The sequence below is a fragment of the Cygnus atratus genome, chromosome 16 (genome assembly GCF_013377495.2).
Source record: "Cygnus atratus isolate AKBS03 ecotype Queensland, Australia chromosome 16, CAtr_DNAZoo_HiC_assembly, whole genome shotgun sequence".
In the NCBI taxonomy this organism is placed as follows: Eukaryota; Metazoa; Chordata; class Aves; order Anseriformes; family Anatidae; genus Cygnus; species Cygnus atratus.
Genome location: NC_066377.1, coordinates 7,862,002 through 7,983,897, shown reverse-complemented (window position 1 = coordinate 7,983,897; position 121,896 = coordinate 7,862,002). Strand labels below are relative to the sequence as shown.

The window sequence follows — 121,896 nt, the reverse complement described above, 5'->3', positions numbered from 1 at the left end:
GGAGTGGGAAATTGGTAACACTTGGGAGTGAAGTCTGTTACTGTAATTTCTGGAGTCCACAGCGTTCATTTGATGTGTGCAAACATCACAAAAAAACTGCATATTTAACATTTGCATTAACTATCTTACACAAAAGAATGTCAATCATGAGAGAGGTTAATATGCTGGCATCTGTCTCCTATAGAATCTAAAAGAAAAGCTTTTTAATATATATTTAGGATTCTGAGGGAATAGTTTTTAATCACTGCTTGAGTTAAATAATCTCCCAAGTTATGGATTTACTTTATCTAATTCTATTTTTCATTTTTATTTGAGAGTGTTTATAGTTCTATCACATTTTGGTAGAAAAACACTGCATTGTGTCCTTAATGTTATTGCAGCTTCCTCTGCAGAGAATATTCAGCATTAAATTCCTTCCTCTCCCTTCATTTCTGACACAAACGCGGCAGCCAACTCTATGTGTGACTGCTGTGTGCAGAGCGAGTTCCTTAATCAAACGTTCGAGTGATGAGAACATGCCAAAAATAGCTGCTCCTACTGCTGTTGCGTCACTGCTTTTCCAAGAGCAGCACATACATGTTTCAAATGAAAGGCCCGCGCCTCCTAATTCACACCAGCGGGAATCACCAGTACCAACCATCTTCTCCCTCACTGGGGTTACACCAGCTTAAAAAACTCTTGAGGCTAACTTGACCAGAGTCTTCCCAAACGAGCCGGGTCTCCTGAAAATGGCTTTTCAAACAGGCAGGCACCCGGGGCTGCCTGGGCCAGGAGTGCAGTGGCACCCAAATTTCCACCTTGTTGTAGCACAGGTGGCACCTGCAGCCGCTCCTACGCTCCCCAGGGCTGATGAATACCTTTACATTGCGATACAAAGCTTAGACAGCTTGCAGAAAGCAATCCTGCATGAAGCTGCAGTCTTGCAAGAAGCCACTGGTAAAGCGAGGGACAGCAAAAGCTGCCATCTCCGATACACTTTAAGCTTCCTGTGAAGACTGCTAGCAAACTGTTTATAGCAAAAACTAATAAAGCAGGTCTACACTGATCAGCAGGGAGCACTGATCATTTCTCATGTGCCTTTCCCATGTAGCCACATTAAAGGGCCACAATTTAGCTTAATCTCTACACTTAATTCTGTCAAAACACATCTTGGACTGATCAATGCAGGACTAACTCAGGTGCATCATACCTGGCATATATGGATGAAATAGAGAAGTTGCATAAAATTTATTTTTCCACCTTGTTTTACAACATTCCCTTTTAAGTTCTTACACATCTGCAACATAACTCCACAGAACAATAAATAATTTGCATTCATATTTCTCTTGAATCAAGAGTATTTACATGTTGTTTAAGTAGATGACAAGTACAAAACATCAGCATCACAGTAAATATCCTTTTGACAACAGAATCCATTTCCCCAATTAAAAATTAAATTAAATTAACATTAATTTTTAACAAGTTTTAACAATTAAAAATGTTCTCAAAGGCATATAAGTACACAAGTTGTAGTAGGCAGTAGTAATGGACCATATTGGCAAAGCTGTAGAACCCAGGATTTCGTGCAAATCAGAGTTTATTAACTTTGAAATAACTAATAATAAATAAAAATAAAAAGAGCCCATCCTGCTCACACTGACGATTCTAGAGGGCACTCAGCTGGCCCTAGCTATGCAACTGTGGAGATGAGTCAATCCCCATCTGAACAGCTGTGCACAAAGAATGTGTGATGGTGAGCTGCATGCAATCTAGTTCACGTACCTGATTCAGAGTACTGCCTATGCAAACTAAGGATTTATGATGCATCTGACAATGCAGATGCTCTCTTTAAAAGATAAAGCCAGAATACAAGCTTTAGGGATTCACATGTCTAACTCACCAGGGCTCCCTGACAAACAGCCCATCCACAGCAAAATTTCCGTCAAGAGTTGCAGAGAGCAAGAGAGTTTGTCACAGTATTTAATTGTGATAGTTCAGCAGACTGCAGAAAAACACCTTTGGTGCTACTCAGTTTGGTCTGACCACAGCTGTACCTCTCAGCATGTAACTCTCAACTCTGAGGGGACACCAGGGATGCCACTCATCACTCCCCAGTCCAGTTCTGATAAGACCCTGCACAGATTTAAGCTGCCAAACAGAGAATGTTGCATTTCAATTGCAGTATGAGCTGAACAAAGCAAGTGTTTGCAAAGAGAAATACGGCAAACCCTACAGAGGAAACATATCCAAGAGTAAAAGAAAAGAAAAGGAAAAAAAAAAAAGAGGTTGTTATGCACCTGGAATTACTGCAGTGATGCAAGAAGAGAACAGTGCATATCACAAAATCTGCACGTAACTAACCACCAAAGCAGCACATCACAGAGCACAGGCTTCCCTACAGCAGCCAGGAGAAACAAGAACACACCAAGACACACACTGCTATCCTACAGCATCACTTGTAGCGCAGTCCCAAAGCTCACAAGTCATACGAACTGCTGCAGTACGTTAAACCAGAACAACAACAACAAAAAAGGAACAAAAAGAACACAATCTACAAACAAGATACTACATACAAGAAAACAATGCTTCACTCTCAGTAAGCACAAATGATGAGCGTACTAGATGAAAAAGATTAATTTAAATTTCCAGCAGAGAATACATTTATTCAGATGTACAGTAAGTATGAACATATGTATTAAACTTTGCTTTTAAAAACATTTTTAAATAACTTAAGAGAAATAGATTTCAGACAAAGTGCTAAACTTGAAAAATACAACAATCATTCCTCTCTCCTGCTGTTTGTTAGATGGCAGTTTTAATTTTCTGATTGCTTTAAAAAATGCAGTGTATACTCAGAGACAAATTACTTCTGGATTTACAATCTTGTGCAAAAAAACTAGCTGCAAAGAAACATAATCCCCACCCCAGGACACAGCTACAGATTAGTCTCAATACCACTAAATACGCATTCGTTATTAAAGTTATGATTCAATAAATATTACTGAAATCACAATTCACTCCCTTTCTTGGTGTAAGCTAATATTTTGCGAATATGGTCCACTCAGTGTAAACTGTATTGACTTCAGGAAACAGTGAATTTTACCATACATACGTCTCAAATATTTACATACAGTAGCATGGCACTGTTATTCTTGCAGGACATTGAACTACTAATACACACTAGATAGGGACAGGGATTTTACAAAGATGTGTACCATGATGTATTTTCCAAAAGACAAGAGGTACTTGACTTCTCAGTCACGAGAAGCTGCCAAAAAAAAATATTGATTCTTGTCTTTAAACCTATTTAAATCAAATGTTGACTGGGGACTCCAGAACAGCTGCATGTCTGACACTATTCAGGAACTGTAGCGAGTCACAATAAAGACAATATGAGGTACCTTTCGGCCATAATTCACAAAAGGCTGCTAGCCCAACTGTTCCAATATAGGGCTGTTCAGGCACTGCTTTTCTTCTTTGAGACAAATCAATGAGAAGTATAGGACTTTGAAGCCCTTACCCAATATGAACATGCATGTCAAAGGAGTAGGAATATATATTATTACTATTTTTAGGAAAAATTTAGAAGAGAATGAAAGGCAAATTTACAAATTATTATTAAAAGGTGACTGCTAAGAATTAGCTACGTTTCCTTGGTCAGTAGGTTGTTTCTAAAGGTGGTTGCCATGTATTAGGATTTTGGACAAGTGCCTAATCAGAAGACTGGCACAAAAGAAAAAAACATTGTCTTAGATTAAAGGGTGTTGGCTGTTCTTATTCCTGAAGGATTTTGAAACATAACTTCCTAAATTACGAGGGTTTCCCCCACATGAACTAATGACATGGCCATATGGACTTGCACCTTCCTCTCACCCCAAGCTACATGCATTATGAATTTCTCTATATAGCTTTTGGAACTTGCTTCCTCTCTTTCGTATTTCCTCTCAGTAACTGAGAACAAGGAAGGCAGGTCAGGTTGTCCAAAGCATTCCTCAGAGAAATTACCAAAAATCAACCGCATAAGCCACGGCAATCTTAGATCTGAAAATCCAAGATGCACCGTTATGGATCAATGCAGACTCCAGCTCTCCCTTTAAAATAACACTCGGATTTTCCACTGATTTTCACACCAGAGCTTTTCATGCAGCACTGTGCTGCTTGCGACAGTGTCTGTAGCAATGGCAACAGAAGTTGGCAGTCCATTAAAGGGGTTCAGTATGGCACAGAGGCAACCAGGGAGCTTCTGCTCCTCACACCAGCGCTGTTGCCTAGACATGGAGGGGCTGCCTCAAGAGACAAGAGGGAGTTCAGGCTCTGGGCTCTGCCGTTCCCTGTCCCTCTGTGCAGCTGACCAGCAACGGCGCCAGGCTGTGCCCGCCACGACAGTGGTTTTTATGATGTGGGAACAAGACAGCAAGCAACTAATTTATCACAGACTAAACAGCCATTAGATGAGGATGGCTGCCACTATAGAAGCTCAGCCATGCTCGATGCACAGATCCAATGGTGAACGGTTCCTGCAACCCTGTCATTCTCCTGAACAGCCTGTGCCCGTGTTGCCCTCCTCACTGTGTTATAATGGGGATCAATGCTTATTAGGAAAACAAAACTAATTGAGTTTTTGAAAATTAAAAACAAGTATTTTGCTCTGCACATGAGCCTAATACCTTTGTATAGACCCTGCTCCTGCTTCCAATTCAAGTTTTGGTTTTAGAGCAACGCAAGTGCAAGGTTCTCAAAAACTGCCTCTGCAGGGAGGGTGTCAAGAATGACATCCACCTAGGAGTGCCTCAGCTTATTTGCAGCTCATCTTCACTGTTTCACCCTAACAGGAAACAGATTTTGTATAGTTGTAAGGAGTAGCAGCTTTGTGACCTTTCCTTTCAGTCTCCAAGGATTCAAGACATGTCTGCCACATTGTCTGCGGAACAGTACAAGTCTCTCCTCACGTTGTCAACACATTTCAAGTCTGATCAAGTGCAAATTTCTTTTCCAAAGACGATTTGCTTTAGTTTAGATAATTTTCTCCTATACAAATAAATACAGAGTAAAGTTATTATGTCACCAGCTCCTTTTAACAGGAAGCACAAGAACTAAACAGAACTGAATTTCTTCATTTTAGATTACATTTCTCTGTATTTATCCATGGCTGGATACCACCAAAATCACTAGGGTGACCACATTTCATCTGAAGGAAAATCTCAGACATGCTCAGATTCTCCAGTGTGTGTAGATTCGACGTGCTGGAGCCCCGTTATGGGAACAGCATGCCATAAATCAGGAATCAGCTGTCAGCAGTATAGTGCATCACCTACATTAAGGGATTTCCAAGATGTAAAAAGAATGTACCTACTTGAATCAAAAAAATAAATAATAAAACTACGTTACACAATGCAAGGAACACCACAGATATTTTTAAAAGTAACTTAAAAATTGTCAAACATATATTCCAAGGTCAGTTAGCAGCTTTTGGTACTTTTAACCACGCATGAGGAACCAATCATCATTGCAGTTGCATGCATTTGACCCCAGTTAAGTTGAACAAAAGTGACAAAAAGTGGATGAACTAACAAGTGCCTCCACCCTCAAAAAATACTTCCCTTGTATCGTTAGGTTTCCGTTTGTAGTAGTTGTGAAGTCTTTTTCAATAAAGCAGCATGTAATAGAGATTACTACATGATCCTTATGCAAATATCAGACGTATTCATTATAGTAACAACTACATGATTTTTGTCTCTCAGCCATGTGCAATATTCGTCTCTGGTGTGCAAGAAAAGCAGCCCTAAGATGTGAGCTTTGAATAGCTTGGGGGAGAAAACCTTCGCCTCAGGTACTTCAGGACGTAGAGGGGAAGGCAGCTCACCAGAGTGATGACGGTGACTTTCCACAAGAATGACAAAGTTGCAATGAAGTAAACATCTGTAAAAAGAGAAGAGCACAGAGTCAAGAAAGAAGGGAAGCAAGCATATTCTGGGAAGAGGTACAGAAAAGCAATACAATCTAACAACGCAGCTTAAACAGCCTCACCTTCTCCCCACGCACAGAATTTCAAAGCTCCTGCAGTCCCCGGTTCCTCACTTTTCTGCCCTTCTCCTTCACAGAAGATTCAGCTTTCTGTATAACACATTCCCTGTAGGATTCCAGCAGGGCATGTAACCCATCACAGGCAAGCACACATATATTCCCCATCTGAAACTGGGCTATCCATCTGCTGGCAATACTGAGCTTCCTTTAAATGGACTATTTGTATTCTGGGACTTGCCCTCTGCTACGTGGCTGGTAGTCCAGCAAATACATCTCTTAACTCAGTCACGATATCTCAGAAGCATTACAAAAATAGCTGAAGTGTTGTTCAAAATAGAGCTGGTATACCCATATTCATGACACACAGATCTAGCCCATTGGGAAGTTATCCTCATTGTCTTCAGAGGACGCAAAGAGTTTATGGAAGAAGTAGTGACATCTTGTGGCTTCCTGAACAAACCCTAGATCAAACCGTATGGACCTGATACTTGCAAATAGACAACTACCAGAGTAAATCTGGAAATTTAGAATTCCTCGCCTTTTTCCCTTTAGCCAGGGGAACTAAAATGATTAGCTGTCTTCCAGGTAAATTTTTAAAAAAGGCAAACAAAACAACAACAAAAAACACAAGAGAAGAGCCCCCATTGAAGGAGATAGAATTGGGTAACTTTACTTCATCCAGTTAGAAGATGGCATTTTTCAAGCCAACAAGAGAGGATAACATTTTTAGTTTCAAGTTCAGTTCCCACATGGAAATAAAAAACCGCTATTGCACATGACAAGTGATATGCAGTGGAGCTCTGAAAGCAAGGATGAGATTCACTGAGCAGCACAAAGCTTACTGACTACCTTACCTTTTTCTCCTCTAGTGTTTTGCTATGAGAAGGAACCATAAAATACCCTTAAAAATCAAAGAAAGCTTGTTCTGGTCAGAACCACTGTCATTATAATCATGTTAACCTCCTCAACAGCCTTTAAATTGAGTTCATGTCCTTACAGTCCTGTTACTATCCAGGTCATGAAGCAACTGGTTGGTGAAAAAAGGCATTTAACCTTACCAATAAACTCATGTAAGAAGACCAGGGAAGCTATGTAGCAGGAGAGACTAAGCAGCTCAGCCACTATCATGAGCCAGTGCCACGTCTGGATTGTCAATGCTACCATCAGCAACTCGGTGAGAATCAACGATGTGAAGGAAATGGCGACAATGTGGACAAATTCAGATTCAAAGAGGAGGAGTGCTCCGTACATAATGATGCTACCTGCAAAAGAGTAGAACAATTTGGATATTTTTTAAACACCAGCTGAAGCTCTAAAACCCACTGCCAGGTCTTGGAAAGGCTGAAACATAGTCATGAAACCTGTTAAAAGTAATGACAATGACTCAGTTACTATTTAGGAGACAACTGATAAGACGAGGAAAAGTTACTGCAGAGGTGCCCAGACTTTTACGATAGTCTATCATACTCTTAGACACATGGAAATAGGAAATTAACGCACACTATTTTGGCAGCTGGTGACTTCCAGCATCACGAAACTCTACCCTTCCAGAAAAGCAGCTGGTCACTACTCAGAACCTTAAAGATATCAAATACTTCTAAACCCCACTGCATTGCCTTAGTGCCCAGATGGAAGAAAGGTGTTGTGAAGCTCAGTTGATACAAGTTAGCTTCTCTTTTGCACTACTTTGGCCAAGTTCTCTCCCCTTGACACTTTCCCCTAAAAGAAGGGCACATTAAAGCACACCATTAATGGTGTATTGTTGTGTGCTTCTATTCTAGCCATAAGCCAGGGAATGCTCAAAACACCCTGCACAGCCACCTGCATAAATAACTCATGTTAGCAGCATGAGTAATCCGCACCAACATCCATCACGCTAGGCTAGTTTCGGAAGGGAAAACCTGCAAGTGACTAGAGCTCGAGCCACAGAGTTCAAATCCAGCTGTGAACTTTCCAAAATTTAGGGCTGCTCAAGTTTTTGGTTAGGCTCATCTCTGCTAGCAACTAGTCCAATTGTTTGGCCTGATGTTTTTTAGTTATTTAGCACATCAGAAGTGAAGTCACTTTAACCAAATATTGTAATGAGATAGTGGTCTTAGCTCAAGGATAAATCTTTCCCTCAATGCATCACCCTCTGGCTGTAGCTTTCCACCACTTGTGAGTTTTCTATAAATGCCTTGGCTTTGCCATCATATTTATACAGCAACAGAAGACCGTTAGCCCTGTCAAAGGGTTCTACTGTATTAGATTTCAGAAGATAATGCTAAGAGAGCTTTTGTATTCTTGGCTTCACTCCCTACAGAGGATGGTAACATCATTTAAATCAGTAAGAACTAGCTGCTTATTTTGGCACATTTATGCTGACTGTTGTTGATAAAGGAGTTTTGGAAAACAAGAAATTTTGTCGCAGGATCATGTTACCATTTTTAGCTTTATAGCTCAGCATTATGTACACGTTTTCCATGATTCCCTGGTTAACAGTTAAAGTATTGGAGTTTGAAGTTACTTAATTTAAAAAAAAAGAAATTGAAAGAAAAGGACTGCTTAGAGTCATATACCCAATCACCACATCCACTTTTGTAAAATGGATGCATTGTAATTAAGGCATTTGCTCAACTCTCTTAGCAGGCTAAATAGAGTGTATGTGATATGATCAAGACCTTGAGCTCTACTCTAATCCTTAATTACAAATGGCTATGAAGTAACCAGAACTATTGCCACTACTAATAAACAGGGTTTAGATAACATACACTAACCCACAGATTCCCACAGTCATACTGACTAACCAGCATAACCCATACATTTGGGAACCTTTTTCAAAACAAAGGAAGAGTCTCTTAGAGTAGAGTTTTAGAGAAAACTTTCTTATAGTAGTTTGGCTGTACTATACAGATGGAACAATTACAGCACCAAAAGGAACTTTCACAAAATCACAAAGGGTTGTCCCGATGGAAAAGGGCACAATGCTTTGAACTTCGACATCACACCACTATGACATTGTTGATCAGTTGCTGCCAGTATTTAGCTTTAAATTGTTTTTTGCTTTGGGAATGCTACCCAAATTTTCTGAAACAAACAAACAAAAAAATATTGATTCAATAACCTAAGGATCCATTGCTAAATTCACTTCCTTAGCTTCTCACAGTATAAACAATTAGATATTCTGTACTCATCAAAACTTGTAAAGGCATAAGCAGAAGCTGATTTCTTACCTTGATAGATGCTTATTAAGACCCATATCAAAAATGTTTTGTATGACAATGGTCGTCCCTAAAAGGGGGAATGAAAAGAAAGACAAAGCTCTGTTAGGGTTTTCTTTTATGAACATTCACTTACAGGTCAACCCACCAATTAATAAAAGGGAAGTTGAAGGTGATTTGGAAAGAAACCATACTAACCAACCCTGAGGTACTGTCTCTTTATTCTCATTTTTCATGATGTGCAGAGGACGCCTGGGACTGTGGAAGCTCACTGCTTGCACAGTACCTCTTCCTTACTGCACACACAATTAATTCAATGAAAAGATGTCTCTCATGAGTTTAGTCACTGTACTGTGAAATATAAGATGTGTGTATACACAAATATATGTATATATTAATATTATATTTCTATAAACACACAAATCACATCATGTTGAAGGCAGATAGGTTTAAAAAAAAAAAAAAAGCTTCTTCAGCCAACACAGCTATACCAGTACAAAAAAACCTATGTTTAGACCAGGCCTAAGGATGGTTGGAGAATTAGTGGTTTATGACATCAGAGACAACATACAAGTGAAACCAGATGGAGACTTATTCAGACTGTTGGAAAAACAGGCTTTGCTTCTGAGAGTATCTGTTTAACAGAAATCCTTGAGGGAAAGGATCTGTTGAAGACTCACTCCATCCTTTCCTTCAATTAAGAAAGATGTTCCCAGTCCACATACCCAGTTATTCAAAAAATTTTCCAGAAAAGAAAAAAAGGGAACCAAAGACAAGATTTACCTTCCCAATTTTTCTATGGTAAATATCAAATAAAGTTTCCTTTGTCTAAGGAGAAGGAACTCTGTCTTTCATGCTCAGGCAACAACAAAAGGCACAGCAACCAAACTTTTAGGTGATCCCCTTAGATGATCCTTAAGGCAAATTTCCATTCAAGAAACTATGGGATAACCTCCTTCCCTCATGAAATTAATAGATCCCTTACCCCTATGACCCCCACCCCCTTTTATGGCTTCAGGAGAGTGCAAATTCCCTGACAATTTTTCTTCTCCCTTTATTTTGGAACAGATCAGTAATATTAAGTACTTTGAATTTCCTGCAGAATGCAACTATTATTTCCCAGCCGTTTTTAATAAGTTGTATTTTATGCAGCATTCAATAGCAAACTGCACGGAAATCTGGTTATATCCGTTAATTCAAATTTGCCTTTAAAACAATTTTGCTTGAAAATATATGGTATGCCCAATGATGAGTTCTGTATCTACTGAAAATACATTTGATTTAAAACATTTAGAGAGTTTCTAATCAAAACATGGATTTTGTCTGGAACCAAAACGGACAAACAAGAGTCTCCCACACCTTAAGAAGATCTTTGTAGAGTTCTGGGTACAACATTGCAACTTCAGATTTAACATCCTTGTCCAGGACTAGGGAAAACACTGGAAACATTGTGTAAATTGTGGAGTACCTGTGAAGAAGGTTAAAGACCAAAAATTATCTAAGATCTAGATGAGCAAACAAAAATGCTAACCTTCAGAAAGAAAGTACAGTACAGTAAACTCAAAGTACTAAATAATGTCTGTATTACAAAAACTTGCAAATGGAACACACTAGAGTTTTGCATGTAGGAAAAACCTGCAGGATTTGCTTTCTGAATAGCTTTTGATTAGAAACATTCATAGCTAGATGACTGTTTCAAGTACTGCAACTGGTGTTATAGGTTTATTAATGGAGCCAAGGACAGACCTGTCCCCACCCTAAATTCCACTCCACAGTTCGGGCTGAGTCCTGTTTGCACCAGAAGGGAGTGGAGATGAATTTGCTGTTTGTTTTTTAATCACATAATGGATAGCTAATAGAGTCATGGGATTGCAAGTGCAATACCAGTATATTTTACTGGTATCTCTCAGTTTACTGTATCAGCTGATTCCTCCCATTGAAGACTTTGTGTTGTCCCCTTAAAATGACACTGTCAGGAGCTGGGCACTGGCTCTCATTGCTGCACAGCCACCAGAGCACCATGACTGTCTCTCTACTTTTACCAGGATCGAAGGAGCTCCTCCTGGAAGATGGACTGCTGTAACCTTCTGATATTCTGAATTTGACACATTCTCCTTCTGGAAAGGCTTCTAGATGTGATTGCACTGCCTCAGTGGCTTTGTTCAGCACAGAGGGACACAGATCACACCTGCCTTCTGAAGCAGTGTTGTGAAATATGCAGAGCAGAGACGAGCATGCCTTGCATGTTAATTAGCCCAAATCTATCATCACACATATGTTTTCCACACTATTAATAAAAAAAGTGAGCTCTTACCCAATGATGAGAAAGCCTTGGTAGAGAGGAACTGAAGCAAAGTAAAATACGGATGAGAAAACAGCCTAGAAAAGAAAATAGAAACTTTTCAGGCATTAAATAATGCAGTTAATGTAACAGCTTAAAAATATATCCTGTTCAAACTGGAAAGTACTTTCAGTGGGTTCTCCAAATTCCTGAAACTAAAAAGAATGTAATATCAACCCTTTTATTCCTACGCAAACCTTGGATGAAAACTATGTTTAAGAGCAAACGCTGAAGAACTGGACTTGGAAATTTTTTTGTAATATAATTCCACAAAAAAGAGCATAAAGAGTTTCCTTCAAAGCCCACTCTTTTGATCAAAGCCATCCAGATGTTGTGAAGGACAGGTGCATACTTATTTATGCCTCATTCCCTAGATTATGCCTGCACAATGTAAAAATAATTTTTGTCAGTTACAGAAATCATGGGTTTGTTTTCTGATCTTGTTTTTAGCTTGGGATGTCTCTTAGGTTGTCTCTGCTGCAGGGAAAGCTAGACCATCCTCTTAAGTTTGAGCCTTTTGTCTCCGGTTATCCCTCTTCAACACATTTATTCTAAAAAAGGTGGAAAGGAAGAATGAGCCTTCTGAAAAATATCAAGTGCTTTACTAAAAAGCTTTAGTATTTTTAAGGAATGCAATTATACTCTACAGCGTGGCAATACAAGTCCCAAAGAGCAACCTCCATTCTTAACTGCAACTTTCACTCAAGTCACCACAGCTAAGAACAGAATATGGATTACGAACTCTTAAAAACTCTTTCAGCTCTCCCTGTCAACTGGCAATTGCATTTTTGTTACACTGGGACCCTGCACACACGAGCAACATAAATTTTGAGACTACTAAATCTGTTTCTAAGGTTCTCTTTGGAATGAACTGGAACAGACTGCCTCCACATTGCTGTTAGCAAGCTGCTGAGCACTTGGGAAGTTTAATATGTGCTTCAGCAGCCTCTTGGGAACACTCTGCACCACATCAGACCAAGCTTTCGGGAACCTCATCAGGTTCTGAGCCAGGTCCTCAGCCAGATGCTTAACTACAGTCCCACTATTTGAAGTCCTTACCTAAAACACACCTGAAAGTAAGTGCACTTGTTGCTCAGCAGAATATTGTTCTCCTTCAGATTTTCAGTATTTCAGTGCATTACTAAAAAAAAGCAATGCCATACTGTATCACAGCAGTGTTTCCTAAGGCAGAATACTGTCTGTCCAGTTTTGGAAAACTTACTGATCTTCACCCAATACCAAGAGCTTGTGTGTTTTCATAACAAAGTAACAGTCTGAAGTTCCAACCCAAGAAATTTTTCAGAAGAAGAAATAGCTGCATGCAATCTGAAAAGCAGAACCTTTGCTTTTTGATTTTTTTATCCACCTCTTCAATGGAAAAGCCCACACAACAGCCCACTGACCTGCATTGTACTGATGCACAAGCTCCTGTGGATTACAAACTGACTGAGAGCTGCTGACCGCTTGTAGCTGTTCCGTCCATGCACCATCAGCAAACGACCCAGATGTTTAAACTGAGTGATAGAGAAATCCGCTGCAAGTGATGCTTGTTTGCCTTCCTGTGTACAATAGCAAGCAAAATTATAAGGAGATCATTTTATTATTGGAAATATATATATATATATATATAAATAATTTATTAGTTATCACAACAGAATTTGCAGGAAAAATTGCAATACATTAAGTGGGTAAGAGTATTACCTCAGCATTTCTGCCTTCCACCACAGCCTTTACTTAAAGAGCAAAAATATGAAAAGAATTCCCATCTGAACCCTGGCCTCTGATTCTAAGCAACCCTCTGGACTATGATTCACAACATGAATGTATGTTAACGTGACACTCATTTTATACCAGGTCAGTTTTGAACACAAATTTTCAGTCTCAACAGTTCACTCAATTTTAATGTTTTGGCATACTGCAAGCAGAGTCTTTCCACCCCCATTAAATTCAGTCCTTTCGCTCAAAACAACTCCACATGCAGGAACTAGAACTCTAACCTGGAGTTTGCTTTCTAAATTAATACACACTCTACAGATAAAATATAACCCATTTTTAATTCTAAGAGCAATCATAACTCCAGCATTTGGTGCACAAACACATGATTAAAAACCCCAAATTAACCATGGTGGTTCAAGTTCAAGGAATCTCCCAAGAATCAAATTAGAAACTTCAACTCTACTAAACTATTTGTCACTTCATTTTTGGTTGGATGATTATTCTTGTGGAAGCTTCTCACTTTCCTGCACAAATTTCTGAGGATTTACTTAAGAGATACTCGCTAACTAGTTTCTGAATTGCCATAGGAAGTTTTATTGAGCATGAGAATCTCACCTTTCCTTCAACTCCGACACCACAGTCAGCCTCTTGAATCATGCTAACATCATTCCCTCCATCACCTGCAGGTCACAGCACAGATGAATGACATTGGTAGTTAAGCAACAGATGCAACTTGCAACCTAACCAAAGGCATCTGGGCCAGGCTGTAACACTAGAAGAAACACTGAACCCTATTAACAAAAGCAGGAATTTAAACAGAAATTGGGAATTTGAATTATTAAAGAAGTGGTTTGATTTGTTTGTTTGTGTGTTTTTGCGTTGTTTTTTTTTTCTAATAGACCTGTATGAATTCAAGGCCACTGATCAGTTAATCTGACTGGTAGGTGTACCATTTTACATACAATGATTAAATAAAGCTCCCATTAACAATAGCACTGTATCTGACAAAGTTCAAACTCTGTTCTACAAAGGTACCACCCCAAATATTTATGAGTTTCCATATGCAAAACTCGATTTTACCAATCATCCTCCCCCCAGAAAAAAAACAAAGAACCTGTTCCTTAGCTCAGCATTTCCAGATGTTACAGGATGACACAGGACTGTTCACACTAAAAAAAAAAAAAAAAGACTCCATCCTACATGGCCACTCAACCCTAACTAGAGCGGTCGCTGCTTCTGAAACAGGTATAACAGATTTCTTATTGCAGAGCTGCATAGCCAAAACACACTTTTTTGACTTCAACCTCTGGATGCTTGCAGCCTGAAGCTGACATAAGTCAGGCTTTTAAAGAAAAGCAACAGTTCACTTGCTTAAACACTTTTCAGTCTTTTCATACCAGCCACAGATGTCCCCACAGACACAAAATCTTAGACTCTGCCCAATGTATGAACAAGACTAAAATGTCCTAATGTATGAGCAGACTAAAAGGGAGGCAAAACTGTTTTTCAAGTTTCTCTCAAGTCCCTTACCTACGGCACAGGTGAGCTTGCCAGTCCTTTCCTGCAGCAAACGCACGATCTGGGCTTTCTGCGTTGGAGCACATCTGCAGCAGACGACGGCAGGGCACTGGCAAGCCAGCTCCATGAACTCATACTCATAGTATTTCAGACACACCTAATTTACGGAGATCACAAGCATCAATCACTACATTTGTGCTATATTTCTTTACAAATCAGAAATCAGCCACAGGGTGTTGGGGCTGCTCCTGAGCAGCCCGGGGAGCTCACAGCCTACCTCCAGCGAGTCGCCAGAAATAACAAGTGCACAGTCATGTTTCCGGCGGAAGGCATTCAGCTCGAGATGGGCTTCTCCACGGTTAGTCACCTGGAGAAAAACATGGCAGGGAGGAAGAGTTTGCTTTGTTGGGGTGAAAACAAACAACTCTCAAAGGGAGCAAAAGCAATATGGACAGGCAGCACACTGATAAACAAAACCTCAAGGGGATAGAAAGCTGGGTCAAAAAAACATAAATAGTCTGGGTCTGCTGCTGGAACAGAGCTCTGATCTCAGCACCCCTCCTGTCCTGGAATTTGGTGACCTGAACAGGTCTTGAGAGGTGTACACGGGTATTACTCACTAGTCTGAATATATGGATGTCCTGTGTCCGCGTCACCAAATGAGCATTCTTCGCTGTACACGTGGCTGTCTCTAGCTTATCCCCTGTCAGCATCCACACCTAAAATCCAAGTATTTAATATATTAAACACAAAACTTAACAACCACGTCTGCAAGACATCTAAAATTACCACCTACCAGTTCAGGCATGGAAAAGGACTGTTAGGAAATATATATATACAAATTATTTCTCTAAAAAAGCCCTATTTTAATATGTACAAGAAAATTCTTATATGAAAAAAAGCAAAGCTTTTAAAGAGGCTGAATTGCAAAAGAGGTTACAAGCTGAATAGCATTTTTCCACCTGCAATATTTCACGATTCTGCTGATAAAACCCACAAAATGCAAGCTAAAGAATGTGTATGCGTGTGTTAATGTGTCCCACCCCAGCTATTTCTTGTACGCTGAAATAAGCAGGCCTCGCTGCAGAAATATCCCTCATGGCCCTGCCTCAAATGTGGATGATGCAACTGGGGTTAGCTCACTGCTGATGTGTGCGTCTGGAACAGACTGAGTTGGTTTTGTGTTAGTCTTTTTTTTTTTTTTTTTTTTTTAAATATATATACACACACACTGCTCTTTTTATTTTCTGCTGGTGGGGGGCATTTGAAAGCAATGTCAGCAGCAATATTCAGCAACAATAATATATTATAATCTGGCAGGGAATTCCCTCAATACTGTAAATATATATTTTCTTTTCTTCTTTTTTTTTCCTCTATTCCCCCTCACCCCCCCCGGTGTTTCGGTGTTTTTATTCTTTCAAGACAACGCCTAAGAATATTTAACTAAACTTTTTCTAAAATGCACAGGGACTCATTTATTTAATAATCTGAGGTTGGAAAATGATTTGATCTTAACAAGATGGTCCCTGTAATGAATTACAAGACTGCCTTCAGTTCTGATTTGCTTTTTGCATGCCATACCCTAACGAACATACCGCCATGACAAGCGAGCAGAAGCAGAGCCCTGCATGACCCACACTGCACCACAACGCCCACAGCAGCCAAAGTGAGAAGACAGAATTAAACTGCTCCAGAGTTACTGGCCAGATCTATATCAGATAAAGCCACAGCACTGCTGAGTGACTGTTTTATCCTGCTCATCTCACTTTGTAGCTTGAGATCCTGTTGTTTAAAGGGATGGCTCCAAACAGAAACCACTTCTGGAACACTGTCCTAAGCCTGGAATTCCGACTCCTATCTAAATTTCAACACACAGCCCTCCCTGCTTTTGGATTTACAGCACAGCGCAATATTTTGCTCACTTTTATATTTAAAGCAGAGAAGCCACAGGCAGAACGTTTTATCTACTTTATTGCCCAAATCTGAATGTTTAGTCTTTTTATTTTTTCCCTTTTTCAAGTCCAGAATCTGAATGACAAGTTCTCAGAGAGGAAAACTGAGCAGGAATCCTTCTCTGCCAAGCACAGCTGGGGCCATAAGTGCCTGCGTCTCAGACGCAGGAGCCCAAAAAAATGGAAGGGTTTCCAGCCTCTCATTCTCTTGGCTCAGGCACCCTCTAGTGGCTGCTGCAAAGCATTGACCTCCACAGCCGAGCGCTTCACCCCAGCTCCACCGTGTGCCAGAGTCATAATCATAAAGGTTGGAAGAGACCTTCAAGATCATCTGGTCCAACCATCACCCTACTACCAATGTCACCCACTAAACCCCACAACAGCCCTGTTGTTTCATGCAACCCCCAAAGTCTCCTCCAGCTCCCCTCCTGCACATGCACCCGGTTTCTCGGCGGAAGGAGCCAGAACAGGCCAAGGGAAGAAAAGCACAGAAGATGACACGCTCTCACGTGTTCAGTTAACTTTTAACATTTCCCGCATGTTCTGCACCCAAACTCATGCTCAAATGCATCAGCCAGCCTCACTGTTCCTGCTTCTAAAGGGCACTTGCTAGAACATTTAATCGACAGGGCCCCAAACCGTCATTTTCTGTCTGCAGGACAGTAGACACCGGAGAGCCTAAGTGTTCCTGTCAGGGGTAATATTAAATTAGGCAAACCTTAATGCCAGCATTTCTCAGGGTCTCCAGAGTGGGCCTGACGTCCGCCTGCAGCTGATCCTCCACACCAGTGAGACACAGCAGCTCCATCTCCATCTCCAGGCTCTCGATGACCGTGGCCACCTTCAGGGAGCGGTCATGCACGCTCAGCTTCGCCTGCACATAGCGTGCCTGAGGACAGAGCAGAGGTAGCCACAGCCACGTGAATGGTCAGCTTACATTTTTGTGCAATACAGGGTTGGCTCTGGGGGGTCATGCTGGCTATCTGTTGACTGTCATTCAGAGGTGTCACCTGTAATGGCCCACGAGCACAGGGTGCTGTTACAGAATGGGCCAGAAAACGTTTCAGGAAGTTTTTGTCATTCTGCCCGTCCCATGCCAGCCAGGCGGCAAAGCTCACAGTGTGGCACACACACAAAAACCTGGGAACGATGCCATCACACCACAGGTCCAACCACTGCTTTTGTGACTAACACGTCTCCAAACAAGGGCCACAAAGAATCCTAAACCTTCCCACCATCTCGCCTCTGCATTTAACCAAACAGTTTTACTTCACATTTTGCCTGCTTGGGGTACAAAAGTTAGCACTGTGTGCAGAGACCCATCTAACAAACCCCACGCACGAAGCTTGTGTTTCCGTGAAGCCTAGCTGTATGTATGTATATATGTGCATGTATATATATGTATGTATATATACATATATGTATATACGTATGTATATATATATATGTGGGATGTTTGTAGTTTCCCTGGATGCCAGAATGCAACAATGAAAATTAAAAGCCAATACATTGCCTCAAACAAACACAACTTGTCTAACAGATGATGGATATTTGCAGAATTTATAACCACAGAAGATTAGAAGGCAGGATTCAGGAACTGTTTTGGAGAGTCCTGGATGGGATCCAGTTTCCTACATATCACTTTAAAAGGCACTTTGATTAAAAGAACAGCAAGACACTGAAAAATGGCAATTCTAACAGAAGGAGTACGGAGATGAGAGGCGGCATTATCATTAGAGGTCTGTGAGAATCACTTCAGTGATTATTTGTTTAAAAACAAAGCAAAAAAAAAAAAACAAACAAAGAACTTACTTCAAAGTCTTGATACTGCTCTTCCGTCAGAGACTTCTTGGCTACAACGAGAACCCTCAGGCCTTCCCTAGCCATGTTACCACACTGGAAAGAAGTATCACATTGTAAACCATAAACTGCATCTCAAGTAAGATGATTTATGCACAGCATTTCAGAGATTGCAATGCAAGATAGCAGGTTAAGAAAATAACCGTACCATTTGAGCAACCCCAGCAGGTCTATAACATCTGATAAAGTGCATGATAAACTCGAGAGGAAAAAAGGAGATCTGCAATGGTTTGTAATCTATCCCAGTGATCAGAAACAAAACTGTCCCCTCTGCCATATCAACATGGCAAAAACAGCCCCATTGATTTCATTTTCTCCATCTCTAAGTAAAAGGACACAAGCCTTTGGTTTAAGGACTTGGAATCTTTGGCCATAAACTCTTTAAAATAAGACCATTATTTCTATGAACCCTGGGGTGTGGGGCTGAAGAATACCAGTAAATGAAGCTACTGTTATGAACTCTGTCGACATTACTGCTAACCTGACAAACGCATCCAAGTACAAAGCTGCCAAATGGAGTTTTGAAATCAGACCTTTCAGTCTAAAATAAATCCAGGCACAGGATCAAGCCCATGACAAATTAGGTGATCTTGAATGGCAATCCGTCTGGAGCAAAATCCATTTTATTTTTAGAAATTATTCTGCACTAAATATGCTGAACCTGCCACCTGACTTCCTTGTTACTACTGAAGTAACAAAGCTGAAGACTAACCCAGTGGATCACCATGATACATGATCTTTTGGCCTGCAGGTGTTTTAGCACTTGTGTCCATTTTGGCACACTGACAACAGAAGCTTTGTCAGGTGTTGCCCTGGAAGGGGAAAAGCACTCATCGGAGGAACCCTCAGTACCAAGAGAGACCGCCCCGTACCTCTTCTTCCAGCCAGTCATTGTACTGCACAATCCCAGCCATCACCACGTCAGCACCCTTCATATAGAAGGTGATCTCTCCCGTTGATTCATCCTGAAGTTGAGAGACAGAAGAGTCAAAGTTGGGCCATTATTAGCACATTTGGAGTGGTCTCAGCAAGCTAAGTGATTAGGTTTTTTACACAACAGTCACAAAAATGTCTGCACAGGGTCAGGCTGAAGGTCCATCTGGCCCAGCATCTTGTCTCAGGGCCAGAAGGAGATGCCTATTCAATTACAGTTCGGTTACTTGCAGCAGGAATTTAGACAAGTATGATCAGCTTCTTAATCAGCAACATGTGATCCCTGTGCAGCCACCTCTCAATCCCAACAGCGTGTGCCTTTGGAATAACCTCTAGCCCTCACCCTGAAAACCTGCTTCATACTTACCCGAAACAATAAAACAGATGCACAAAAATTAACAGAGTAAAAGTCACTTCGATTTACTCCGTTACATTATACAACATAAGCATAATTAAAGTTTATGCTTGCCGCAGAAAGGTTAGATTGCTGCTTGCCTTATCTGATAGAAGTAATTTGTAGGCTGCAAGCAAAGCATATTTACATTACCACAAATTAAAAAATCCCTTCTAACCAGGCAGATACCTAAGGAGGTCACAGCTATTAGTATTACAAGCTAATGGAAACCCTGGCAATTTCCTCAAAGGAGACAAAACAATGAGTAAGGAACAAACTGCTCTGTAAACGAAGATAGCCACCAGGGATAGGAAGAAAATAAACTTAACACGCAAGAGCAAGAAGTCTAGAAAGGTCTGGAAATAGACAGCCATGAACAAAGGGGAAGAAATACTTTAGGTAAAAAGAGAAATGAAAGAAAAGCACAATGAACACTGCTTTGTTTTTACACTATTTAATATAGGTGTCAATTTGTCCTGCCATTACAGAAATTAGTGGTTAGGCTCTCACACACGAGGAGTACAAGTCGATAGATTAAAAGCCTGACGTCCTGTGGCAAAACAGTTTACTTGCACAGCAAGAAAAAGCAGCACCTGATGCAGATACTAAAAACCCAAGGAAGAGAAATAAGTGTCTTGGCTAGGGCAATTAATAAGTGGACAAGGATAATGAAGATCCTTTACTGAACATTTTTGCCAAGCTCTAAGATCTTCACAGGTAAGATTCTTATGATTAAGCCTAAGAATGTTTTCCAAAGCCCTGAAAGGTTTAGCCTTCGCATACTGATACCCACACATCCCACCTCCCCCAAAGCAGAATGCGTGCAACTACCAAAACAAACAGAATTGCTTAAATAAAACATAACACTTCTGGCACTGGCAAAAGGTAAGGGTTTATCTATTAAATTATTTGATTAAAAAGCGTCTAACAACATCTCTGTAGGAAACTGCATAAGGACTCTACTTCCCGTGCTGCAGAACTGGCTTAAGATAGTTTAGAGTTTTTGTCCAATATAAATACTGTATCAGCTATCTCCTTGCATTAGTCATTTCCTCTCACCGAGTTCAGTAGGAGGTTAGTGCGTTCTCATATTATGGTAAGATCACACTATAAATCTACACAAAGATTTGCCAGTTATATTGTTTTGGAGAGGCATCTTTTTCCACCGTGGTCTGATTCTGGCCACAGTTCAAAGGCTTCTTTCAATTCCAGATATGACAATAGCACTATCTTCGCTTTGCAACAAAGACCATTCCACATGGGTAAGGGGAAAAAAGCAGAGAGAAAGAAGAATGGAAAATGTTGTGGTCAAACAAACAGGCCTCTTTTCAAGAAGATAAGTAAGTAAACAGTACTGTAAAGAGTGGGTGCTTTGTTAAAACGGGACTTCTTAGAACTGAAATAATCAGCTACAGAGATGACAGTTTGATCACATATAACTAGCAGATATTGCAAAAATATCCCAAATGAGGCAACATCTGCTACTTGTTTTCAATATTAACTACTATTTTATTTACTAAAAGTTGTGTGTTGAAGGAGATCTTTTTATGAGAGCCAGAGAGGACTGGACCAGCAGGGGAGACGGGCGTCCCTGCCAAAGAGTTTGGTAACAGCATTGCTGAGCTTGATGCATGAATCACTTGCTGAAATTCTATACCCAGATTATGCTGGCAAGACAATCGCAATGGCTCCTGCTAGCTGGAAAAATGGCATTTTCTAAGAATGGGCAATATCTGTATGGCTGAGCAGAAAATATTACCATTTTAATTCTACTCACTGCATTTCTGAGTGTGGTTTCATTCTACAGCTGCTCTCTTCTCCCCTCCTGCACACTGCTTCTCTTGTCTTCTGGACACTTTATGCTATCTTCCCTTCCCTTTCTTCTGATGCTTGGACAAGTAGTACAATTTTAGATCTGCTGAAGAGGTAACTAACCACCTTTGCAAGTTGTGTATCAAAACCAACATGACTGCCTACACCTCCATACATGCACATTCAATAAAAGAACATTTTATTTGACAGTTACTGATTTTTAAACTGTTTTTTAATGTAAATGTAAACCCTGCTCAAAGATAATATTTTGGAGTATACAGGAACATGCTAAGGTAGCACGCAGGCAGCCAGCCAGCATCTGGTACTCAAAAGCTGGCTCCGCAAAGGGTGTATAGGAGGCTGTACAGTGGCTTAGCAGCAGCTCACCAGTTGCAAAATACACTTAGCTAACAAGCACGATGGACGCAGTGCTTTTATTAGCAACACAAACCTGTCTTACAGACTTAGGATCTGGGCCTGATATTGCTCCCACTGACCACCAGTGGGAGTTTTGCTGTTTTTTTCAGCAGTACTACATTAAATACAGAAATGCACAATAGGAAACTTTTTCTTCCTAAATGGGAGGAATGTAGCTAATGGTTGTTTTAAAAGGCACAAGCTTCAAATCACTGCCTTGCATCTTGTCATTTTATCATACATAAAGGGGGAAAAAAGATCTTTCTACTTACTTTTCTACTTTTTGTTAGATGAGAAAGAATTTCAGAGCATCTGTTTCTCCGTTGAGCACACACACACAATTTAAAAGAAGCGTTCTCTTGTTCTGATGGTTAGCCCACTTCTTAAACTTTTGATAAAACAGTTTCTCAAAAAAATGTACTTATCATAAGCAATGGTGGGGACAGGTTGTTTATTCCTCTACCTTTTATTGCTCATCTTTTTCTTTTAGGACTCAAAAAGGTTGCCTGAAGGCTCCACATCACTTTCACCATAAAAAAAATAATCCATCTGAAGAAATTATGCTTGCTGTATTTAAAGGTACACCCTTGCTGCAGCTATCATATCCCATGCAGCAGGACACATTTGTGGGACTCTATGTTCAAACACATTCAGTCAGGTCTCTGGACTCACAGATTTAACACACTGATTACTTTGTACAAGCTCAGCCTATCAGCCCATTTCAACCAGCATTCCTGCCCTCAGGCAAATTTTAATATTCCAAAGCCTGGAACAACTTGAAATACGTATTTGTGCCACTGTACTAAGGCCTGCAATCCGGCATTTAAAAGCAGTTCCTTGAGTAACAGGAGATCCAGGTTCAAAATACTCAGGTGGAATAATGCAAATACAGCCATTTGCATGAGCTTTAATGAACTTCAATCTGTATGAAACACAGATTGTCATGCATGGGTTTGCAAAAGCTATTGTGTGCACATATTACAGTTCCATCTTTATCACCAATATTCCTATTACTGAGACATTTGAAGTTCTCCGTGACATTATTCCTTCATGATGTTGTTTCTGACAGAGGCTGTGCTCTGCCAGACAGCCAGAGAAGTTCAGATTTGTGAAGCCTCCAAACATCAGCCAATGAAGCAGGCCAAATAAATCTGCTATAGAAGAGGCCCATGTACACTACACTGGTCCCAAATGCTTCTAAGGACAACAAAGGCTATTCCACCTACTGTTGTAGCTTAAAATATACAAGGCAGAAGATAATCTTACACCCTCTTTCCAGATACCCCCAAATAAATATGCAGCAACCTAGTTTTAGCACAAAGCAAAAGGAGGCAAGGATCAATCTTACCCATTATCCCCACCCTAAATAACAAGGCTGTAGATCCTATGCAATGATACAGTAAATCATATCTTGCCCTGGATTATAGGTTTCCTATTCATGTTTTAAATTCCTGGTACCAATTATATGTCTGTACTTTCAGTAAAAAATAACAGCAATGTTTTAATTATCTCCAAAAGAAATATTCAAACTGCTTCACCTTGTTTGCTTTGCAGGAAAATGGAAGTGCCTTGCTTCAGCTGGGTTGATTTATTTTTCTAACATCGATTCCCTAGCAGTGTCTGGAAAACTAATGATGATAATGGTGAAAACTCATTTCTACTGTTTTTAGAACATCCATGCTTTCTTATTCTTTCTTTTTCAAGGTAATTAACTTCTGGAAGTGTGATCTTCTATTGCATTTGCAGACAGAATCACAAAGGTAGGTGCGCAATTTCAGGTGAGCACATATTTAGCCTGTGCAGTGCCTGCCCCTGCTGATAAAATTACCTGCATGCACAGATGTACCCTTTTACCTTAAATGAGCTATTTTCAAACTCTGCTCATGATACAACATTCTCAGCATGGCTTTGATATGTTAAACAGCTCAGAAAGACCTCCACCATTCCCTGCCTCTACAGCAAGTGCCCTCTCCAGCAGTCTTGTACTTCCACAGCGTCTGACAGAGTTTCAGTGCCTGGCAGAGATCAGGGCAGCACCACACTACTACTACCAATCTGCTGAAGTTGTTTGCTGTGGCATCGGTCCACAATGCCCCACTCCTTCCCAGTTGCTGCTGTCTCTATCTCCCCCTGTTGTACCACCACAACTGCTGCGGAGACCAAGCACAAACTGGACCCACAGCTGAAATCCATGATAGAAATTAAAAACATGAGCAGGAAGGAGAAGCCAGAGGCAGATGGAGCCGTGGAGGACACATGCACACAGTGCCTGAAGCATCAGCTCACTCCTCCCTTTTGCTGTCATTTTAAATGAGGGACTAAAGTTCAATAAATTGAAGATGAAGTAAAAGCATACATCACCAAACTAACCCAGCAGCACGATGCTATTAGCTCAAAACACAGAACCAGTTTATAGCCTGAGGAGGAACACCACTCCTGAGAGCAAATGCTTTGTACCTTCCACGTTACATTCGCAGGAGAATCACAAAGACAGAAGTGTGAACTGAAGCCACTTACCCGGACGATTATCCCCATGCGCTTGCTCTCGTAAGTGAAGGGGAAGATCTGGAGGATGGTGAAGTTCAGGATGTGGCCGCCTGGTGTCCTCAGCTGCATGGAGGACTGGTCTCTGCCCACCAGCGTTAAGCCCACGCTCTCGGTCCACTGCACCAGGGCCACCTGAGAGGAAAGGCCCAGCAGGTTGTAATCTGCTCTGAAACTTATGCTGTATCATGAATTAAAACCGTTCCCATTCACCGAGGCAAAAAAGGAAATGCCTGTCCAGGCCTAGCACCCTAACCATGGTTCTGGGTCTGGCACTTAAGTGGAGCCCAAGCTTTCCAGAAAAACTGGTGGGCTGTGGATCAGGCTGCTGAGATCTCCACCTAATGTTAATGATACATTTTTTACACAGGTGCTCTGATAGGGCTCAATATAATGGGCTTTTCCTGACATTGAGCATTTACTAAGAGTAATTTTGTGGTTTGGGCAGGCCAGCACCTGAGTCAGCTGCAAAGCCTTCCTAGGCCCTTAGCAGGAGGCAGCTGCCAGCTCCCTGCCTCTGGCTGCAGTGTCCAGAAGGAAAACATTCAGCAAATGGAGGCGCCGGTACCCTCTGCCCAGCTCTAGGGCACCCAAACCTCTGTAGGGGCACATTAGGAAAATCTGTTCACAAAAACCTAACTTTTTGAATGTGCTGTTTCACAGCTTGCTGTTTATGAAATCAAGAACTCAAAATGATGCTTTCACCCTGGATTTACAATATCAAAGTCTGAAATGCTAACATAGAGATCATTAAAAATTCACGTTAAAAAACACAGGAAAATGAGCTGTGCTGTACTCTGGTAAAAACAGTTCATCAGCAATTTGCAATCTCTGTACTGAGCAGCAAAGCAGCTGAAGGCTGGCTCGCAGGTGCTTCTTAGCAGAGCTCCTTCGCCCCACACATTAAAACAAACAAATAATAATAATAATAGATTTTTCAACACACAGAAGTACTCGTTTAATTGAGCTTATACAACTATCATTTTGACTGCCGCTTTCAGTATTTGAGGACCTGCAACACTGATTTCCTTACAAGCATTCACTAAATTACAACCAAGTCACAACAGAAGACCAAAGACTTCATTTTGCTCCCCCAGAGCTGCCCCCGTCTCCCCACCTCAGCTGACATAGCCATCTAGGAATGATCCTGCTGAGATACAGGCATTTAGCTCTAGAAGCTGTCCTGGCAGTAACGGATGGGAGCAGCAGCTGACATAAGCCCATATATCACGTGCCTCCAGGAGGGATCAAGGGATACTTTCCCCAAACAAATACAAAATGCTAGAAGTATTTTACAGTGACATTCTCAGAAGTGTGAGAATGTGGGGCACATGGTTGCTGCTGACTTGAGGGTTAATTATTCCTTGGGCATTTCAGGTTCTGCTTTTACTGCCTATTACCACAAATACCTTACGTAACAGTGGGATTTATTTTGGGAAATCACATACACTAGATACAGATAGAAATGAAATCTATAAATACTTGCATCGAGTCAAGGTTTTACTAGGGAAGTTGATACAATTGGTCTAATCAGGCAATCTTTTATGATCTCGGCTCCCTTTCATCCACAATTAGGTTTAAAAAACAACCTAAAATAAATCCTTTTCTTTCTTAAGGTAGTCTTAAATCATCAGATAAAAAAAAAATAGCTGAGTTGGCTTTGTCTTTAAAGGCCTTTAAATCAATATTTGTTTTAATATTAGCAAGTTTTTGCAGGCTTATTCACAAAGGTTACAACAAATCAAAGGATCTTTCAAGATTCTTTTTCAAAAGTTTCTTCAAGACATCCTTAGTGCATTAAAGTATGCAGTTGGATAATCCTCCTAACTACTTCCCAGAGCAGAGATTGAGCTCAGGTTTCTAATACTCTGGTTAATAATGATTGAGAATTTTTCACAGTGTGATGTTACACAAAGACTTGCTTGGTGTACATAGCACTAGATGTTCATCTGCCCATGTTGGTGAGCTGCAAACGTCTGAAGACGTAAAGCTCTGCTCCTACCTCAGGCTGTTAAAGCATCTCCATTGCTACTTTCTTTCACAGATCCCTCCTTCCCTGCCAGCATCTCATTTCAATTCTATGTCAGGAAGCATTCAAACCTCCTGAAAGAAAAGCCTGGCACACAGTAGCAACTGGAAGAGCAGCGGAGGATACCTGCTATGCTGCACACGTCATACCACAACTGACTGCATTTCATTGTGCGCCGCCACTCATTTTGGATGGCCCTGAGACCACAAAAAGGCATGTCAGCAGAAGGGGAAGAATAATGAAGGAAATCCCCCCTCTCCCTTGCTGCTGGGCCCAGGAGCTCTACTTCTTTCAGCCCTTAATGGCCCTCCAGGTGAAGCCCATTCAGCACGGGGAAGTGGGGCTGACCCCTTTTAACTTGCCACCTCCCAGCCTCTGCAGTGCTTCATGAATTGAATTACCAGAGAGGAAAAGTGATATCATTTTGAAGTGTTCCCATCAGAGCCACTACAAGCACTGAAATTACCGTCCCCATTCACCACAAAGCACAATGTGATCGGCCCTGAACACCGGGGGATGACACCAAGGACAACAAGCCACCAGTTCTCCTGCAGGGCCAGGGCACCTGGCCAGGCAATGCGCTCCCAGAGCAGCATGGCACAGAAGAACTTTACTCCACACCCCATAAATCAGCAACTGGAGGGTTTCCTGATCACAGCAAAAAGATGCAAAACATGGAAGATGCAAAGATACGTTGGCAGCTTTAACCAGGATGGAAAACACTCATACACCTTTTCATGAGCCCATGCTGACTGATGAGAAGTCAGCAAGGTTCCTGAGAGCACGCTGGGAGTTTGTAGCTCTGTCCTGGCCAAGTCAGACAAAGATCCATGCATTACAGAGCAGCTACAGGAGCCCGCTGTACCATCCCCTCAACTTTCCTCTTTCTGACAATTAAATTACCCAAGCCACCACTGAAGTGGATATCGACTAATAAATTTAATTCCAAAGGGACAAATTGATCCTTCTGTGCTATGAGTTGCTCTACAAATGTCCCATTTAGGGTTGCCTAGGCACACAGACAACAGGCAGAAACCCATTGATCGGAGCACCCTTTCATGTCCTGGCAGCTGTGGTGGGCTGTCAGGGTTAAAGACTGTTTGCCCAGGAATCCCAGGCACTCTTATCTCTGATCAGATTATATCTATTTCATTTCCCCTGTTAGTTACTGTATGGCTACAACTGACACGCTTGCAGAGCCCCAAGGCTGTAACTGATATCTGAATAAAGATACTTCAAGTCTTCTAAATAGCAGTGTGCACAGGAAACAAATTTAGGAAATCCTGCTTTCTGTTACAGGAAATGAATCCTATGCCAACTGGTAGAAATTACCCGTGCTGTTAAAGTAAAGAGAATACAAGTTTTTGTACTCATTTCATAAACTGACCTTCCCTGCCATGGTAATATTTTATTGATATAGAATTTCAAAGGCTGGCTTTAACAGGAGTCCAAAACCATTCCCCTACAGGGAATGTTATTTAACAGCATCACTCTCTTCTCTAGGACTTGACTTGTGCTGATCCTGCATATTGTACCATCTAGTATGACATACACAGAGCACGTCTAAACAATATTTGTATATCTAAGACCTACAGACGAGATTTCCTCAATGCAGCAAAGCATATCTGATTTCTGAACTCACTGTAATTCTCTACTTAAGACACCACAAGAAAGAAAAAAGAATTTAAACAATAATGTTGGAAGGATTAGTTATCATGCTATAGTGAAATAAACAAACAAACAATAATCCCTTAGGTATTTGAGACAAATTGCTGCATAAATATTTTAAAGACAGAATAATACAAAGCAAAAAAGGAAAAGAAAAATCACTGACTTCACTATATACCACAGCATACATGTAAATAAACAGAGGATTGTGCAAAAATAGCCAGTAAGTGCTTTGGGGGAAAAAAAGGAAAGAAAAAACTTAAATACAGATCACAAAAATTACCATCTGGAAATCATTCAGATCTCATTTCAATCCAAAGGCAGTTGCTTTCTGTAAAGCTGCCTTCATGGGGGAGAGCAACACATTAGAGGAGAAAAGCAGGTAAGCAAAACACAAGACTTTGGTCATGGTGTGGGATCTGCTCGCCAGCTCAAAGCCAGGGAGGGGTAAGCATTTGTTGTCACTGTAGACATACCAACGGAGTGGGGGGAAAAAACAAAGATGCAGCTTTTGTATAATACAGACAAAACCACATTACATGAAATGAATGAATTGCATGCTTGGGAAGAAGAACGCTATAAGGAATGTTTTGAATGGCACAAAATGGGGAGCCTAGCTCTGTATGCCAATCTTTCAATAATACACACACAACAATCTCAGAAACCCGTCTATTTGAGAATTTTTACCTATATGTTGATTTCTATGCAAACAATTTCTTGTCTTTAGCTATAAGGAAAGCTAGTTTCTCTTCTGATGTCAAAGGTGAGAAGTTTATTACCAGAGGGAATTTTGTTTTATCTGGGGCAATACATGGAAGAATCCTCCAAATATAGTCCAATGGCTGATATGATCTCAGTAGGATTCTTATGGAAAGTTTAAAACTCCAGTCTTTCAATGGCATAAACCAAATGTAGTTATACAAGTTAACAGATAAATTGTTTTAGCATAGTTGCACTCAAGAAGATGCGTCACAGTAATCATACGCTAGCACTAATTTTTCAAATATTGCAGAGCATGGCAGAGAGCACTATATCATCAGTTATGTACTCAATCTGCTCTGTAGAGTGCCCAGTAAGAGTCTCCATCAATCCTCTGGAGAACTGCAAATTTCCCCTCTGCTGTACCACTACACGTAGACCTGGCTGGACTAGGTGCTGGTGGAGAAATGGTACAGCACAGATTTGCTTCAAGACCAACTCTGGTTCACTTTGGTTTTCCTGCAGAGCTAACTCAGGCTCCAGATCTGTCCCATCTGCACGGCAAGGGATGCCTCCTCGGTAAGACATGAGACCCAGCAAGACTTCCAACTTTGAACTCCGTCTAGAAGTTTGAACACGTTGCCAACGAGGGACAAGCTGGCTGATGAGAGTGCTCCAACCACCTTCCACAAGTTCCCAAGACACCATTGCCTATAATTTGCTAAATGTCGTCAGCGGAACTTAAAATACTGACCTACAAAATACATCCTGGACAAATCACGAGTGCAGAAACACAAACCAAACTCCGCAAACTGACCTCATCAGGACTAGAGGCCTGGTACACCCTGCAGGAGTCCTCGTAGTGTCTTTCGGCTTCAGCCTGGTCTGTCACCCCATTGGACTCGTACACCGGCGTCACGTTGTGGCACAGTGCAATTGCCTTCACAGCCTCGTGCACTCGGCTGCTCATGGTTTTACGCACCTTGGTGGCTAAGGTAAGGCCTTTCACAGCAGGTGGGTCCTGAGATTGCTTACAAAAAAAAAAAAAGGAATAGAGTCTTATTGGAGAGAAAAAGATTCAAACTGCAACTTTACTTCAGTGAAGAGTATATATGTACTATAGTAGTTTTGCAGACTCTTATGTCCCTTGGAATGAGATGTGCTCACTGTCCTCTAACTCTGACCAGGAATACACTAATTCAATTTATGTATCACAGTTAGTGGTGGAGGAAGGTGTCCACAAAAAATTCACCTAAATTTTTAGAATGGTACATGGAGTAAAGGGCCCTCTGTTACAGATCTACCAAACACCAGTGGATGCAAGACCAAAGTCAGAGGACTTGGTGAAACCACTTTTTGCTCCACAAAAGACCAATGGCTCTGAAAGTTTAGCCTCAGCTGGGTTTCATACGCAAGAGCATATAATTGCTGAAAACAGAAAACAGATGACTTGTATGGACCTAGAAAATCTTAATTACATTCATTTAATTTTTAATACTATTTTTAGTATCAGAATGGGACTCTTCAGATAATTGCACAATTACTAAATTATCCTGGTTGAAGAGGGGACACACAGTGATCTAGTTTCCTGGTCTGTTAACCTTTAGTGTCAAGAGGACAAAAGTTTCGCTTCCAGGTCAAAGGCCACAACGTGGTAAAAATAAGAGCACAGAATAAGAACTACAGTTCAAAATGAATCATTGCCTGCAAATGCTTCTCATTATAAGAAATCTGACTTTGTAATGATAAACGTTTTATGAGACACGTCCTTTACCAGTGTAATTCCATGTGCTACTTTCCACATTCTAGTGATTAGGACACACAAGATTTTCAAATTTACTGTTGCAGTGCATCAGCGCTGTTGCAACAGGCAAAACAAACCAAACAATAGCAAACCCTCAGCTCAAGTACATTTAGATTGATGTACAACTATTCACATACTGGACGACTCACAGTCATCACAACATTCTTAACAAATATTGAATAGTTTGGCAAATAATTAACCAGTAGTCTTCTCTGGAGATTGAGTACAAAATGATGGCAAATAAATTGAAGTCTGGTTTTTTTTGTTAGTTTTTTGTTGTTGTTGTTTTGTATTTAGCAAAAAACGTACAGTTCAGTCATTTAAGAGTCTCAACAGCAAGAGAAGAAGCAGATGCTATTAAGGGCTGTGAAAGCAGAGGAGGGAAAGAGAGAGATGGCTACAGGAGTTAAAGCTACCTGAGACACATGTCAGTGAAAAAGATAATTACTCAAAATACCAAGTATTTAGCAATCATAATATACTTGGTTAAAAGGATACAGTAGCCTGACAGTCTGCCCAGAAAAAAAGCTAGGCCACCAGACAGATTACTGAGGTCAAGGAAAAATGCTGTGTATCTTTACCACCATGAACAAAATCAAAAAATAAACATCCTACTTATGGTAGTGCCTTTTTCCAGGCAAGAATGTTGGCTTCATGTTTCAGTTTGTTGGGTTACAGAAAATGCACTTGAGTCTAAAATCTCTAGAACAAAACAAGAACAATGTGACACGAAAAATCCAGTTCACTAAACGGGGTGTTCATGCTCAAGGAAAAGCACAGGTACCTTGAAAACCACTTCTGTGGTTTCTGTAGGAACGAAGCAATACCACAACTATTGAGACATGAAAAGGCTTGACACAATGCAGGACTAGTAACCCATCACTAACCTCCGCAGATTGCTTCTGTTGAATCACATTTTACAAAAAAAATTCAACTGTCATTAAGTCACAAAAAAGATATTTCTAACTACAGTTGAGAAAACAGTTATTAGCAGAAAATGAAAAATAATGCTTCCATGATTACGTTATTAGTGACAATTCTTAAATCTTTTTATAAGTACTGCTCAGAGGGGTGGCTGGAACATCAGCTGTAGACAGCTGATCCCTCCCCAGCCCCCAATATTACAGTATTTTCAAGTAAAAGTTCATCTCTTGCTATAAGAAAGAACGTCATGCATCTATATGAAATTTCAGCTGATAAATGTCCACTGTAATATGCTAAGGAAATACAGTTTGCTGATCCAGACAGATCTCATGGCACCACCTGGTTATCAGATAAAACAAATAAATTCTAAGAAGTTATACTTAGAATTTCATCCAAAGATGAAGACTTTTTGGATGCTCACTCATCCAGTTACACTGAAAGAGGAATGCAAGGGAAAGATTTCCAAACCACGATTTTCCTGTTCTATACTTTATATCTTGACTTTACCACCTTCTTTAGCTATAGATATTTTTCAAAGCACACATCAGTTATGTGCCATATGAGACTTTCAGAAGCCACTGGTGCACTGTTGAAATAATCCCACTTTCACCATTTTCTTTTTTAACCACCAGGCCTAGAGCAGCAGCAATGGCCCACTGTTCTCCGTTACTGCTTATTGAATACCGATGGCTCCTCTTCCTTTATTACTTCCCCAGTACACAGCATTTCAAACAGCAATTTAATCCACTACACACCATATAACATTTAAAAATATTTAATATTTAATAAATATTTTTAATATTAATATATAATGTAATAATATATGATATATAAAAATATAAAAATATAATAAAATATATATAATAAAAATATAATAAAATAATATATTTATATATTATATAATTATAATATAATTTATAAATATATATTATATATTACATATTATATTATATATTATTATATTATATATAATATGTAATATATAATTTATATAATATATTATATATATGTATAATATATTATATATATATATATGTAATTTTATTTTAATAAATAATATTTAATAGGCAGATCCCTGACATTAATTCACCATTAGCCCAGTGATCTAGAAAACTTTAACAAAGAGTTTAGAAACCCAATTTAATTCTACCTGCGTGTATATGCTGAATATGTGACTCTGCACTTCATCCATGGAGTCCAGGCCGTAAGCCACTGTGCCCAGATGAAGTCTCTTGAAGACCATCTCATTCTGTGTAAGAGTTCCTGTAACAGAAGCAGCACCAACATGGAACATGAACCAACACGTCTATCCCCCAGGGCATGTTCTTGTCCTTGCTGTATCCCAGCTCCAAGAGAAACTGGTCCAGAAGCTCCATCAGTCACTGCACAAGGCTCTCAGCAGAGGCTGAGGCCAAAGGTGACAGTGTTAAAAAAACTCAGGGCAGAATCTCCTGGGAAGCTGTGGTGCACATCACTGTGCCAGTAAGAAAGAATGAGATCCCTTGCGAGAGGGAGTGGAGAGGCAGATGACCTATTTCTCTGTTATCACCAGTGACAGGACCCGTGGGAACAGTGTGAAGCTGAGGCAGGGGAAGTTTAGGCTGGACATCAGGAAGAGGTTCTTCACCGAGAGGGTGGTTGCACACTGGAACAGGCTCCCCAGTGAAGTAGTCACTGCACCAAGCCTGTCTGAATTTAAGAAGAGATTGGACTGTGCACTTAGTCACATGGTCTAAACTTTTGGGCAGACCTGTGCTGTGCCAGGAGTTGGACTGGATGATCCTTATGGGTCCCTTCCAACTCGGGATATTCTATGATTCTATGATAAGATCATTCACCCAAAAGTTGATGCCAGAAAGAGCGGCAGGTGTAGCTCTGGTCCTGCTGGAACCAAAGAAAATTTCTGGGAACACCTTCAACAGAACCAGGAGTTTATGTCAGACAAAGCTTTTGTTTACAGATTAGTCCTTTGTAATCAACTCAACTGTAAAAAGTGAGGATAGCAAAAGGCAGACTGATGGTATGTTTCTGCCCAAACGTGTAAGTTATCTTCATCCAGCTTTAAAAATTAACTCTAAAAGTTGCTTTTGATTTTAAGTCTAACCTCTACTTTTGGTTTAATATCACACTTGAAGCATTCTTTAAAGTAGCATAGTACTCCTGTCCTCTCTTATTTACGATGTGTTCAGAACAACAACAAAAAATCCAAAAAAAATACTTTAAAATGATGAAATCATATTGTCAAAGTGGCAGAAAGTGCATATTTCTCCCAGCCCAAAGAAATCCTACATTATGATCAGTGGCTAGTCAAAAACACAACAAAAAAGAACAACATACCATGACTCGAAACTGTATTTTCTACACACATACCTGTTTTGTCTGTGAGCAAATAGGATATCCTCCCCAGCTGCTCAGGTATAGTGCTGGATCGAACCACAGTCCCAGGGATTTTGGAATCTCTGCGGATCACCCAGCTATAGACAATTTTCCCCATGTCCAGATTCACACGCAAACTATGCAGGAGGAATGGGAAAAAGAAAAAGGAAGTGTATCTGCATTAAAACTTTGGAAAAAATCACTGTGAATTGCGACAATGCAATAGAAGGACAGGCCTTCCATACTGAATTTGAGCAGCCAAAGAGGGAATTTAGGGAGAAGTATATTCAAAATGAGTGGTTGAGTGGCAGATGGGGAGAACTGCGCACTGCTGCAGTGGTACTGTGACTCAAAAGGATATATGACAAAATTATATTGAGAACGGATATAATTTGAGAGGATGATGGACACAGACACATAAGGACAGTGTGATTGATAAGCAGACAGCAGGTTAAAAATGGAACTGAAACGAATCCCTGACCTACACTGAAAATAACAATCTGCGTATTAATATAGCACAATTAAATATTAAAATTTCAGCCCATTTTTAAAGGCAGTTGAATCCTATTATACTACATGCTGTATAAATCTCTCTCCTCTACTTTTGCTCTTATCAGAGTAACCAGGCAGCCTGAACACAGAGACAGGGGCCTTAAATGACTAATCTGCAGCCTAAATTAGCGAGCACAGACAGGCTAAAACACTAAACAAATTCAGCAGAAACAACAAAACAACTTTTAACAGTAATTTGATTTCTATTTCTAAATTTATTTAGTTGTCAAATGAGGAACACATAAGACTGTACATGACTGTTCACATTAGAAGTGTGGAGGAGGATGCAAAGGAAGCAGTATCTTGCTGGGAGAACTAGCAGTCGACTCACCTAATAGGAATAATGTTTGAGAACAGAAGGAGAAATCTTATGATCTGAAGATACCAACGGCCAGCAAAATGTTGAAGGGCCACCATGACAAGTGAGACCACGACAAGAGCCCCAAACAGGATCTTGGTAAGACAGTTCACTTCCAAATCAAAGAGACCAATCTAAAGAAATAAAATTGAGACATTTCAATCACACTAGTGCAGGTGTTAGCTCCATTTAATATTCACAAAGAGAACGAGCTGCTATATCCAACGAGCTGCCCCTCAACAGTCATTAACTTTTTTCATATAAAACACTATAAACATATTTAAATTTATAAACGATACTGTTCTAGCTTACTAAATAAGAGTTCCATCCTTTGGAAGCTGAGGAGTGCATGAAGAAGTGTGAAAGACTCATGCTGTCAAAAGCTGCAGACTGTATAAACATACCCACACCTTGTCTTAACTTTGCTATAATGGAAGAATGCAGCAAAATAAACCTTCCCATTCTATCTGGGTCTATTTTATTATAGCCACAGAAAATAAAAGTGTTACCATTGTCAAAAAGCGAGCAGATACTTGTAGTTAGGATCAAAAAAATAAAATAGGTCTCTGATAATGGTAACTATCTTAAATCATAGGTTGGAAGATATAAATCATTTGTAGGATGTTGTTCCTACAGTGTGTACACATAGCATTTGTAAATATATATATACATATATTTTAAATGTTAAATTTCTGCCCCTTTTTATTATAAGATAATTATTACTTATTATCCTTACCCTACCTTACTTCTTGGGTTTGAAGTATTCATCACACTGCGCAGTTCCCTTCCAGTGTAGAGGACAACTCCCACAACAGTACCTGAACAAAACATACATCAGCCTAAGAAAAACAATCTCCATTTGTCTTCTCTGAAAAATGCTTGTTAGATACACATGCTCTACAGTTGAAATGGACTTTTAGCAGGTTAATTTCTAATGCAATAACAATCAGAGTAGAAAGGCCAGCACTTGAAATATAAAATCCATGAAAACAGATGCTGAACAGAAGACATCCTACTGGAAGTCAGCAAGTCTTCAACCACACTGCCCTTATGATTGGGCTTGTTCCAACTGGGTTGGACAGACTGTAGCAGCTAAAGAGCATGGAAAGAGAAATCAAGAGTTTTGCTCTCTTGGCTTCTCCTTAACCCCTTTTGATGTAAGCTGTTATTCCTCAATATAAATAAAAGCTGCTGAGGAAGAAGGATTTCTTGTGTTTCCTCCCACCACTCTGAACCTCACTCAGGTGTGCTAAGTTTGCCTTACTTCAGATAGCGGTCCTCCATTGTAAGTGCGTCTAAATTAGTGCTCTGGACTGTAGTTGTTCTTTATTGGTGAAGTCTGCCACAATCAGAATAAAACCAATTATTTCCAACAGCTTTTATAGATAGAATTACCTTATTTTAAAATCTACGTTTTAGTTTAAATTAAGTATTTGTTTAATAGCAGAAAGGCAAATCATACCAACTCCCACCTTACTGCAACAGATGGAGCTGCTGGGAGCCCATCTATGTATTTTAATGCTATGTTCCACAGTTTCTAAAGAGCTCTCTTTTGCTCTCTTTTCTTACTGCAGAAATATAATACAGTTTAGTACCATAAACCACTGTTCTTCTACAGGTTTCTCTTAAAGCCTTTGCAAAAAGCCATTAAGAAAAAGCTAGCTACAGTCAAGAGTTTTAAAGCTGCTATTGCTGAAGTCAAAGTTTCTACTAGAAAATTTTAGGGGTCTATAAAAATGGATAAAAACAACACTGGGGAAAAAAAAAGCACTGTTGCTCTGTTGCTAATACATTGCCATTTTATACTCCACTATTCCCCTGCTCCCATTAGCGACAGAAGTTTTAACAAGCTGCAAGTGAATTATTATCAAATAAGATTAATTCAAAAGAGGTGGTTTCTAAAAATGCTGGGAAACATTCCTTTGGAAAAAAAAAAAAAAAACATAGCACAACAAGAAGTCACTGGAGCCAGATGGCAGGAGGTGGTAAGATCATCACAATTCAAATCAGCAGATGGCACAGCTACTCCAAATCAACTGCAGAGTCAGACCCGCTCCTACTACAGTAGCAGATGGAGAAAGTCACATAGCTCTGCTTTACCTTACAAGCAAAAGCTGCCCTAGTGAGATGGCATCACTATGGCTTGACAGCTTTTGCTTACAGAAGAAGAAAAATGATATCCACGTTTTCTCCAAACCAATAGGTTTTCCTTACAGAAATGACCTCCACCACGCTATTTATTATTGCCATAGGAAAAACAAAACTGAATTTAAATTGATCAAGTCGGTCAAAATAAGGGGAAAAAAAGTACCGGGGCTAGAAAACAGCTTGAAGACATGCTGGTATGTGTATAAATAGTGTTTCTAATCATTTTATGGCTATCCAAAACAGACTTCATTGTACAAACCAGCTGAAATTACAAGAACATCTGCAAACATTATTCTTACTAGCTGAACTCCCAAAGATATCTATCTACAAATAACTTTGTTCATACTCAGAAAGAAGGGTTAGATTTCACCCTCAGTAGGCTGGCTGTGAGCCTGCTCAGGGCAGGACAGCATCTTCCTCCCGTCAGCCGCACTGCTCGTGGCAGCACACACCTGCGCTATGCTCAGCTGTGGCATCAGCCCGAAAGCTTCCATGCAAGAGGTAAGAAAGCCCCTGTGGGAAAGGGGGCTGTGGGGAAAATTGCCATACAAGTCAGAATCACAAGGGAAGTGGCTTTCTTTTCCCATGTATTTGTTCCAAAGCAGGATGGACTGAGGCTCACACATTAAGCAGCCTGTTCCGTATGTGAAACTGCCAGTCCCAAAACATCTGAGTGGTTTTACACTCAGAAGGGAGGAAGGCAGGTTACCTACTGCATAACATTACTCATCCCTAAATATAATTTACTTGACTAAATAATACTTGGCCAACTAGATTTTTATGACCCTTTGGTCACATCCTGTGACAATATTGAGATGTGTTTCAACTAGGAGTCTGAGCAGGTGTAGATGGAAACATACAGGAATAAAATCTATTTATTATATTCTGCTTTTTTAAAAGAGCAAATCAAAATCTTTTCAATGCTTCACAAAGTCTTTGGAAGTTCGTGTTCCTTCCCATTATTATTAATTCCATGTACACCTTGATACAGCACTCTGAAGTCCCTCCATTCAACAGCTTCAATTCCACCCCTGCATTACAGAATTTCACTTTCCTCCAGCTACTGTCCTGTAAATCTTGCAGGCATGCTAGGCAGGAGAAGAGCAAGGCTTTTATTTTGACAGACCTCTACAAGAGAGCATTGATTAATCTCAGGCCTTGCGAGCTTATTGTATACGTAACGAAAACGTGTCAAAGGTTTTATTTTTTTCTTTTAAAAATACGTAAGACAAACTCAATGGAAGCAGTTACCTGGAAATCTTTCATCTTAGCTTCTGTTACCAGAATCTATTTGACACCATTTCTGTTACAGATTAGGATGTCAATGCGGAGAGCAATTAAGTGCTATTCTGGTCCTAGATGCTAAAGAAGTGCCCAAAGGCCACTCCAATTCTTTCTCATCTAGGAATGTCCAAGAGGCAATTAGACGTCAGTCTTGCTCCCCAGAGGTGTTAGGACAAGTGGGAAACCTCACTCTGACTGCTAATTTCTCCAACTGACAGAGATTATTTCATTACAAAAAGACCTTTAAAAATTGTTAACATATTCCCTCAAAAAAAATTGACACATGCCTCCATCTTACCTGATGCAATCACTGTGCTGGCCCATAGAGTGTTTTCTATGCTTAAACTTTCATTCACAGAAGGGTCACTGTCCTCCTACAACAAAAATAAAAAAACATGTCAGTAATTTAAAAGACTATTGGATGACAGAGTTACACACGGGTGTTTGCAGAGCAATGCTGGGGGAATTGATAGAGAGCTTCTAGATAAGATTGAGGATTTTCAGAAACACAGTTAAATCTCTGGCTAGGTTAAAAACCAACACTTGATTTCAGTGGAGAAAGGAAGGGGTGGAAAAAAAATAAATCTATTAAGATACCTGTTCCTGCTGAAGGACCCTGGGAATCAGAAACGAGAAAGGGATTTGTCAGAAGCTCACCAGGGACTACAGGGAAATGTTTTCCTCACTTGGTCCACGCAGATTAATAGCATTTTGCCTTCTACTGTGAGACCTCACTGAGATCCAATTTGGACTGCTCAGTGATGCCTGGAAACTTGTCTGATGCATGCCAGAGAACAGTTTCAAGAAAATCTGATTCCTCTTAGGCACCAAAAGATTAATTCTACGGGACCGTACTTTTGCATAAGCAAGTAAATTAATATATGCCCAGGGTTTATACAACAACTGCCTAAATAAGCCACCCAAACTTCTAATCCATACTACCACCATTAATCAGATTAAACCATGCCTCAAAGATAAAAAGAGCAAAACTTACAATTTTGAACTGAAATACTAGCAAACAACTTCTACAAGCTGTAACTGTCTCCCATTTGTTACAAAAGCTTTTGCCCTCTGAAAATTCCCCAAGGGTATTAGATGTATTTCTTAATGTTTTCATAATCCCAGTGAGAGGGGAGGGAAGGAGAGAGGGGAAAAAAAGAAAAAAATCACCACAACCTTTTGCCCCAAATAGGCAGCACATCTTCCCAAGAAGTCAGAAGACACATATTCTGTGATATTTCACAGAGGGTCTGAGCCACCGCCCTCTGAGGGCAGATATAACGAAGTTCACACAGGTTGCATGCAACAACTGAAGGCAAAAAAAAATTGACTCACAATTAAGACTGATCTATCCAAGAACCTCTACTTTTTCACCAGTAAACAACTTTAATCCTGCAGTGATCGTGGTGGTCCAGATTTCATTCTGAACACCATGCACATGTAACTACCAATCTTAGTCCAAATGTTGGACCTAATACTTTAACAGCAAGAACCCTAATCTCAAACAGTCTATTATGTTGTTTCCAAGTCAAAGCTTCAATAAGCATATTTTTATGTCAGATTTATTACATGTATTTTATGGAGGGTGCAAAAACAAAAACAAAGAAAGGGTACAAGGAATGACAAGACTTCACCACTTCTCCTGAAAGAGTCTGGCATCCTGTGATTCAGCAGGTTTGCACAGAAAACACTACATACATTATTTCAAGCATATCTAAGTAGGACTTACCCTTGTGAAGGTTCCCACAAAATTATGTATGTCAATATTGGGCTCTTCTGCATATACATAGGATCGGATTTGCAGTAGGTCCTAAAAACAGACATGTTTTAGCAGGCAGTTAGATAACCACATTTTAATAATGTATCAATGTTTCTAACAAAATACTTTGAGCAAAAGTTACTTAATCAAGTTAAGATAATAATTAAATTATACTCCTTACTTGAGTTCAGCTAAGAGAAAATACAACTGTTATACCAGCTTTACTGAAAAGTACTTATCTGAGAATATTTACTGAAACAATAACAAAGGCTCCTGGGAACTACTTAGTTGTTGGTGCCCCAGACAAGCAATTTCAGCCTGAGTAATCAAGCTAGCCTAAAACACTTACTACTGTTTATCAAAAAAAGATTTGGATTAGTTTTCCAAGGCAACCAAGGAACATCCTACCACTAGGTATTCAGTTTGAGATGCTAGTGTCACTGGGAACAGTTCTACGGTGACAAGAGACATGCCAATTCTGAAAAGAATTTCCACTGCTGACTCCTACACTTGTGAACTATTCACTCCATCATGGAGAGAACATTTCTCTTCAAAGTCTTGGTATAAAAAAAACTTCTTGCACTTTTTACAGACAGAACATCAATAAAACAGGTACACAGATTCCCCCTTTTTCTTTTCTTTTTTTTTTTTTTTTTTTTAAAGACACAAACTTCCTTAGCTAGAGAGTAGTCAGCTAGGGTAAATTACTTTAGCTAGAGAGTAGTTTAGTTAGGAAACAGCATGTCTGATGGAGGTTATACACTTGTTTCGGATCATACAGTGGAGCATCCATGGTGACAATCCCTCCTTTTATGGCAGAGAGTAATGCAAGTTTAACTTCTGAAGCCACTTCATGAAATCGGATGACTTGTGTCTCAGTATACTGCACTCCAGTGAATGAAAGGGGGAATTTGAGAAGTACAAGGGTACCTATGCCGCAGTAAGACCTACCCTGTAGTAAGTTACTGCAATGGACTCTGGAAAGTAAAAAGAAAACAGGAGCACCCTGCCATGAGTCACCTCCTGCTGCAAAGCCACTCCCTAGCTGCCAGCCCCAGCGCCCTTCTGTCCATGCAGCTTTGCAGTGACAGCTGTGTGGCACCGAGACACCCAGCTTCACCTTACCTGACATCTTGCCTGGAGCTCAGGAAGAGCTGTTTTACTCTTAGTTTCAGTACCAGACACTCTTTGCTGCCAGAGCTAGCCTGGAACATGCACTGAGCCCTGTGCAAAACAATGCTAAACTAACCCGCTTCTCGAAACAGCCCATTAACTGAAGCATCTGAACACTTTTCAGGAAAATCAGACATCCATATTTAACAACTAGAGTATTTTTAAAAAGGCAGCTTACAGAAGCAGTTGGCAATCTCTGAGTACAGGTAACTGGCAGCCGCAGTTTCCAGTCTGTCTCGCCATCCAGCTGGTCAGTGCGGAGGAAGCAAGACCCTGTGGAGTTTCAACAACAGTTAGTGCTCTTTCTAGATCTCCCTTATGTACACCTATAGCTCTTGAAATGGTTTTGTTCCTAGCACACCTTTCTTTTTTTGGTATCTGATTTAAAGTAGTACTTATTAATAAGGTAAGAATCAAGGAATTATATTCTTGCATCACACATTCATTTCCTTCCACTAGTCCAAAATAGTGAGACTCTGCTCTGTATCTTTAAGACATTTGAAATATTCTTATTAGTCATGTTTTGTAAGCCTTCCAATCAAGCATTTCCTTATCCCACACTTGACAAAACAAACCTGAACAGCAAGTAAAATGATTTACATCTATAACGCACAGCATTTTGCAACCCCATTCATTTACTCTGGGTTCAAATAACTACATTCTTGGATTAGCAAACAAAAGCAGAGTGTAACATCCTGAAAACTGGCAGTCCATCAAAGCCTTTGAATTCCCGGTCGCTCCAAAATTTTACTATTATCTATTTCTTTCACATTTCCAAAAGATAATTTTCTCTAAACAACCAGTGAAAGGTTAATGGCTATTTTGACAATTGGTTCCAGATGTTTACCATTCTTCTCCGACGTCCTCAGGAAGATCATGTCAGCAGGGACCCGCTGGTTCTGTTACAAGAAGAAAGGCCATTATTGTGCATAGACCCTGCACGCATGTGCAGCCTCCTTCCACAGCCCCAGTGACAAGCAAAGGGGCTATGGAGGAGAAAGTATTTCTTTGTCAGACTGAAGGTTGGTGTTCATTTTGCTTTGAATCCTAAATTTGCTTCCCTGCAGAATAATAACTGGTGCCAGCTCCCACTGACCAGACTGGCCAATGTCTAGGTTTACAAAAGAGCTAGTGAGTAATTCTAGAAGAAGAAATTTCAAACTAATGCCGGCTTCCTTCCAAGAAGCCCTATGCTAGAAGAAAGCAAGTATCTGAAATCTACAGGTACCAGCTCTTTTTTTTTTTTTTGACTGAATATGTTCATCCTAACAGTTTTAGAGAACATAGATATTTGCACGGAGTGTGCGTGTGAAGAAAATAAATGGATGAAAAAACCACAAACTTGTACAAAAGGGAGAATACACTTGTACACTCCAGTGCCTGCAAATGGATCCCTCTCCCCATACTTGTGTTGGTTACACCAAGCAACATTATGATGTTGCAGTTGTATCAGGCATTTAACCCGTGTCCAACAGTCAAAGGTAAGGGCCAGAGAGTCTTTATCTTGCTATGGTGCAATCGGAAAACGTAGCTTATCCACAGATTTGCTCTCATTTTTAAGGACAATGATGCTGTTTCCAGGGCTGGGGGGAAAAAGGGAGAGACCCTGAAAAGTGATTAAATATCATAACTAATGTTCAACACTCAATATTCTGAACCTACCATAAAAAAAATACAACTTCAAAATATCTCATTTTCAATGGTCTTGCAAGAAACATACTTTACAAAAAAGACAGACATGTAGAGGCTAACCTTTTCAACAATGATGAGGTCGCCTACTTGTATATTAGAGCTCTTCACCTTCACAGTCCCTGCAGAGGAAAGACACCAGTACATCACAGCCACGCCTTGCAGCAGCAGGACCGGGCTCGGGGTGCTGCCTGTCACCCTCTAGTGACAACTCTGACACAAGCCATCAAACCCAGGAATTTGAAAACACTTCCAGCATGCGCCAGGCAGACAATAGTGCAAACACAGGAAAGCTACAACAGGGAACCATGAGCTCATGACCCCTCTTCCCCAAGTGGATGAAAATTTAAAGCTGAACTCTCCGAAGCAAGACCTGGAAGCCACAATTAAAAGGGGCACATCTTAAAAACCAGGCTCATTTCCTCCTGCGCCACAGCTCTCGTGTCTGGCTCAGCTCGACCTCCTCTCCTCGGCCTCTGTGTGGACACAGCCCGAACAAACCCCACAGAGCACGAGTCCCCCAGAAAACACCTATGTATTTATTTCTTTGCAGCTCTCAAGCATTTCCCAGTTGCTTTAAAACAGGGGATTAATTTCACAATTGGCTAGTAATTTCAAATCATTAGCCAGCTCTAGATTTGACTTCGCAGACTAACTAGTGATTTATAATCAGTTAATGTGAACCCTGCCTCTAAGTGTCTGTCTGTTATATTTCAACAAAAGCCTCTTTAATCTGCTGTGATTTGAGTGGAAGTGGGGGAGGCACGTGGGAGCTCACCCCGGCACGGACAACACTCCTACTGTACCTCCAAATTCAGGGGCTAACTGGCCAGATAGCAGCTCAGGGGGAAAGGAGAAGGGGGAAGGGAGGGGAGCAGAAATTAGCACAAAGCACAAAGGTCACTAGGATTTTACTACTGGCAGTCCCTTCATTAGCATCCTTCTCAGGATATGCTTCAGTGTTTCTGCTCCAAATTAACAATGAAAGCCTTTCTGGGCTCCCGGCAGCCTGCTGCTTTGGTGACACACTGCGGGCTTAACAACATGCTTCATCACTGCTGCTAATAAATGCAGACTTCCTTACATGCTGTAATTATTCCTACAAATTATAAGCAGTCATGGCCCATTTCACAAATATCTCATAGGTCTTTTGCAGATTCTGGGTTTTGCCTTGTGAGAGTTTTAGTTGAAAAAAAGTAAACAAAACAAATGCCGGGCTAAAGACATCTCTGCTGCGGCAGGAAGCATACGGGGGATTAAGAGTCCATTACGCAGAGGCTTGAAAAGAAAAGCCGCACTCAGAGAGGATCCCAAAAAGCATCCCTGGCAGTCCTCTGTATGGGCTATACAAAGTTAGGTACTCTGACACTAAAAGGGTCTGACAGATAACATCTCTTCCTCCCCTTTTAATACGGTTATTCATGAAACAACAAAAAGTGCTTTTGAATATTCTTCTGTGCACAGGAGGACACGAACCGAGCCCTCTGCACACAGGCACCGCAACTCCTGCACCACTGCACTAAGAAAAGTTCTTGGCAGTATAGGTGCGTTCAACCATATTTTATGTATTTCTCTTAAAGATCACAAGGATTGAGCTAGTGACTGCCAGTATAGGCAGCACTACTTGCAGGGGTCAGGCACGGAAAATTTTGTATCACTTAATGAAATAAATTCATGATGAAAAATAAAATTGGGCAAAGTTACAATACCATTATTTCCTACTGTTATGCATGTAAAGGGCTTTCTAGATCACTGTTCTGAAAACAATGTTAACTGCTCCAAAATTTTTTCCATTAAAAAAAAAAAAAAGCAACTGGAGCAGATCTGCCTTGTATCGATAACTGTCAATTATCCTCCCAACCTCAGCTGGTTTTAAGTAAAAGAAGGAGAGGACCTTTCTAACCAATATGCATTTTTATAACTCTTGTATACATGAGATGCCCTTTTCAGGCAGCAAAGCTAATTCTGCTTTTCCAGCCCTACTCCTGGACTCTCGTGGATGACATCTCTCAGTATGTACCATATGTCCCACTAAGAAGGCGCAGGACCAGATGTTTCCTTTGACTCAGGACTCCCATAAAGCAACTTACTTGAATTAGTTTTATTTTGATCTTGGGAATTCTGTAATTCCTTTTTCTTTCTGTGGGGAAACTAGCTCCTAAACATTGGATGTTTTCTCACACATGTTTAAGAAACTAGCTAATAATACTAATAACACAACTGCTTCATTTCTCAATATCGCTCTACTATTAAAATATTTTTGTAATAACAAATTACTGCTTTTATAAATACATCTAGAAGTGCTTTCTTCCACACACACCTAGGTGTATTTAGCATTTACATTGTTTCCAGTTCGTATTTTCAAAAGTTAATCAGAATAAAGTCAGTGGTTAACAAAATTAAAAAAAAAAAGTCTTGATCTCTTATGTTAAATTAAGTTAGTTAAGTTCTTAAAATTTGCTTGACACTTGTTTCATTCTCTGCTATGTTCTGATGTTTGTTGGTTTTTTGTTTTTTTTTTTTTGATAATAGATAGGGAGACAATGTAGTGCAAGTACTTTGTTCCAACTTCATCTATGTCCTTTGGAATTACCACAAAATTTGCAGTGTGAGGGATATAACAAAGCAGATTATTTAAAGTATCAAATATATTAGCCAGGAGAGAAACCTTTTTCTACCATGTGAGTACTAAAGTCAAGATCTCACAATAAATATGCGCGGCTTCTACAGCTTGGTTCAAAATACTTAATTTGGAATTAAAGATTAAGCCAGAGGTTTATTAAAACAAGTCAAATGCATCTGAAGAAACAAAAGGGTGGTTTGGATGTGCTGCAACAAAGTTTTGGCTTTTGCAGCTTTATGCTGTATAAACTGTGGAGCAGGACTCAGAGGGTTTGGGAAAATATTGTTTTTATATGGCTGGTAAATGCCAATGATCTGTATCTTAAGTAACACCCCTCAGTAGGAGGTCTCTTCCCATTGCTTTCTGTAGAGTTTCTCTCTATTATGCAGTGTTACCCGGGGAGGGGGAGTGAGAGAGAAGAAAAACAAACCAAGAATTTGCAAGCACAGTTCTAGCTTTCTATCAAGCAGAAAGTCAGCACACAGACTTTTGAACACAAGGAGGCTTGTAGGTTTATGAATAGGGGATTGAAATTTGATTATTTTTTATTACAATCCAAACAACTGTCTTTTATATAAAGAGCTTTCTATTAAAAAAAAACCTTCTGGTTTCAACATTTTGGAACATAAATGGATCATAATGGTAGAAAGAAAAGAAAGGTTCAGGGTGCCTTTTTTTTTTTTCTCCTTATGATGTTATGTAAAATAAATGAACACAGAAAATACCTGCTGGCTCTGCATCACGCTGGCCTCCAAAAAGACTACAGTCGCTGCAATTTAGCAACTATATTCAAAATAAAAGGTTATCCGAAGAGGATTCTTCCTTCTCTACAAATAAAGCAGCTGCGTGAAGCTTACAAAGCTGAGCAGGAATTATGCATCACAAAGCCCCACGCACAGGAGCGATGCTGTGTGCCAGAGGCAGCTCCAAGCAGTGGGGTGCAGGCTGGCAGTGGGGCTGGAGGACCCCTGCCCCAGGACTCGGCACAGGCAAGCACACCCAAGGGAAACTGAGGATCCCGATCCAGGAAAGCACTCATATCTGTGTTTACCTCTGTCCTTATTCAAAACAGCATACAAGCTTGTGCTTAAGTCCCCCTGCCTTCATTTAGAGCAGAGAATGTATTTACAGCCCTGAGGTTGCGGTGGGAGGCTGAGGTTGAGGACTGGAAAACTATTCTCCAGTCACCTTAATGGCAGCTTAGTGCAATTACTCAGGGGAAATAAAAATAGCTTGGAGAAAGCTACAGCGATCCATTAGATCCATTATAGCCAATCTCCAAGAACAGCAGTGCTCAGCATCAGGCCTCACCTAATCTCTCCCCTCCTAAGCACTGGCTTTAGAGGTGAAACTATTGTGAGGCTTAGCCCAGCCAGCAACATTTTGGAGAGTTTTTGTGCACCCTTCTGCACTGCCCGTTTTCAGTACGGGGCTGTGCCAACCTCCTGAAGCATGAACTGTGCCATGCAACAAAAAAGGAAATGAGTCCTACCTGGAGATTTGTCAGCTGCATTGAAAATTAATGGTTAAGTTCAGTTGCTCTCAACTTACCCTAACTTTGGTACTAACTGCTTTTACTTCTGACCCAATGAAGCCCTTGCTCCAAAGCTTGCCTACATTTTCTTCTGTTCTAATAGGCACAAGCACACAAAAATAAAACACCTATCCTTTGCCCAACCATGTTGGCATCACAAGCTACTCCCACATTCATAGATAATTCTCAGAGGTGCTAAGGTTTTAATCAGTGAAAAAGTGGAGGCAGTGAGAGACAGAAAGTGGCTTTGCTCCCCAAGCCACTAGGCAATCAGAAATAATTTTCTGTATTTTTCCTACTCTAGGCTATACTGCTAGCATCTCATTACTGTTTCTACACCAAATGTGTGTTAAAAACAAAGTGGCTTAAGATTTTCAGCCAGTGCCCAGCTGCCAATCCTCCTTGGTTTCTTTCACAAAATTAGAGAAGTTAAAGGACGGGGGGGGGAGGGAAATCATTCATGGGAAACGTAATAGCAATATGAAAAGAACTAAAGGAGAGGTCAGGCCCCTTATAGATCATTGAATAGAATCCAGAAGGCAACTCTTTTATATTTTTAAATAGACGTAGTACACCCCTCTTGGATGGGGCTTTTGTTGGTTGCCAAGCATTTTAAGTGTTGTAGTAAGAACATGTTATTAAAGGGGGATTTAATATTCAGAAACTCAAATTCCCTAGTTTGGAGTTGTCTCATAATTCCTGGCATGTGAAATATATACAGCCTTAAGCAATTATGCTTAAAAAGCAGGCTTATTCTTAAACACGCAAGTGTTGAAAGCAGCGTAGTTTTAATACACCTAGTTCACTGCATCTTAATTCATGGGTATAAACTTTTATAACAAAGAAACTAGAAATGAAAAAAAAAAGTTGCTTAAATTCAGTTCATTCCCTTTTTAAAAACAAAACCCTGGCCTCACCCACATTGTCATGGTATTAGCAGCAACTCCACAGTGAGGCAGCATTCAATTTTTCAAATGAGAATTTAAATGTCTTTGTTAGGTGCTACCAAGTTGTAAACAGTGGCCAGAGCCAGTGAGCAGACACAGCTGATAGCAGCCTGGGGACTCTGAATTCCTCACTGCTGGAGAAAGTGGCTAAAGAAGATGCATACAAAAATACATGAGAAGATATTATCAATACTAAGGAACTACCTCAGTTGCTGCTAACAGAAAGACACAGAAGATGTGGTAACAGCAGACATGCACAAACTCTTTTAGCAAAGGACTTGCATTATGCAAGTCCCTGTCAGGTACAACCCAGAAAGAACTATGAAACTCAACTGGTATTGCATGTTCATTAAGGGACAGAATGTGTCAGCATGTCAAGCAAGTCGCCCTAAATATAACATGTGCACTTACAAGCTCCATCAGTATAGAGTACTTGTACTTAACTATGGTTTGCAGTATCTGTGCTGAAGGGGATCCCAGTATTAGACACTACAACACAGCCCACTTTCACCCCCTCATTAGCTGAATCTCCTTTTGCATAAGCATCTTCTGACAATTTCACAGTTTAATTTTTTAGTAAAGTACTTTTGCAAGTAATCTGATAATGTAGATCCTCCTCTCTTTTTTAGGCATACATTTGTTGTTTCCATTAAGGAATACGAAGTGCTACTTTATAGGAATCCTCCTTTATCTGTTTCTCTTCCCCACATGGTGACCAAGCAAAAACACATCTGAGGGGAAAGACAGATGTATCGTTACCAAAATGGAAAGGAAAGCAACAAAAAAAAAAGAATCCAAACAACGTATCTATTATAGCCCCACTCGTTTTCTTCCTACTATTGTGTTTGCCTCTCCTGCCTTCACCCATGCACCATTATGGAGCGCTTCTCTCATGTCACAGCTCTGCAGAAGGGAAACCTCAGCTGCTTGGAAATCCTCCCTGCCCAGGGGGCTGGCTGCGGTGAGCCCCCCACGCTGCAAGATGATGCTGGGCAGTTATTTGAAACAACTAAGCAGTGCAGCAGCCCTCTGCCTCCCCAGGAAAGCCCCCCAAAGCCCAGCGCCCGCTGCCACCCAGCCTGGCCAGCCCCAGCAACATGTGACCGAGCGGCGAGCCCTGGCCGTGCTGGAGCCACAGAGCCGACCTCTCGCTGTGAGCTTGCTGTAGATCTGCGAGTTCACTTCCTTGTCGCGCATGTAACATCTGATCTCCTCTGCGGCCTCTCGGATGACGGTAACAGCAAGTACAAATCCCTGAAAAGAGCACGGGAGGGGAAAGAGAATGGATGAAAAGGCCAGGAAAAAACACATCTGCCTCTAATAAGAGCGATGCATGATATTTATCAGCACCGATGTCAACAATCTGCATTTCCTTATCCTATTTTCTCTTGCTAAATCATTACAGTGATAGGTGGTGCTGTTCAGGACTCCTAACAGCAAATGCACGCTAGACCTGCCACTTAAGAAAAATGCAGTTGTGCTTTTCACCTTTACCGTGATGATCTGCCAGTACTTCCCAAGCCAATCTTTGTGCACTTTTTCTAAGTGTGAAAATATTTCATTTCACTTCACAGGTGAGTAACCACAACTGAAGGAGGTTACACAAGTCCAGTATAAGACAGAATCCCTCAAATCTCAGTTCTCCTTCCAAAATAGAACAATTACAGTTAATTTACCTAATTTGGCAATTTTTTCATATGCTTATATAATCTACATAAAGATTTAATATATCCCAGATTTTTACATATATATAAACATATATACACACATACACATATATAATGTGTCTGTACATTCCTGTGTACATATTCATGCTGGTAAACTGAATGCGTGTATAAGCACCTTAAACACACCGAGATGAAATACTCATTGTATAATTACCTATTTAGCTGATTAGGGATTTAGTCCTAGTTTTCTGTGGATGACTTCTGTGGAGGTCATTTCCTCATGTCACGAGGAAAATGCCCACATCACTCCCTTCACTATAAAAAAACTAACTTAATGCAAAATAATTCTTTATGAGACTAGTACCATGAAGTTATTTTTATTAGACACTATTCAGCTTGGACTCACTAAAAAGTGAAAACGCGTCTGTACAAAAGAAATATAAACTTTTTACAGCCTGTATTATACAAAATTGCAACCATGCACTCATTATCTCTGTCAACAACATGTGTGTTGCTCTTTCAATAACATTTAAGAAAATGTTTGTAAACATCAACCTATCCAAACTGAAGATTTGGCCAATGGGTTGGAATTTCCAACTTTAACTTCATTTTTAGAAAGAACAGCCGTGCACACACCTCCAAAAAAAGTTGTGTACAAGTTTTTAAGTCAGGCACAAAGAACTTGTGACCCTGAACTCCATGACCACTTCAGGAAAGTCTTGCTGCGTAGCGCTGCTAACAACACTACCCAAACCAGTCAGAATTCAAATTCTCACTTTTTTTTTTTTATTTTTAAATAAAGGAGAACAATGAAGAATGATCTGAAAGCTACTGAGAGTGCAAGAGAGCAGTTTCTGTAATTAATAAAGGGACTGAGATACACTTCACCTTCCTGCTCGTACAGTCCTATAATAAAACTAAATTTCATTAGTTCTAGTATATTCATAGTGTCAAAATGCATGACCTAGATCAGGGAAAAATAAAGTTAATTGTGAAATGCGATGCTGTATTTTTTGGCACTTTTTAAAAATGCAGAAATAAAGAAGATCTAAGCATGCAAATGACCCTTCAAAAGGGTATTATATTTGTCTTAATTAAATCTCTTTCCCTTATGGCCTTAAAATGAAATTTAAATATTATTCCCCTAGCCTTTCAGCTGCATCTACTGCCTTTGAACAACATATATACATTTGGGAAGAGACAATATTTATCAACTGGGAGGGAAAGTTCCTACAACAAATATAAGACAACATTTCTGCCATACAAAGAACAATGAGGATCACATGTGTAAGTCCGATTTTTCTGCAAGCCTGCCTGGTTTCCTTAACAAGAACTGCATGTAGAGAGTCGCAAGTAAGGCATTTAATTATTTTTTTTTAATGCAGGTATTCAGTGCTGCTTTCACAAACACTGAAACTAAGAAGACAAGAATTCAGTCTTTTCGGAGAAGCATTTCACCCCACTGTTCAGTATCACCAGCATGTTTTGCACCACCACAGAAGTTCTCTCATTATGGTAAGCAACAAATTGAGAAAATGAGCATTTCTCTTCCACATGCAAACTGCATTTGTGTGTTTACCTAGAAATTCCTATCTGTTTTTTTTTTTTTTTTTTTTTTTTTTTTAAAGTATTGGCTATTTTCAGCTTATGTTTTAGCTACTTAAAGAGTCTTTGAATAATAACCTCAAAATATTCCCACATGTTCAGTCTCACTATGCCATCACATATGTCATCCTATCCCCAGGACTCATACTAGCAGCCAGTAACGAACAAAGACCTTTCTTATGCTGCTTTCTGGCAACTCATATGCCAAACGCTAATTGCTCACCTGGCACAGACAATTCGCAGCTGCCTATACAAAACCCAGAAAGGGAGCTCCTGTGTACTTTATTTATAGGACAGGATCTTGGGAAAGTCGTGTTGAATTCATAGTGCAAATACAATTCTAAGCACATGCTCGAGAGAGAATTCAGTGTGATCTAGGCTTTGATACAAACAGAGTTTTAGAAGCAATGTCCTGAAGCTGCCCTTTTACACCTTTTCTGACTTTTGCCAGGGATTTCACTGTACTGGAAGTCTGAAAGGCAAGAAAAATTTTCTTTGCCCCTCCTCACCCTGCCTCAATTGAGCCATGGATTTTTACCACCAGCATTTCACAAAAGAGCAAACAAGTAGTGCCTTAAAACATTGTGCTTTTATAATCAACTTTCAGTTGATTTTGTGTCATTTCTTTAAAGTAAAAAAGATGCCTATCCTTGGAGGTTTTCAAAACTCAGTTAGATGAGTTAAACCAACCTAAGTTTAAAGACAGCCCTGCTTTGAGTTGGCAGTTGGACCAGAGGTGCCTCTGAATCAAAATTATTCTGTAACGCTATAAGCTGAAGCACAGCAGAAAAGATATTTACATAAAGAGAGAAATAATAGTTTAACTAGGATAAAAGCTGAAGAAAAAAAATACAGCTACCTCTATTTAAGCATTTACACGGTTTTCATTGGCTCATACAGCACATTTTAGAAATCTAACAAGCCCACACAACTATTCCTCATTACATCCTTTGACAGCACTGGAGTTTGTGCTTCAAAGCTGATTATTATTGATTTCCTTTGAACGCAGGTGAAACACATAGCTATCAAAAGAATAGGGTAAATGGTTGCAGGAAGCAGTGAGTATCTGCACCTTAAGCAAGTATGAGGCTGTACAAGTATGTTTATATATATTTTTATATATGGCTTTTATCTTAAAAAGACAACAAACAAGGTGAAGGCATAGTCCTCTCTCATCCTGGTCCTACCTTTACAAAACAAAGTTTAAAGCCAAAACAGGCATCTATCCTACAATACGTACAAGATAAGCCTGAAAGAGTAAGCTCACAACATGATTTGAAGTGTAGATTTACACCCTAGAAAAAATGCAGCAAAAAGAAATTGAGTCAAACACTGAAACTTTCTGGAATAAATAAACCGTAAACTACCCACCAGAGGAACCCAGTATGTGTAAAGTGCACCAAGCCTCATTTCAACGACAAATTGAGAGCAGGCCAACAGCAAGAAGTAAAGGTTGAAGAAGTATTTGAACTGGTTAAATAACACCTTAAAAAAAAAAGAGAAAGAAAAACATTATGGAGTTCAGAAGTTATACAAATTAAACTAAATCTGAAACATTTTTGCTTGCTCCTCTGGTGTCTAAATGCTCACTTACAGTAGTCTGGAAATTCATTGCTAAAGATCACCTTACTCTGCCTGTTGAATAACACTGCCATGTAGCTGGGCCTAAATCTTTAACACAAATAAATCATTTTGCTTTTAAATTAAACTTCTAACAATCCCCACTCTGCAAAGGGATGCTCACAGTAAACAGAAACATAACCAGCTACAGGATTTTTGTTTGCAAAATCATGCTGTAGACATTAGAGGAACCCAGCTAACTCAGAAAACTTGAGCATGGCTCTTTTTTACACCCAACCAGTCAGTGACTGGCTTCTGACTTTAAAAGCAGAGTGAACCAGACTTGTTTCTCCTGCTGCCACCAGAAGAATGCATAGGATGGATAATCCAGATGCTCCTCCCAGGAAGAGAGGACACCAAGGAGCCGCTGCTCATACCATGTGCCCAGGCTCCTCTCTCAGCATTGGCAGGGCCTCGGTGCAGGCAGAGTGGTGGAGCCCTCCTCACCACTTCATCCCACCAGGCATGGGTCTGTCCTGCTACAGCTCCCTTCAGCCTTTGCAGGAGGCCCACCAAACGCAATGTGAACATTATTCATTTCCTCCAGCTCCAGGCTCTGCACTTCCCTTCTGCAGAAGCCCTGAAATTGGGCACTGCATTGGGGTGGGATGAGAAGCAACTTTCTTCACACTTACCCCAGGGAGAAATGTAAAAAAGTTGTATTTCTGATTGTTGATAACATTGCGAGGGTATCTCTGGTCTCTCTTCTCTGGATGACCAAGCCAAACCGTACGAGGCCTTGGGTCTCTTCTCCCGCAGCATCTTAGGCACTCACAACACCTATGGAAGGAACATCTAACTTTATATCAAGAAGTAAATCTTTAATCCTGACTTACACACACGCACCCCAGACCCTCTCCACCAGCTGGGAAGAACATCTGAGGATTGCTCCTTGATCCATCACCAGCCACCTCTCATCTGCCAGGTATCCACCATGCTATGAGCATCTTCAAGCCAAGAGCTTGACTCCTTGCCAGCTGGAGCCCTGCAGACCTGCCTCACAGCTTGCCGGGCCACGAGCCAACACCTCAGGCAGGACTGGAGCTGGTACTGAAACAAAACATGGCCACAGAGCCATGCAGGCCCCAGCACCACGCTCTCTGTTCAAAATGGCAGCACTACAACCTCCCGAACCCCGAAAGAGTCATTGTTCTATTGTCACTGTTTCTCACTGAAAGCCAATCTCTTCCTGATCCCCCTTGTTTTCCTACCTTTTTTTCCCCCCTCTATTTAGAAATAGTCCTGTTGGATTTCATAGACATTTGGGAAAGCTACCACCAGCCAGACTGTGAACTAAGAGCTTCAGAGCTCTTGCAAAAAGTCTTTCCAGAAAACACTGCTAAGATCTGTCTTGGTTCATGGCACTGTAATGCAGAATTTTAGTTGAATACACACCTAACTAAATGAAAAAGTAAATAACTATTTAAGCAAGAACACAAAGTATTCAGCTCTTGAAGTTGTTGTCTTGCCAGAAAGATGCATGCAGCATGAGGAACAGTTTACAATTTACCACACAGAATGTGGTCTTCTACAAGAATAGCTTTTTGTTTGTTTGTTTGTCTGTACCTGCTGGATGCAAATAAAGAGAAAGAAATGTTATCAGTTAAGTAACTTCCTTCAGTACATAGGGTAATAAAAGTCAACTTTGCTTCCAGAAGTAATGAACAGGTCTCCTCACGTGTTTCATACACAGGTATTAACCTCACAAGGCTGACTTGCAGGAGAATTTCCTCATAAGCTTTTAAAACCATACAAAAGATATTATTATTAATTTTTTTCCCATAATCAAAGTACATTAACATTTTTCCATTTCAGGAAGAGTGGCAGATGAGCCCTGAAGAGGTGGGCTCTCCAGCCTGACCAACCTAGGCCATTTGCACAGAGCTGCCAGCAGACACGGGAAGGATGCTTTTCTCACTCAGAGCAGCTCTCAGACAGACGCTGACAGGATCGCAGAGCACTACATAGCACACAGTTGGTACTGGGAAATGACAAATTTTGGATGGTGCTGAATAGCTGCTTACCAGCTCCAGGTAAGCGAAACCCTCAATACCTGAGGACTTTGTAAACTGTTCGTTTGCTGAAGAGAAAACGCAGGTAAATCTGACAAAAATAAACACAGTGGGTAATGAGAACAGCTCGAAAGGCTAATAGTAATGATCACCTAGATCAAATTACTGGAATAAAATAATTGGAGATGCTTTGATGTTCGAGTATCTAGAAGAGGCAACTGACTTTCTACACTTGCAGCACCATTGCTGCCATCTCTGCTTACCTTTACGCAGGGACATTGCCTATGATTTGTAATATTTCTCAGTGAACTTCCATCATTGACAATTTGTCAGGTAGTATCATAAAAAAAATTTAAGTAACACCAGTAGCCCAAATATAACCCACTTCCAAAAGTTACACTTGCTCCTGAAACTATTGATTTTTGTCAAATACACAAACTTTTTTTTTTCTTGTTAAGAAAACTAAAGAGAAAATCCTTCTTCCCCACATGACTGTGTATAATACCCACATCAGAAAAGCTGTCACCAACATGGCACAAACAGTAAAGCTGGTGTTACACACTCCAATTCACAAACTCTACCCCAGCAATATATTTTAATAGCTTGGTAACTTTTATTTGCAGTTCCCTTTTGTGTTTGCAAATGAAGAGCTAAAACCAATAGTCGCTTTAAGAGAAACTTGTATTCCAATTTTAAACGAAAATGGTGAAAATGGTTGTGTTTGGATTGCAATAGAAAATTGATATGGTCTATAGAAAAAACGTATTTTCCCTTTTTTCATGATGGAGAAAACCACAGAAGATTAGCCTTGATTTCATGTTTTAACTACTGTGAATTTAGAATGACCCCTATGATAAAGCTCCAAACAAGGGGCTTTGCCCAAGGGAGCAAACCTGGTGTTCACACACCCGGTTTCATCAGACGTGCTTCCCAGCTACAGAGGGAGTTGCTCAGCCCTTCCAGTCAGACATCTGAAACCAGTTACCTTTGTTTATTTTTTTAGGTTGGGCCTCTTTTCAGGATCCTACTGAACAGCAGAAAGAGCTAGGTACCTATATTGTAATATTCACTATAGGATAAGGCTTTGACAGGGTACTACTAGAGTTTAATAGATAATTTACTTGTGCTGCTAATTTTTACAATGTAATATTCATCTGTAAGCTCAAAAAAAAAATCTAAATATCAGTGCAGATTTTCAAGCCAATATTTAAGTTTCCAAAGCAGACTTCCAGACATTTTAGGAAGTTCAATAACTTATCAGCCTGTTTCATCATGCATGTAAAATAAAATGACAAATGAACCCACAAGCTATGCAGAACATTTTACCTTTAGAAGAGTGTGCTCCACCCAGCTGTTTACATACAATTACAATGCTCCTAATCTTTTCTTTTCCAAATAACTATGAATTCAATACTTTGAAAACTAACACCTAGCACTGCAAAACTGTTTACAGTTGTGCTTTCCCAAATGAGATGGCAGCCAAGACTGCCAGCACCTGTGAAAGTATGGATGTACAAAGCAATTTCACAAAAGTGAAATAACCCCAAATTTAGCACATGTTCTGCAATCGAAGCCATGACCTCTCACAGCATTCCCACCACAGAGAAACCTGTTGCTGGAGGAATTTTAATTTCCAAATGATGTGTTACTATAAGGTTTGAGAATCAGTCTAAAAATAATGCAGTTCTAAGTATAAACAAGAAAGGGCATGGGAGAATCTGCTGTGTAAAATAACAGTTTTGTGAAATTCCTCCCTGGCTACAGTCACAGTTTTCACAACCTCCTGAATTACAGGGAAAGCCAACTGAAAACCTAATTAGACAAACAAAAGAAAAACTTCCTGCCTAACAAGTTTTTGAAGGCGATTATCAGTAGTATCAATGCTCAAGCAAAGAATATCCAGCATTTCTACCACAAAGTCTTCTACATAGCCTTTTAACACATGGTTCCTATGCAACGTAAAGGAATTTGTCCAAAAAAAAAAAAAGTCCAGCCAATGAAACACAGCGCTACAACCAGCAATAACAAAGTCGCATGTTGCAACAACTGCCGGGATGTTTACCAGCAAACCCAGGAATCCCGCTACCTCACTGCCTCACAGCCTCTTCCAGGGCGTGCAGTGCTGAGCTGGGAACTCATGCACCCGCAGCTGAAAACCCTGGCAGTACAAATGCTGATCTTTATCTCATATATTAAAGAAGATCCCCAAAGATAAATATATATATATTTTTTTTTTTTTTTTTAATGAAAGCATGTTGTCAACCCCAGTGCTGGCATTTAACTTTTGTCTATTCCCTAACCTTGTTTTTCCCTTTTGTCCCACCAACCGCCTGCACTCCGCCTGTTTTGCTGAGTGGGCTGAGCAGAAAGCCACAGCCCAAAGCCAGGGCTGGCAGGACTGCTGGTGGTGCCAGCTATCTCTGCACACTAATTGTGCAAGTGCCAGCCCACAGCCTGTTGCAATGTTAGAAATGGAGCTCTTGGCAAGGATACAGACGTCTCAAGAACAGAACAAGGTGCTCGTTCTTACAGACCGATGCTTATCTCCCCAACCTAAAAGATATTCAAGGGTCATCGTTTTATTTAACTCTTCGATGGTGTTTAAACTTCATTAATGAAGAATACATATTTAAGCTCATTAGTTCTGACTGAAAATCCTCCATACACCATATGTGATCCTTACAAACTGCCTTACACAAACAGAAGTGGCTGCAATGGCAGTTTGTGTTTTAACAGACCAATGGCAGGTTTCATCAACGCACCCAATGTCACGTGCAGGCAGGACAATTTCACCACCTGAATCCTTTTTGTCTTACATGTGCCGATGTTACGAAGTAAATAAACACCAGTTTTCATGGGCACTTTTATTACTGCACCGGGCTGTATTGGCAGAGCACGTGGGGTGACAGCACAGTGCTCACCCCTGCTGCACCGCTGCTGTGCATGTACAGCCGCCAAAGCAAAAACCCTAAAGCTGCTGAGGGCTTGCACCAGGGAAGAGATTGCCATGCTACGGTTGCACATTCCTCAATATGAAACTTGGAATACCCAGGTACTTGGATGACAGAACAGGGTTTCTATCAACAAAACAACTCATACCAAGTGCAAAAGGGGAAAAAGATGCAAAAGACTGATGGTGAACTTCCTAAGAAGCATTTCAGGCAGTCTACTCATTTCCCGGAGGAGAAGAGGGGAAGAGTAAACTTAACCTCAAAAAAACAAACAAACACACACACATTGTTTCTGGTGTCCAACTGAAAGGATTTGTTAATCAAGTACTCTGGGCACACACAAGCAAGTACATAAATGTACTTTCAGATTATCCTGGTGCTCATTAAATAAACCCTTTAGATTGGGGCTATCAGCGTTTCTACCTGACTTACTTGTTCTTCCCTTTAATAATTTTATTGGCCGTGCATAGCTCTGTGATCTACCATTTCTCTGGACACCATCCCTATTTTGGGGTATCAAGCTTAAGGCCCTATACTTTGAGGGAAGGGGCTGCTCAGGCCATCACGTTACTCCACAGTTTGTGTTCAGGGCAAGGTCAGTGTCACTGCAGGAAGCTGTCTGTTTCTTGTAGGAGACAATTATCTGCATTATTAGGAATAATAAAATATTTTTCCAGCAGGAAGTCAAGGGACTATATCCTTGAAAAGAGAAAAAGATTTTATTAAAGAACAGCTTACATCATTTCCTCACTGCTGCTCAGAGATACTGATAGAATTAGCATGCACTTTCCAGGAATAGGAATCAAAGTTACAGAAATGTGAGCAATTTTCTATAAAAGTTTAGGAATACGCATTTCTAAATATTTCTAAACATTTCTAAACATTTCTCCTACTCTGGTTTGCAACTGAAGTATGGGAGGACAGTATTGTAAGAGCTCCTGAAGTGTGGTGAATTAACAAACCACTGTATACCATGAACTTTATAAATGAGTATCTTAGAGAAATAACATGAAAAAGTGCATGAAGACAACTTATATGGGGAAGTTTATACAGCATCATGCCATTCACATTCTAAATCACAACTTGAGAAACAAAAAAAACACTCTAAAGTCACCAAAATCATTCAAAAGCATCTCTTTTTTGATGCGAGCAGCATCCTGAACTTTGAGTCCTATAGGTGATACGGCTTTTCATCTGCACAGGGATCTGAATGAACGTGAGCTGGTAAAGATCAGAAAGGTTTACTGTGTATTTCACATGGGAGTATATTCGGTTACAAAAATGCATTCTTAGTAATGATGTAAGAAACAATAATATGAGAGATTGACTGTCAGATGTCCAACTAACAGCCACTACACCAAGAGGCAGTTTTTATTTATAAATGTGTCATGTCTGACAGAGAAATATTTTAGAAAGAAAATTAAAAATGCTTATGAAAGCAAAACCTAATGAAAAAAGTGCCACATTTTCTTAATACGGTGATAGTTTTTGGTCAAATTACTGCTGAAGTTCCTCCATGCATTCAATCATTCCTACAACAACAATCACATTTCTCAGATGATGCTTCTGCGTTTCCCACAGGCAGTGCTGTTAATCCCCTGGCACCTTTAATATACAAACCCATCTCCTACATTTCATTATTGTAAAAGCATATGAAGAATTATCCATTAATTTAAATGAAAAAAGAAATCAGGGCTGTGCATGACCACCTCACGTCTTCACACACCTCCATGTTACCCAATGGGTGGGTGCCCTGTCTCAGGGCAGCTGGGGAAGGACAGGCAGCACTGCATCTCTGCAGCTCCCCCTGACTGCAGGCAGCCAGCCTGGCCCTGCCCTGGCACACCCACACGCAGGCAGGTGGCTGCCAGGAGCTCCCGTCTCTCTCTGTTGACTTTGAAATGGAATTTGCCATTTTAAACAGACCAGAAGAGCCCACATGCGCATGCTGGAAAGCTCCTCCTTCCCTGTCCTTCCCCCGTGTTTCTGGATCGAGGCCTTTTTCCATTGCAGAGGCAGCGTGAGCGCAGCAGTTTGCTGGTTTCAAAAAAAGCCTTGCAGGATTGTGGACTGAGACCATAAGCTATTTAGGGAAAAACTTGTGTCATGCACTGAACGGAGCATCTGGGGTGCTTCAGGAACTTGCAGCTCACTTCCCGTCAGAGCGCAGCCCCTGGGAAGCTCAGGCTCCCATGCCACAGCACCAGCAGTCCCATTAGTTAATGCTATCCTTCCTTCCTAACTGGCACATACTTCATAGTGGTTTTCAGAGTGCTGCAAAGCATTTGGATGAATACAGCTGAATTCAAGGAGAACACAGAGCACAGTCTTTGATTGTGGCCAGGAAGACCCACATTAAAGTTATGCTCAGGAACAGATAACCACTACTCCCACTGGTTTATTAAGCACATGCTTTCTCTCTTTGACACAGATCTCAGCTGTCTGGACCATTATTCATCTCTGCAAGACTACTGTGGGAGTTCCTCCCTGGCTTCTCTTCAAAATACGCTAGAGACTGAGGCTGTAATCAAAGCTGTGCTTGGATGACACCTGCCCCTGGCTGCCAATGGGAGAATTAGGCATTTGTTTCTGTTTTGCTAACACACACAAGGATTTCTATGAAGCCATTCAGTACAGGAAGAGAAATCTGTTTCCCACTCCAAAAGACCAAGCTAACAAAATCTGCCCAAGAACTTGTCCCCATTGGGGGAAAAATAGACACTCTACAAAGTGCAGTCAGGGCTATGTTAAGGTGAAGGCTTTCTAGGCTTGGTTACCACTGGGTTTTCATATGTATAAACGAAGGTGACTTTCAAGTGTCTTTGTTTGTGTTTTTCTCAGAGGAAACGGAAGTAAGAAGGTCTTGATTATGGCTTACGGCTCCCAGGACTCCATCCTGGATCTGACCCCAGGACCCTTCTCAGCTTGCTGGCTGATTCCTCCTTCAGTTGCTAACAGTATTTTGCATTTGCCTCACCTCAATGCAATCCAATCTATCATCCAATTGAATTACTGACCTATCACAGCCTACTGATCAGTAAAACAAGACAAGAGTTCCCAGGATGCAATCACGTCCCCAGACAGTTACTGCACCAAACAGAAAACCCAAATCCCAGTTACTCAGACTGCTAGTAAGAAAAATCCCATGTTCATCTTCCTTCACAACTTCATGCTGCCAAAATTTCTTACTAGCACAGGAAGCATCATCTCTGTGACTGCTCACTAGGTAAGGTCCATAACCAATGAACTGTAGCTTAGGTTAGATGAGGGTTATTTCGGTCAGACACTGCTAACAGGGGCTTGCTAGAGCTTGGAGCACTTTCTGAAACCAAATGATTCAAGAACCTTTGAGAAATTTCTCTGGCCGCTGCCTCCTCTCTCTGATCCCTTTCAATCACATCACCAAATTGAATGCCACGGTGGCTGCACCTTGTGGAACCTGTCCAGCCATGCATGCTACACAGAGGCTGGGGAATTATTTGCTGCATCACACATACCTCTCAGCTCAGCCTAGGCTGATGTGGCAACATCCGTGCCAGCTAATAGAAACAATGTTGATAATAAGGAATAATTCAAATAAACTACAGAAAACAACTTCCATTAAAGGAACCCCAATCAAAACCATCAACCAACAAAAAATAAACAACGGAAAAAGTAACAATTTCCTCTTGTTCTGACAGGTGTAATTTCCCTGGAGGTTTTGCTTTATTTTCCCATCACTCACCACATTTAGAAGCACACATGTCCAAGGCCTGCACAGCAATTCCTGACAGCCAGGTAACTCGGTACCCCGCACGCTCTGCTGCGTACAAACCAACCTGTCTGGCAGTGGGGCCATTTCCTACGCAAACAGTGTTCGAGGCTCATCACTCCTATTTAGCTTCCTGGGTGGAAATATCTGCATGAATACCCAGAGGCATCTCTAGGAACACATCCCACATTCGGAACGCTGCAACATCGCCGAGCAGGGACATTGTATTGCTATCACTGATACAGTTATAGCGCGTTTAGCCCTAGACCTTTGTCACGGATCCGCAAACACTGTTGCTGGGCCAACACTATCCCCAAGCAGAGGCCGCGGGCTGGGGCAGCAGCACCATTCCCCACCCCAGCCCCAATTCCCCACCCGACAGGGAAGCGACGGGGAGGGCTGGCGGGGGGGGGGGGGGGGGGGGAGACACACGGGGACCCCCGGGGGCTCTCGCTGCCGCCCAGCACCGCTTTGTCCGCCGGGCTCTGCGGGCTGCAGCAGCCCGGGGATGGGGATGGGGATGAGGGCAGGCCGGGCTGCTTCCTCCCCACGCAGGGACCGGCCGTGCTCCCCCGGCCCCGGCAGGAGCCTTCCCTCCGCCGGGCGTGCCGCGGCAATGGCGTCAGGAGCAACCTGTCAGCGCCTCCTCCTCATCTTCTTCATCCTCCTCATCCTCACCTCCTCCTCCGGGCTCGGACCAGGGCGCGGCGCCCCCCACCCACACCCCGAGCACAGGCAGCGGGCGGGGGGGGGGATGAAGGCAGCGGGCAGGAGGAGGATGAGGCCGGGGGAGGATGAAGGCAGCGGGCAGGGAGGGATGAAGGCGGGGGGGATGAAGGCAGCCCAGCAGCCGCCCCCGGGGAGAGCTCACCCGCCGCGGTGCTTGCTGTCCATCCGCTTCTTCTGCCGGACGGGCTGCAGCGGGATGTTGTCGGTCATGGCCGCGGCCGGCGGGGCGGAGCGGGGCGGGATGCGCTTCCCAGCAGCGCCTCGCTCGGCTCGGCTCGGCTCGCCGAGGGGCCGGGCTCGCAGCACGCAGGTGCCGCGCCCGCTCCGCCCGCCCCGCCTCGCCCCGCCTCGTCTCCAGCCTGCCCCCGGCCCGGTTCGGCCCGGTTCGGCCCCGGCCTGCCCCCGCCGCTTTACGCCGCCCCTTGCCTCGCCCCCTCGGGGTCCCGACCCTCGGCACCGCCGTGCCCGCAGCCGAGGCCCCCCCAGCGGGCAGGGGTGTGGGGGGCGCCCCGAGCCTGCGCCCACCTCGCACCCAACTCGTGCAGGGACCGGGGACTGTCACCCACGCGTGGCAATGCTCGCTTCTGGGTCCTGACCCGGATTTCCTCTGTAAATTCAGGCAGAAATTGTTCCGACATGTCAGCTCTGTTTGTGACTTCCAGTTTTTCTGTAAAAATCACTTAAATAAACTCTCCATCATAGCTGGGTGTACAAACCAGATTCCAATAACGTGCTGGATGGCAGCAGCTGAGACTTTGAAGAGATTTGTTTGTGCTTGGCCTGTGCGTGTTTTGTCAAGCAGGGACACAGCCACAGGCCTTCCCACAGCTGCTTCACGTTCCTGCCCCAGCCCAACAGGTCATCTGCCAGCTGCTCTGTCCTCTCCATTCATCTATCTTGCTTCACTCCACCTCTCCCATCTCCATTGCATTTTCCGCCTGCCATCTCCATATCTTCACATTCTTTGCCATAAACAAGGAAGCAAAGGAATCGTTGAAGACCCATACACCCTGTTCACCTGCAGCCCACACACCTTTCCTGCTGCTGACCTTGTTCTTCATTCACACATGAAAAACAAAATTCCCAGTGGCAAAGATGTATTTCATAATGAAGACTGTGAAGTGGTACTGTCGTGGTCCCATTTAAATGATGTATACATTGCTAGTGATGTTGTGAAAAAAAATGGGCAAGACAAATGCTCCTATACAACATCCTTTTTAAATGTTAAAAATATCTAGAAAGCAGCAAATAGGGAAGTCTAACAGGGCTAATGGTATCTGGTCAGCCACCAGAAATTGTGATGATAGCCTGGTGGAAGCTTGGTGAAAGTCAGCGAAGAAAACCAACAAGTGATTGAGAAAAATCTCAGTAATAAAAACAAAGAAAAAATACTTCAAATTCTGTAACCAGCGAGGCGATGGCTCCGTGTCCCGGTGTCACAGCTGGTCAGTGCAGATCCAGCCCGTACCCTTTACACATCGCTTCCTCCTGCTTCGTCGTGCCCCTGTACCACGTACCTCGCTGTGTGGCAGTGCTCTAAATCAGCTTGGCAAAGTGACTGCTTTTACAAAAAACATCTGTCTGGGAGAGTGCCATTATTTCTTTATTTCATATCCCATGGGAAGTTGGATGAGAGCACAGCCTGCGGGCAGCCGAGCAGCTCAGGGAGCATGCTGCTGCACCAGGACCTCACCTCCCAGGGAATCACAGCCTGGGTGTTGGCTATTGGCTGTAACCAAAACCTTGCCTGCACTGAGCACTGGCCATGCCCTAGGTGCTGACTGCAGCCAGCTGACGACAAGGTTATTGCTGGGTAAGAGCGCTCCGGCTGCCCTGGCCATTGCCCGAAGTTTGCTCCTGCCGCCTGCACAGCAAATGTGCTGGAGGCTGTTGTTTGTGTCAGTGTAGCTCCTTCCTGTTTGAAACCACAAAGATTTACACCGGTGCACCTCTACAGATGGAGGAAATGCCCAGCGCAGATAAGGATCGTATAAAACAGAGCTACGTATCCATCGCAGCCTCTTACACTGCAGTCCTGGTCACTACAAAATGTGAACCTCTTTCTAGGGCAAGGCCAGCTTTTCCTCTTCCATTGGCAGGCTGGTGGCAAAACCTTTCCCTTAATGAGTAACCTTCCTGGAAATGTTCACTGGGCAAAAACTCAGTGCCTACGCACGCATGCAGCTGTGCCATGAACACATGCGATGCCACTCTATGCTGCCCGGGCTGCTGGCACGCATCTGCCTGCACGGCTGCTCCAAGCTGCTCGTGTTGCTGCCCAGCTAAAATGCCACAATGACAGGGACCAAGAGCAGAGTGTGAGTAACCCACGTGTAAGTTCAAAGTGTACGTTACTCACAGTCTGTACTTTCCTGCCACATTTCATCTTGGGATCCTGGGTGAGAAAAATACATGATAAAAATGATGAGTCTCATTATTAAGCAGCAGCATGTTGTGTATAGTAATATAAAAACTATGGCATTTAAATGACAGTCTTTAAAATACCAGTTAGAGACAAAATGTATGTATTCTGAAGGATGCAGCACCTGTCCCCAAAGCTAACAACATGCACCCTAATCCTTCAGTGCCACGTTCACATCCTACAGTGTGGTAAGTCCTATTTTCAATGTGAAATATTTGAGAAAGTCATGTGACCTGCCATTTTGTTGTTCAAAATTATTTAATGACTTCTTTATAATACTAATATTTAATTTCTTAAATAATTTACTAGTCTTTTATGAATACTTATTTGCAAAAATATGAGCGATTCTTCTCCTAGAGAAGGAACAGAATTGCTTTGCAAGAACGCAGAGAAAAACATGAGTAGAAGACATGCATAGTGGTATCACAAGTGCTAACTCTTAGATCTTGTGCTTTTTTTTGGTGGAAAGTGCCTAACATCAGAGTGATGTAGACTAATAACACTTAAATGAAAACTCTGATTAGCATCTCACTAATGGTGTAATTTCATCTACCAAAAAAACATTTGTTAGCATAGCATACACCAAATAGGTAGAATATTTTTTTTAAGATGAGAAGTTCTCACGCAAGAGAAAAAGAAAAAAAAAAGGAAAAAGAAAAGGAAAAAGAAAAAGAGAAGAAAAAGAAAAAAAAAGAAAAAAATAAAAAAAGGAAAAGAACAAAAAATAGTGAGCCCCATCAGCGTTTCTGGGTAGCTCTGTTTGATTTCCTGTCCTTGCTGAGTTCTAGCTCAGGTCATACTACGGATTACAACAGCACAAAAACTGCAGTTGTCATTTAATTTTTTTCTGTACAGTTGCAGCAGTCATCCGGACGTTTTGTAACGAGGACATTTCAGCAATGTAATTAATAGTTATACCAGTTTCAGGCACCACCACTGAGACCGTTTAGGTAGATATTTTCAGTGCTATTTGAGCTAGGGAAGTCTTATGCCAAGAAGATCATACTGTATTTCAATATAGTAATATCATGTTTTAATTTCTTACTTCTCAATCTATCGTTTTTATCCACTCATGGGGGCAATAGAAATAGAAGTAGAAATCCCTTCTCCTCCTACAGACATTTCAGCTCCTGAAACCCATTTGCTCCGTTTTTCTCATATTCAACTGCAGGAATAAAAAGATATACATATATTATTTTTTTTCTTTTAATGAGAGAAAATATACAATGATAGAATCCACTTCAAATGATAATGTAATAAAAGGAGCAACTGCAGCACCTAAACAGGATGTTTTATGTAACCAAAACTGTCACGAATGTTATCACCATTGCCACAAAACCACTGGCCCAATGCTGTGACTGGCTAAAATGATAACCATAGCCTCAAGCCTTTAGTCTCAGTCTGTATAATAAATAAAACTTCTCAAATATCAGTGTTACTTGTTCTGAGGTGAAAGTGGCACTGAATTTTAATGTTGCCAGCATTCTTTTTTAGCACCACATTTTGGCCCTTGACACCTGTGTGATTCAGGACAGAAATGAATGCCATCGCTCCTTTACATGGAGTAGATAAAGGGATGCACAGCCAGGTTTACACGTACCTGCATAATCAGCTAGTATGAATGTGGCAAACAGTGCCAGAAATCAAGCAATTGTGATTGTGCAGTCTGCAGACTTGCTCCCACAGCATCTCAGGATTCAAACAAGCTTTCAGAGCCTTCCTTATGGGCACTCTCATTTTCTGCCCTGTGTTGTGATGTGTTTGATTTTAGTTAGAAAATCACTGTGAACAATCTAGACTAGCCTGTAGCACAGTGGACTAAACCCACTCCTTGATATATTTCTTCTGTAGCATTAGCCTTGCTATAGAGATTTTGCATCAGATCTCACCATTCATGGCAGGTACGTGCTCCCCTGATTCCCAAACCTTTCATTTGCCTGTTGAGAAGGAATGTCCAAAGGAAAGCCTCCAGTCTAACTTCTCAAGGCTTGTTAAATCAAGTGAAATAAAGCCTATTTTGGTTTCTCTGATGACACTGGCTCATTCAGTTGATGCTCTATTTTTGCAAGCAGAGAATTTGACAACTGCTAACTAAAAGAAGCTAATTTGTTTTTCATATTTTAAATCATTATCTATGATTTGTTAACTTTTTTTTTTTCCCCAAGTGATTAAATGAAGACCACAGCAAACAGCTTTTTTTTTTTTTTTTTTTTTTTTCCCTGCATTCTTTGTTGTAGAGCCAAATCTGGAGCACTTGGTCTCCTCTGGGTCTGTCCTGTAGGCAGAGTTCATCTAATAGTGCCGGTGTTTTTGTCACTGCACATTACAGACCCTGTTTCAAAAACAGAAATCGGAAAGTCCAAGGTTGAGCCCCCATTTGTAATGCAAAGGGCTGTACAAAACTGCCAGGTGGTTGATTAGAATGATTTAGCATCTTTTCCCAGAGCAGGCAGTGCAAGCACACTTGTTTTGCAAGTGGGATTATATTTTATGCCCTGAATAGTCATGAGTCTCTTGTGGTCTGCCATTCAAGTTTGTGAAGACAAGTGAAAGTTCAGTCTGGCAAAGAACAGCCTGCGTACATGACTGACTGCCCACCGATGCCTAGATCATAAAAGGAATAAAGTTAAAATAACCTGATCATTTCAGTCCCCTTTTCTAACAGCAAATGCAAACCAAGCGCTGAGAAAGCAACATAATTTGTATTAAAAATTATTTTACACAAATACTTTAGATTCCAAATGCTTTGAACCACCTGTACATTGAGAAAAATCAAGCAAGCCCTTACTGTAGTGCTTCTCCGTTTTTGGAAGAGAGCCTTCCTGCCTCATCCCTTTGCCCTTCTCCCCTACTTCTCCATTACCCCGTCACACAGCACTGCCACCTCCTCTTCCTCGCGACTCTGCATCCGCTGCCTGTGACCCCAGCTGCTCATCCACAGGTGATGCCTTCACCGAGTGTTTCGCCAGCCCTCACGTGGAGCCAAGTCTCTACCCTCCACCAATTAAAGAACATGTGAATAATAAGCTCTTACAGGGTGGTGCCTAAATTCCTCCAAGCAGCAAGCCCTAGTGCCAGTTCCCCACTCAAACCATGGATGTTAGCTTGGGCGGCACATTTACAGATTGTACTCACTACCTACTTAGCACAATATGCCATAGATTTTATTCAATTTTGGTTGCATTACTAAATAAATGATGGAGTCTTTTATGCATAGGACTCCTGTGTTTTCACCTGATGAACCCTGTAAAAGGTCACAATAATACTTGACCTTTTATATGCTGAAAGAGCAATACAGATTCGGGACTACATTAGCTTTTGCTTATTTTGTTTATTGCTTCCCTACCCACACCCACACCCACACCCAAGTATCAAATTATAGGTAATTCTGACATCTAAGGAGATGGCTCATGTGTAACTGGTTGCACAAAATGCCAATGATTCCACAGGCAACTCAAATTGTAACACTATGCTTTGTACCTATTATTACCTGTTTCACAACTGCATGTTTTACAAATACCAGGATGCGCCTTCTGAGTCTGAAAACATAACCAAGTGCAGATGATATTTTCAGCTTCGTTTCGGAGCTGTGCATGCAGTGGCAGCATTTGCAAGGCAGGCAGGAGTGCAGAAGCAGGGACTGGGTTGCCAGGGATTTGCGAACTCGCCAGTGTGTAGAAGCTGTGCAGCAGGCAGCCCGTACGCTGCGTGCCTTCCCCATGCTGCTGATTCACAGATGAGAAGGAAACAGGCAGCTTCGGTGAGGTGAAACATCACCCTTGCGAGGCAGCACTGGGACAGACGCGGGCTATTGCCTTCACTCAAAACAAGAGCAAACATGCAGGAACTGCCTGCTCCTGGGGGGCACCGGCTGCACACGCACGCCGTCGTTGCCAGGAAGGAGCGTTTCTGTAAGAGAAATGCAAACGTGAACAGGGATGCCAAAGCAGGAATCATTAGCAATATGGTATCCATGTACATGTGCCCTAAGCCTACATGAGATGCATTCATCTTTTAAATTTATCTGTCAAGCGTCTGAACTCAGACAAGACTACTGCAATTAACTGGCAAGTTAAACACTACCAGATTATAATGCACTGTTAACACCTGCATCTCTGATCTGCACGGATGGCTTTGATATTATTTTTTCTTTTGACAAGTGGGCGATAGCGGATATCCTTTAAGCCTATATTTAATGAAGGCCTCCATAAATCCATCAACACTTGCTAAGGGAAACTACAATAAAGCTCATACTGCCATAGGCTCTGTTATCGAGGGAACATTTGGCATTCTCGTAATGAAGCTGCAGAGCAGATACTTTTCATGTTGAGCTGAGGAAGTGCAGTATTTGTATAGGATCTTTTTCTTCCCTGCACAATTATATGTTGTAGATCAAGAGGAAAACCCCTCAGTACCTAATTTTCAAAACAAGAATATTGTCAAACTGCCATTCACCCAGGATGGCTGTTGAATATAAGAAACAAAGAAAGAAAAAGGTGCTGATTTTTAGAAAAATAAACACACATTTCATTTTGTTAGCTCTTGAAATGATTTTAGTATTAGCTTTATCTGTTTTATAAGCTCTCACCATACTGATTTTTATTTGTTACACATGCTGTGGGTGCGATTAAAAATAAAAAAGTAAAGCTTTAAACTGAGAATAAATCAATATTTGTTTTACATTTTATGTTTGAAAATTTTACGAAAATTATGTACCTGAAGTGGTTATGTCAGTTTGAAAGAACTGATAAGAAGAACAGAGGAATTGATCATGAGGAAATTGGATTTTTTCCAAATCTGGACATCATGAGCTGAGAACATGTACAGAGATTCAGGTACCTCAAACCTGCAAATCATTTGAATGTCTGCTTAAGAACCTAAGAAATCAAACTGGCTTCCCCAAAACAACTAGTGTGGCCAAAAAAAATTATACGCTTGGTATTCTGAACATACAGACTGTGTAGGGACATTATTTTTTCTGAAGCAAATTTGCAAAGCCCCAGGAATGTAAGGGGCTGTTAAGCCAATTCAGTTAACTTGATTAAAAAGCGTCCTCTGTCATCATGTCCGTGGGATTGCAAAGCCATTGAGGATCTGGGAAGATAATATCCATGAAAGGTTTCTGGATAGATAGATTCTGCCTTACTGCACTAAGAATGCAAGTTATTTGTCAGACAGCTATCAGCCCCATGCATTCCTCCTGCACCACCTTCCTGTTCACCACGCACCACGTTTTGTGCAGCTGGCCCTCAGCTTCCCATAGTTTCATAAACCAGGTGCTTTGACTTTTGGTCAGCTCACAGCATTAATTTCGTTTTGAAAGCTCAAATGAGCTGACTGAAGTATAGACAAATGGCTGAGACCAGCTGTAATAAAAATGGTATCTTATTTATGCTCTGCATCATATTTGCCCTTAAATCTATCTAAGCAAAAGCATAGAATCATCTTTACACAACAGTTATCAGTTTTCCAAAAAGGCTTTTTTTGTGTTGTTCAGTGTGTCTAGCTCAGCCAGACTGGGAGGGAATACAGAAGCATCCCGACACACCGCCAGCACTCCCTGCGGTATCTACCTACCGAAGCCAGCCCTTGGCATCTGCGAGCAGCCGAGGAACATCTCCCTGAAGGCAGGCAGGCAGGCTTCAGCTTGCTCACTTTCCCTCCTCCAGCAGTCCCTGAGCGGGCATCAGTTTGACAGCAAACTTTCAGCAAAGATGGTTTTCACGCTTCCAAGTGCACAGAAGCAGTGACTGTGCTCCCTGTTCAGAGACACAAACACTGCCTGGGTGCGTTTGTATTCCTCGCCCTGCTTGAGGCTGTGGTGTTTAGGTTTCACCCCATTCTTCCCTTTTGCTTTTGTAGTTCTAGGTATTGTGTTGATGTCACAGACAGTACCCCTGATTTTCCCTCACATATTTATATTCTACATTGGGAAAAAAAAAAAAAAGGTGTTTTCTAAGTAGAGTGACTTTCCAAGTTCCTCTGGCTATTTGAATGAGGAAGGACTGCAACAACCTCTAAAGACAAAAGTGCATGAGGTGACAGGAATTTTCATTACTTATAAGGATCCTTGCTTAATACATAAAATAGTCAGCTCAATGTATGTAATAGGCAATATATGTAACAGTCACGGTAGTGCTCCTCACACAGTGGTTTCAAATGGGTACTTTTAATTATATAAAATACCGCTAGGTGCTCTGAGTTTTACTTGGTTTGTTTTTCAGTTTTCTTTAGAGAGAGGCTTTTATACAAGCTTTTAATAATGTCTGGATTTTGCCTAAACAAAGTATTGGAAAATAAGACACACAGTGAAATCCACCTGTTCTCATTCTGAATTGAGACATTTTCTGCACAAAGTAATTTAATCAAATAAGTTAAGCTTTGGGCTGCAAGATGTGACAGCCAGAGAGGCTAATAAAGAACTGTGAAAGCAGAGGGATGCTGCATTGGATTGGCTGGGATGGCCAGCACATAATTCAGTTATAATAGGCTTTAAAAAGCATGCTTTCCAATAAATCAGCATCTGTCAGACACCTTCTGAAGTAGCAGTGGCATTAACAGAAGTCAGAATGCTACCAAAAATACTACCCTTTATAGCAATTAACTAAAAGTTCAGAAAATAGAAAACACAACAACAAAACAGATTATATTATAACATGCAGGAGTGTGGAATTGATGGTTCCATTTTCTGCTTCCGAGTTATGTTTCCTGTCCTGCTGGGTGTGCAGTAAGAGACACTTTTCTAGGTCAGTGATGAATGTGAGATGGAGCCAAACGTGAGTCCAGCGCTCGCCCATGCAGCACCAAAGCAGAGCACTCGTGGCAAGCAGGGAGGCTGCAGGCAGCACACACAGGAGCCCTCGGAGCCCAACACAAGAGACTGAGAAAGCCTCAGCACTGGAGCAGGAATTGGATCACAAACACTAACAAAGCCTTCTGCCTAAATTGTTATTTCACTAACACAGGACGTTGTTTTTCCTAATTCCAAATGTACTACAAACTCTGCAATAAGAACAATGGTTTTCAACAGGAAAACATTACAAATGAATGCAATACCCATCCCCTTTCCTTCATTTCAGCTTCTCTGCCCTCCCAGTGGCTCAAGCACCTCAGCCTCTGTGGATCCAAGCTCCTTGGCCATTCCTACTTTGCTCCAGGTTGTACTTATCAGCCCTGAGGAGGCTCCTGCCTCCCCACTGCCAGCTGCTGGATCAGCTGTCGCTGAGGTCAGCCTGGAGAGCCACTTATTTACGTGGTTTAAAGACAATCTTGCCCCTTGAAGCACACACTGACTTTTTGGAAACTTTTGGACAAAAGGGATAGGTCAAGGGAAACATTTCTCTAGAGGAACAGAGCCCATATATTACAAACCTAGTGCACTCCACTTCTTTCAAATCAATGCAACCTGCAAGTTCAAATTTAACCTTTTAAATAAGCCAATTTTACCTTAGCTCACATGCATAAGTATGCTGCTTTCAACAGCACAGCCAAATCCTCTATGCAATGAGCTAAGCAAGCACTAACAAACAAGAACAGGAGAATCCTTCAGGCAAGAAGAGAGGCTGATGAGCAGAGACAGTACACATACCGTGCTCAGTCTGCTCTCACACCAGTGTGGCTTTATTAGCTTCAGTAAACTTGTCCCTCATTTACAACAACATAGCGAAGAAAAGAATCAGCTGTCTATTTTAATTGTGAAGTGTTGCTTTAAAGCATTCCCACTTGCCAGTGGGTGAGCTCCAGCATGCTGAGTGGTTAGCATGGGTTCAGCTCTTGTGGGCAGGACAGCAGTTAACTCCCAGCCCTGTGTGCTCGAGAAACGCAGCCTCTGGTGCCACCACATATAGCAGAATTACCCCAAACTCTGTTGCACCAACTGCTTTCTGCATGGTGACAGTCAACAGAAAGGTCCCAGCCCTTCTTCAGGTCCGGTGATAAGAGCCAGGGCAAGTGCTCCAGCCCCTAGCACCTTCATCACCCAGCTGCGAGATCCAGCTGCAGGCACAGCAAGAGCTTGATACCATGGCCTGAAGGGTAAATCCCCACAGCAGTGCTTGCCAGGCCTCCTTGTTCATTCTCACAGCCATCCGCCTGGCTGTAGCAGGTCCCAGCCACATCCACCCTGAACCCTGGGCAACCACAGGCTAGGGAGAACTATTTGCCAAAACTCTTGCCCTGGTTTCTCAACAAAGTACCCCGTTAGTTCATCTAGAGCAGAGCTTATGCTTGAACTCCTTCCCACTCATTTTGCCTCAATTTCCCACCTGTTCACCAATATAATTTAAGACAGCAGAGATTCAAATACACATTCTTATAGAGGGTAATGCAAAGACAGTCAGAGCCCCCATCGTGGTAAAGCTGCAATGACAGCTTGCTGTCATGGGACATGCTCAGAAGCTGCGTTGAACAAGAGACCCCACGTCAGGATCCACGTGAATGAGTACACAGCCAAAGCTACTACAGGGCAAAGCCCCAAGATGGCAGGTTGGGTTGTCTTCCTCCTAGCACAGCTGTTTTCTCCTGCTGTCATATTTCCATGGCATCATGACACCACTTTGTATCAAGCCTTTATTAGAAGCCAGCCTTGTTAATACAGCCTTTAGTGAAGTGAGCCCCCCCTTCACACTACCCCTGGTTGGCCCCTGCTAGAAATCAATTTCCCTGTTAGTTCACAGTCAAAAGACTTGCCCTACTAGTCCCATAAACCCACTGCCTCCTCTTTCACACCACATTGCTCCCAGTGTGGCTGAAATCAGCCCTAAATGTGGTGCCCAGCCCAAGGTGCTTGAACAACCAGGCAGAACTGTAGCATCAGCTCTGGCCACAAGCTCATAAAGGCACCCAGAGCACCACTGCTCCTAGTGCTTGACCACAGTACCTGTGCTAGTATTACTGTGCGTGGACTAGTTTATTTTTACTTATCACCACTGAAAGACCTCTTGCTATTATAATCCTCAACAGCAGTGGTTCAGGCTGTAATCACCTAGTTTCCCTGAGCTGAAAAAGGTCATTTTCTCTTGCCCCCAACTATTTTGTCTTCTGGATCTGTAGACCATTTGTATGTTTTATGTTTTCTACCTTCCTGCACACCTACCCTGTATTGTCACTTTTAACTGAACCCCAATATTCTTAAATAGTTGATCTAGGACTGGAAGTAATAAACAAAAAAGCACAACCCAGGATGATGAATTTGAATAGTCAAGGGACTGTGACAGGGTGCCACATACCAAACTTGCTCTTCAGGAGACAAATGCATTACCAGAAAGAGTGTGAAAAAGCCATCCCAAAATTTATTCTCAAAATGTCAACAGAAACGCATCAGTAGATACTCAAAACTACAGAGTTCTTAAAAGTCATACATTCACAATGCAGAAAACTTGACAATTGGGATGCCTTTTGCATGTTCTATGTAACAATATCCATCTTACAGTGTAAACAGGTACTGGTATGTTCTTACTTACAAGTCCAGCAGGAAAGGCACAACTCGGCATACAGAGATCATAAGCAAGAATCAGGTGCAACAACATTACACAAGCTTTTGGTAATCTGCATTTTTGGGGCCTTCCACAACAGTGACTGGACTTGATTTCCTGCAGTCAGAAGACTTCTTTCCATTGTTCAGTCCTTCCATACCAAATGCTCAGTTTCCAGTCTGGTTTAGATCCCATTACACAGTTCCAGCAGACGTTAGAGGAATAGTGAAAGGTCAGTCCAGTTAGTCTTCAGGTGCTTCCACTAATACATCAGGTTTTGGTTTCAGATAGTGCATGGAAGCATCTGCTTGAATCTCAGTTCATTACAGTGGTCATTAATAGAAAAATAGACACTACATCTACAAAAGGAAAAAAATGAGGTAGATAACTTAGAATCCAGATGACCATCCCAGCAACCTTCATACAATACACATGGATCATTAATTACCATTTTGGCAGAATGCAAGTTCACAGACCACCAAGAAACTTAATGACCAGAGTAGGAATGCCATCCAAAAAACCCACAGAACATTTAACCTAAGCATGAATACTTCATATTTAAATACAGGTTTACACAGACTGATCTTCTAAATTACCCAAATTAAAAAATTAAAAAAAAAAAAAATGAAGTCTCTTGCTAAGGAAACCAGTTCCCATGCCTAATTGCAACAGTCACCTGAGATTCCTTGCAGAGCTTTTAGACCTGACTTCCCAAGGCAAGTCTTCCCTTTCAAGAGAGGAAAAAAAAAGTATATACATACCCACCCATGTTTGTTTGGGGCTCTTGGTATTGAAATAAAACATCTAGAAAAAACTGCACATCTTTGGAAGTAGGAGTTTTGGCACTACACTTGGAGGACTGTCCTAGTAGTAGTATTAAATAAGCAGCAGTCAACAATACAGAGAATCAATTCCTTAGAAGCAGTGATTAAAGAAAAACAGCAACTTCCTTTCATAGAACTTCTGAGGCAAAAAGGAATTAAAAAAAAGACTTTGTAGTTCTTATAGCCATTATAGTAAAAAGTACATTCAAAACCACACAGAGCCAAAAATCCAAACAGAAAAACTACTACTAACAGGGTGGCAGACATTCTACGATATTTACCCGCATTAATAGTTTTCATTTCTCATCAGTAAATATAAGCTTTTCCATCAACAGTAGGTTGTTTCCACTCTATTCAAAACCCCCAAGTATTTCACTCTAAACAAAGAGGTAAATATTCTAACCTTTGGAATTTCAAGTTGTAGAAACTTCTGTAAGGCTGTACACATTAAAGTCACATGTAAGAACTACTTTGCAAGACCCGCATCTTTCCAAATAGAAGGAAATCCTATTCTTTATTATTTACTATTTGCAAAGCAATATCATGATTGTACTCTGGGCAACTCTTACAAAGACAACCATAAAATCATTTGCACGTCAATAGGAAAATAGGAGGCTGAAGTGGAATCTCTTAAAAATATATGTTTGTGTATATATATCTTTGTTCTTTCTGTACGTCAACTTCACTAGAGTTTTTAGCTAACAGCAATTTTGTTCTCCTCCATGAAATGAGGGAACTGATGTTTTGGCACATTGTCTGCAGCAGCACCACTGGCCTTCTCCGTATCAGAACCAGTCCCAGACTGGGTCCCATCTATTTTGGAAACTGTAGCAGTATTTATTGCCGAACCACCCCCAATGGTGACTGGAAGGGTAGGTAAGCCACCGCTCTGGATCACTGAGATCTCGTTAGTCTTCATTGCTATGCCATTGCTGAGTACCGCTGCATACTGATTCCATACTGTGGGGTCAATGCTCACTGAAGGAGGCATTATATCCTTTGGAAACATTTCAGATACCTTCTTGGGATCATTCCCCAGCAGAGCCATGGGGTTATCAATTGAAAGCCTTCTTCCCCGCCTGGCAGAGTTATTCCACATGTGAGTTCCTACATGGACCTTTCAGAGGGGGGAAACAAGTAAAGAGAATCGTTAACACTGCAGTTCTTTTACGACAAACCCAAGTTCTACTTTGCTTGCAGCTAAGCTGCTCAGAAGATATGTATCCTCAGTGTGCACTCAGGTAAGTATTTAGGCTGGTTAGTTCTTGTATTTGTCCTCATCCTTCCATGTGTAAGAGAGCCATTCACGAGCCTTATATCACCACGGCTCTTCAGAGTTTACTACTGAAATATTTGGAGGACTGGTTTCTTACACTTACTGTAAATGACATTGGCATTCTAACCACCCAAAAAGAGCCACACTTGCTGTGAACAGACTGCACTGAAAAAAAAAATACTAGTTGATGAAAAAAAATCACCAAGTAATTTGGAAGAAGCATTACACCTAGACTAAAAGTTTCAGTGCCACAACACACTGCTACTGCTTCCCGCAAGCAATTGCTCACGAACTGTAAAGCTGGAAGTCCTCCCTCCCCATCAGCTTTTATGCAAGAAAACTGAAGAGCTTTAAAGGGTTTCTCATGGGAACAGAAAAGCCACTGTGTGAGAGGGAGCTGCAAGTCAGAGCAAATAGATTAATCTGACAATAAATACAGACTTGCAGTACTTCTCTAACTTGTCCTGCATGATGTTCCAAACCATGCAGTGAAGTGCATGTATTCTGTAAACATCATTCTGTAGCATTTAAACTACAAAATGACTGTCTTGACATCTTCAAATCCAAACAGAAATCAAGTAATTGGCTCAGTAAAGGCTAAACCTCCCCTATTATCAAGAAAGGGAAAGAAATCAAGGACAGCAGCAGACTTCTGCACAGTTTAGCAAGCCAGCTGTCTGAACAAACTCAGGAAGGGGACAGAAGTCAAAGATGACTATCTGAAGAACTAAAAGAAATATCTAAGTTGTCCCAAAAGGCAGGACAAACATTAGCAATAGTCTTTTCCACTCCAGTAAGACTTTCCCCAACAAAAGGGAATCACAACCCAAGAGATGGCTTACCTTCAGGTTTCCTTTCGTTGTAAAGGCTCTCCCACAGATGGTGCAGGCAAATGGCTTCTCACCAGTATGGGTCCGTTCGTGAATCTGCAGGGCGCTGGCAGAGGAGAAGTTCTTCCCACACGTAGTGCAGATGTGCTGTTTGGCTGGACGGCAGAATTTTGGTCGTGGCACGAGGAGAGGGGCAACACCAGGGGAGAGAGCTGGTGGGCCAATGAAATGGCTAGTGCTAATGGGACGCTCGCTCGGCATTTCCATTTTTATGAGGGCTGGCGGGGCCCTAACAAAAGCAGCTGGAATACTAGTTCGACCTGGAGAGAAAGAACAGATAGATAACACTTATCCCATCTGTGGCCAAGCTTAAATCTGGCTGAGATACCGAAGTCCTTGCCTTTGGAGCCACCATACCTGAGCAGCACACTTGCTGAGCCCTGTAAAGCCGTACAGTAGGGCTGCTACTAGGCTCAGGAAGACGTTGACTTATCCCTGTTTTTGTTAGTGAGCTTAAGAGTTAAGAAGCTTCACTTTCTGATCAAATTTAGGTCTTTCAGTGGTAAAGAGCTCAAACCCCCACAAAACATTCCAGCAACATGCCACACTCGGGTTAAATTCTTTTCCAGGAAACACCAATGTGTATCTTTAGAGAGCTATAGGGAGGTATCAGGCAAGTCCATGAAAGACAGTAAGTGCATAGCCCCTGTCTACTTCTAGTACCTCTGTACTCCCCCTTGCAGGAGAGGACAGCACTTAAGTCTTTTAATTTTGAGTCTGAGTCACAAAAACTCTCCAGGGCGTGCACTCCTTTGCTAACAGAGAAGGAACAGGGGAAAAATCAAGGTGGTTTTGGCTCCTGTTGATCCTTTTAGAGAAGGATTTCCTCCAGTCCTACTCCCCCACCCCAAGTTATTGCCAGCATCTCAAATTACTCACCATATTCTCCATTTGCAAAGTGTAAGCCAGGTTCTTCTTTAATGACCTTCCGACCAATATTGCCGTAAGTTAAATCCAAAGCAACAACTCCTTCCATTTCTCCTGAAGCATTTTCAGGACCCTCAGATTTATTTCCCGTGCCTGCATCTTCCTGACTGTTGAAGCTAGGTGACTTCGACCTCACACTCTCGGCTTGGCTGTTGGCTGGGGACAGAGCCTGGAGGGATGCAGACTCAGAGGCAGCAGGACTCCTGCCGTTCTGGTAATCTGGATCTCCTGCCACAGAAGATGAATCGTTTGTCATGCCATCGCTTTCTGCCGAGCCATTGTCGCTGGACTTCAAGCTGCTTTGCCGTTGCAAGTTCAAAGTAGAGCTGACAATCTTCATTTGATTCTCCAGTGCTGCAATACCAGAGAAGCCAGATGCCGTGGCTGGTGATTCTGATTGTGCATCGTATGGAGTAGGAGGTTTTGAGGAACTCCTAGGGCCATCCTGAGACTCCAGGTCCTCTTCCATCTCTATGTTCTCCACATTCTCATCTGGGCGGCTGATGTCTCCGTTCTTCTCAGCCGCAGCAGGATCCACGTCAGTGTTGTCAGAGGTGTTTTCGGGCATGGGTGTATTAGGTATCTGTCCCCCCATATGCATGCGGATGTGCTGCTGCAGCACAACTGCGTTCGTAAACTTCTTCTGGCAAATAGGACACGAATGTTGCATCTTCAGAGGAGTATTGGCTCGGTGGACACCATAGTGAGTTTTAAGGTTCCCTTTAGTGGAGAAGGCACGACCACAGATCTTACACTTGAACGGCCTCTCTCCAGTGTGAGTACGATAATGCATTTTGAGTGAGCTTTGACAGCTCAGCACTCTGTGGCAGATCAGACACTCATTGGGGTCAGCAGTGGATTTGTCGATGTTTTCAACCAGCTGCTGAAGCTTTGATGTTTCAGAGCCTTGCTCGTTGGACCCACCTGCGTGGAAGATGCTCCCGCTGCAGGCAGCTTGTGGTGAACTCAAGCTCTGCTCTGTTCCCGACTCGTGACCGACTGCCCCTGATGAGGAAGAGCCACCTTCGCTTTCTGGAGAAGGCCTTGATTGCAGGTCACCAGAGAACGTACCGGGCAGGGACTCCTTAATGCCTGCTAGGTTGGAGACATTCTGAGGTGTGCTGGTCGCCACAGAGGTAGGCAGGGTTGTTAGGAGAGGTTTGCTATCCACGATTAGGTTGGACTCATCCAGTGGCACAGACATCCCATAGGGGATTCCGCTGCTAGTGGGAACATTGTCCAGGTGCTCAGGAACCGGGTACGGATTCATCTTTATGTGGGGATATTTGTCTTTGTGGCGCTGAAAATGCACTTTAAGGTTTCCTTTGGTTGTAAAGCGGTTGCCACAAATGTTACACTTGTAGGGTCTCTCACCGGTGTGGGAACGGAGGTGAATCTGCAGGGCACTGTCATTGCCAAAGACCTTGCCGCAGAATTTACACTTGTGTTTGAAGAACGGCTCTTCTGCATTCGATTTGCTTTCAGACACGCAAATATTGGGAGGTTTCCCCTTCACCCTCTTTGAGGAATCTATTACAGAAGAAACAGCCGAAAGTGGATTTTGGAAGATGACGGAGTGGGAGGACTGAGGTAGCAAAGGATTCGGGAACCGAGAAATAGAGCCGGGGAAGCTTCTGCTTGCCTCCGGCTTCAAGGGGAAGGAGGAGGAAAGCCCGGCAGCCAGCGAGCCAGCGGCCGCAACGCCAGTGTTAGAATGAGGTAGTTTTCCTTGCTTCAAGGATTCCAGTGATAGGCTCTGGCTTCCAGCTTTTTGTCCGATTAAAGCAACAGCAGCCGACAGCTGCTGAGACATGTGAGCACCCAGAGCTTTCAGCGGATCAGCAGCAGCGGCTATAGAAGGATGCAGGGCATGGGGAGCCATCATGGCAATCTGAATGCGAATTTGCTCCGTCAGCTGGATTTGCTGGAGCTGCTGCTGCTGCAAACACACGAGCTGCTCCAGGATCATCGGAATAGCATTAAAACTGGCTGCTGAAGAAGTGATGGCATCAGAGGTACGTTGGTTCACAGCCACTTTAGTGCCACGTATTGTCTGCAAAGTCACATTAGTGTTTGGTACTTTGGATTTTGGTAGATAGCTTAGCCCAGGAGTCGCAGGCGCAGCAGGGGGTTCTATTTTAAGGTACATTCCTCCTACCGATTCAGCATCCATTTTTCCTTCTCTCTTTTCCGTAGAGCCAGTGCAGCCCTTTGCCTGAGTGTCCTTGCGTGTCCTGCTATCCATTCGGTCGGTTGGGAAGCTCCCTACAGAAGCCTCAGAGAAGCTTTCAGGAGGTACTGCTCCCTCACTGTCATTCATGATTAGGACAGGTGGATTTTTAGTGCAATTTTTCTTATGCTCAAGGAATTCAGAGAGATCAAAGAATTCTGCACAGCATTTCTCACAGATTTTAGTTTCCTCTGTTCGGCACCTTTTGGAACTCATTTCACCATCTCCGTCACCTGGGACGTCTTGTGGACTCCCTTAAAATAAAAGAAAGTCACATCATTAATAGCTCAATTTAGAATGACTTCACCAGAATTTCAAGTTAAGATACAAGACACTTTTCAAGTGCCAAAAATCAAGTTTGCAGATTGATCTGAAGTCCTATGCTGTTTTGCTACCAGTTCACTGGCAGCCCAAGGAAATCTACACTGCAGTTCTGTTTTCCATAAAAACAGTAAGAAAAGTCTCACAAGGCTTGAGGGAAAGAAGTTTGTTGCAAATCCCTTTTACATCCCTTAAATCCCTTTTTCTACCTTTACAGGTAGAAATGGAACAGTGGAGCAAGTCAGCTAGTTCCTGCAATACAGCTAAATGGAACACGACCCAAGCAAGACAGAAGGCACCATTACATAGGAAAAACCTGATTCTCATAAGCTTAGTTTGTGTGTTTGGTTTTCTTTTTTTTTTTGAACATCAGCTCAGAATTCACAGTTAACAGTCTCAGAAACTCATATATGGTTGTTAACACAAGAACTTCAGCGCAGTTCTTAATCACCCACTGATACATTAAATGACATTCACTCCTCCGTTACGGAGGTAATTGCTCCCAAAGAGGGCTGACAGAAACAAAATTCAAGCCCAACATTAGCTTTGAAACACTTCAAAAGCCAACTTGCATGAAAAAAAATCCTCTACGAAGTCACAGCAGTAAAGAAAAGATGATTAACTTACAAGAATCCCACACGCAGGAATAAGCTTATGTTGATACTGACAGTTACTAGCGAGCCAAGCAGTAGGCCCTGCTTGCAACACTCACAAAGCAGTTCCGGACACGGTAAGGATGCTGGATTTAGTTGTGTTTGTAACTTGCCCCCCCTTTTAGGGAGGGGGAAGGAGAGCAAAGCCAGCCTGCAAGTCCACTCCTGCCCTTCCTCTGCCAGTGCCCCACCGACTGAGCACAACTTGCATGCGGACACGCAGAAAACATGATTCAGGGAAATACCAGAATGGGAAGAGAGGTTAAGAGAAATTCTAAACCAAAACAGGATGTTTTTGCTCAATCTAGCTATCTTTCAAACAAACTCACACTGAGCTTGAGGCGGGTGGGTGTTTGGGAGCATGCAGGGGGTAAAGCCTGAGGCTCGTACAGCTGAGGGGAGAGCACGGAGAACTTCGGATAATTCACAGCCCCACACTAGGTGAAGCGTCCTGTAACTCACAGTAATTGGTCCCATTTTAATGGGTGTCAAGGGTGCAGTAACCAAGTGCCTCACTGCCCCTGCTCGCCTCCCACACACTGACACATCAGGGGCACTCTGCAGGCCTCAGTCAGTCACAACAGAAAATTTGTACCATGGGGCCTCATATTTGGGGCCTGCACCTCCAGTAGTTCACCCCAGGGCTCAGCTCCGATTCCACGCTGCTAGCCCACACTGTCTCAAAAATGGAACCAAAGACTCTGCAAGCACAGGAGCTATTTGCGGCTTTCATTTTAAAGGTGTAACTGAACCACACATCTGATACATGTGTATATCCTGTACATGGCAGGGCGGAGGGCGAGCATGTCCAAGCAACAACCTGAGCACGTTCACTTACTGTTTCGGGGAAGTGTAAAATCTCTGTGGGGGAGGATATTGTAAACTTTGACATTTGTAAGGGTAACGAGAATATTACATATTTTATATAGATGGATAGATACAGCGAACTAATCAAAACTTCAACCGCTTAACGTGTTGAGTGGTGGAAAGTACACGTTAAAGTTTTCTTTTAAAAAATAGATCAACTACAAAACACAAATAGAGGCCCCTTATGCTACAGTCTGCAGAGCAGTAAATCCAAATCTGTACATATATAACTCTGTTAACCACAAATTTCAAGGTTACAAGTCAAAGTTGCCTTTGAACGAGGAGAAGAGACGTTCTTGGTACATTTGTGATCATAACCATTTGGATCACTCATATCCAAACAGTCCTACAGGGAGACTGAAACACTTTTTCCCCCTCCCTCCTTCAGCCCAAACCACCCTCATAAATGAAGGTAATGAGAAGAAAAGAGTGTTTTTTGCATACGTTTCCCACTCCAAATATTAAATTGATGTCTCTGAAGTTAATTTAACTATGGACAAAATCTACTCTGCTGACTATTTAAGTACAAGAAGTACATGATGCAGAACTTAGTCAATAAATAGGGTCGACTGAGGTCAAGACTGAACGTTTTTAAACTCCCATCTTTGCAGAAGTGTGAGCAGATAAAATGGGAAAGGAAGTACTAGACAGTGAAAAAAAGACAAGAAGTTTCCATAAGAATGTTGCACACTGACTCCAGGTCTTTACTTGACTATTTTCACAACTATTCCCATCCAACAGGTACTTTACAGACCACAGCCTAAACCACCAAAACATCTTTTCCAAATCCTTTAAGGTTTTAACTTTCCCTGTGTTGCACAGTAACATTAGGTTTTACTTTAGAAAACACAAAGCTTTCTTCCAGTCTCTTATCTGTGAGCACACGCATTTCACACTGCAGTTTGCACCTCCGTGGTGGCAATGCAAAATGCTTCAAGTGGAACAGAAACGGCTGCATGAAAGACTGCATGAATGCCCACCCCAAGGATAACTATGTATATATATATATATGTATATGTATATGTATATATATATATATATATATATATGGATAACTATGGATTCCAGGGTAACTATGTCTAGACAAGTCCTCAAACTTTAACTGCTTCAAAACACATGATCGTTATTTATCCCTTTCCATTGGGAGTACCTTATTTTTCCACTGATAAAACCATACTAAATGCAAAGCCCTTTCCTCCCCCTCCACACAACAGTCCACCTTCCCCCATTTTTATAACACTGAGGAGCTCCAGAAGTGACCTTTTTGGTTTTATATATGAGCTGCCACCTCAGAGGACATCTGCAGTAAGCTGCAGGTACCTGTGTTGGGAAAGCAGCCCACCTGCAGCCACCAGCGCTGTCACTGTCACATTTTAGTTTCCAGTTCCCCTGTTTGACAGTAAGGCACTAAGGGAGGACTCCAAACGAATTCAATTCCCAGCTTGTACTGACTTGCTGCGTGACAAGCAGGGAAGCATTATGCCTTATTTTCCCTTCCACCTCAGCAAAATTGAGCATAATGCTTCCCCTATCTCAAACATTTTGTTTTTAAAAGACATAGTCAGTAGGAACAAGGTGCTTGCTTATTGTGCCGTAGCTGTAATAACAAAACAGCAATTGACTGTTTCTTTACAAAACCCATCTCTATAAACTCTTCATCTCAATTTATCATAGAATATCCAAGTTGGAAGGGACCCACAAGGATCATCAAGTCCTTTGGGGACCGCACCCCCCCCCCCCCCCCAAAAAAAAATGAGGCCATGCGTCTGAGAGCGTTGTCCCAGTGCTTCTTGAACTCCAGCAGGCTCAGTGCTGTGATCACTGCCCTAGGGAGCCTGTTCCAGTCCACCCAGCCCTGCAGGAGTGCTAGGCAGCCAGCAGAGCACCCCACTCACCCCAGCTACCACACACGGGTGTAGTGGGCTTAACCCCAGGCTACCTCCCTGCCCAGAAGCCTCCCTGTGCATCTGCTGCCAGCTCAGCCCAAATACTGTAAGAGCACTGGTGGAGGAGCGAGAGCCCTGCCAGAACAATTGCTCGTGCACTCAAGTTAACCCTCTCCAAAGACTTCCCAGGGATAGGACTTTTTTTTTTTTTTTTTTATCTCCCCACCCCCGAATTTCAGGAATGTTATCTCTCAGCATCTAGTTATCCAATAAGTTAGAAGAATGCAGTAAACCCAGCAGGGGGGTTAGATTGAATCACTGGCAAATGGATGGAAAAAATCCACTATTGTGTAGGACAAGGCGGTCATCGACAAGGAGGGCTGATAAAATCCACACAGCTCGAATTCATTTTTTTGAGGGAATGAGTAAAAGAGTGAAGTAAGTCTTATCTGGTTTGATTTGATTTCAAAAGGGTGCTGCTGGTCTACCACTCATCTGAGCAATTAGCAACCTAATTTTTTTTCTACTGTGAGAATATTATTTCACCTGAATGAGGAGGAAAAGCTATTTTTTTGTCTTTCTTTTTCCCTTTTTTAATAGTTTAATACCTCTGGTGAGTTTACTCTTTCCCCCCACAGACTAGGGTTGATCAATTTCTAATGCTTTACTGTAACCACGCACTTCCACCTGAGTATTATTTTGTGAAGGATCAGTAAGCACCCACTGCAGCCCCAGCTCTGCCATCAGCTCCCCGCTCCCCTCAGGCACGGTGCTTCCCGCATTTCCCCCCTCCCCTGTTCCCAGCTGAAAAGCTAGGGCATTTCAAGAACATTAAACTGTCCAAAATTTCCCTTCTTCCCCTACTCCACTTCAAGTTTTAGCCATAACCAATAAACACTTGTTTGAGTTAGCAAATACGTGGCTGGTAAGTTATAGAATTATTCCAGAGGCCTCGATGGTTTGCATCCTGAATTTATCTCAGCACTTTTCCACCCAAGGACACGCTGTGCTGCCCCTAACCATTAGGGCTTCCCGTGTTTTCAGGTTTTGTCCAGGCTTCAGCAGCATTTCATTACCTACCTCCCGGGTCGCCCATCTGAGCTCTGCTCACCCACCTACCCAAGAGGAACACCCGGACAGAGGAACAGAGGACAGAATAATGGTGCACAGCCTCACGTGAGCGAGCAGCCCTAAAACCCCGAGGAAAGCTCCAGGCGAGCAGCACTGCCCCCAGCCCCGGGCACAGCCTCCAGTACAAGCCCTCAGCCCCGCTCCACGTTCCTAGGAGGTTTCAAAGGGCTTTAAACCCCAAAATTCCTGGACAACCCCCTTGAAAATGTCCGCGGGTTACCTGCCGGGGCACAACCGCGGCCCCAGCGGCGGGGCCGGCCGGCGGGGGGCACTCCCGTCCCGTCCCATCCCGTCCCGCACGGGGCCGCGGCCTCCCCCCCGGGACCCCTGGCTCAGCCTCCCTGGGGCTCAGCCTCTCCCGCCGCACACCCACCTGAGCTCCGCATCCCCGAGCGTCACCCCCCCTTCTTGGGGCTTCTACGGAAAAGTGGGGGGGTCCTCCAGAGGCTGCGGGCAGCCGAGCAGCCTCCCCCCCGGAGGCAGCGGTATAGGCCGCCCTCGGCCCTACCTGCTCGGCGGCGGAGCCTCCGCGGCTCTCGGTCCTCCCAGCGGCACGGCCGCAGCTGGAAGGAGGGCGGCCCCGGAGCACACTTAACACTAGTACAGTGTTTAAGACCCGGCTAAACGGCGCAAACCCCGCTGCCAAGGTCAATTGCATGAGAGTCCTAATTGTGAGCCTGACATCAACTTACCACCCACGGCAAGCGGGAGGAGGCAAAGGTTAGAGCAGCAGCTCTGTCAAAACGTCACATGCCGCCGAGCCCAGCCGGGCTCCGGCACTACAACCACTCTAATGTTTCACTTACGTAAAAGGAAAAACAAGAGGGCATCGCCCACCCCCGGGCACCCTCACCCTTCACACCGCTCCTGGGTCCCCCCTGTCCCGGCCCGGCCCGATCCGTGCCTGTCCCGTTCCCAGCCCGGCCAGCGGGCGAGTTCCGAGAAATAATAATAATTAATAAAAATCAGAGCAGCACTACCGAGCAACTTCTCTCCTCCTCGCTCAACACCTCCCTCGCAGCATCAACACGGCTCGACCTAGGATTGGAATAAAGGGAATCTCCAATTTTTTTTCCCAGAAAAAAAGTTGCCGGTTCATACTGTATTTTTAAGAACGAACCTGATTTTTTTTTTTTTAACGGCAGCAATCCAGCACAATGGGCATTTTCAAGCCCTTTGTGAAAATGCTAATTTTCGCTGTGTAGTATTATTATCCGGTGACCACCTGCTGATTTTTTGACCTGTTAATTGATCCTCAGGTTAGCAGAACCGTTTCTCAACGCGCCGCATTGTTCGCAGAGGTGGGTCCCAAATCGCTTTGTACAAAAATAAAAAAAAGGAGCACTTGCGAAGAAGGAGATAAGGGCTTGATTTTATTATTACGGTTGTGTATATACCCGATAATGTCCCAGACAAATCCCTGGGGTATTTCGACTTTGTTATGCAGCTTCATCACTTGGTATTTACGGACACACCTGGAGCGGGGAAGACGGGGCCGGGCAGGGAGATTTGCGGGAGATAAGAGCCGCGGGTGTCGCAGCCGCGAGGTGGCTCTCCGACAGCGGCCGCCGACAGCGGGGGTGGCACCGGGGGGCCCCGCACCGGCCCCGGGGGGCTCCCGGTAGCGCCGCTCCCCTTGCGGCGACCACCGCGACCTCCAAAAGGAGCCCCCTACCTCCACCCCCCGGCCCATGCAATCACTGCTCCGGTTCCCGGAGAACGGGGGGGTAACTTTCATCGAGGGTTTTGTTGTTAAAAAGAAAAAAAATAAATAAAAAAGCCCCCCCACCAAGCGCACAGCAGCTGCCCAGAAGAGCGGTGCGGAGCGACCCTCCCTCCCCTCCCCGCACGCCCCCCCGCCCCAAGCGGGCCGCATCAGGAGTTATTAACCCTTTTGTTTCAGCGCAGCCCCGGAGGTGCCTTTCCAGCAGTGGGCAGAGATTTACATGTGGAAACATCACCTCCATCCCCCAACCTAACCATATGCACAAAGGAAAACAGTCATGCATTAAACATGGGATTTATTGCCTTCTGGCCAGCTTGCCGATTCTTAAGTCACCATTAACCGGACCCAACAATCGCACATTTCGAATCAAAGAGGAGAGGGGGGAGGAGGAAAAAAAAATAATAACAGCCCAAACCTCCTGCGGTTTGGGAATCAGCAGCTCCTGGAACGTGCGCTGGTATCGATCAACTCCAGGGACGGAAAAACCCCACACGAAACCAGCCCTTTAAAAAGGGCAGAAACCCCCAAAAGTTGGGGGGGGGGGCACCTACAGAAGTGTTCGGGCTGCTAAAACCCAGCCTCCCCTTCCCCACCCGCGACGCACCCCCCACGCTCCTCCTGGGGGTCACAGCGGCTCCGGGGGCCGAGCAGCCTCCCCCCGCGGGGAAGTGCCCCGGGAACTTGCCCCCCCCCCCCAGCCACAAGAGTGTTAACAGAGGGGTGGGAGCCGCTGCCCGAGCCCAGGGTGCCGGGACGATGCTGCGGGGCACGGCGGCCCCGACCCTTCCCCGCTCCCGTGGGGGACGGGGGCAAACAACCGCCCCCCTCCACCCCTTCCCCTGCACGCCCACCCAGGGCTCCGAGATAATTTTGAGTTCAAATCGAGACTTTTCCTCTTCCCTTCGCAAGGCAGAGGGCTGCGAGCTCCCCGAAAAGGAGGCACCGTGATTTGCGGGAGCACAAAGCCCCCCCCCCCCGCCACCCAAATACAAAGGGCTCACGCACACCCCACATTAGCTCACCGGAGTTATTTTAGGAAGTCGGAAATCAAAGATGGCTGGAGGTCAAGCTACAAAAGGTCCAGGGCGATTGTGATCTCCAACAAAAATAGTCCGAACGCTTTTTTTTTTTTTTCCGAAAACCCCCCCAAAAAAAAATCTTCATAGAACTACCGAGAAAGTCTTAAATAGAGAAATCGGGGAAACCTACCTCGAGTCATTTCCTACCCCTGAGAAGACGGTTCGCAATTCCTTCCTCTTTCCCCTCTTAACCCCCCCCCCCCCCCCCCCCAAAAAAAAAAATCCTTTCCGCCCCAGGCAGGGTTCGGGGTTCGCCCCCCATGGGGCTGCGCCCCGAGCGCGCACCCCACGCGGGGACCCGCGCGAGTTCCGCGGGACCGGGGTGCCCCCGTGGGGGGATTTGGGGAGGGGGGGACATTGGGGGACCCCCTCGGGCAGCGCTGCAGGGCAGCCCCAAGCCGACCCCCTGGGGAAACACCGAGACCCCCCAGCCCCGCGGAACAACTCCAGAGATGTAAGCGCCCTAAAAAGCCAACGGGGACCCTGTGGGAGCCCGGGGGGGGGGGGGGGGGTGAAACACGAGGGTTGAAAAATTCCCCCCCCCACCAAGAGCCCCTCTGCCTCCTCCGTGCATCAGCGGAGCTGGGGGGCGCCGGGGCTGCGCGCCTTACCACTTGCAGCATCTGGGGGCTGCTCCTCGGAGTTGATGTGCTGGGGCTTCGCCTGCTTCCGTCGCGACATGGTGCACCAGCATCGGGAGCAAAATAGTAGCAATTATTTTTCCTCTTCACAACAAATTCCTAGAGTTGGGAAATTACCCCCATTGGGCGGAATGCGCATGTCAGAGTAATTATGATTATCAATAATGCATTGCGATTTATCATGGGTCCCTGACAGCTGATTGGCCTGAGTCCAAGGGCTCACAGATTATTCAAATAAGGTCCATTGATCAGGGCGCAGCGGGGCACGCTGGGCGATGTAGTCCCGGCACGGCTCGGCTCGGCCCGGCCCGGCCCGGCCCGGCCGACAAAGGCGTGCGTCCTGCCGGGGGCCGGGGCAGCCCCCCCGGGCTGCGGGGAAGGGGAAGGATCCGGCCCCCCGAGTAAACAAGCAAGCCGGCGGGCTGCCGAGGGACAATACCTTTGTTATCTCACCTGCGCTTTTTATATTGTACTTTGGGAGATTTGGGGTTTCTCCCTAAAGCGAGCAGGAACCCGGGACAACGCTAATCCCAAAGCGGGAGATAAGGTGGGAAAGGAAAGAGCCCCGATTGTCCGGGGGAGGCGAAGCCGGGCTCCCGATGTGGCAAGTTAAGGGGCTTTACAGGCGGCTCCAGCCGGCGTTTGTGCAAAATCTGCTTTTAAGTCTCACTTTCTGGGGAAACCGACAAAATTGAACCGATAGTATTTTGAAAAGCAAATAAAAAAGTTAGTAACGGGAAAGATTCACGCGAAAAAAAAACTTGAAGCAAGTGAAAAAATTGCGCTTTGAAAGTGGCCACGGGAGCCAAGTTGCTTGGGTCAGCACACAGTGGGTTATTTCCATTTTGGCCGATTCCACGTTAAAATGCCCGATTAAATGCTCCCCACGAGAGCCACCTGGGTGGCCCCTGGCGTTTGGTGGCATGCTGGAGGCACAGTCCCTTTGGCTCCCTCGGCTTGCTGCACCCCGCTTTGCTGAGCCTCAGATTTACTTCACTGCAAAGCCCCAGAGAGTTACAGAGCGGACACGTCCACCCCTCCGATCCCCACTGAAGGCAGCTGGACATTGCACAAGCAAAAGTGTGAGGCTCCTTAAGCATTTGGAGATGGGGATTGCAAAATCTGTGGGGGAGACTTGATTTCTTTTGTTTTCCTATTGAATCCTCTCCAGGGATTTTTCGGTGAGATATTGGGTTGGCTGAGAGGTGGTTTTGTGTTGAATTCAGATTTAGGTTCAAAGTCAGACTCGACATGCACTTGCCAGTGCATTCACATTTTGCTAGGGTCTGTGCCTCAGTTTCCCTCTTGTAAAATGAGGATGGCATTTCTGCAGCTGCAGAGCTGTTGTGAGGGCAAACATCCATGCATGGATTTATAATTATTGTGTGCGTGTGTCAGGAGGGTGATTTAGGGTGGAAAACCTGAATCTGGGTAGGCAGCATGAAGGTTGGGAGGAAACAATAGTACGTAACGAGGCCACGCAACTGCCACAGATACAATTGCACAATACTACAGTCTCATTTTACTGGTTAATTCATCAGCATTTTTAACTTTAAAAAACCTGCGTTTTGTACATTTATTATATCCTAAAGTTTGCGTTTGTGAATACAATTATGCCAAGTGCCCGTGGTATAGTTCAGGTTTGACTTTTTTTTGTGATGCTTCAGGAGGGGGGAGCTGTAGTTTGTACATGACAGCCATGAAAAGATCTTAACGTCGTAGAGCAAGGTAAACAGTGCATCATGATCTCATTAGTTATATATCCTCTTGGGGTTTTGTTTTGTTTTTATAGTGTCTCTTAAGGGGGTCTATTTAGCTAAGGATAATACAAATCTTAGAAAAATTCTTGCAGAGCAGAAGGTATCGCCCTCCTCCTCGGACAATTATTGAACGTGGAGGTCAGGGGACAAATTTTGTTTTTCAGGCCACTTTTCTTGCCATTTCCTCTGCAAGCAAATCATTGTCTCACAAACCCCTACTCTTGATGGGGTACTCTGAATGGACATGTTCCATCAGAAACTTTGCATTTACTAATATAAAATAGAAGAGATTAACAGGTATTTGAAATCACTCTGACCATTTTTATCTGGTGATTACTCCACCCTCATGTTTCCCAAAGAGCTTCTATATATTTGTTTGTTTAACCAGCAGTTTGAAATGCTCTTTGTTTCCAAAGTGTGTCCTGAGGAAATAGACTGTTAAACAAGATTGATAGCAATTGATCCACAGATAGGTATTTACATTGATGAATTTTCTCCTTTTACACTTGATATGCTCAATATAACCAACAGATTTTCATTTATTACACGTAATGCTGCCAGCCTACACCAGCGAATTTATTAAACATGCTGTTTTATGTATCAAGCTGAGACAGACAGCCCTGTACAGTAGATCCATATTTAAAATAAGCGTCTCATGTGGAGAATTTGTACTGAATTTAAAAGAATATATTATATGAAATCAATGGAAGTTTTGGTATTGATTTCAGAGTACTGGGATTTCAGTTGGTATGACTCTATCACACTGAGAGCAGAAGGCGTGTTGGAAAGCATTAACATGAAAAATAAAAAAGCAATACACATTGCTGTATTTAAGGCTGGGAAGACAGCAAAAGTAGGAGAAAGCACAACTGACTGGAAAATATAGGAAGAGGGGAAATGTGACCAAAAAACTTTTCTCAGGAGGTACCTCCAGCTAGCAGTGATTGTAAATAGGCTGTGCTGCATGATTACATCATATGCAAAAGGCATGTTACTTGACTTTAGCACGATCATATGGATTAGCATGATTACAGCTTCTGAATTTGAAAAATAGCAGGCTTCCTTTTCTGGCTTGACATTTATTTATTTTTTTAAGAAAAGTCCAGAGGAACTCTGGGCTTCTACCACCAACAGAGCTGAGGCATCATTCGTGATAGGCATACTTCCAACAGCAGCCCAGCCCCACCCTCGAGGCTGATAAAAGGAAGCTTTTTTAATGCTGTGCATTATGAGCACGTGGAATTCATTGCCACAAGAAACTGCTTCCAGCAGCAGGAACCACGGCTCTGCCCAGCCCTGGAAATTCCTCTCTTCAGGAATGTCACTGCCAAATGATTAGGACTGTGGCAGATCTGACAAGTATGTTTGTGGTGATACATACATTTATGTATACATGTTGGTATACATGTGTATATATATCTCCATACATACACACTAGCTCCCACCAAGGTAAAGAATATTTTCTTAAATCCTGTGCTGATCAGTTCAGTTTATTTCTGAGAAGGATGTACACATTTACAACGTAATCTTTCTTTCTAAATTTAGACTTAAAATACAAGTATGTCTTTTTCTAAGCTGTGCTATGGTTTACCTACTTTTTTTTTTTTTTTAAGCTTGGAGGTGGGAGGGAGAAAAGCCTTGACATACTCTGAGGCACACCAGTTCACTTTCCTCCTGTATTCTTCCCACCACACCTTACTGCAGGCTCTCGGGGCTTATCTCCACTACATGGAAGACGACTTGAATGTTACCTGTTTGACGTGTTTAGGAAGCCTCAAGTTTGCTGATATGAAGTTGACCATAGCTCTGTAGCTAATGTAAATCAGGCTAATTAATGTTTATTGTTGGGGCAGTTAATCAGGATTGAATATTGAGTCCCAGACATTCAAATTCAGAGCTGGTTAATAAATATGTTAAATTCCATGTTGGTATTTTTGTCTCCCAAACTAGATTTTATTTGAATCCAAAGTGAGGAGACACACTCTTGAGACTGTTTTTATACCACTATAACTATGATAATTAAAAGATGTTTTTTTCTTCTCCTACTTTTTAATAAAATAAACATTATGTTTTTCCACAGTCTATTCATCCAATCTTTCAAATGAGTCTTGAGCCTGCTGCCTGTTTCTGTCCAAGCTGACAGTAGGATAGCAGTTTCAAAAAACATGAGTTCTTGGAAACTGTGTGACAATTAGCATCTAAACAGGGAGGAGAGATGCACATTATGTCTTCACTGAAAGAGAGAGCTGTGGTTCAACCCCTACCTGCATGGCAGCCAGGCAGCATGTTAGCACTGCTGGCCCACCACCCAACTTGTAGCTCCAGGTCTGCACACACATGCTGGCACCAGCCACCCAAACACATCAAGGACTGAGCAGGTGAAACACCAAGGAACAGGAGAATAATGGAGCAGAAAGCTTTAGAAACAGGCTTCCTTAGCCTGCTGCACAGGGACAGCTTTCTTATCGACCTATCAGGCCAATTATTATGGCTCCTGTTAATACAGGCACTGTACACAGCTTAAGTACTTTTTGTGCAGGAATTAATACAACTACCCTCACTAGAACAATACCTTATATGCATTTGCAGGGCAAAATAATTAAGGGGTACACCTGTTCATGAATAAACTTTAAGCTAAATTTAGGAACTCCTGAATTTGCTTCCAGTTTCTCAAACACAGGGCTAAAATCTGTGAGGCCAAATCTTTTGAACATCCTAAAAGGATCCAGACACTGGCATTACTGACATTTAAGAGCTAAAATACTAAGTAAAAGTGATGAAAGCTGCTACCAGGTTATTAACAGAGCTTCATATTTTTTGTACACTAAATGTAGTGTCCAGGTAACAGCATCAGAGAACGGTTATTCACTAATAACAAGTTGTTAAGTGTGAGCCAATGTTCACACTATTTTAATGCTCATGTTAAAGATGGGAACAAACCCTGTTTTAGTAGTTGTGATTCTGCATATCCATCTGATTGCCCCCATTCCCAGTGTCTACTCCAGCTCCATTAGCTGGGATTTCCCTGAAGAGATTATATTATTTTGCATTATGTTTTAGGAACAATATTTAGACATGGATGATGGGGCTGAACAGGGGATGAGGAGTCTTGAGGTGGTGAAATCTTCACACCTCCATTAGAGCGTGGTAAGGTAAAGGAGAAAGAAGCACAATGGTGTGTGTGTAAGATGTGTTCATAGTTACCCTCCCTCCTTACTTGTAAACAGTTTCTCCTACTCAAGTTGACCACGCTGCTAATTCTAAAACATTTTATAAACACAACAGAAGTACCACCTTCATAATAGTACTCCTAATGCAGCTAATGGACTGCTGATTCCCATGGGTTCTGTGCTGTTACATCTAGAATGCATTTTATAAAAGATGTGTCTGACTGAAGACGCAGGAAGCAGCTTGATTGGAAGTTACATGTCCCAAGTAAGCTGAGGAATAATGTAGGAATTGTAACTTTTTGAAAGAGCCACCAACTGGCTCCCCAGCCTGGAGGAATGAGAGGCATGTGGGATAGGCAGGTAAACAAACAAATCTGTGGATGTTTGTTAAAATACCCAAGTGTTTCATCTAGGCAAGAGTAAACACTATCAGCTCTATTTCTCACAGCATGAGAAGTGTCCTAGTGTAATATCTTGTATTAGATGGCAGATGCAATCTGGAGAGGGAGGGATACACCTCTGCCCAAGAATACAAACCAAATATTTTAAGGAATGGATTAACTGTGTGTTAAGTGAATAGCAGTCCCCCACTCCGCAATATTTATTCATTTGCAAACACCTAGTTGCTTCTGAATAAACACTAAGATCAGAGGTAAGCGTAACTTGTCATTGTGGTGCTGCCTTCATTGAATTTCATGACCGAATGATACATCCCAGATAGTAACAGGAATCCTGTGAGATCACTTCCTTCCAGACAAGGTACACAAACTCTTTTAACACTAAGCTGTAATGGAGCCATCAGAAATGTCTAATTATTGTCCCTTTTACAGGCGAGAATGCAGGCAGCGGTGTAAGGGGGCCCCAGATTAACCGTGTGTCCAGGCCATCACAGCTGCCTCAGGGCTGGCATTTTTCAGTGGTAAGTCTCCTTCAGAATTACAAATTGAGCCCAATAGGGTTTGATCATGAGGTATTTTTTTTTTTGAATGAACAGCAAACCATATCCAAATATCATTGTAAAATATTTAATCTGGCGGCAATGCTAAATGCTATTCAGTAAGTAACTAGTTAGGATGACTTCCCCTGTACACTTACCATCTTGAATAACCATGAGAGACTTGCATGTGGTATCATTTCATAACTTGTCAATACATTGTGCCATTATGTTAACAGCTGGGCTTGATCTTAGAGGTCTTTTCCAACTATAAATGATTCTATGATTCCCAAAAAGTAGCTCCCTGCACTCTATGAAAGGCTCATGAATGTCTGTCTTGGCAAAGGGTTGACCCCTACCAGGTTGCCAAGAAAGTCTGCTGGGCATTTGTGAGTTTATGCAGAGTAGGCTTGAAACAACAGCTCAGAGAATTATGCATTTCCTGTTCATGTCAATGAAGCACCAAGATCGAAATTGAGTTATTTTCAGATGTCAAAATACCACTTAACAGGGATCTTCTACTTAGTAAAATTAGCTCTCACTTTCTGCTTTTATGACTATTATTAGTAATATATGTATTTGATGTTATAGACCTAATTCCATTTCTTTTGCTACAGCAGTTTTTTTTCCACTACTTTCATCAGTTATATCCTAGTCCTAAATTTGGCTGGTTTCCATGTGGGTGACTTTGGTTCATGCCATTCCTAATGAAGGGCTGACAACCAATTGTTAGTGGAGATTCAGAGCATTAGCAGGTTTGGGAGTGCTATCTGGTCTTTGATAGCTCAGCTTTTATTAAAAAAAAAAAAAAAAAAAAAAAAAAGGCAACCAAGCACCCTGGTTTTGGTTGTTATGGTTGGAAGACAAGGGAAAAAAATAAGTAAACATTAACACTTAAAACGATGGATAGAATGAAGCCAACACCAAGCTATCTGAATGACAGCCTAAAAGAAAATGGGACAGAAATCTATGAATTGCACTTCTTGTGAAGTGTTAGTTTATGTGTAGAATGATGAATTAAATATCTAACAGGATTAGGCTTAGTACTCTACTTCTTACACTATGAATATAAGGCGGAAAATGGAGGGGATATAACAGTATGATCACTCTTGAACATCTGAATAATTTACTGTTTTCACAATTTATGGATCGTGTGCTGAGCATAAACTTTGGAAGAATGTCACCCGTTTGCCTCATTCCAGCTTTCTTACAGATTGATTCTTGGGCAAGTCTTGAAGACGGCAGTAAGTTCTGCCTGCTGCAAGTAACACTCTTTCAAGCAACTCTTTGGTTTTGATCTGGCTATTATGCAGATGTTGAAGTGCACAGCAGTGAACCATGAGCCCACTGAAGATAAGACTCCACATTTGATATTATTCAGTAACTCTACTTAGGACAACTAAAAATTGCATTGGAATTTCCTTACACAAGAAAATAAATCACCAAGATTTAAAGCTGAAAGTGAATATTCAGTTTAGATGCTGTGTAGCCATGTGTCTACATTACTGTATTTTAGAATTACAGCATATGTATTTTGTTAAGACAGATCAGAAAATTCAGGCCAAAGTATTGTAAACTGCCACTTTCTGCAAAGCGTTTCTTCTGTCAAACACCACTTTAAGCAAAAAAAAAAAAAAGTATAGCTACTCAGTTTTCTCTTCAAAGAAAATTATTTTTTAGTGTTAGGTCATACATGGTTCATGTATCATCTCCCAAAATGGCTGAAACAGACTTTAGTCATCATCAAGGCAGTTTAAGTACAACCCTTAGAAATGAAAGAAGGGACCTGGAATTGGTAGATAAATACACTGAAACTGAGCAAGTGAGATTTGGGACAGAACTAATTAAGTTTAATAGCTGTCCCCGAGTATGATTAAACACAATAGGATATCTTTGCTGTTTTGCTGGCCAAGGTCACTTCAGCCAGTCAATTCTGGTATAAATTACAAACAAATAAACTCTAATATTTTTCTGCCTAGGAAGCTCGGTTGTTTCATTGTAACCCAATTTACACTGGATGATCAGACTGGTTTAGGACCTTCTGTTTTCAACACTGGTTAATTAACTAGAGTGATGTATTTTCTGAAGTTATACCAATGCAGCAGGACCAGCTAGCAGAGCTGTCTCCATATGTAAAGCTCCCCTTTCAGCTCTTTTACAGTGTCTCCTTCTGTATCTACAAGCCCCTTAGTGCTGATTTTTCCCTCTCCTCATGTAAATGGTGCACCATCACCATGTGTGTCTGTGCATGTCAGGTCAGCTGCTGTCCCTCAGGATGTACTGCACAGAGGCTTTTCAGGTCAGGCTTTTCAGTGGAGGTGTGCAGAAGAGGGTGGATTTATTTGAGACCTGGGTGTCTGCCCGGTTGTTCCAGGTATGCTGTGGCCTTACAGTAAGCAGGTAAGATGCCAAGCAACTGCGAAGCCATTTGCTCCGGAGAGTTGCAAGGTGATGCATTTGTGAAAGTGGTGCTGCATTACTGCTCCTCAGCCCACTGTTGAGGAGCCAGGATGAAGCTTTCTGGAGGAAGAAAACTAGGCAAAAAAAAGTTGTTGTATCTGGCTCAATCCAAAAGTGCTTCTTACAGTCCTTTGTAATTAGCAGCTAGCTCTCAGCCAAGCTTCAAGTTAAACTGATGCGATGTTTGGACATTAAATGAAGATAGGCTTTTCTTCCTTGCAAGCCTCCCACTTCTCAGTTAGTTGCATCTGTAACTTGGTTATCCCTGATTACAAGTGTTCAACAGCTTGAATTTTAATTTTGTTATGCTAGCTAAGGTGCAGTCTACTCTACAGACTTTAACTAGATTAAAAGACAGATCAGCTATAATTGGAGTCCCTGATTGAATTAGATTGGGATTACAAATATAATTGGATACTACCCTATTTGAGACACTTCAAAGGAAATATATCTTCAGAGCATGGAAGCTGAAAAATCAACAGACTTATGGAAAACCTTGATCCTGTTTCCTGTGTAGATGTAGCTAGTCCTGTACCATTGCAGAGCCTTCAGCAGAAAGATATTATTTAAAAGACAATTGTGTTGGTGGAAACTATAAACCAGACTTTTGACATACATTCACAAGTCAAAGGCAACATAACCTTGCAGTTTCGTAATCTTGCCCGTGCTAGTGATCCAGCCAGATTAGGCTAAAACTGTGCCTGAAAGGAGCTTTAAAACCTAGTAACAAGTCCTAAGTATGGACTAATACGCCACAGGTTTTATTGTAGGATATAGGCTAGGAGGCACAGTTTAAGCAACGAATTCCTTTTGCTGACATGGCTTTTGCAGACATTTCCATTTGAAAAGAGCAGTTGGTTGAACAATGGTTTCTGCGCTGGTTCAGTGCTTGACACCTTGCAGCATGTAAAGGACAAAGGCTTGAAAACTTTTTTTTTTTCATATGATATCTTTTCCTGTTTGGGGCCTTTAGTCTTTGCACTACTGTGAGCCTTGAGCCACCAGAGCTCTGGTTAAGTAGGTCACACCATAAACAGGCTTATCAGAATAACAGCAGGTTCACAATTCAAATAGGAAAAACGTAGAGAATTTATTTTGCAAGAGAAACAAAACAAATCTGCAGCCTCTTAACTGACTGGCCATTTCTCAAAACTGAAGTTAGAATTCAACCCTCAAAGTGTCTAGTTCTATTTCTATAGGAGTCTCCATAAAGATATTAACATTATTCAGAGGGTGGCTATGGTGCTCCATTGTTGTCCAGACTTAAGGTCTCCTGAGCCTTCTACATCTTAGCCTCAATCTCCTTATCTAGGCTCCTCAAAAGCCTTGAAATATTCAAGCTTATACGGAAATAAATTGTTATGCAAGAGGTATTCTTGGGTGAAAACACCCAGCTTGGCTTGCTTTCTTGTTGATTTTTGGATGTTTCTTTTATACTTTCTCCTTTAGGTTTCATCAAAAAGTTGCCACTTGTGTAAAGACTGCTGACCCAGTGTCATATGCTGCTCACCCTAGGAGTTTCAAAGTGCCTTTCCACACATGAAATATTGTTTAGAAGATAAAAGTGGCCTCAGCAAATCTATAATCCCTTCAGCCATTCCCTGTAACTCTCAATCCTGGCTCCCTCCACAAATATGCAAAAGCAGCAGAGCACCTTTGCAGGATGCTCAAAGAAGCTGGAATTACATTTAATAAATTATAGCACACATGCCTGTGTTTCCCCATACTTCTGCTGATTAACTGTTAGTGGCACCCGTGTTTAGAGGTACTCCAAGACAAATTGTATGCTGATTTATTTTTTTTGACACTCCACATTTAAGTATTTTCAGGGAAGAAGACAAATTCATTAAAGCAATTCCAAATCCAAAAATGAGACCTATAACCATGGAAAAAAAAAGAGCTATGGGACTCTTGGCTCTTTTGTAAGAGATCGTGAATAGCTAGGAGAGGTTTTATTTATGTCACATGTATACACAAGATTTATGCTTGCAATTAAGTTTCAGTGTAAATTAGACTAGCCTGTGTGTCTGTTTAATTGCAGGTGCAAATCAACTCGTTAAAACATCTTTTTCTCCCCCCGCTTGGGTTTGTAAGCAGTTCACATCTGAGCTCCAAAACTCTGCATATATTTTGCAGGTGACAGTCGTGCCTTGAAAAAACAACATAGACCCCAGCTCGCAAACGTTCAGCTAGTAAATGCTTTCTTCTACATTTTAATTAATATGGTTATTCACTGAGAAGTCGTTTTTGCTAGGTTTCACTACATCAATTCCCTCAATTTTGCACATCAAGAGAGTAAACCAAATCCAAATATTGATATATGCTGAAACTACAGATACAGCTGAAAAGGTATCTTTCTTTTACTTGAGATTTTCCAATTTCTAAGCCTGGTGTTATGTGACAACTTTAGCATGAACAATCTTTATCTCTGTGCTAGTTAATTGAGAGAGGTCAGATTACTTCAAGGAGCCAATCGCTTCGGGGTGGGGGTTGCTGTAATTTAGGACATCAGGAATTTTGACTCCAAGAACAATTCTTTTCAAACTTTTCTTTTCATCTCCAAGATTAACTTTTAAATTTGCAGGGAGGAACAAGCCAGAAACACAGAAGAGATTGGCAGTCACCTTGAATGTACTAAAGGCTGACCAAAGAGAGGAAAAAAATTGCAATTTCCTTTATTTACTAAGCTTGCTCCATTCCTGATTGTGTATGACTTGGCAACGATATATTGATTTTTCAAGAGTTTCTTTTTACAATTACAAAAGAAAACAAAATTACTGATTGGGAAGGAAAACTTCTTTGTTCTGTTTTGTAAAGGAAACAGTTTTTTTGTGTGTTTGGGAGAAATAGAAATGAATTAAGAGAAGAAAAAGATGATGCTGCTACAGGAATCAATACAGAATTAGGTGAAAGAACATTTTGTATGTTTTTAAGAAAATCATTTTTCATATACTAAATACATTTGCAGACTTGTTTCCTTACAAACCTTCTCGAGTTGCAATTTTGAGTCTGAAGCAATAGGCCTCCTGATAGGTTTTTAAGATGGAGGTAATCCTTTATGTAATATTATTTCCAGAAAAGCAAAAGATTAGAAAGTTTGGGCTTTCGGAGACCTGAAATAATCTTAAAAAATGCACGTATATTTATCATGCCTACAGCTGTATCAAAGAAGGTATAAAGTTGTCGCTGCCCGAGGGTTGAAAGACTTGATCAGGCATCATCAGCTTGCAGGGCTTTCGCTCAAAATGAGGCAACGAAGGGAACTGCATGTGGCGTGGCACATCAGGTCTCAGAAATGGCACAGCCACCTACAATAACCAGCGAGCAGTCTATCACCTGCATTTCCCCTGCTATTTTGGGCAGTTGGTACGCTCAGGACTGTATGAACACAGAAGAGGACAAAGATGCAGTCAGGAGACCCGGTGTTTTCTCTCAGGGTGAAGCTACAGAGTAAAGATAGGAGAAGACCAAAGCCTTCTCCCTTGGGTGGCAACAAGACTTCAGATGGGTTCTCTTGTTCACAGAGCCAAGACCTCCCAGTTTAGCTTGGTGACATTTAGTAGCAGCCCTAAACAGCAGCATAGCTAGGTGCTCCCACCTCTTTCGTTCTTTTTATGCTGCATTGGCTGAAAAATAGCCAGTAAGGAGTTCATAACTCAACTGGATTATTTCCTCAGACCACAACCACCAAAATAAAAAAAAAAATCTTGTGGGTACAGCAGGCTAGGCTAGGCATGAGCTGCAGCCTCCTGCCACATCCCTGGGACAGATCTGGTGTAGCAAGGCAGAGAGCATCAATAAGCACAGAAAGGACCCAGCCAGAAAAATTCCCATCAAATTCTCTCACTTTTATCAGGTTCTCACCAGCATGGCTGCAGTCAGGACAGGATCAGGTCTTGTATCCAGGAGCAGTTTTGAGGAAGCTGTGCAGGATTTTATTTTATTTTTTGCTACTAATGTAATTTCACCTCTAGGAAAGGGAAATTAGTCAGCAATTAGGCAATTATCAGTCACTCTGAAGCTCAATTAATACATTCTGTAACCTTCTGAGAAAGGAGAGAAGGCTGTTGGATGCACAGTGTAGATATAAGTGTTGGGAATTTCTCTCTATTTTCAATTCCATTGATAGGGCTGTGTCTGACTGCAGTCAGATCAGTTGGGATGCAAATCTGCAGCTCCCTGAGCAGGATCAACTGTGGGTTAGCCTTGGTGCACATTATTTCAGGCCCTGCCTGTATGAATGGAGTTGCTTCAGCACAAGGAATTTTGCTGCAATAGCCCGGGGCAGCCATACACAAACAACCAGCCTCTCAGGAAGAAATACTCTGAATAAGTAACCCAGGATACAGTTTCCTGGGCTAGGGTGGATTTACCTCAAGTCATGGAATTGTATAGTAAATTGTATAGTATGGGCACTCCCCCCCCTTTTCTTTTCTTTCCTTTCTTTTTTTTTTTTTTTTTTTTAAAATAGCCTGCCCCATCTTTTTCCAGTGAGGTACTGGGGGTGTTCCTGGGGTTAAGCAGCTTTTTGAATATTTAGGTATCTACTGAGATTTATCAGGAGCAGTGACACCAAAATAAGGCTTTATGTAAAAACTTACAAGGAACTTGAAAATTAGTGAAATAAAGAAAGGATTGACAGCCTTGAAGCCCACGTACATGCCATAGTGCAGCCACCAGGTTTGCTTTTCCCAAGGGTGTTATAGCCTGCCCCCCAGTCTCTGCATAGGTCTGGGCTGAATTTGCACCACTGAAAACCACAAGCGTACTTTGCTTCTTGCTAGCTCACCTAGCAAAAGCACATTACTAATACAAGAGGAGAATACAAAAAAAAAAAAACCACCCATAAATTCACCTGTGCAGTCTTCACAAATCCCAAGGCAGGCAATTTCCAGCTCTTCCTTTGGGACACACCTCTGCAGCCAGAGAAGAGCACCTTCTCCCACCCTTTGGCATGGTCCTTAGCAAGAAAGCCCTAGGGCCTGGGTGTGGGTATAAATGGGCTCCAACATCAGTGGCATCAGGTGTAACAGTTGAGCTCTGGCCCCAGCACCAACAGCCGTCAGCTGCTCTCCCACCTTGCCCCCTACTTTCAACATTCATTCAAGAAATGCTGATTTTATTTAATCAAGCCTTACATGGAATTCTTCGTTATCTACAAAACGTTATGGAAACTCCATCCATGCATTCACAAGAAAAAAGGGAAAAAGTTCAAATTCACTTGAGGATATATTTCTGAACATTTCTGTAATTTTGGGACCCGACTTTTACATGGCACTTCAGCTGATGGCACTTCTGAAAATGAATGACTGCTATTCAGAGCACTCAATGTTGTATCAAGCAGTTTCTTGATAGGAGCTGTTCCGTTTCAGGTTACTAACTCCCACGATATTTGATGTTTCATTTAGAACTGGAGTTCCTAGAGAAACAAATGGTTGTATGAGAAGCCTTTCTTCTGTGGATCTGTAAAGTAATCTTAAAACACATGATAACAAAGAAAATCTTGAAAATGTGGGGTCTCTGCGGGGTTCACCCTAAGGTCACAACCCCCAGAAAGTAAATAGAACATTACATATATTTGTATAAATCTCAGAGGGCTTATTGTGGAGATTTTTGGGAAATTGAAGCTAATTCAAGCCTGCACATTTTTTTCTTAAAATACCTGTGAGGCAGAATGCTATGTTTATCTCACCATTATGTGAGATGTATTCATTCAAACCCAGTGCATATTCAGTTTTCCAGATACTGTCAATGATACATGAATAAAAAAGGCACAGGAAATCAGATTTTGGCCTGATGGCAATAGGAGCTTCAGTCTGTTTCTGCTTTTAGTCTGATGATCACAGTGGGCAAATAGATGGTGGCGATACAACTTGGAACAGGTATTAAAAATAAGGAAAAGAAAGCTCAGAGGAGCCAAATGGCAGGAAGTGAAGTAATGGGTAAATAAAAAGAAACAAGCGTCCTGACACGGGGGAAGAACAGCACGTCACCATGATCGATTGGCTCAAAGCGACAGATTCGTCGGACGTAGAAAGATGCCTCAGCAAGACTGAGTTTAACTAAGTGAGCAGATCCAAGGTCCCTAGCTATAAAGCAGATTTGCCAAATTGCCTTTGATTCATTATATTTATGAGCTTTAAAAGGATGTAAAATATTTGTACTTTTTTTTTCTTCTTCCCCCAAACAGAATAACCATAAATAATGTAGGAAAAGGCTGAGTTCAGCAGTGTGGGAAGCTGCACCCACCTGAACGTGAGATTATGAATGTGAGATCTGGGCATGTGGGATCGGGCCTGTGTGGACTGAGACTTTAAGGACAAATCACAGCATGCAGGGCAGAAAACTTTTATCTAAGTAGCCTGGTATTGCTGTGCTCATAGAGCTCATAATCTCTTGTCTCCTACAGACAGAATCCTTCTGCAGGGCATTTGCACAGTACCTTCCCTGCTGCGTCTGAACACCAACACTTGATTTTAGACCAGCAGAAATTGCTGTGTGGGACTAAAAGGGGGGAGGTCCCTATCTAGTTCAATAACCACTCTTGATACTGGACAGCAGTGGATGCTCAGAGCAGACAGTGTAAAAGACCTTGCATTAAGTTGATGCAAGATAATCAGCCACCACATTAGGTTTCATCTTGACCTGAAAATCAGAGTATAGATTAGGCTGTGAAGCCTGAGGTTAAACAACCCTTGCAGAAATGCTATTAGCAATTACAGTTAAACAAAGATAGTTCTGTCATTCAGTCTGCGCATGAAACTTTTAAAATCCTTGTCTCTATGGCCATGAGTCCCACAGAACTATAAATCACTTCACAGAAAAAAGCATTTCCTATGAATTTGCTGTCTAACATAATAAAATATCTCTTGAATGTCATGTCCCCTTTTTATGTGTCTCTCTTGAAATTTTAAATTATTTTCCTTCCTGCTGGAGTCGGGCTGTTGTTTCTCTTTAAAAGCTTCTTGCCTGATTTTCAGAAGTGCTGAACACCCACAAATGGAGTCAATGGGTTTTGTAAGTGTTCAAAATCTTTTTCAGACCAAGGCATATTCTTTATGTTTAGCCAGTTCAATGATGCCGTTGATTTGAGGATCACACCTAGGGAGTATGTGCTTCATGAAAGGATATGGGATCTGCTCTGAAGAAGCCTTTAAAGAATTAAAACCAAAAATGGATCCAAAATCCAGTTGCTGGTTCTCCAGCTAACAACTTACCTTCTGCAGCCCTAAGCAGTATTTAATCTTCTGAAGAATAATTACTGCTTGTAAACATGTTAGCAAGAACAAAACAAGATTGGCCGAGAATCCATATGTTACAATTATTGGGTCTTGCTGTGGTAATGTGGGTGGGCTGAAGGCTGAATTTTCAAAGAAAAGATGCACGGGGAGAGAGAGAGCAGGAGTGCAGTTGAACCAGGCGCAGTGCTGAGGCTGTTCTGTATCTGAACTTACTCAATGGAAGTAAAATATTTTGCTTATAAAGAATTTTCATAAACATGTCTTAGGATGTGTATTAGAGGTACGTCTTAGGATGTGCATTAGGAGTAAGCTAAACAAGATGGTATAAACACAGGAATGGCCTGTAATAGGAGAATGAATGGCCTGCCTCTGCTTCCTCTAGCAGCCAGCGCCCGGGCTGCTGCACTGCTGCCTCTGCCTCCTCCTTGCCAAGGGCACCAACCTGCACAGATCTGGCCCCTTGGCCAGCGTTTAAACCCAGGAGATAGCTAAATACAGGAGCATGTGGCCAATTTGAGGATCCTGTTTTTAAAAATGTCTTAAACTTGCGAAAACACCTAGGTTATCTTCAGCTAAATGAAAAAGGGCAGAGCTATCTCAAGAGATGTCTCGATGCCAAAAATGTTGAAAAGTTTCTCAGCCATGGAAAGAAGAAATTAAATGAGCAAGGAGATTTTTAATGGGTTTGCTGTTACGTGGATATCCAAAGCATCCTGCCAAGATTTTAAAGGTATTTGAGCATTGACAGGTACAGATAAGCAGGTAACGGAGCATTCACAATAGTCCAGGCAGGTCAGGTGCCTAATTCCCATCAAAATTCAGAAACACCTCAAAATTTGTTTCCCTTTAATTTTATCTTCCAGTCTCAATGCCCATTAAACCCCGACTTAAGCAAACCTCAGCTAGGAAAATCAGATGGTCAGCATTTAAAATCTGATAGATGCCTAAATATAGACTCTAATGCCTAATTTGAGACTTTCACTAAACTTGTTTTAAAACTACTACCACATCTAACCTATATAAAGGCAGAAATGCACGCAGAATAATAATAATTGAATTCAAATGCTTTCATCCAGATAAAGTGCAGCAATTGAATTAAAATCTGCAGGGATTTTTGGAGCCAGGGTGGGCAGTGTAAGTTATAATCAAGTTTACTGTATAAAGTACTAATTATACATCCACGGTATTCATCAGGCTAAAATGTTTCCTGTATGATGGAAAAAAAAATATGGTAAAGATTAAATTAATCACGCATTTTATAGATGAAACTATGTTTCTAATATTTTGTAACTAACAATAACTTTAAAGAGTGACTGTAAATATATAGTGTTTTGGAACCTTAAGAGATTAAAATAAATAACATATGGACCCAAATCATCTGTGAGGCCTGGATTACGGTTTTGCTAACATCACTTTTAGAAGTACGATACTTTACTGACAAGTAAGGCTAGCAAAAAAGCCAGCTCAATATAAGCTCAGTAATATTGGCTAGAAAAGGGCTTTTTACTAGTGAAACTGGGAACAGATTTAAGCTAAATTGACAACAAGCCAATACAGCCTGTGCTAGCAAGGCTCGATGGTACTGAAGCAGTACAGTGTCTGGCGTTGCTGCTATTAGCAAAAGTGCAAGGAATAAATAGCTGTGCACTCTCAGCTGTCAGCACTATCCATCGAAATGATACAAAATAGATGAGAAAAACCTTGTTTTGTCTAACTCCCACTTTTGTACTTGCACCTCCATCCCTATGCTTTCAAGCAGGTTGCACAGCTGGGAGCCTCAGCAGCCTGCCTGGCACAGCCGGGTGGGCTCCTATGGCACAAGAGGGTGGGCTCCTGTGGCCAGACAGGTCCCTCTGCCCCATGGAAAGGCAAGCCGTGAACTTCAGCACAGTCCTAGCGAGGACAGACGTGGTGCTCACTTTCTCTGCCTCATCCTCAGCTGTGCACTAATGTCATTTCCTCATCACGGGTGGCTTCTGGGCAACACGTGACAAACACATTAGAAGAGGGGGCTAGTAAATGAAACAACAAAAAGGTTGTTTTCTTGACAGAGTAATTAATTTCAACTATTATTTTTTGAAAGGGTGGCTTCACTCTGTTCTCTGCCTGTGGAGAAAGCTGACGAAGGGTAACAGCAGCTGTGGAAAGCATTCACATTCCGATAGCATGGCTGTGGCATCCCCAGTAATGAGCAGGGAATTTCCATGTGATAGTAAACAAAGAATATCTATGTGAAGATACTCTATGTGAAGTCACTCTTGTACTACTTTTCTTTTCTTCTTCTTTTTTTTTTTTTTTTTTAAACCCGTTCCCCTGTTTATTTTGTGGCCTCAGCCTGATTAAGCTCCCCTTTTTGTCTTTCTGCTTGGTCTCGTAGGCTGCATCACTAACAATTTGGTGCTATTTAGTTTTATTTGCTCTTAAAATGAACAAGGCATTCTTAGGATGTGTTATGTGATACTACTGTTTTGTTACTTCCCCTGGATAATAAACAGTCTGGAAATTAATGATTTATAAAGGGTTAGTGTTTGTGTGACAGAAACTAGGACAAGTGGCTTGACTCTGATCCCGTTTGTGCCTGTAACTCCAAATATTTTAATGAGTCAATTCTAATTTACATTTATTCAGAATCCTGCCCAATGCACTTCTTTTAACCTAAACAAGTCAAACGAACATTAAAGCAATGGCCACTGATGAAGAAACCTAGTGGAAGTCATCACTATATTTTCTTTGCCATGAAATACACACACAGCTGAACTGTGTTACAGAGGCACAATTCTGCACAGTAAACTCCAGTCGGGCCTTGTTTGTTGTACAAATAAGCTTCAGCTCTCCAAGATTTAGGAGGATGCGGTATCAGTCCCTTGCACAATGCTGCTGGGAGGCTCTTCTCCCATGGGCTCAGCTGTCAGCTGCACGTCACGGGCTATGACCAACCTTATCTGCAGTTTCACGTTACGGAGACTCTTGAGGCCGTTGTGGTTTCCAATAATCCAGGACTCCCTCTGCTTTTTTTTTTTTTTCTTTTCTTTTCTTCTCTTCTCTGCACCACAGTCCTTTTTGTGTTGGTCCATCTGCTTAGGCAACCAGTCTATGGTCCAGTTCAGGGAACTGATCCAACTTAAAAGTAAACAGGAAAAAAAATAAAGGTGGAGAGCCAGCTTGGGGTGGGTACTGGGGAAGGTGTAACCGGGCAAGAACAGTTGAGGCCAGTCCTGTCACTGAGCCCTTTCTGTCATGAAAGCATGAATCATACAATCATTAAGGTGGGAAAAGACCTCCAAGATCATCTGGGCCAACCATCCCCCTACCACCCACTAAACCATGTCCCCTAAGCTCACAGATGCCACAGGTATCCCTCTGAGCAGTTATCAAGCTGTGTCAAACACAGCCAGGAATATACTACATGACACAGAAGGTTTGATCTTGCAATAAAACTTAATCATCTATTACTGTAAAACAGCATTATGCTGAAAAGGTAAGCTTATTCACATCTGCTCATGTCTTCGAATGCAATTGCCTGGTCTTGATTTAGCTTTCGTTGAACTGGACAAGCCCTCCCCCAGCTGTATACAGAATATTCCCTTTTTAATGGGAAGATACTCAAGCACACCCTTAATAAATAAAAATGAGTAATTCTAAGTGATGCAGCAACAATTTTGGAGGTCACCACTAAAAATCAAGATTTGCTAAGAATGCCTGTTGCTCCAGCTGAATTGTGGAACAACTCCATGGACTGAGAAAAGATTGCTTTTATAAGCTGTGCACCTGCACAAATGTCGTTAAAAATCCAAACAGAAATACTAGAAAGCAGTTCTCACGCGAGCTCACCAACACTTTCATGACACACGTATAAGTCCCAGGCTAAGCACGCAGGATATATAACACCCTCATACAATGGGCTTTTGTTAATGAGCTCAGGAGAGGCTCCAATGTAATTTACCATACAATGGCGCAGTGTGAGAGATGTGCAAATCTGTAAACACCCCCCCAGTGTTTTCTGGGTTTGAAACAGCACGGTAAGATCACATAACCTAAACTGCAGATGTAGGAGCAGAATGGGCATTTCAGCCACCCCCAGCTCCATTACGGAGACTCTGGGTCAATGTCTTTAAAATACTTCCAGTGTCACGGATCAGCGGCTACGTGAAAAGGAATAACATGAGTATTACGTGTGGAGTTTTGCTCGCATGCGCCTGTAAGCACGCTGTAAGGCCTGATGTCTCTCACGGACTTCCCTGAGAATGGCATACGAACGGGGGTCCCTCTCTCATCACCCTTTTCTGCAGGAAACTCACCGTAGGGAGACCTGAACAAACGTAGGAGTTCTGGAAGCAAAATGCCTGGGAACTGAAAGAAGGAAAGGTGTTATGAAAATTGTAAATCGTTACTGTATTTTTCTAGAAGATTAATGTCAGATCCTCAAGAAAAAGGCACATCTACAGGCTGCTAATTTATTACCAGTAAAGCTTGATTTAATAAACTTGTGGTAAATATTTTCTGCTTTTAAGACCCTTTAAGGCTTCAAAGGCTCCCATTTGCTTTAGGTCTCTAGGGATGTTGGTGCCAATGAGACATGTTTCATTAATTACGTTGCACAAATAAGCCAAATATTGCACAAATGTGTGTAGCAACATCGTGAGGAATGCAGCAAGGACTCTGCCCAACTTCACACAGAGCAGAGCCGCCCAGCTGGATGCTCTTTTGAAGAGCCACGGCCTGAAGCACACGCCTGGGACCTGTCCACACCCCAACATTTTATAGTTACTGTTTGGGCCAGCATAGAACTGCCAATAGATTTCTCTCTGGAATCCCCAAACATGCCTTTCCCTGTGCATGGCACTATTAAAATAGGAACAGAAACAAAAAAGCATGCGGCAGAGACACCACAGATCCCTTGCGTCTCATTCAGTTGGGAATTATGCAAATGTTGTGAGGTACCAGAGGATGTTGAAGCCTGAGGTTACGTCCCCATAGCTGTCTTTTCCTGGCGCAGACTGGAGCAGGGCTTCTTGCTGCGAGGAGCCCAGAGGGAAGATGTGCTTGGGTCAGGTTCACAGCCACAGCTCTTTGGTGCTGGGAAATGAAAATAACAGCGATGTGAGTGAGTCTGCTGCAAGAAAACTGAATATACCAGGGAAAGGGAAGAACCAGAGATGTTTCACGGCTATTAGCAAAAGGTGACTGAAGGCACATGGTGACTGCACCTTTCAGAATGAGGACTGTCACAAGAGCTACCAGCAAAGATGATTTTCCCAGAGGGGCACACTGGGATAGAAATTCTTATTTTGATTCTCACCTTACCTTTTTCCTTGCATAACTCACACAGACCAGCAAAGAGACATGTCTTGTCTGGGCAGGTGAAAGCCCCTGTTAAACAGGCAGTTTATAAACTTTAAAGCTGAAGATAAACTTTGACTAGTCTCTCTCTAAACCACCTATCCTCACAGCCTGTGTTTTCTTGGCAGCTGAGAGGGAAAAATAGAAAAAAACTCTATGGTAATTGGAAAATGGGAAGATGCTGTTTGACTGGCTGGACATGAGCAATTACAAGAGCACGCTGAAGTACTTACAGCTGAGGGAGGCCTTAAGAGCACACATTGACAGTGTGCCATATGTCAGGGCACGTGCTGCTTTATATTACTTGGTGCAGCTTTGTGAAGGAACTGTACTTGGCTTGTATATGAATTTTAAATGAATTGTTAACACATTTTATGAATCTGGTAAAGGGGTGCTGAGGTGGGAGAGCGCACATGTCTATTCTGCAAGATGGAGTAAATAAATCATGACTTTCACAAGATAAAACTTTATTGAGCAGCAATAAACAACAGAAATACTTCTAGCAGCATTTAAAGCCATGTAAAAGAGAGCACAAAGGGCTGACTGCCTCGAGTACGTGTGCTTGTAACAGCTTGCATAGCACTGATGGGAGAGAAGGTGCTTTGCTGGAGGAGGGGGGCACAGAGCTGTCTGGGGGGATCGCATGCTGGCTGCTGTGCTGTAACTCCCCGGGCCTTTGGTCCCCAATGCCATTCAGCATCTGCATTTGTTGCTCACAGCATCTACAGCATTTTGGTGCCTTTTCTTAGACATAACCCTTCTCTTGCTCTGCCTTTCCCTACCATAAATTTCCCCGCTCTTTGTCCCAAGGGTGGTTTTGGAGCAGAGGACACCTCGTCTGTGCCCACTGCGCTGCCCTTCTGCCTGGATTCACACTGAGCAGGTGGGGAAATGCATCCTCCAGAACAACACACCTAAAGCCAGTGAGCTGACGTTTAACCAAAAAGTGAGGAAAATGAATTCCTAACATTTTCTCTTAAAGTTTGTCATACAAATACCTCCATGCTTGTCAGTGCATTTGGCCATTTGTAGTAGCGGGGGTAAGAGCCATCTGCTGGGTCCTCTGCACTAAGGGATGGACTCTGGAGCGTCTTGGGCAACATGTACAGGAATGGCACCCCAAATTTGTCTTAACATGCTGGTGACTGACGTATTGCTGCACATGAAGCATTAGAGAACCAGAGGAGAAAACTGCCTGAATTGGTATCAACACGCTCTGGCAGCTACCTCCCTTGTGTGGTGCGGACCAGTGTCCTACCAAAAAGAAGAAAGGCACCCTTTTTAGAAGTATTTGCTCAGCTTTAAAAAATATCACTAGAGAAGTTGGATTCTGAAAAGAGCTTCTTCTGCTATTCCCACAAGGTAATTTATGCCAAATCCTCTCAAACAGCAACAGCTTTTCTCTTTCTGCAGAAAGTGACCAAATAATTTACCTGGACTCTCCAAACTGGAAAACAGTAGTTCTGTCTGTATTACTGGCATCAGTGCTATAGATTTACTTTACCATTTTATTCATGAAAATTTCCAAGTCTAAATGATCAGTTACCAGATTGCTTGCAAGATTACTGAATGCTGTTTGCGTCACAGGCACTCTTTCAGCCTCTCTCTGTTCGCTGTGCATTGATTTATGCTGCTGGAAGCCCACTGGGCTTGGCCTGCCCTGTCATGGTGGCTTTTAGAATTTGCTTTTGTCTACAACTATCACTACCTATTTGTTAAATAAATCAGCTATGTAAAAAGGTGCCTTCTTCTCTGCTTGTATGTTCCTCGGTCATTTAGAGAAGAAAGGAAGGGGGCTGTGGAGTGGTATTTTGGGAAATGTGTAACATGGTACCTGCCTGAATGTTTTTCCCTTCTTTACCCAGCTCTGTGTCAGAGTTGCTCTGGGTCTCTCTTGGAAGTGCACTGAATGAGCCCCCTGCCTTCCACAGGCTCCTCACCTGAGCATGCTGCTGAGATTCCTGCCTTGCAGACACACAAAGTCCATAGGATCAGCTACAAGTCAGAAGCTGTCTGGGTTGTCCCCAGAGCCCTACCTTTTCTTAGGTTGGCTCCTCCCCTGTACTCTGGCCAGTGCACATCTCCATCTGTCCCCTGTAAATTCAGCTCTTCATGTGCTTGGGACGTTCAGAAGGTTCGTTCTGCCCTGGGTGGAAGCTTGAGGTCCAAATGCAGCTTGAAATGGGGCCACTCAGGTCTTCCTGCATGGCTGCAAGAGGAATTACAAGGCAGACAGGCAATGCAATGCTTGGAGGTTTTAAAGAGCTAGGGCTGATCTCCACTCACTGTGAGTATGGGCAGCTGGGGTCAAAATTTATACGAGAGCATTTTCTGTCATTTCTCTGGAATGCAGCTTGTACTAGGAGATAATGAAGAGCCTGTACTGTACACTTGGTGGGTGGAGCAGGCTCCGTACAAGCCTTGTGCTATCATCAGAAGTAATTTCATCTGACCACCAGGAACATCAACTTTTACTGAGGTGAATTAAGCCAAGTGTGGGTATATGCAAAAACACCTCCACTTCAGACATATCGTACTAGTCAAGCCTGGCTGGCCTGCCTTCTTAAAGAGCTTAACTTCAAATACAACTACAGTGAGGGTATTCAAGTTAAGATATTACAATGAGAGAGAACAGATCTCCTTAATCAGGGGATTACTGCACAGAAGGATCCCACCTCCCCCCCAATATCCCCCCCCAAAGTCAAAGTACAAAAGATACTTATCTAAACTTACCCAAACAACTTTCAGTTCAAAATCTTATGTAAACAGGTCTTTATAAAGTGAAAAATATCATTGTGCTCCCCCCAGCACTGTCAGATTTATCAATAAGTAGTTCACTAAATTTGTAGGTGCAACCGTGACCCAATGAAATCAATGGCAACATTTCCACCAAACTCGATGGGACCAGAATTTCAGTCTGCAATTTGTGAAATTAGGAACATCAGGCTGTAGGGCTCTGCTTTGGTTTTGCTCCAGAACTACATTCTGATCCAATATTTCTTTGCTTTTCATAGATACGTGGATGATTATAGTTGGTCAAAACTGGCAAATGAAAAAAAAATACAAAGTTCTCTTATATGGGGACAACAATATTTTATGTTCCCAGGAAAATTTAATGTTTAATACCACTACTCCCCTATCCCAGCTCAGGCACTCAGTAAAGACAAGAGTAACTTTCTTCATCCCAAAAGATTCTGGGTTCACAGAGAAATTCCCTTAAACCTCAGTCTTCCAGAGATAACCACAGAAGAGGAGCGATGAATCACTCCTCTCAGGAAAAAAGTTTTGCAGAGTAATAAAGGTTTTTTTTTCAAAAAAAAAAAAAAAAAGTCACTTGCCTGATTGATCCCTTTTGGTTCAAGTGGAACAAAACCTCTTACAATGGGACAGCCTTACTTTTCCTCTAGTGTGCTCACTGCAGCCCAATAAATCTGTTCTTCGGTGTGCCCATAATACCACCAGCTGATCAAGACTCAGCTGAGTGCTGTATGCTCGGTGACGATGTAACAGGGATCCAAGATAAGTAACCTCCTATACACATGACAGTAGTCCCCCCTCCATACAGACGTTTTTAAACCATCTTGATATAGAATTTAAAGACAGATGCAAAAAGAGGTGAAATTATTCAGGATATACAATGGAGGAATTTTATTACCAAACTGACTACATTATAAATCAAGTGCTCTGTAAATGCAATAAAACAATTGTTTAGTCTGCATGATTCATACCACAAACCTCAGTATTCTGTGTTTTGATCTTATTGCAGCAATAAACTGTCTAGACAGCAATTAACAAACTGTTTTTTCTTCAGATGTTTGGAGTGCCTTTGCTGCCTGATCGGCACTCAGAAATACAGGGCTTTTTCTTCTATTCCTATTAATTATCAGGTTGATCAAGAAGCACGGTTAGCCATTCTCTGTAATTGTACAACATTTCTCTTTAAGTGAATTGCTATAGGAAACATACCGATAATATTGTTTTTCATTAGTACTAAGTAGCTAAGATAAAGATTTATTTTGCCATGGTGGTCTAGAATGAGCTTTAAACTATAATTTATACTGAGAAATAGCATGCCATTTTAGGCCCTGATTCAACAAACTACTTACTCATGTGCCCAACTTTAAGCACGTGAGTAATCCCAGCAGAACACGTGTGTTTAAATTTTGGTGCGTGACTCGGTATGTTCCTGAATTACAGCCAAATAATTGATCCAACCTATATTGTTACCCCTTATCTTTCACAGGACAAGTGGAGCAGTCACGTTGCTTTTTGATGTTCAGCTTAACGGTTTACCAGTCTGAGGTGAAATGGGAAGGGTCTTAAAACCTAGGTGGGAGAAAAGATACTTGAGAAAATCCTACAGAAAAGGATCACAGATAGCTCCTTCAGGTACTCCTTTAGTATACATGATACAATGAAGCCTTTGAAAAACTATAATGAAATTACAGAGGGTTTTACAGAAGGTTAAACAGAACTGTATTTCCCACAGTGGCCATGCAGGTGAACACTTCCCTTTGAGGAATGATTTACGGTGCAAGAGGAGGCTGAATGAGGATGAGCAGGGGCTGCGGGACGTTTGTTCAGCACAAACACCGATGCTGTAAACATGCGGTGTCTGCGCGTTTACGCTCACAGAGAGAGCTCACACCCTGCATCGTCTCCCTTGCTTTGGGAAGCCGATGCGACTCTATAAAATTTAAGGCGGATGACGTTTGCCTGGTATAAAGCAGCCAAGCAGTGTGCCGATGGCTTCCAGGAGCAGCTGAAAGCTCGACAGCCACCCGGGCCTTGCTGGACAGCTCCTGCCCGGCGCCCGGGAAGCCGTGCTGTGCCGTGCCAGCCCATTGCGTGTCCCACTGGCAGCTGCAAGAGAACCCAGACGGAAAGGTAGCAAGGGTGCTCTGCTTTTGTGAATTTACAGAAAGAATTCCATAGGATTTGGCCGTACTTTGAATGCAAAGAATAAATGTGAGGTCTCAAAAGCAAAGTGAAGATATTTGGTTTGAAGCTTATTTTCAGAAGTTACAAGAATAGTACTACTTCTTTTAAGAAAAAAGTGCAGGTCTTTTAAAAGTGTTTTCTTTTACTCCCTATCTTCACTGTAGAACAGGGAAATGAGAAAAAAAGAAAAAAAAAGGAAAGAAGAATGGAAAAGCTAGAGTCTGATCTAGTTTGATCATCCTTTTCATGGAAAAATAACAAATTTTCACTTGAAAGGGAACTTTTCAATGAAATTCACAGTTTCACAGTTTTCATTTGCAGTGTTTCTAACAGTTCTGGAGTACTGTTTTGTACCTGCAGAAGCAGAATATTTTATCTTGATGTAAGAGAAAACACTGTGGGTCTGCTCCTGGTAAACAGTGTATAAAAGATGCTTGCTGAGCTGACCAACAGGAGCAACGTGAGTGGTATTTTTTAAGAGAAACAGGTTGTGTACAAAGACCTGAGAAATGAGATGAAACTTGGGAAACAATTCTTAGAGCATTGTATGAAGTACTACAAGGCATTGAATTTGTTAATAATATCTATACTCCACAGAGTTTAAAAATAAGTAACAAACATGTCATCCATATTATAAGGAGACAGTTCTAGTACAGATGCTAAGGACTCAAAATGCCTCAGCAGGTGCCTCAGTCATGCACCTACCTGTTGTTGGTCCTTATTTCATTCAACAAAACAAAACAAAACAACAACAACAAAACACACCACCAGCACCACCAAAAAACACCACCACAAACTAGATACTGGAAATGGCTGGAAAAGCTGTAAGAAAATGTTATAGAAAAATGGCTTTTACTGGCTTTAGGAAAATTCAGAAGTGGTAGAGGTAACATTACCTCTTTAATTGAACTATGTGAACATATTTTGGTAACTTTCCATTCTGAAATGATGCCCTAGGAATAGGTACGTTTACCTTGGAGATGATGTTATTTGTAGCTGATTCTTTGATATGTCACAGTTCAAGAGCAGATCACCTTATCTTTAGGAAGTTTCCATGGCTTGCCCTGTTATTTCAAGCAGGCCGTTTCTGCAATCATTTGGCTGGAACAACCATGCCATTAGTAAAATATTTAGATGGTGTATGCTTCCAGAGCTAAAAGTCACACGTAATGAAGTTTGAGTACATGCACTGAGGGCAAGGCCAGCAAGGAACCCCAGAGCTTCACCATCTTGTTTCATCAAGCAACGTCACAGTAGCATGGGAAAAGAAGTTTCTGCGACTGCATATAGGAGGACACACATCTTACAAGTTATCGATTGAATAATTGATAAGTCCTGCAAGCAGCAATTACAGTGGAGAAGTGTGGATGTCAGGATTTGTCTGCTATATCTGGAAAGGCTGAAGCAGATGGGAGACCGAGTGTGACCCTGGGAAGTGTGGGAACTGCTATAGGAGTCAATAAGTGCCCCATAATCCACTGACAAATACTTGCTATGTTTGTTTGGTTTTTAAATTTCAAAGAGTTTTGCTTAAAGAGTTGTACACCATTTATAAAATCTAACTCTTGGTTCAGCTTTTTTTTTTTTTCCTCTTTAAAATAAACTCACTCCTTTGGAAGGCTTGAAAAGGAAGCTTGCTTTCATTCTAATTTGGTTTCTGTCTATTATGTATGAACACTGGGCAGATTTAGCAGGGTTGCCCATGAAGACAGACAGACCTTCAGCTTTGATATATTTTCCCTAGAGAAATATTTTTGTCTTGAGAGAGAAGGAAAAAAATAAAAATAAAGGACTGTATATAAAGAACCGTGCAGACTTTTCAAAGTTATCAGGAAACATACCCAGTTGGTCAAATCAAATTCTGAGGATGCTAACCTTGGCAGTGTCCCTTTAAATTAATTTTGCAGTCTGGAAGCACACAAACAAAATGTTTTAACAAATTTCTTATCTGAACAAGTAGTAGTGGCAAAGCTGGAGTTTGCTGCCCTGCATGGCTCGTGCCGTGCTGGGGAAGGAAGTCCGTGAGGGCTCTGCGCAGGGCCTGCCGGCTGCGCCCTCTGCCACCCACCCATGTCCCCTGGCCTGGGCGAGGAGGACAGAAGTGGGGCAGCTGGGAGGCTGGCGGTGAAAGCTCCTTTGCTTTATGACATTTGCTGGCAGCAGTGGCGCGTGAAACACAAACATGAGGCTCATTTCACCATGCTGGTGGGGTTCCCTCTGGGGCAGGGCAGACTGGGAGGGTGCTGAGGCTCTGCTGGCCACGGGTCCCCTCTCACAGGATGCCCCTTGGCCTCTAGGCCTCCATCCAGCAGCCCTGAGAGTCACTGTGGATGCCAGACTGGGCGGCCTTTGCACTGGAAAGGATCAGGAACCCAAAGACCCTTCGGTTGTGGGGTGGTGATTTGCAGTTGGGGGCTGCCTGAGAGGGGCTGTCAGTGGGGAGATGGACAACACAGAGGCAAGGGCAGGCTGCAGAGGCACAGCCTCATGGCCACTCATCCCCTTCCTTGAGGGCATGAATCTGCCTGTGGATTCTATCCACACTGATGTGCTCCTAAAAGGTGAATCTCTGTCTGGCTTCAGGACATTAGCTCATCTAACTGTGCAACCCAACGAGGCACTACGTAATATTCATGAGGGCATGCTAGCACTTTCAGAATATTTTTTTTTAAAGACAAATCAATATTTTAAATCTGTTTTTCAGGTTTTCAGAAAAAAATCTCAGCTACGCATTTTTTCCTTTTTATTTCCCCCTCCCCCCCCCCTTTTTTTTTTTTTTAAATCTGAGGCATGAAAACACATTTTCTCTCTTGTAAATTTTTCTTTAGCTTTAAAAAAAAAAGTACAGAGGGTAAAGGCTGTGCTGATGAGTCTTAGGAAGGTGGGCGGAAGGCAGGGGAAAAAAAAAAAAAAGTGATTTGTCTTTTGTGCCGCAGCACAGAAACTGCTGCCTGTAATACTGCAGCCAGGCATGCTTTGTATGGCCAAAAAGCAAAATAGTGGCATTGTTAAGCTGGATTGCTGAATTTCATTAGTGTTTTTTCCCCCCTCCTCCCCACCCCCCCCCCCTTTTTTTTTTTACTCAGAGGTAAAATCATGTTTTTACAGAAATATGAAAAAACAGCCTTAACTATTTTTCAAGATTTTTTTTTTTTATTGTTGTAGAAGCACAGAACAGCTTCTGCAAGAGGGAGATGCTGATTCATCGTTGTTTGCTGTAACTCTCTGCCAAACTATATGCAGCTGTTGCATGTTTATTTTTTTTCTTTTAAATTATTTATTGGTAACTAATACTGGGTCTTTTAAATAAATAACACTCCTGGCACTAGTTGTGCAACCAAGGAAATCTTTAGGAAAATAGGAAAAAGATGACCAAAAAAAATTAACAAAAAATAAAAGCACCCCACAGTCATTTCTTCATGGAAAAATTACCAGGACCACAGAAGTTGTTTAAAACAGAAATATGACATTCCACAAGACTCACCTGGTTTATTCTTTTACTCCAGGCTCTGAATTCAGATCAATTTCTTCCAAACACTCCGACTATTTTCCAAAGTGAGCCTGAACTCACTGAAAAACAAAACTTGAGGCAAGAAAGTCCCCTTTAACTCATAGCATTGCTCACACTTTTGCAGCCAAATCAAGGAAAAAAAAATAGTTTCACCTGGTTTTGATTCTGAAATCAGGTGATCGTCATCTATTTTGGATGACTGTAACTTTGAGGATTAGCTTTCCTTTAGACTTCAGGGATTTAAGTGGTTAAATGTCCACATTGATCAGCCCCTGGCAGAAGGCTGTAATGAATGCCAATCTCTCCAAATCAAGTTTTACATAGCTCTCAATATAGCCTTCGAGAAAGAAAGGCAAAACAAAAGCTTAAAATTTAAATATTCCAAATACATTTTGTTACATTTTCTTCAACCTAATGCTGCCAAACAGTGAATCTAATTAACTGGGCACAGGAGGGCCTTTATGAATGGAATGTAACATAACCATACAAAGTAATCTCGTTACATTGCAACAAGAGGTTAAATACCACTTCCTGCTATGTAGTAGCTGTTAAGTATAGTATTGATGAAAAATATGCTAATAACACCTCCTGAAAAGAATAGCTTAGTTCTTGTTAGCTAATCTCTGCAAGCTGTTTGGTAAGCTTCTTTTGTGCTATGGTTATATCACATGCACATCAAGCGCAACTGTTCTGTTATGTCTATCACCCTGTTCTAAACTGTGTGATTGTATTTTTTTTTTCCATAGGGAAGATTTACATCTGTATACACATAAATATAGATGCACACAAATAGCCAGCGTTTTGACCCACAACACCCTTCCTACCCCCTTCTCTGCCTTCCTCTGCAGGAGCTCAGTACCCAAGGAGCTGCCAGATGCGCTGGTACCAGCTGCGGCACAGAGGGAAGATAAAGTTGGGAACAATGGCCTGGGTTTGGAACATAGTTTTTGCTGAAAATCCCCAAAATTTCACTTAGGGCTATGCTAGGATTTATTTTTTTCAGATTTATACAGAGAAGTGAGAATCTGTCCTTTCACCTGCAAGGCAACAGAAATCTGCTTATAACGTATTGCTGTTTGCATCTGGGGGATAATTATTAGTCAAACTTCACAGTTAAACCTGAAATTTTAACTTAGGAATAATGTCAGAAATGCTAACTGTTTTAACTCAGAGCAGCTGGATTGGATTTTTCACAGTCACTGGACTGATTTGCAGCTGTATTAGTCTATCAGCATCTTTCATTAGGTGTCTCTCATGCAGGCAGGGACATCATGCTAAGCCCCTGTGTTCCTTCTGTGCATGGGCCCATCTTTATCTGAAGAGTAATGTTCTGTTTTCTTTTCTCCCTCTTCATTTCCATAAACAATATGCACAATTCTCTGAGCCATTCAGTCTGCAAATAAAGGCAGAGGGCTAAGTAAATTTGCTTCACACCAATTATTTTTGTGAGGTCACTGAGTTAAGCATTAAAGAATACTGCTTTGGATGAGCACTTGGGAACAGTATGATTTGCGCTATGAACTGGACAAAAGCACTCAGTGCACAGCAGAATACGACATTTATTGGGAAGCTTTGTTCCATGAGCTAACAGAAGAATAATCCTTCTCTTTTAACAACTCCGAATTACTCATTTTACCACATAACCCAGCTGCACTGTAAGTCACTTTTGTAAGTCACAGCATAGAAAAGAAAGTGAAAGATGTGTTATTTCAGAAAAAAAATAAAAATTGATTGCTCGGTTCAGTCGTAAGCTGTTTTGCTTCTATGCACAGCGTGAGGGTGAGTAGTCGTCAAATTATTGTGTTGTGTTTTTATGCAAATAAAATTACAGAAGGAAAGAACATCTTTAAATAATCAGAAGCCAAGTGAGGAGCCAAGAATCCAGCTGTTGCAAATTTGCATAGCTTTATTGTCACACTTCTTACAGCCGCTTGCACCAGCAAGAGTCTGGCCCTGGGTCTGACTGTTTACTATGTACGGCTGGCTTGTGAGCAGTAAGTAACTGTGACAAAATGCTCTGCACATGGGTAATTGCTGATGATTACATTTCAGACAAAGGACTCCAGCGTTAACAAAACAGCAAGGCAATATTTCCCCGATGGAAGAAAAATTATACTGCAGTTATATTGCTATTAATGGAAAGTCACTCTTCTGATTTTAAGACGTGAGGCCAGAATCAGACCCTGACATTTCAAGGGATTTCAAAAATCAAAGAGAGAAACATGATTGTGTCTGGAAAAAAAAAAAATATATCGGGCACAGGTGAGAATCAATTGAAATTTGATCTGGAGTCACTGCAGGACCGCATACTTTATTGGCCCTCCTAGCAGATAGGAGTAAAAAGTAGTACCCATGCTGACACCTTTAGTAAGACTAAGTTGCTTTATTTTTGGAAACTTTGTTCTCTTACCGTGGAACATAAGTGACTATTATGTGTACCAATAAAAGGAAGGCAATCAAATTACACACATTTGATTATTTACTCAAAAATAGCTTGTACATTATACATCCAAATCCAAATAAAGCACATGGCGTGCCTTTTGAAACCAGATGAAAAGCTGAATGTAACAATGGCCTGAAATTTCACTGCCCAGCTCTTGTTGTGCCTTAATTCCTGCCAGGACGGTACCCAAAGCCTGCTGAGAGGAGATGGCACTGCCTGGAAGGAGCAGAGGGAAGGCATGGGTCTGGTCCCCCTTGCCTCTCACCCCGGGGCTCCTGCTTGCTGGGGCTCTTCCTATCACGCTGCATCGTAATTGTCCCGGAGGGTGCAGAGCCACACGCCAGAATCAGGCCATGAACCACCTCCTTTTTGGCTGGGGGGCTTGGAGCTGGCTACAAATCCCCTTTATAGCAGCTTTGGGTTCATTCTGCTCTTTCTTTCTCTTTTTTACTGTTGCCCACTCAGCATCTGGGGGTGGCATGCAGATATCCTGACCTGGCTGATCAGAGTAGAGAATTTCTTGTCAGAGGCAGAACAGTGTTTGGAGCCTTTTCTCTTTTTTCCTTTCTTTCTTGGCAAGTCATTTCTTTATTTACCTATTGGCCAGTCACTGTATCAAGCTCTCCCGGGTGCTTTAGTTAACCTTCTAAATGACTTTTCCCTCTCCTTCAATATCATGCCTCAATTCTGTGTATGGGATGTTCATCGTACACCTGCGTTGTGCTGAGATCGTATGGCAAGGCATGCAATGGAAATATCACAGTGGAGGATACTGTTCATTTTTTCTTTTTAAATATTGTATTGAAAGAGAATATATTGCAAATAAAAGCTGTCTTAAAGAGAGTTTTTAATCTTGCACTAGTTTAATGCCTTCCTTGTTTTTATTAACAATGCAGGTGATTATTGCTTTCTCAAAACAGGAAAAATTGCACTACCTTAAGGCCTCATTGGGTCATCCCTTTGTTCAGACAGAGAGAGTATCACTTAATTAAAGTCAAACAGACAAACCTATCCCTCACCCATTTACAGTATTTAAGTTAGTAAGGGCTGAAGCAGATCAATACATGAGTCTGGTAAAAGATGTCATTTTGCCATTTACAGGAAGAGACAATACAATGAATGCAATATTTGCTCTTTTCTTGAGATGTCTGGGTGTCA

The 121,896-nt window shown here is 42.2% G+C and overlaps 2 protein-coding genes and 1 long non-coding RNA gene across 8 annotated transcripts; all 3 read right to left on the bottom strand.

The window, feature by feature from the left end:
* Positions 1-318: 318 nt before the first annotated feature.
* Positions 319-62,912, bottom strand: ATP9A (ATPase phospholipid transporting 9A (putative)). Its single transcript, XM_035548342.2, has 28 exons — positions 62,735-62,912; positions 53,785-53,929; positions 52,901-53,014; positions 49,403-49,511; positions 43,217-43,275; positions 42,312-42,363; positions 41,643-41,737; positions 40,262-40,342; positions 38,831-38,906; positions 35,842-35,918; positions 35,074-35,234; positions 34,185-34,327; positions 32,965-33,077; positions 29,904-30,116; positions 24,664-24,825; positions 19,463-19,555; positions 18,543-18,626; positions 17,449-17,619; positions 15,399-15,497; positions 15,056-15,145; positions 14,791-14,935; positions 13,876-13,940; positions 12,948-13,103; positions 11,518-11,582; positions 10,563-10,671; positions 9,216-9,273; positions 7,062-7,265; positions 319-5,898 (listed from the first exon to the last, which is right to left on the bottom strand). The coding sequence occupies exons 1-28, from the start codon at positions 62,800-62,802 to the stop codon at positions 5,762-5,764; spliced, it is 3,144 nt and encodes a 1,047-aa protein (XP_035404235.1). The 5' UTR covers positions 62,803-62,912; the 3' UTR covers positions 319-5,761.
* Positions 62,913-74,272: 11,360 nt separating this feature from the next.
* SALL4 (spalt like transcription factor 4) lies at positions 74,273-89,280 on the bottom strand. Of its 6 annotated transcripts, none has more exons than XM_035548400.1 (5): positions 88,909-89,280; positions 78,357-80,888; positions 77,430-77,737; positions 76,330-76,428; positions 74,280-74,846 (listed from the first exon to the last, which is right to left on the bottom strand). In XM_035548400.1, the coding sequence occupies exons 1-5, from the start codon at positions 88,976-88,978 to the stop codon at positions 74,841-74,843; spliced, it is 3,015 nt and encodes a 1,004-aa protein (XP_035404293.1). In that variant the 5' UTR covers positions 88,979-89,280; the 3' UTR covers positions 74,280-74,840. The 6 variants fall into 6 exon arrangements, with proteins under 6 accessions (XP_035404290.1, XP_050569994.1, XP_035404293.1 ...); XM_050714038.1 differs by lacking the exon at positions 88,909-89,280 and adding an exon at positions 88,428-88,495 and having other exon boundaries at positions 74,284-74,846; XM_035548401.2 differs by lacking the exon at positions 88,909-89,280 and adding an exon at positions 85,866-86,118 and having other exon boundaries at positions 74,284-74,846.
* Positions 89,281-106,792: 17,512 nt separating this feature from the next.
* LOC118248929 (uncharacterized) lies at positions 106,793-112,126 on the bottom strand. Its single transcript, XR_004778904.2, has 4 exons — positions 111,880-112,126; positions 109,445-109,579; positions 108,802-108,853; positions 106,793-107,623 (listed from the first exon to the last, which is right to left on the bottom strand). It is a non-coding gene; the product is annotated as an uncharacterized LOC118248929 (long non-coding RNA).
* Positions 112,127-121,896: the final 9,770 nt, after the last annotated feature.

Coding starts and splice junctions, on each gene's coding strand:
- ATP9A (XM_035548342.2), bottom strand. CDS start 62,802: ATGACCGACAACATCCCGCTGCAGCCCGTCCGGCAGAAGAAGCGGATG. Junction 40,343..41,642: donor AGAGATTGCCAACTGCTTCT/GTAAGCTGCCTT, acceptor GTCTGTTTTTAG/GACCTACTGCAAATCCGATC. Junction 9,274..10,562: donor TCTACAAAGATCTTCTTAAG/GTGTGGGAGACT, acceptor TCCCCCTTTTAG/GGACGACCATTGTCATACAA.
- SALL4 (XM_035548397.2), bottom strand. CDS start 88,978: ATGTCGCGACGGAAGCAGGCGAAGCCCCAGCACATCAACTCCGAGGAG. Junction 77,738..78,356: donor CTTTGCAAATGGAGAATATG/GTGAGTAATTTG, acceptor CTTTCTCTCCAG/GTCGAACTAGTATTCCAGCT. Junction 76,429..77,429: donor CAACGAAAGGAAACCTGAAG/GTAAGCCATCTC, acceptor CCCCTCTGAAAG/GTCCATGTAGGAACTCACAT.